The following is a 105,000-nucleotide window of genomic DNA, read 5'->3' on the forward strand; positions in this document are numbered from 1 at the left end:
GCACACTGGTGTCATGTCCCATTATGACCTGAAAGTGACGAGAAGGAAGACTGAATGTGGAGCACATGGCCGGTGTTGATGTGTGAGGAGTGTGTGCTCTCCTAGTCATCTCAGAGAACATCCTTACTGCTGGAACACTCACTTGACTGTGCTATTAGGACTAATTTACATTTATCGACAATTAGTCACATGCGTCCTCAGTCTTAGCCTCAGATGGCACACCTACGGTCTGTTCACAGATTTTCTGATGGAAACTGCACACAAAACTGGCTAGCCAAAAATCACCAGTTCCAATCTGACTTTATGGCTTTACTCAATTTCTAGCATTCAGCATGAACCAGTTTAATAATAAATAAATACACTTTTGCGAAAGTTTTTTTCCTCTCTGCATATAACTGAATTTTTTTTTTTTTCTTGACCAGAATAAGCAGCAAAGTGGAATGGACTTTATGATATTCACATAGTGCAAGACTAAATATTTATAGATAATTCTAAGTGTCTCAAAATTATTCTCACAATTTGTTTTACTTTTGCAACTAGTTCTTTTACAACCTGGAAGTGACTTTGAAATAAACCTGTGCACGTGCACTGTGACTATGGAAATTCTCCAGCAAATGTTTCAGAAAGTTGACTGTTGATAACACTACTTTTATGTTGCATCAGTTGAAAGTTTCTTTCCGGCTGAGTTTCGACAAAGTTCTGCAGCTTTTGCACACAATATCTCAGGCGGTCTGTGGGTATATTGTTGCCATCTGGTCGACGCTACAGAGCACTGAACACTAGAACGACCAGACACAGGACCAGTTTCTTCCCTCAGGCAATCCATCTTATGAACAGCTGATAATAATGGTGAACACACTACACTTTATATTTATATACACACACACTTTATTTATCTAACACACATACTTAGTATACACTTAAATTTTGCACACAATATATATGTACATACATAACTGCATTTTGTAATATACCTTCCTACAATTGTCAATTTGTATATTGTCATTCACTATCTACTTATTTGTATTTTTTATTCTTTTATTATGTGTTTTATGTTCTGTCGCTGTCATTCTGTTGTACTGCGGAGCTTCTGTCACGAAAACAAATTCCTCGTATGTGTAAACATACCTGGCAATAAAGCTCATTCTGATTCTGATTCTGATTCTGAGATTGAACTCCCTGGATGACACTTTTTTTTACATTATAGGCATATATCCATGTTTAGAAAGCTCCTGCTTTGAGGATACAAAATTCAGTTCCATTCAACAAAGGAACAACATCAAACTCTGTCTTTTATTCTTTCCGTATTGACTTCTCGCATTTGGACATTGGGCCTTCAGAAACTCTTGGTTTAAAACAAAGAAAGCTCACTATTGTCCCTCGCAGGAAAATCAGTCAGAGGCTGAGAAAACAAAACAAAAAGCTCTTCTAAATGAGACAAACCTTACGAAGATAAAACGACAATCAGAGCTCAGTCAATTCATGCCAGCTAAAACAAAGGAGTCCTTTATTGGCCTCTGTTGAATACTGGTGCTTTGATTGTGCAGAAACACAGCTGTGCGTCTTTATAGAGACAAACTGATTGTCTGTCTATACCTTGACTGTGCTGTGCAGGATAAAGCCCCATTATTCATCTGTGTCAGACTTATAATGGAGATTTGATAAAGCTGGCACTTTAGACAAATGTTTTGGGAAGTATGCCACACAGCCAATACAAAGGTATCACGTGAATAATACTTATCTAACTGCAGATGTACAGCATTATTGTGATTGTAGAGTTGATTTTTCATTCATTTTAGCCCTTGTTTGTCTTCTGCTATTGTAGTTTCAAGGATATCTGATTTTCAATTAACCAAGTGCTTTAAGCTATAATAAGTCTGCATGCAATCATAATGTATATGTATATATATATATATATATATATATATATATATATATATATGTGTGTGTGTGTGTGTGTGTGTGTGTGTCAACAGTATCAGCAATGATTCAGTTACATGAATTATGTCAAATTCAACCCAGGCTCATTGAAAAAAGGTGCTTATAGAGCCATTTCTGCAAAATTATATTACGTTGCTTCTTTCACGTTTTGCGACGATAAAAGAGTTGTGCTAAAAGCATGTTTAGTTTATCCAAAATGGATAAACATGAATTTAGCATTTTTTAGCATTAAGCATGTTTTATATAGTCAATAGTGTTTAAGAATAACATATTATACCACTAACACTAAACCCTATAAACGTACCGTAAATTATTGTGCCAACAAAAGCAAACAAGTGATTTTAGCATGCTTCTACAAGTCTTTGAGCTCTTTTATCATGACTCGTGGTTTTACCCAAGAATTTGGCATCACAAGTGCAGTGCTGTACCGGGTGAGCTACAGAGCAAGTTTACTATGCCTGAAAAGCCATACAGCTAGTTAAGTGTGCAAATATCAAAAATGTATCAGTCATACATGCAAAAGCATGCAAAAATATTTTTAGGTCATAACATAGCATCGCCTAATACCTGCAAACTACAGTACATTTTAAATATGGGTTTGTTTTTGGAGTTATAAACCATTTTTACACCAACCAAATAACTTTTTGACTACAATCAAAAAGTTTTGATAGGCGCCAAGTATGAAAGCACATTGTAAACAAAACTTCTCAACATGCCAACCATATTTAGCAATACTGGAATTCCCATCATTTACAAAGCTTTGTACATTCCCTCACACTCACAGATTTATTCAGATATCAATAAGCATCTCAGCTCCATTTAACACTTTTTTCAATGTTTCAGTCCATTCCAAAGATTTTCCTTCGAAAACAATGTGGAATATCCAGAACATTAAATTATGACACTAGCCATATCAAGGCCATTGGTTTGATTCCCAAGTGATGTATAAACTGCTCTGTACATTTTATGTAAAGTCAATTTGGATAAAAGTATGTTGAAGAATGTTTTATACTTTTAGAATATTGTATTGAAACATTTCTTAATTTGATACTATTGTGGCCTTTAGCAAATCCAATATACACCCAACCCTAATTTTTTTAATTCTGGTCATTTTTTATTAGTTTTTTTTTTTTTTTTTTTTTTTTTTTTTTTATCTTCGAGCAGCAGTCCGGCAGTTTTGTCTTCTACATCATCCCACCCTGCTGCTGTGTGCGTATGCATGTGTGAAACTCGCGCTAACACAGATGCACCAACATCTGTGCGCTGCAGCTCCCGTGTGCGGCCCGCTCTCTCCTATCTCAGCACGGCCCTCTGACTGCCAGAGTGGATAGAGAGAACAATCTGGAACTTCTGCTGCATCGCATGTCCTCTGGGATCTGGACTTATCAATTATGAATGTGCTGAGATGACACTCTCCTTCTCTTTTTCCTTCTACTTTTTTCTCTCATTTCCCATTTTTAAGTATTACATGTAGCCTAAATGTTAATAGGAAACATGTAGAACATTCTCAGTGTTAAGAAAGTCACTGATAGTAAAAATGCAGCTTTGAATTACAGGAATGAATAATATTTTTATATATATCAGAATAGCAAACATTATGTTAAAATGTAAAAATGTTTTACGTTATTATTGTTTTACTATTTGGTTTATCAATCTAATATTGATAATCATTTATTGATTGTATAAGTCAAAACCAGTACTTAACTAAATATTTTGCTCCATCAGCTTGATCAAATATAAAGCTATTTGCACTATAGTAGTAGAAGCTTGACTCGCTCCTGGCTGGTGGGTTCAAGGTCAGATAGTTTCCTTTAGTGTGGTAGATATAGCTGCAATGAGCATGTAGTTAGTGAACAGCTCAGGGCTAATGACTAGTCTGACGGGGTGATTATTATCAGCTATCTAACTTTAGTCCACAGTGCAGGCCAAATGAGCACCTGCGTGTTAGCCAAGGCATGTTAATAAGGTGCCAAACCGATAATGACTTTATGAGTGGATAATTAGACAAATGTGTGTAATTGCTTTCTAACTGCAGGAAGACTCCCCATTGACTCAGCAAGGTTGTTTATATGCTGCCATGTGCAAGCGTCAGCTCCACAGACCGGCTGTGTAAATCTTAAAAGTTTAACATTTAACAATGAGACTTTCTCTTACAGACACCCGTACAATTCTGTGGCTAGTGGTGCAAAAACGACACACTTCTGCTTCAAAGGTGCATTCAGTAACTTGACAAGTCCTGGACTTGTCTTATTTTACATTTTTTTTTTAGATTACATATTAAAAGTATTTAAAGACACATTAAATTCTTCAAGGGTCACGAAATGTATTAGGCAAACCAATGATTGCTTTCAGAATTATTGCATATTTTAACAGTTGGAATGCTATGATTGATCAGTATCCATATATGGGATATTATTTATTTTATCTCATAGTAAAGCTCAGAAATCTCTAATAAACACAGTCCAGAAGACATTCGAATAAAAACAGACACTGTAATTGAATAAATGCCTGCTAATTTCCTCTCTTACGCTTCATCAACAGTGTTGAGGCTGACAAGTCAATAAGCTCCGATCATTAATGTGCCAATTACAGAAACTGACAAAACAGTCGGAATACTGACATATACTGAGCCTGTTGAATAACAATTTATCAGAGCAATTAAGGCATCAATTCCAAAGACAATTATGTTAAACTAATAATTAACAAAATCATTAATTCACAGTAAGATCAAAAAGGAAATTAATGTAACAATTTCTTCCCATCTGAAATGTAAAGAGCTGTGGTTTTGGAGGGGGTGTTCTGCAGCTAGGCCCTCTGCTTTTAAAGATGCTTTTTAATCCTTTGGAAAATTACTCTCCAGCTAACGAGTTCTCCTCAACCAGCTCCAGACGTCATTAAGGACTGGATTTTGCCCACGGCTGCACATGAACCCCTTTTTCAGACTGTACACTTTATCCATAATTCAGCTCTCTTTCTTCAATAATTCAAGCAAACAGTGCAGGAAAATAATGGAGTCCACTGGATCTTACACATAAAACAATTTTAATGTTAGTTTGAATTTTTGAGGCTTTGGATTTGTGTGTGTACACTTGTGTGTATGAGTGAGAGAGAGAGGGTTAGTAACACACTTCTTCCCTGCCCTGAACCGACCGGCCTGCCAGTGCCCATAAACACATTATCAAAGAGCCAGTGCAGTAAATATATGAGCAGCGAGGTTGTGTGTCTGCATGAATGCATTAAACCTTTCCTAAAGTTAAAATGTTAAAATGTGCAGAAAAAACACAATGATGATATCAAGAAGTCTCTCTAAATTTGTAGTCTAAATAGTTTTTTAAAATGAAATGACATGATTGTCCTCATTACCGACAGTTGTTCAAACCATGGATTACTTCGATACTTCACGAGGCTGTATGAATTAAAGGGTTGGCCTCACTAAACTGCTGGCGTCATTACAGATGACCTCTGGGGTTCACGCTTACGCCACTGCTGCTTTTGATTTGAGACTTTGATTCTGGCTCCTGATGTGGGAGAATAAAAAGAAAGGCAGTGATACGGATAAATTATGTTGGTTTAAACACAGTATTTTCATAAATGGCTTGATTTCTAAGATTTTTTGTAAAAAATAAAAATAAAAAAGTGTACTTTGTAACTTTGAAACACTTAACTTTATTGTTGAGTGAGCTGTAATTTTATCATATGTCATATCAGAATGATTTCGGAGGGATCATGTGTCACTTCAGATTGAAGTAATGATGCTGAAAATTCAGCTTTGATCACAGGAATAAATTACATCTTAAAATATATTCGGACAGAATCAGTTCTTTTAAATTGTAATATTATTTCACAATGTTACTGTTAATGTATTTTACATCTGATTTATAGCCTTGGTTAGCACACAAGACTTATTTAATAAAGAAAACTCAATTTTGGTTCAATAAGTTTGATTTATTTATTTTTTGGTAGCTTGTAGTATAGTATTTAAACTCGTAGCTTGACAGGCTACAGTAGTTTCCTCCAACACCGATTTACTGTCTTTCTGTTTTTGCACACATGACTGACATGACTCCTGCTGGTTCCAAAAAAATAAAAGTAAGTGAGTTCTTTAAGAAGAAAAGTTTGTTAATTGGGATGCAATTCTGTTTTTTGTTAACAGTGCCTCATGTTTTGAGACTCGCTGCAGCAGGCTGAATGTTTGAGAGGCCCTGTAGACGGCATGTGCAGTATTTCTCAGTAGGACAAAGACAGCCCGTGTCTGGCTGAGGTAGCGTCTAACTAATGGCCATCTGTGTGCGGCAATAATGAAAAATCTCAATCACGTATGGCCACGCCGGCTCGTTAGGGAGCAAAATAAAACAGACGATGAGCTCTGACGTGTGGAGCCATCTCGCTAATTTCTCCCTAAAGGACACCTTTCAGATCTTCCAGACATTAAAGCTTATTTCTTGGTACAATTCCCTTTAATTTATACGAGTCTCTTTCTGATGTAGTTAGTGGGTATTCTGGCATGACTCCTGAAGGTCTTGTTCTTGTTGCCTAGAGTTACACAAAACAGAAACAGGCAAACCCACTGATTTGCCAACAATCTTTCGTTGAGGCTGAGTGAGGTCTCGGCGTTCCTCACAAACCTGCTCTTGCACTGGAGGTGTGAACGACTGGGAGGGAAATAAAATCATACCACAGGCGTTTACATTTACAAACGAGGCGCTGTAGACGGTGTGCCTTTTCATGCTCGGCTCAGTATCGTAATGTTTTGCACATGATTCCAGCTGCAGAAGCTGTGTGTGTGTGTGTGCGTGTGTGTGTGTGTGTAAGGTATTCATGGTGCTCTCACCCCGTGAGTCCCAGGGCATTAGGGTGAATGGGGTGGGGGAGTGAGACTGTCCTGAAATAAAGCCACACAAGCCCCTGAACGGCTTGACTAATTTGACACATATCTCCGCGTCTCTTCTCTCACTGTCTGCCACCATCAACACTTCCCTCCTCGCTAGTCTGCCGTGGAAATGATCCCAGTGCGGTCCGACGCGCCGCTTAGAGCCATCCGTGCCGCATTTCTCTTAATGGATGTGGAAATCTCGAGCAGCCTTGACTTGCTTTTATTGTGGCAGAGGATCAGTCCTGGATTCGTGAGAGATTGTTATGTGTTCGTAGGAAATTGGATGCATATGAGTGTCTCTCCCTTTATGAGCATCATGGTTTGGTTCCATTCGCTTTCTCTCTCACTCAGACAAGCCTTTCAAAACAAGATGTTGTGCCTAAAGTTCCCATTATGGACCCAACTGCTTTTTAGTTAAGCAAACCACCATGGTGGGCCTGGTATAAGCCACATTTTATAGCAGTTTTACACCATGTTAATGTCTGAATGAATTCAGCATCAGAAAAAAAGTTAGCATTATAAATCTAATAGTTCTGATGATTGGTAGGCCACATTCAAAGCCAAAGTCAATAGCAGATGTACACACATGACATAAACAGCACAACAAAAAATAAAATAAAAAATAAATAAAATGATTACCTTGCTTCTAATGACTCACATTAAGAAAGATTGATAACACTTCCATTAGCAAGTATTTGTAGATTCAGTGGTGGTGTTGCAGCACCAGAAAAATGTGTCACGGTTTACCATACTTACAAATGCATGCACAAGAACCCAGTAATGTTCAGTTCCATATATATATCATGATTACCATGGCTAAAAGAACATTTAATAATATAGTTATTGTGATGTCTATGGTTTTCTGAAAGTTTGTGTGTAGGTAACTTTCTGGTGACTGTCTAAATGTGTGGCAACATTATCAAAATTTCAATGAAAATGTGCAAGCACAAATGGTCAGTTGTCTATTGTCATTGGCGTAGGGGTGCATGAAGCCAAGCTCACTCTGAAGTCACTTTCAAACCAATTTTCTGTTTGTTAATGTAAATTCACATGACCAATTGAATCAATGTGAAATCTATGTGGGAAATATTTTATTAAATTACGTGAAATTACTGCTTACTTGGATTCCTATTGAAATAACTGGATTTCGCCTGTGATAGTAACCAGAAGCTGCAAAATGTCTTCTTTATGTAATCCAGGAAACTTCCACACTGGCAAGTTTTTTTTTCAGATGCAGGTAGAGTGTCTCACTTTCTTTTGTCATCTCCTTAAATTTTGTTCTGCTGAAGTAGCTACATTGCATTATTTTATTTTTTATTTTCATTTTATGATAGCCAGAAACCAGTGTTAAGGTGCAATATCGCCACCTACTCTGTTAGATTGTCAGCCAGTTATCGGAGCTAACTGTTATGTAACTATGTTATTTTCATATGTATAGTATTAGCATAATATTAATATTTCATATTAATATTACAGTTGCCAATACTGGTAAATTGCATCAACCGATTTAAAATAAGGATAACACTTTACTTAAACCCTTTCTGTATAAATCATTGTAAAGGTATTCATTGTGTACAATGTAATTATTCAATTTGTCATGTATTTTAATGTATACTTCTAGAGCTGGGTCCGAGTCCACCTTTGTCGAGTACGAGTCAAGACCAAGTCCTTAAACATCAACATCGAGTCCAAAAGGGGCCGAGTTGGACTCAAGTCCAAGTTCTTAAAGGCCGAGTCCGAGTCGAGGCCGCCCGAGTCCAGAAAGTAATTAAATTAAAAAAAATTATAAATTGGTATTGTATATTTTTACATTCTATTAATATTTAAACCTTTCAACCCATTAAACCAATGGCAATATAAAAATGTAATTAAAAAAAAAAATACCACTAATACATCTTGTCATTGCCATTGAACATTTTTATTTTATGTCAACAGAACTAGTTTCCTGTCAAAAAAGGTTTCAAAGGTTTTATTGTATTACAAGTGCATGAAAATACAAATTAACCTGTTTCATTATTGTATCACACTATATTGTCCTCCAGTTAAAGCTGACATTTCAATTATTTAATGCCTTTCCCCCACATTTGGCAGAGGTAAAGTGCAGCCAATGAGGAAATCCTTAATGATGGCATTACGAATTTCTTGTTGTCTTGGAGAACTTGCATCATTGCATTGCTTTTTTGGTCAATTCTGGTCTTGCAAATCCTGCAATGCTGAGCTTTGCAGCATCTGTTGGTTGCTGCTGTTGTCTTCGGTACTCGGTTGCATCGGTTTTCGGATCACCAGTATACTGAACCGAAAACAGTTTCTTTCGGACGCGTCCGATTTGAGAACCGATGAACTGATGATACACATGCGTGTAATTTTTAAAGTATTTTGTTAAACATCGGAAAGTGTGATAAAATAACTATATATATATATTAGGGATGCACGATAATATCGGCACAATATCGGTATCGGCCGATAAAAGCTCAAAATGACCATTATCGGTATCGGCCGATATGAATATTTCTGCCGATGAGCCAAACCGATATTCTCCAAGTGAAATAATTGACCTGTTTTTCAGATGTGAATGTCAGTCTACATTTGTAAAATAATACATTTATGGTAGAATCAGTACAGAAGAGATACATGGATTTCTCTTCAGTAAAATTAAAGTTTAAATATATCAGTATATATTTGTATATATATCGATATCGGTATCGGCATCGGCCAAAATTATTTTGAAAATATCGGCATATCGAATATCGGCCAAAATCCAATATCGTGCATCCCTAATATATATATATATATATATATATATATATATATATATATATATTAGGGCCGGGACTTTAACGCGTTAATTGAGATTAATTAACTACACAAAAAATAACGCGTTAACTAAGAATAATTAATTACAGAAAAAAAATTCCCGCATTTTTAATAACGTATTTTTGCACCGCGTAACGTTTCTCACTGGATGCATTTCGGCGGACCGATTATACTGAAGCACCAACTAGCGTTCGCATATCACTGCAGCACATCGACGAGCCTCAAGTGTCATCTCAACGCAAAACATATAGCAGCTAGCGTGGACCAAGGTTATTGAGAGTTGGACTTAGTATGTTATGGCCTCTGAAGCAACAGAGAGATGTTTTCTAATAGTCAGTGTTTCCAATGTTCTGAATGTAATTGACAGTATTGTGTTTTACTTAAAAAACACTTTACAGAAGGTTCCAGCTATTGCTACACTTAATGGCAAAAATTGCACTGGTCTGCTAGACTTGGTTGAACAAAAATAAACAATATTTTGTTGCTTAAGCTTATGTATTCAGTCATTATTCAATGGTATACTATAAATCCATGTGAAAAAAATTACTTCTCACTGTTCTCAGGTCAAATATTTATATGCGATTAAAATGCGATTAATTTCGATTAATTAATTACAAAGCCTCTAATTAATTAGATTATTTTTTTTAATCGAGTCCCGGCCCTAATATATATATATATATATATATATATATATATATATATATATATATATATATATATTTGCTGCTTTGTTTTTGTATTGGGTTGTATATTGTAGATTATGTATAGGCCAAAGGGGTTTTCAGGGAAGTTGGACAATAAGACTCTAATGACTCTATGTTTAATAGGAATAAGGGATGATTTATGAAATATCTGTATTGTATTTGTAGTTAATGATGACACATTCACAAATTGAGTTTGTAGTAAACAGAACATGATCACGAGTAGAGCAGCTGATGATACTGAACTGCAGCATGTGCCGGTTAGAGTGATTCTCGTTCTCGAGTCTGAATCGAACTGATTATTTTGGTGATTGATTCTGAACTGATTCTACTGAATGAAGGGTAATCTGGCAAAACGTAAATTCATTTAATAACAAATACATCGCAATGGATTATGTATAGTAAGTGGATCATGGTTTCTCCGCTGATGTCACCTAATTTATTTACTTTATATCTTCAAGACTTAAATCTTCGTATGCACATTATTGCTGTTACAGTATTTGGGTGCGTTCTTGCAAAACTTAATTGTAAACTTTTCATAATTATGAGGTTTTTAACTGACTGAAGTTATGATTACTGACTTTATATATTTGAATGTTTGATAGACTTGACGCCATTACGTCAACACCAATGACGTCATTCCGTCGAGCGTAAAAGAACCGATGAACCGTTTTTTTTTTCAACCGGTTTATTGAATCAAATCTAATTTCTCATCTCAATTTTATGCTGGTTTTATTGTTACACATGACGCAGATTTGACTGTACTCTGAATATTTTCCGAGTCCAAAATGTTCAAGTCCATGTCAAGTCCGAGTGCGTGACAAGTCCGAGTTCATTCAAAATTGGACTCGAGTCCGAGTCCAAGTTTGCGTACCCCAACTCTAGTATACTTCATTGCATACTTTCTGTGTAACAATGAATAGATAAGTATCATAATGTATTATATCTGCGGTTACAATGATTCATGAGATCACACAATGCCTTATAAAGGTGCATTACAAGGTAAAATTAATGCATTAAAACTAATTTAACTAATTTAATGCGTTAAATTAATTATATATTAATGTGAAAAAGTGGCATAGTTGCATCATGGCTAAATTCCACATTGTATAATCCCTAACACCACAACATGTCTAAATGTATCTAAATATATCTATACTGTCATACCGTACAGTCCTAGATCCTTACTTCATTCAGCTGTGAGTGAAAAAGGAAGACACACACACAGAGAGAAAGAGAGAGAGAGAGAGAGAGAGAGAGAGAAAGAGTCAGACCGTTCAAGTGAAAACTAAACAAAGACTTTAACTCTTCTGTTATGTCTCTATAGACATCCAATTAAATCACTTGAAGGTTTACATTATTCTTTAATGATAGCAAGTCAGATTATAGCCTGGTGAAATCTTAATGCGTCAGACTCTTTCCGGTAAAAGTGGCCTTGTCTTCTGTAATGAGATATGAGCTGTGAAATGTTAATTACACGCAGGGTGAGAAGCAAGAACTGCTTCCAGTTCTGACCCCATTTCTATTCTTTTAATAACAATTACTTGAAGAGAAAGTGGGTTAGAAGAAATTGTAGAGACTTCACTCGGCCATACATCTGAGACAAAGAAAGCTCACCTTTCGCTTGCGTTACGCATTGAACCGCCAATATCAGATACTCTTTCTTCTCATTCTTTCCCACCCTTTCTTGAATTCTATCCAGACGGAATCTGCTGCAGAATTCCTTAGAATGGATTTAAAAGTGTTACAAAAAATAATAAAAAAAGATACAAAATATGTCACAAACTAACTCTGGAAATGACAAATGCCCCAATTCTGTGGAAATCAGAGTGCAGATTCTATGTGGGCCTGGTTAGAAACTTTTTCTGTCTTTTTATGAATCATAATGAGCTACACGTCAGATGATTAAGAGTATTTCTACTCTTTGGGTCCATCTAACCAAAAAAATAAATACATAAATGTTGCATGAATCTGTTCCTGAGCATGCAGCAGCTCTGTTATGAATAACAGTAATTGTTCGGTCACTCGCTGACTTTGCGCCTTCGCCAACTGGCACCTGCTCTCCCGCGCGTCACATGACATTACAGCTGTGTCCACATGTTCCTCGGGTCACCACATCAGTCTGGATAATGCCTGCTTTTGATCAGTCCCCCTAACTTTTTCCAAATGATCTCATCATATTACTGCAGTTTGCTACCTATTACGGAGCGATACTCATTCGGCAATTTAGCTGCGAAAATTACCCGGCTCTGAGGCTAATTTCAGGGGTGACATTTTACTGCAGCGCTGCTGGGTAGACAGCAAATGACAAAGAGTAATTAAAGCTAAACGAGTCCCTCGTTGTGTGTGTGTTTAAAGGTCTAGCCCATTCATTGAGTTCTCTCTTCTGACCCAGAAGGAATTAAACTTTGTGTTTGTCTATTAAAACAAAGGCGAACACAGCAGTGAGCGAAACAGCATAACTCAGGAGTCTAGGGTAATGCTACACTGCTTCAGGGACACTGTGAGATAATTGCTATGTGTTGTGTGTGTCTTACACCCCATTTCCCTCGCACACAAAGAGCTTCACACACACTTCACAAAAAGAAACACATGGATTTATTGTGGCGCTTCACTCACTTGCTGGTAATTTGTTTGTCGGCTTACAGAGGACATTGTTGTGGTAAAGAAAAAAAAAAGACTGTGAGTGATTAGCTGTTTAGCATGATTGTGTTGCACGGCTAGTCAGATGAATGAGCCACTGGCTTTTCCCCAGGCATTTCATGACACCACTTCAGGAAGAAAAGCAATTCCAGTGTAGATTTATGCTGGCTCATTGACGTGAGTTAGTCGTTTTTTTTTTTTTTTCTTTGCATCAAATTCAGTTTGAATTACATGATGGACGTTATTTTGAAATGGAATGTTTTTGGCATGTTTTTAACTCCGTATTAAATAGACATATGTAAAAATACATTGGAGTACTCAAGTCACCATTTTATCTAAGATGCATCATTCAAAAAGCTCAAAACCGAGAGCAAACGCTGCGACACACGCAGAGAGTTATGAACTCATCTCTATTATGGACTGACCCCGGGATTTATGGAAGAGGAAATTCAGACGAGGTAGTAAAAATGAAATCATGATGACATTTAAATACGCTGCCTATTAAATGTACGAAAACAGAAGCTCCTCCTGCCAAAAATAACTCGCTGCGGCCCGCCATCCAAGGCTAAAATATGGCGCATCGATCAGACCCATAGATATTTCCTCATATGTCTCTCACGCTCTGGAAAAATCTCCACAGGCTTATATATCGGGAATATTATCTATTAGGAGAGATGAAAACCGAGAAATATATTCCGTGGATGGCTCTGATGATATAAACGGCCTTGGTTACGAGCAGCTCCAGAGTTTGGGGGGGAAAGCCACCAGAGAAGCTATTATTAGATATAACTCCACATTAGCGAATGAACAGAATTTGATTGATATACTAATGATGACCTATTCGGAGGATCCTACAGGACTGAGCCGTGTTTAGGGCCAGAAGTATTGGCCTTTGATGAGGTAAAGCCAGATCACTTAACGGAGAGAGCTCTGCAGAGTGGCTCAGCCACCAAAACATATACACATAATGAAAAAATAATGGAATTGATAATAATTTCCTTAGCTGGAGAGAGAAACAGAGGGAATTAGAGCTGCTTGGTGCTGCAGCCTGCAGACTACATGCACCTCTGCCATAACAAGATTAGAATTTAAACTATGGAGCGAAAAACTCTAGCTAAATGAAATATTAAAATAGGCCATAGAAAACCTAGCTCCATCTCTTTCTCCATGTGATATTTTCCAATTCTGACAAATTCCTGCCAATCAAAGTGACTGACACCAAACACATCAGGCCACCCGAGCTGTTTCACTCGATGAATTGCAAAGTGCTGCATAAGCATCTCTGCATATTACACTTGCGGTATATACATATGTTTTTACTCTTTCTTTGGGAGCTAAAGCCCCAGAATATCCAGTTCATAATTATTTGAATGTGAATTGTCATGAATTATCCACAGCATTCAGGCCAGCAGAGACTGTATGTGTATCCTCGTCTGTCTGTTTATTTCACAGGTAGATGGGTTAAAATGTTGTCAGTCTTCCTCAAGGCTTTCCTCACGTGTTTCCATCCTGTGATCTTGCTGGAGCTGTGTGTGTTGTGTGGCATTTGGATCTAGAAAATCAGGTGTTGAGCTCCACCGTTACCTGCTTTCCAGGGAAAGAGACCTCTTCCAAACAGACCTAAACCTGCTGTGTGAGTTCCAGCTCAGTCGAAACACTAAAGAGACTTTTTTGGATGCCATAATGAATACCTTTTGTATGTACAGTAGATACAATAATATCAAACACCATTACAGAGTGTGTGATTTCAGTTTGGACCTACACTAGATTATCATAGTTCTTATAACTTTACTGTCTCTCAGGTGTGTGCATGCAACTAAGAATGAGTTTTATTATTGTTATGGTCAGTTATGACAAGAGGATGAACACAAAGTGCACTGAGCTGTAATGGGGAACAGGGAGGTGAAGATTTTCACTCACTAATTTGTAATTGCCACCAGAGGGAGCTAGGATAGTAGCTTTGGATTAGGATAAAATGAGAGCATGAAGAAACTTGATTATTTACTAGGATTATTATTAATAAGAGCTAAAACATTACTGCTAATAAATATTACTGTTATAAAATGTTAATAATAATAATATTTATTATTATGCTATTATGTTATGCCAACAAGAAGAGCTAATACTATTAATTATAATTGTTGTTGTTTTTGTTTGTTATTCTACTACACTTCATTACTACTTCTACTACGACAGTAATTATCATCCATCACTGTTATGATTGTTCTAATAATACGCTTAATAACACAGCCTATTCATTTATTTGTGCTTATCATGAAAAAGGATGCTGAGTTTCTCTAATATAATTTTTGTTATATTTGTTATATTTTATTTCATTTGTATTTTCCCCTAATTACCTTCGAGCCAATTCATAGTGTGCTCAAATCCACTGTTGTTCCTCGTATCAGCAACGGTGATCAGTCTGTTTCACTGCTGTTTCACCGTCATACATTGAGGTATCCGCATCATATCTGCTGCAATTCATGTTGTATTTCTCTCCTACAACCACATTTCAGTGAACACATTGTAAAAAGCAAATCTCCTTCTCTGTCATCTGATTCTAATTTTGCTTTTAATTGTAGCCTAATGTCATGCCATATCTTCCTGTCCGTGAGTCATCACTGAGGAATCTGTGCTGGCTTTGCCAGAAAGCTGTTTAGAAAGTGTGTAACAGAGCAGCCCAATAGAGATGTCCCTTTATTGACACTGATAGCGCAGACTCACCCTCACCCCGTGTGTTTACACACACAAATGAGCACACAAGCACCCGCACACACACACACACACACACACACACACACACACACACACACACAGATGTCCTGAAATCTAAGTCTAGCAGCTGCCAACTCTCTCCCTCCTCATACCTGCTGCATTCTGGGAGTTTTGTTACCCAGACCTGTTTTTATATCTGCTAATGATATGTTTATTTACACTCATACTGTAAAAGCATCGCAGTGTTGATTTGATTCAGGGGTTTGGTGTGCATGGCAAAAATGTGTCTCTAATGTGAATGCTCTGAATCAAGTAAAAAAAAAAAAAAAAAAAAAAAAAAAAAAATATATATATATATATATATATATATATATATATATATATATATATATTTTTTTTTTTTTTTTTTTTTTTTTTTTTTTTTCTTTACTGATTTAATACATGTAATTCTTGATTGTGCTCGGAATGCACACAACAACAATGTGAATGGAAAATAAACTAAAAAAAACTAATCAAATGGACCAAAATGATTAAGTTCAGAGAATGTAACAGTTTATTCTGATAACTTTTTGGTCCAGTTATAGGGTTTAGTTCTTTTAATTACTTTTAATTTAAATACTGTAGTCTTCAAGCATGAATAATTCTTCAGGCCCCACGAAAACTGGCAGAAAGTTACAATGTCACACTTTAGGGGTTCTGTTTGTATATTTTTGGGAGGTTGTCAGTACTGTGTGGTTGTTGCTAGTCAATCAGGGCTCAACTAATATGGAACACACATCAGGCTAACAAACAGTGTTTAGTTGGAGCTGGTGTGAATGTTCTTCACCTCTGCAGGGTGGAGATTAACACCAGAGCTTCTGAGATTGACTAGTAAAACACTACATGGACTCCACAGTTTCACACACTACTCTTCCCAGTGCAATCTGGAAAACATATTTGTTTTTACAATTAAGGCAGCGGCATAAGGTGTAAAAACTATTTGCATGCCTCGCTCGGCAGTTCACAAAGTGTTCAACTGACAAAATGAACTTTCTGTTCATCTAAGAATCCTACAAAAAAAAAAAAAAAGGTTTCAATAAACACGTAAAACATTCAAACCTCTTTCATAAATACAAATAAATGTTTTTCAGGCAGCAAATCAGCAAATTAAAATGATTTCTAAAATATCATGTGACACTGAAGATTGAGTAATGATGCTGATAAATTCAGCTTTGAATCACATGAATAAATAACATTTTAAAATATATTCATGCACTGCTATTTTAAATTGTAATAATAATAATAATGTTTTACAGTAATAGAGTTGTTACTGCATTTGTGATCAAATAAATGCAGCCATGCTAAACATAAGAGACATTTTTCAAAAGCATTATAAAAACGCCAGCACCAGCTTTGAAACAGTAGTGTATATTTATATATGAAATTGTTTAGCAATTATTTTGTTAACAGCTTAGCTCTCTCTATATGCAAAACAGGCTGACAAACAATATGTTCCCACAGGCCATGCAGTGTGTGAGAAACAGTGAATGGGAGTGGAAGATACGGAGAGACATGCTGAGATAATGAAAAAGAGACAATTCTTCCAGACACTGTCTCTTCTCATACTCTGCTGCTCCTTCTGTTGCACAGTTCTGTTTGGAGCCAAACAGTCAAGAATGTGGGGTATCATTTCCTGCAGAGAGATGACGTTCATGGAAAGGAGAAAAAAAAAAAAAAGAAAACGAAAAGGAAAAAAGTCCTCGCCAAAGGGAGGCTCAGTGGTGTCAGACTCAGGAAACAGAGTTTTCAGATTTGAGGGGTTAGAGACTGAATGTGTGGGGAGAAAAGCACTGGAGGTTCCACGGTGTGTGTGTGTGTGTGTGTGTGAGGCCGAGAGCTGGCAGCTGCTGTGGTAGGGCAAGACTGGGCAGGCTCCGGTGCTCGGCCCCAGGGAAGCACCAAGCTGCCAAAGTGCCCTGGCAGGGGCCCGGGATGGGTCCACAGGAACAGAAGAGCCTCTTTGTGCTCACCTTGCCAGCTGAAACCGGCCTGCCTCCTCTCCTCCGCTCGTGAATCGGGTCTGCTCCGCTTTGCTGTGCTTACTGTACAATACAGCGACTACGGCTAGCGGCGAAGTCACAAATCAGAGCCAGAGTCACGAAACGAGACTCTTCTCTTGAGACGTTCTGGATGCACGATGCATTCAGATCTTTTACGGACCAGGGTGTTGCACTCGTAGACTCAGCCTCGGAGGTGAGAGATGTCTGCCCGTGCCTCCTTCAGCGGGCAACTCCAGAGTCAGCTGTCGAGCGGCGCTTCTCAGCTCATTAAATGAAATCCCACAGCCCGCTTAGAAGAATTTCAATGAGAACACGCGTTTGATGTGTGGGACTCCCCCTCCTTACTGGCCCTCTGTATGTGGTATGGTCAGGAAGAGGCTGGGTGGTAAACGCCTTGTTTAAGGCACTGACGGGTGAAGGTCTCGCACGCCGACCTTGGGGAACTTAGCTGAAACTGTATATGTGTAAATCCATTGCAAATCACCAGACCTTTTTTCCCCCTTGCAGCCCGACTCACTCAAGAAACTGGATCACTGCACTGTTTACAAGACCTCATGATTCATTTGGGATAAGAGGGCTTGACAAGGCAGGACCCGGGTCACTATTTACAAAGATTGTAACCTAAAACCAAGGTCGAAAAAATTTCTTTAATGAGGACATGAGCTAACTAGTATGAAAAAAGTTGGACTGTAACCCTGATTTTAGAGAGTTTGACTGGGTTAGGGGGCAACATAATTGATTGATTGATTTATTTTATATAATAATTTTAATTATAACTTCAAGAGAGCAACTGAGATATGGGCCAATGACATAACATTTCCCAAAATAAAGAAAACAGGAAATCTAGTTTAATCTTGTGCACTCTTTGAATTTGTGTTGGTTCCATGTAGTCATTGCATGTGAATGAAAGAATGAATGAACGAAAATACTGTACATAAATTCATTGTCTTCAAGAAAATGATACATTTATGACTTACAGTATATCATGTAGTGTAACCATCAAATAAAAATGAGTGTAAACATCTTAAAATTATATACCGTATTTTTTGGACTATAAGTCGCACCTGAGTATAAGTCGCATCGGTCCAAAAATACGCCGTATTTTTTGGACTATAAGTCGCACTGGACTACAAGTCCAATTTATTTAGAACCAAGAGAAAACATTACCATCTCCAGCCGTGAGAGGGCGCTCTATGTCCTCAGTGTAAATAAGTCACACCTGACGATAAGTCGCAGGACCAGCCAAACTATGAAAAAAAGTGTGACATATAGTCCGGAAAATACGGTAATTATAATATTAGAATTATTTTATTAGTATTTTTATTAGTATTATTTTGTATTCATTTTAAATTGTATTACTGTTTTGAGTTTAATTTTGCACTATGAAAATAGTTTTAATTGACTAATAATATTTTGAATAATTGTAACTATTTTTTTTTCATATTGCAATAATCATGCAAACAATTTTGTTAAAGAAATTGAATAAATAAAACAAAAGATTATGCAAGACTCCTTGACAAATTTTTATTTATTTATTTAGTATAATATCAGGACAGTTGTATAACCCTAACATTACATATTTTTATTTTTATTCAGAAATGAAATGCATGTGTGTATTCATGTTGCCGTATGTACGAACTTCATTTTTTATTACTTCTGAGTAAATAGATAAGATAAAATGAGTGTCACGTTATTGACCTTTACGGTTAATAATGTGAAAATCAATTGAAATAAACAAATGCATTGTGTTCTTGATTCCTGATGTGTTTATTTATGTCAAGCGACAACAAATGACAAGGCTTTGGTTTGCATGGTGCTGTCTTCTGTGTGCACTGTCATTATGTCTTACAGACCCAGAGACCCTGTTTATGAGCAACACCTTTTTGATGTCAGGCTGCTCTCGCCACGCTGCATTCCCTGTTGGCCTGTTATTTGATTATTTGGTACTCGCACGAAACCACAATGTCGAAACAATCACCAGCTCATAAACTCAATGATCGGGTTTGTACATGAAATCATGTCCGCATGGCCACTCGATATGATCAAATCTGCAGTAAGCAATACAAGATTTGATGGGATATTGCAGAATTGACCCACTTGGCACCTGGGCTTAAGTGGCCGGAGTGGGAGAAAAAAAGATCTGAAGCCTCTGTTTGAGTATTTACGGCGAGCTGGAGGAGCTAGTGCATGTCAGAGGAGCATCTTAACCCGTCCTCCTCCTCCTATCGCACCCCTCTTCTTCCTCCAGCACTCTCAGTCTCTGCATTGGGTTTTTCTAAGGGATCTGCCTCCCGAATCCCTCAAATCAACAGACGATAGATGCCCATTGTATTTAATCAAAGCACTTCCTTCCCATAATCCTTCAATTCTAACAGGAAGAATGGGAATGTGAAGGGCAATGCCATGGATGGAGCCCACGAAGGCCCACATTATACAGTCTGATTTGGATTTCTCCAACAGACAGTGCCAGGACCCGGTCTTTGTTTATAGATATTTCATGCATCTGTTCTTCCTTACTTTGGTTTGTGTGTATTGGGCTGTTTGTGTTGCCATTGCTGACATGTACAGTTGTGGATAGATGTCAGCTCCCCAATCATGTTTATATTGGAGAATAATTGACTTGATACCTATAAAACTTATGGGGTTAAATCTGTAGGTGTGCTTGGCACAGAGGTGCGTACTGTTTATGCTCCCATCAAGTGAAAGCAGCAAAACGTGTTGGAGTTGGCTTGCCGTAATCCTGTTCGGTCTAGTAATCGAGTTAATCCTCGGGGACTCACCCTGTTTGCACTTTCTCCCAAAAGTCCCCTGAGGCAGTGCACCCACTTGATACTTCTAGACTGTTTTTTTATTGCGATTAAAACAGTGCTGCACATGAGTTAAAGGAAAATTATTAAGTTCAGTACAAATGCAAGTCATACACAATTGACATAATGCTGACTACCACAAAAATTAATTGAGACTTTTTTTTTCTTAAAAAAAAAAAACTTTCAATGGAATTTGTGAATGTTAAAAAACTCACTGTTTAATAGTACAGCCACAATAAACAAAACAATATTTTACTGTAAAAAAATAATCATTTACTAATCTTTCCTGTGTGATGTTATATCCAATTTTATAACTCTCTTCACAGAGAAAATGCAATGCCATAAACAATAAATCCTTAAATAATCCCAAAATAGCTTTGCAGATTAAACAATACAATTTGTAACAGAATAATTCATTTAAAATGCTTTTATAAAATAATAATTACCAAGGTTTATTGCAAAATCATACTTTTTTCCTAAACTCAAAAAAATTACTAATACGTACGAATAACGTACAGAGTTTCTAGTTGAAATGAACACTAGACGCAGTAAAACCGAGACAACTTTTAATCCTTTCCACGCAAATTATGATTTACAGGGCAAAAGTTACGATTAAGAAAACCTAATTTTCGCACAGTATTATGTTACTACTTCAAAACAATTTTATCATGCTGCGAGACCTACTAGCGATACTCCTCAGACACGCTAAAACAACACTGTAAAAACGTGGCCACTATCACATACTGAAAGCGTGTTTTAGTGCCACTCACTGGCCGTTTCACTTTGAAACTGCTGCAAAATGTGCACTAAGATATGTAATATAGGTGTTGAAGAAATGTCGCCACAAGCACGAAATTTTCAATGACCCTGGGTTGAATAATAAGGTTCACATTCTGTTTTTAAGTCCCCCCCCCCCCCCCCCCCCCCCCCAAAATTGGCCACATTCACTTTCATTCTATGTGCCTCACTATATCATCGTTTATTTTGCTTGAGAAAATGTGGGATGAATCATATTCACATCATGCTACAAATCCTTTACTTGTACCAAACCTAAGATTCCTTGAGCATGTTCTGCTGACTTAAATGCATGTGAAGAAGGAAAGGAAGAGTTCCCAAAACAGTGTGTCATCGGCAGATGGCAGGCAAGAGAAAGCGGAGAAAGCGAAATGGTTCAAGTTCACACGACATGGACTCTTGGTGGATCATTCATCCTTTACTCTGGACCACAAGCCTGGGCTCAGATCCAAGCAGATCTCAGCCAAGGTCTTTCCATGGGCCTGTATTACTCCTGAGGGAAAGGTATCTAAGCCTTCCCCGCTGCACAGTTTCCCAGTGCCTTTCTTCTTGAGTGGGTGGCCCCTGTGTACCCTGGCTCCTGGTCTTTCAGTGACGGAGACCGCCCTCTGCTCTGGAGGAGGTGAAATCAAATCCCACAGTCAGAAGCAGCAGCGAACGGCCGGAGACCATGGAGTGAAGATTAAAGATCCATCGCATATTTTCCCTCTATGTGCACTGAATAAGTATTGTAATCCGTGGAATCAAATGCTTCTAATGTAGCCCTCAGGGTCATGATATCTCGCATGTGACATTTAGCTATTTTAAAACGTTTTCCCGTCTCATATCAAATACTGACAGTGAAGTCTGAACAGAATACCGTGTGTCGTCTACACTGAAGGTCTGACAATAACATTACCTTGGATCTCTTGCATTTTAGCTTGAGCTTGAAATGGATACTTCTGTATGTGATGTGTAAATTGATATTGATGATCAAAGTAAACAATGTGACCCTTTATATAAGGCTTTGATTTGAACCTTTTGAAGAGAGTCCAAACCAATTAATGAAGTTTGGAGTCCCAAGAGCTTCATTAGAAGCCTGAACGGCGATTTCGAGACAGCTGCCATTTTTCTCCTCTGGTTTCTTCTTAGCCCCCATTCAGCACATTAGAGAACATCTAACCGTTCATTTCAGCTAACAGTTTGTTCAAGAAACCCAATTGAGTATGGAGCCAAACAAAGGTTCAATTTCTTCTCTGAACATGACGTTGTCAGACAAGGACAAATGCCCTTTTTTTCTGGGAATGATTAATGATAGCTGGTAATCTGACTAGGGTAGTTTAAGAAAGGAACAGGTTTGTTGGATATTGATAGCTATTCCCTTCTTGGGCTATTCTCCAAGGAAACAGGAAGTAGCCATTGAGACTACTGAACTTGGGAGGAAACGTGTTATAGCTGTTTGTGTCACTTGAGACAAGGAGTGCATTTAGATGTTAACAGTGTTGGGGAGTAACAATTACACAAATAATAATAAAATGTAATTACAAAATAAATGCAAAGGTAATCTGTTACATTTCCAGAATTACCTTCCCAACACTTGATTTTAAAAAGCTAAATTGAGAGGGGGCAACATAGAAAAATAGACAATAACATTGCCTTTTTTATTTTTTAAACAATGACTTATTGTGTATCATTGATATTGAACTCTGGATGCATGTTTTGGAGGGAAAAAAATCGAACCACAATTTTTCGGATCAAAATTGAGATTTTAGTTTAAAATGTGATTTTTTTTCTCTCTTTTTTAAGCTCCAGGGCTGCACAATTTGGACCTGTGTTTGTATAAATCAATAAGACTATATGACACTGCTTGCCTACTAGCAACAGCTGATTGTAATCGTATCTTCATGCATCATGCATAAATGAGATTTGAGATAAATTATTTTGTTCCTCACACAAACAGCTTCAGAAGACTTGAAATACAGTGCAGCCACAGATGTTATAAAATAAATCATACAAACTTCTATGGTGTGTTAGCTAATTTTCATCTCTTGCATGGAATAGAGCAGGACAGGGAGTCATACGGTTTTGGAACGGCATTACAAAATATTCATTTTTAGATAAACTCCACCTGAAACTATTATATCTAAAGAAGGTATACTTTAAACATTCATATTTATTGATATATCTGTTTACTAAATGCATTTATTTATTCAATGCTAAATGAATTAATGCTTGTGTTACTATATATATACTTTAAAAGGTTTATGTTTAAAACCTAATTTCCTTGGAGAACGGCTTTTCCGTCTACTCTCCAGAAGTGGCAAGGAAACCCCTCAGTTACACACACTTATGAAATGCAGCGCTTCTTAACCGAGGCCGCCCTCCTGAAGGAGATTTTGTTAGTTTGCTTTTTTCCACCAGCAACAGGATCAGCCGTAAATACTCTCTTCCCAGGAGTGCGCATGACTTCTCTTTTACACAGATTCACACACTCCCTATAGCTCTCTCTCTCTCCCTCTCTTTGTAGGTCCGACAAACAGTTCAGCTCCTTTCTCAGCCATTGGTTCCTAACCCAGATCAAATGTTAGGATTTAAAAAGCTAAAGTCTGATGTGGATGAGCAACTGCCCATAAAACACTTTAATCCCTAATGCTGTAATGTATTTAATTTCACACTCTCTGATGCTGTTGCCCCCTTTTAGGATTACTGAGGGTGGGGGCTGGGTCAGGGTCTGGGCACTCAAGCCCTTCCTATGCAAAAGATGAAGATTGAGGACGCCGATCTAAAACAGTTGAGCTCTTTATAGAGCCGGATCCACAGAATGCCATTGCACTGTTTGGTTGCTTGTATTTAAATTGGAGTTGAAGTTTTTTTAAGAGCAGGGGAATGCAGTGATATCTGCATTGTCCTGAACCCTGCTTGAGAGACCCGGGCAAATCCCATTGTATGCGTGTTACTATGGAGCTTCATAAAGTTGAAGACCAATATAGTTGTGCCTTTATTAGATGAGGATCTGCACAGGCGGATGGGATATTGGATGCAATAATTCCCTGCTAGGAGCGCACACATAGCCTCTTTTATATCGCCCTCTAATATCCAATTTACGGGCGAGAGGACTTCAGCCAACTGAGCCCACTAAGTAAAAATGCAAAGTCTTCAGCGTGAGATGGAATTAAGGCCAACTTTTCCTCTCTTCTGTTTGCCAACACTTTTGAGGTTTAAAGGAATATGAAACTTTTTTCTCTCTCTTTTTTTTCTTCTTATTTCCCCCCAGTCTCATTCACACGTGAGATAGATGCAACTGAAAACAACAACTACTGTAACTCTGTGTGAGATGAAATCCTGCAGCTTTGTGGTTTTGTGTGGCGCTTGTTAAAGGGTTTATATCATGTTTGGGTAACTGTGTATTTAATTAAAGAAGTAATTTAAGAAGATGCCGCGTTTTCTGGCAGAGTTAGCACTGTTGGGCATACTAGTCATTAACAGTTTCCTGTGGACATACTGGAATCCTGTTATTCGGGTTAGGAAAATAACTTAAAAATTAACTTTGTGCTTTTTTAACAAAAAAAGAACTGATTTCTATCTGTTTAGACAAATCTGTTGTATTCAAACGTTTTAGTTCCCCAGATCTTCGCTTGCTCTTTCTAAGAGGTTTGATTCACACTCACTTTCCAGTTTCTCTAGCTGTCTAATTCTCCCATTTGCTCTGATACAATCACTGCCAGCGGATGTATTTACTTATAACAAGGGCTTAGCTGCAGCCCTGTAAATAAGACTATATGGTGATTTATACGCTAAGCACTAAGGATTGTGTTGCCCTGCTGGTTTAAGCATTTTACACTTTGATAAACTCACCCGAGGCTCTCTGCCACTTTGGGTACTAAACCCCCAGTGTTGACCCGGCCCTACTGCCTTTTGCCTTATCAAGCAGGCAAAACCAATCTGATAAATGCACATGCTGTTTTTTGGCTTAAAATGTTATTCAAGCTCACCATGTAGTTTTCGGTTTGGAGTTGTGGAGATTACTTCTGCAAAAACACTACTGAAAACAATAATATGATTGGTTATCATGACAAAAGAAAGCAAACCCAATCCCAATGTAAAAATCCACTAGGACATCAATGAGACCAACACAACCGACACAAGAGCCTGAGATGGGGGATGTTTACTGCATTTATTATTTACTTTCCTGAATGCAAACTGATGACAATGTGCAGAAGTCATAAAACAATCCTCCATCTTATTATTTGATCATTTCCACTTGACGGCTTCATGGCCAAGAAAACAGAATGAAATACTGGCCATGTCAATAGTGGATCCATAAAGACTGTGCTATTTGGCTTTCGCTTTAGAATAATTTAAAAGCCCAGTAATCAATAACTAATCTTGGCTATAGTCAGATGAAATGAAGTAAAGTGTTAAATGATGAGGCACACTATCAGAAGGTATACTTACACCTTCCGTAGAGTAAATCACAATCACAATGACTCAGTGTATGTGTGTGTGTCTGTGTGTGTGTGTGTGTGTGTGTGTGTGTGTGTGTAGTGTTTTATTTTTTCCATTTTAAGAGGAAAATCTGCTCAATTATGTGGAACAGATTAAAACATGACACAATTTGTTAAATGAGCTGAAAGTGCATGAAATCCTTATCTTTTTTTTCCAACAGAGAAGTATATGTTTAGAGACAAAAATACACATAAAATGATTTCATGTTAAATCTATGAAAACAGTTTTTGCAATTGCATGCATTTTTGCTTCTGTTTTTTTTTGTTCTTTCCTTTTTTTTAAGGTTTGTTAAACATTTTTACTAACAATAATACAATGCTTATATATATATATAAATACATGATGATTACAAGACAAGAAAGCATTTTCAAATATGATTTAGCTTATAAAATATTCTTCTCAGTTCTCTGCAAATCTGCTAAATGTCCTTCAAGTACGAATTCCCTAGTGGGTTTGCTAATTTCAGAGAATTTTAAACTTCACAATCTGGAGCAAAAAAGAAAGTAGTTCCAACTGTTAGGCTTTGGATCATGTCAAACTACTTTGTGGGTGAATTTACAAAGTATTAGAAATGTCTGAATGCCACTGTATTAAAATACCAAACCATGTGGCATACACGCAAATGCAACAGAAGTTTCTCAGAACTGAAATTTTCTCACTGGATATAAAGGATGTGGACTTTCATGCAGTGGAGTTTGGGTGCTTGCATTTATTAGCACAGGCCCATCTGTAAATGCTTCTGGAGCTTTGGTCTGTAGCATTTAGTGGACACGCTCACAGCTGCTTTGAAACAGACCACTGCTTTGTGCGGTCACCCTGTGCCCTCTATGACCTCTACCTGCACTGCAGAGCAAACAGAGAGTCAGGAGAAGAGAAAGGATGAGAGGGAGAGAGGAGGGCGCTGGTGGAGCTCTGTTAATTCTTCCATATCTAAGCTTCTTTGCTGAGGCTCTCTTTGTCTTCAAAGTCCGAGTCATTAAGGACTAATCCTACCACTCCACCTAATCTGAAGTCGTGGAGTCAGAGTCCAGCTTTCCCCAAAATGGCCTTTGTAGAGGCCAAATAGACACGGTTAACTTTTAGTCAAGAGCATCCAAAGTGCTCCTCTCCTCTTTTTTGCAACCCCAGTCCTTCAGGCTCAGTCCTCCCCAAAAATGTAATCGAGTGCTGTTAATAAATCTTCCCTTTTTCTGCTCCTCTATTAACTCCCACTCATGGGTCTACAGAAAATAAATAAAAATAAAAAAGAGGTAGGTCTCTACATTGTAAAAATGTTTTTTAGAAGCTGTGAATAACCAGCGCTATCTCACGGCCAATTCGTACGTATTTTACGAGGTGGCTTATTCGTACGAATTTGTACGACCTCACTCGTACGATTTTCTACGATTTGTCTAAACCCCAGTGATGGTTAGGTTTAGGGGCGGGGTTAGGTGTAGGTCATTCGTACAAATTCACACGAAATTGTGCAACTCGTAAAATAAGTACGATTTGGCAACAATCATATGAATTTGTACGAGTGTGGTCGTATGAATTCGTACGAATAAGCCACCTTGTGAAAAATTGACGAATTGCCGTGAGATCGGGTTGGAATAACAGATTATTAGAGTGTGTTTTACAAGAAAACATTATTTCAGACTTTCTACTTCATTTTTTGCATATTAAGAGTTACTTGCATTTTCTTGGTATTTATTTGTGAAAGTTTCTACCAATTGCTCCAAAGTAAATCATACAACATTTATTATATATATATATATATATATATATATATATATATATATATATATGTTTTTTTTTGTTTTTTTTTCAGTATAGTATTCGGTTGATTTGAGCTTCCCGTCCCCTTTAAACTTGAATATGTGATTACATCCTCGTTCGGAGCGTGCTTTATAGCAGCATGACATCTGCCAGCGTGGATTTTCCCCCAGCTCTGTTTGAGGACAGCTGTTCCTAAACACACTGTTAAGGCATAACTGTCTGCTGTTCGAAACCGTTAAGAGAGCATTGCTCGAATAGTTCAAACCATTTGATTCTGGAGAGCACTGGAGGGAAGTGTTTACATAGTGTCTTTCTGGGGCTTGTTAGCCAGGCCGTTGTGGAGAGAGCTGTGGGTCTGAACTCAAGTGCTTTTGGCAGTTGCCCACCCTATTTGACTAGATGTGGCTTAATTAGGATCAGACAAAACTTTGTAAACAAGTTAAGGTAGCTTTTGTGTTCCTTATCAGGAGCTGAAGCAGGAAATGAAAGATCAAGAGGGAACCCAAGCAGATACGCTATTGTCTGGTAAGTGAAGATTTTTATTATTATTATTAGATATTTTACTTGTCCTGTAAGAGTTTGTAGAAATGTTCTGACAAGAAACCTGTCAAGGATATTGTCCGAGTCATATTGCATGCCTATTTTTTAGGGCATGCCGTTATTTTCAAGACATAGAATCTTCTTCTTTGCAGTGTATATGCAAAGAAAGACGCAAAACAAGAAAAGACCAATCACAATTCAGTATGCAAGTGAACAAAAATAGAAAAACAATAAGATTGTAGTGTGTTGATAATGCATTGAGGTCATTGCTGTTAAAGCAGAATTGCATACAATAATGTGGTATTTGTAAACTTTAATCTTAGCTACTAAAAAAAAAAAAAAACAATATATATATATATATATATATATATATATATATATATATATATATGTGTGTGTGTGTGTGTGTGTGTGTGTATATATATATATAAATATAAATATATATATATATATATATATATATATATATATATATATATATATATATATATATAATACATTTATATTCATAATCAAAAATTAGTAACAATAATAATAAAATACACACTTTTAATGTTGAGCTTTCAAAACTTACAATTGTCTCAACAAGCCTGCATTTATTTGGTCAAAAATACAGTTTGATGCAATAATAATAACAATAATAATTACAACAACAATAATAATAATTAAAATAAAAAAATAAAAATAAAAAAAACTTTACTGTATTTATAAAGCTTGTGAGATGAAAGCATATTAATTGTGGTCAACAAAATATATACATGCATGTTTTTGTTTGAGAGCGGGAGATTTAGAATTTTTAATAAATAAACAAGTAAATACATAAATATAAGTAAATCCATACATTTATTTGAAACACTGCTTTGCGCTATACTCACTATGTAAACATGAAACATGAAACTCTCAGTTAATATCAGATATGTTATCTTCCAGTATGTCTGTTTGTTTATTTATTTGCGTATTTTCTATTTATAATGATATGGTACGTTGCACATAACTACGCACATATACTTATCTTTGGCGCTAAAGCCTCGTGTCTGCTTTTATCATCACTGGAGAAGCAAATGAAAACCATGTGGTGTTCAAGAGTAATTATAGTGTTATAAAGTGACAGAACAGCAAGAGTGTAGTTTTACTGTGCCGTAAACGCAGGTCCGAGTCTTTATCAAGGGATCTCATGTTGCAGGGACGCTGGTCTGGAAGTCTGATCCTGCCCATGGAGACACAAACGGCCCTCACTGTGGCTCCAGGGCCCCCACCCACACCAGGCATTACACCAACACCAAAGGGTCAGGGGTCAGTCTCTAAAATGTTTATGCTCCGTCCCGTGATTTTGAACTCCCCCTGTTATTTTGGTAGGAGCCCCAAATTTCCAAATGACTTCAGATGTGTATTTTTGTTGCCACAGACTGGAGCTCTGAGAGTCTGCCGGGGTGTGTTTATGAACACTGTCTCCGATGGTAAAGATCAACGGCTGCTAGCCGGTTAACTGACATCAATATAGGGAAATAACGGTGAACATAATGGAAGCTCATTTTCATTTCAGTTCATTATTAAAGCAGGATTTTTATCATTAACTAAAGTACAACCATAAAAAAAAATAGCAAAATAAATGCATTTAAAAGGTATTTATTTCAGCTATTTGCAAAGGCAACACTTATCATTTCCATTTAGTTAAACTTTAAGTATTAAAATAACAAAAAATAAATTAAAAATTATATAGAAAGATAAACTTCCAAAATTGCATCATGCATTTTTTTTTTATTTTAATGAAGAAAACATCACCTGTATGTCAACAAAGTCACAGATGACAAGCCCAGCCTTCATGTAAATCCACACAATCACTATGCGGGTGCAAAACTCTGACAGCTTGTTATCTTTCAGTGACAGAAGCCAAATCAGCCCGGCTTACCGACTCAATGTAAATCAGCAGCGTAAAACAAGCAGTGGCTAAATCAGCAGATACAGAGAGGCTCTTTGTTGCTGCGTGCAGATTAATATCTTAAGCGTGTACCATTGTTCAGAGTTATGTCACCAGCGGCCGTAATGATATCTTAAATTAATGAAGTGATGAAAGCGGCGAGGGAAAGGCCTGTGATTTACAGGATTGCTTTTAGCTGATGCACAGCGCCATCGCTGGACATAAATCAGCCGCTGGGAGCGATGGGGGACAATGAATGGATCCGCACATGGGTTTACAGTTCAATTAGTAAGGCACAAGGACGACAGCGCAATCTAATTCACCCGGCCAGGTGTTTGGATGCAGGAAAGAGCAAATGAAACAACAGAAGATATCTTTTCTGTTGATGAAGGTGCATCTTAGGTCTTTGCCGAGTTAACGTCTGAGTTGTGCTTGTAAAACAGATATACAGTACACTAAACATTGAATTTTCTGGTGTTATGACACGGTGACTCTAACAGGCTCCTCAAACACTCCTTCTGTCTTTGATTGGTTGGTCAAAAACACAATCCCTCCCCAAACTCATGCTAATGTCCCAACTGAACGAGATTGAGTGTTTTGAATAAAACTGTTGTCTATATATATTCTGCTGAAAAAAAAAAAAGTTTAATTTACCAACTTGAGCCAGTTCCCAGTAAAGCAGAATGACCTCCACGTGGCCTGACCTTGCTTGTATTCTGCTCAAGAGGCAGGCTTGGGTAACTTCTGAGGTAACTGATGCCACTCTCTCAGAAAATCAATAATTAAATTCGGTCGTACATGGACCGGTGGCCTGCACCTGAACTGGAGTTTTGTATTCCATCCCCCTGCCACAGTGGTCTAGATTACTTTAAGCCAAGTCTGATCACACACACACACACACAAACACACACACAAACACACACACACACACACACACACACACACACACACACACGCACACACACACACACACACACACACACACACACACACACACACTACCATTCAAAGTTAGGACATGTATACTCATTGTTTATCATTACTATGTTATACATTTAAGAGTAATAGTAAAAATCTGTAAAATCTATGAAATACACAGTTAGAAAATACTCAATATATATAAAATGTTTATAATTTTTTCATTATTAAGTTTATTTTTTTAAATTGTTTATTGCATCAGTTGAATAAATGAATGAATGAATGAATGAATGAATGAATACATAAAAAATGCATAATTTATATTTGTCTACAACCCCAAAGCATCAGAGCATAAACACGAAATGCAAACATGAATTCAAGTACATTTACACTTCTTACTTCTGGCATTGCATGTTTTATAATTTGATAAGTTTGGACTAAGGAAAAGAAAATTACTCTTTTTTTATTCACCAATGGCACATTATTTTGATCAAAATAGCAATAAGACATTTATGTTTTCACAAAAATAAATTATTAATAAACGTTGGTCTCTTGAAATTTCTATCCATCAAAGAATCCTATAAAAAAGCATAATGGCTTCCACAAAAATATGAAGCGGCACAACTCTTTTCAACATTGATAATAATAGTAAACATTTCTCGAGCAGCAAATCATATCAGAATGATTTCTGAAAGATGATGTGACACTGACGTCTGAAGTAATGATGCTGAAAATTCAGCTTTGCTCACTGAAATAAATGATTAAAAAGCATTAATCTAGAAAACAACTATTCAATGGTAAATAATAATACTATTGATCAAATAATTGCAACTTATGTCAGCAATAGACATATAGACAAAAAACATTCTCCAAACTTCTGGGTGGTAGTGTACATTTTTAAGGTCTTGCCACACCATCCGTTCTCAGCTGTCAGGTTCCTTTATATGTTTAAAGGGTGTTGTGCCATTACCATGTTGTAGTTATCACCTTATCTGCTGTTGTTTTTTGTTGAAGTGAGCTGTAAAGTCATTTAACGGGGTGCTGCATGCGAGGGTGGTGTAAACCTGTGAACCCTGTGGCCCAGCTCAACGCTCCTGTTCCCAGACCATTTGTTCACAAATGCAATCCCGCTTTCTCGTGGCATGAGAGCTTCACCTTGAGACTGAGAATAAGACGGTGAGCCCTGTTTGTGTAAGCTGACCTGTATGTTAAACAATCTCTTACTGATATAAATGTACTTCTCTACAGACACTTTCCCTGTTAAAATTGTATTTATTTCAAAGCTACTCACTTTCAGTGTTTATTGTCATAAATGTGACAAACTGTAAATGTTGTTACAGATCAGCACACACACACACGCGACCAGCGATGGCCGATCTAATGTTTGCCTGAATGTGGCCTGTTTCGGCTCGGAGCACCTCTCTTCGGTTTAGGTTTCCTTTAGGGACTCGGCGAGACCCACAGCGTCAGACCCCATTCAGTCTATTGTTAATCGAGAGCGTCTACAATCAAAGTGTGGAGTGTTTGGGTCAGAAGCCTCGGCGATTGAGGGCTACCCCGGGGGCAAGAGCGTGGCCCCCAGAGACACCGCACAGCTCTGAGGTTTCACCTGGGGACTCGAGCGCTTAGAGATCTAATGACCCACTCCAGAAATATTTGCTTGATTGAGTGTGTGGTTGACTTTTCTCATATTGATCCACAGGTGAGCTCTTCTGTTTCACTTATAAACTACCAGCTCATTTATCAACCTTGTTCTGCAATTAAAGTGAAATTGTAGTAGTAGATCATTCATTTGTTCGTTTGTTCCTCCATCCGTCAAAAATGGTAGCATTGCATGTCTGTTACCATTAAGATCATTTGTATGCTAGTGTACTTAACTTAACTTTAACAGGTATAAATAAAAAAGTAAATAAATGCACTGCCATTCAAAAGTTTGGGATCAGTAACATTTTTAAAGAAGTTCTTATGCTCATCATGGCTGTGTTTTTATGATAAAAAATACAGAAATATTTGAAATATTACAATTTGAATTAAAGGTAGGTTATTCTATTTTAATATACTTTCAAATATAATTTATTTATGTGATGTAAAGATGATTTTTCAGCATCATTACTCCAGTCTTCAGTGTCACATGATCATTCAGAAGTTATTCTAATATGCTGATTTATTCTCAGTGTTGGAAACAGTTGAGCTGCTTGATATATATATATATATATATATATATATATATATATATATATATATATATATATATATATATATATATATATATATATATATATATATATATACATTTTTATTTTATTTTTTTGGAGCCTGTGAACTTTTTGATGAACAAAAGGTTAAAATGAACAGCATTTATCCAAAATAGAATATATATATATATATATATATATATATATATATATATATATATATATATATTTTTTTTTTATCAATTAAACACATTCTTGCTAATGCTGAATGAATTTTTATTTTATTTTTTTTTAACTGAACTGACCCCAAACTTTTGAAAGATATACAGCTGTGTATTGTTGATTTCCAATCAAATAAAAAATATTTCTAAAGAAATAAAAGGCAAACATTTCCAAATGTTGGGTTCATGTCATATTATTTTGGCTTTTATTCCATATCTGTTAGCAGAGAAATCATATATATGCTAGAGCACTTATATTAACAAATGAACAGATTCAAATAATATTGGTGACTCATCTTGCACTAATGAGCGTGTCCAAACTTTAGTCGATAAAATGCTCTCTAGAAATCATTAAATAGCATAACATGGTTCAAGGCTATGATGTAAATGAAAGTCTAGTGTCCTTTTATTCAACATTGTTCCAACAAGTAATACATCAACACTGGAAAGAAAACTATGCTTATCAGGCCACTCCGAAGGTTTATCTGTTTATATCTGACTCCGATGCCCACCCTTGTGTTGGTGTAACCTTATGAGGTCGATTATATTTTCAACTTATATCGAACTATCATATTAATTTTTACAGTCCATGGTTATGTGTAACCTTAGTTGGCATTAGTGAAACTGTAGAGTACAGTACATTGCAGGGCAGAATCACTGAATGTGAAGAGGCGGATGTGATGAGGAACATGAAGTGCACTGGCCCGGCCCTCAAGGATGGTCTTAATTTTCAAACCCCCTCTCGGCGTGTACAGACAGAGCTCATTAGAGTCTGCTGGAGCTCAGAGCCCAGGCCTGCTTCTCTCTGTGTCCTTGCATGAATATATGAGTCTTCACACGTCCTCCGCCAAAACACTCTTTCGCCACCCACCCCCCTGCTTCTTTTTTTCTCCCCTCTTCTCTCTTTCTCTCAAAGGTGCTGATCAATTCACAGGCTCCTCTGGAGGTGTGAGACTCATCCATGCACGTCGTTCGCTCCCGTTCTCTCTCTCCCCTTCAGTGAGGGCAGCGGCCTCCTCTTTTCACCTCTGGGCTCTGCCAGTCTGTGGCCAGGCTTCGGTCAAATGAAATCACACTAATCAAACTCCCCCCTCTCCTTCTGCCTCTCTCTCCCACTTTCTCCTCCTCTCCGGTGGCTCGGAGCCCATTAGCACACCTGAAATAATAACTGAAGTGACAAATGTTTTGGCACTTATAGCCGATAGACCAAGAGAAAGGGTGGGAGAGAGCATACCATGTTCTCAGAGATTTAGGCACGGTATTTTCCAATCCCAACTGTGTCAACAGGGCAAAAAAAAAATCAGAAAGCATCCCATGTGAAAACGCTAAATCTTGATGTTAATAATAAAAACACAAATTCAAGTACAGGTATTTGGTTGTTGTTTTAATAGAAATCTCGTTTTCAGACATTTACAGTGAGTTTTATTGACATCATGTTGTTTATTTAGTCGTTTTCAGCAATACTCTTAAAGATACAAACATGTACAACATACTGATATCCCACAAGTGCTTTTCTTTATGCTTCACTAGAAATGTACTGATTAGGGATGCACGATATTGGATTTTGGCCGATATTCGATATGCCGATATTTTCTAAATAATTTTGGCCGATGCCGATACCGATATCGATATATATACAAATATATACTGATATATTTAAACTTTAATTTTACTGAAGAGAAATCCATGTATCTCTTCTGTACTGATTCTACCATCAATTTATTATTTTACAAATGTAGACAGACATTCACATCTGAAAAACAGGTCAATTATTTCACTTGGAGAATATCGGTTTGGCTCATCGGCAGAAATATTCATATCGGCCGATACCGATAATTGTCATTTTAAGCTTTTATCGGCCGATACCGATGTTGTGCCGATATTATCGTGCATCCCTAGTACTGATGTTATTGCAAACTGCGTTATGCTCTTTTCTTAGTGTAAAATCCAATAATAACTTCGTCTTATAATTTCTTAAGTGCTATCGACACCTTCTGCTATTTAGTTTCTATTTTTTTATTATTATGACGCATGCGTGCTAAATTAAACGTGTAATAATTACCTGCCTATTCATTTAGATTTATAATTTTAAAGTTACTGTTTGTGTTCAATCCTAATTGGCGTTTATAACTAATAATAATTTACATTTATTAAATGTATAATAATTTACAGCCGAAAACGTCAAGTCAACCGGTAATTTGTTTAATAAGTTTTAGCTTTATTAATAAGGCGGACAGTCGGATGATTTGTCATTAACGTTCTTTTTAACAAACATTATTCAAATGTCTACATTAGTATCATCTCAAACAACTTCGATAAACAATGCAGCTTTTCATAATTGATTATCATCATTAATACACTTGGAATTAACATTTTAATTTAACATTTAAGAATGGCGTGATATTACTTACTGCATTTCGACTGTGTGTGTGTGTGTGTGTGTGTGTGTGTGTCAGAAAAGTCATTGCGTCTCATTAAGAAACAAAGAGAGAAAATGCTGTGTGTTTCCAGTAGAAGGCGCACATGATCAAGCATACAGGTCACTGCAAGCCTGTGCATATGTCAAAATATGTTTTTCTTCTGGATCTTGTGTAGTAGTTTACGTTATTGCAAATCCAATAGGCCTGAAGTGCGCTTCTCAATTAAGAAAGTTTGTTAAAATAATAAGATCTAGCATAAATAAAACAACACAAAACAAATAAAATGAAACCACAACGTCAGATAAAAGAAAAACACACTGATTTCTCATTTTAATCAGACCTATGAATATGTAGCCTTATTAAAATTAATGCTCAGTCAAAGTATGTTTCCAACTAATACAGATATAAATAAAGCCTAAATCCAATCATTTTACTACATCTGTTGTATAAAAAATACATATATATAATTTAGCCAGGTTTTTCTTCTTTTTTTCTCGAATTATTGTACATTCAATTTCCGGACGCATGCACGTATCTGATTATCTAATTAATTTAAGTAGAACAACGCATGAAAAAAACGCATGAACCATAAAAAGTTCCCAAAGTTATGTATTTAGTTAGTTAGTTAGTAAGTTTTACAGTTTTGTTATTGCATGTGCAACCTTGTCAAGTCAATTAATATAATTTTACCCACGAATGGTAAATAATTATTTTAAAATTGTATTAGGTAGCCTGTCTAAAACGTATCCGTTGTGCGATTTTAATATTCACACACTTTATATCTGATAAGCACTTGAAACACGCTGTAAGAGCATTAAAAACCAGGCATTGGCAAGATCAAGAACAAGTCAGTAGCCTGCTGTTTTATCCAGGCGCGTCTTACCCATTCCCGACAGTCCTGTAACTCTGAGGCGGTTGTCGGTGGTGGAAACGGCAGGGATCGCTGCCGACTGGCCCCTGGTCGCAGATTGCTGCGTGGGGTATAAAGAATGACCTCCGTTTGACTTCTGAACCACAGAGGCATGTTGATTTCAATAGCCAACAAATGAATAACAAATATTATTGAGGCAGAATAGAAGCGTTGTTGTAATAAACATCCAAATGACTTGAGGTGTTCCAACACGTTCTTGTTGTCAAGATTAAGACTGAAATTAATTTTTAGACGGAGCACACGATTTGTTTAGAGGCCCCTTGTTCTAAAAATAGGCATTTTTATATGCAATGTAATACTAGATATATAAATTTACTATATACTTATTATATATTATATGCATTTTAGTTAATACAATTAATTAAGTCTAAATGAAGTTATATAAAATACTTTTAAGCACACTCAACGCTACACAGCAGTTGTACAAATGTCTCCAGTGATGCAAAGATATGCTTTATCTGTTCTTTTTTCATTTGATAATGCATCAGGGGCACAGTTCAATTAAAGAGTCGGACTTATTTTTAAACTCCCAATTACATTTTACGTCTAAAGTTTCACATCTCTTTCTAACCCCAAATGATCCGAAAGGATGGCATTAACTCACTGATGCGTGCTGCAGTCTGCTGACCCTCACTAAAAGGCAACTTAAACAGTGAAAGTCCATGCCCTCATTGTGCTCTATAGCGTGCTTTTATAGAGGATAATTGAAGGAGCTTAATTACTTTATAATGCTATTCTGGTACTCTGACAGCAGTTAAGCGTTTGGGTAAGCACAGCTTTCATGTCATCCCGTTTGCTTCTCACATAATTGAGACAGACACAAAACTAATGTTGAGATTGCAAACATCAATAAAACAAATGGGTTAACTCAGGACACATATAAATTCTAACCTACATAAAATCTACAGTACACAGACGACTTAACTGAAATTAAAATAATTGTCGAACTAGCAAAAATTTAGGTAAACTAAAACTTTTACTTGACAAAGATATTACATCCCACTTACCAATGAACGCGTGCGTGTGTATCTGTTGCACGGCGTCGGGTTAGACGTATATCTGTTCTTTCTGTTGCATGAATCCTCTTTTCATCTGTGTATAAGTCCACATCAGATCCCACACCCGCGCAGCGCGCACCCTTCGTTTGCCGAGCGCTTTGGGGATTTGATAGTAATTTCATGCCTGTAAATGTGCGGCGGATCCTCGCGCTGTTCTTCCGTCGGGAGCGAGCGCTGTGTGATGCTCACGGCAGCTGATAAGACACTGATCCTTGCATTAATCGCTTCTGATCGATGACAGATCCTCCTCAGACAAACTTCATACACCTTGTCACCGGGTCAGTTGTTTCGCCCACAGCTGTGCACTTGATGCACATCAGTTTAAAGCTTCTTATTCAGCTATTTCATTTGAGCACTTTATGGAATATTTATTATTTATAACAACAGACAGCTTCCTGGATGTCTTTTAAATTTACCAGAACACAAACCACTTTTTTTTTTTTAATTGTAAAATAAAATAGTTTGTACTGTACATGCTGACACAAAAAATACTGGAATAAGTAGCTAGTTAAAAGTTCTTGGAATAAGAAAGGAATAGGAATTTGATGGCACGAGGGAGTTCTCAGAAGAGGAAAAACTTTGTAGCACAAAATATGAAATACATTATTGGGTCTCCTTTTAATTGCAAGACAAAATTCATAAACAAACATTCACATTTATATATTAAAATAATTAATATGTTTTCTCAGTGAGTATGCCTAATAGGTGTGTTTCAGTGGGAGATAAGATTAAGCGTGTGTGTGTGTGTGTGTGTGTATGTCTGTGTGTGTTAAAAGAAAGAGAGTGAGCAGCAAAGGAACAAAACAGAATACGAAGACTACATTTTCCCTCCAGATTACAATATTTTCATTCCACCTTTTCTTCATTTATGGAAGCATATCGACCGATAAATTAATGATTGACCATTCTTTGAACCAATAGACGACTTGAGTCGCCGTAGCACGCTTTCATTGGACACTACACCGAACTCCTAAGATCCTACAGTAAGTGGATGAGCCCATTCACAAATGGCGGGGGTGTTTTTTGGCTGAGAGCGCGCAGAAGCACTTGCGAAGCGCAGCATATGCTGTTTCTGAATAATGATGTTTGTGTGAAATGTAAAGTACCCAGGCATATGGTAAAAAGTGTATTTCGTAAAATGAGTGCAGTGCATGTCTCTGGGCATCCGCGTAATGCACGGCGTGCCGGAAAACTTCATTACGCACACTGAACAGGGCTTCCAAGTTTCACGACATTTACAAACAGCGCTCTCCCATTTGGATACTCTGATTAGAAGTGATAATAAACAGAGTGACCTGATGTGAAAGAGCCCACGCTCTATATATAAAGCAATGTTTATATATATATATATATATATATATATATATATATATATATATATATATATATATATATATATATATATATATATATATATAAACACTTTATACATGTCTTGGCATGCAGAACGAACGCAGTGCAGAAAACCACCAAAACCACCAGCGCGGTCTCTGTGTGTCAGCCCGGTTCATGTTGAATCGTGGTAGCAGTGGTTCGCGCTTCTCCGCGTCCCACACACTTCACCCCCTGCTTTGGCTGGAACTTGATGTGGCCCATCGCATTGTGCAAGACGCGACCTGTTATGGCCACCACTACTTCCGGGTTTCAGCAGTCTGGTCCAGATTCAGCTGCTGAGCCGCGTTCAACACACACTCATTGTACACAAACGGGGAAAGGCTGCTCGCAGCATCGATCGTGGCTCCTTTAAGAAAAACTAAGCCAGAATTATCAGCCCACCTCCTCTTGAGCTCGTTTAGAAGCTATTGCATAAAAAATCAACTCAGGAGTCGAGAGTGATCAAAGAAACGAGCGAGAGCTTCATTTTTGTGCATTCGAGTACTATTCTCGTTAGGGCTGCTAACCAGTGGAAGCGCGCGGAGGATCATCATTCATTCAGCACTTTGACAAGCTCGCGTTTGATTGATTGACAGCCGGAGTGGCAAAAAGCCATGAGATGCGCTAGTTTTGTTTGAGGGGCTATTTTCATACTGCTTTGGAAAAGAAGATTTTGCTCGATCCTTGTTGCTATCCACGGGAGCGAAGGCGAAGGCGAAGGGGACCTATTCGCTGAACGCGCCTGGCTGAACTTGTGGTGAAGGACTGGCTTCATCGCCCGCTTGAAAGAGGCAGTTGGATTTTTTGGGGAAAACATATCCCACATTTGGAATTTGCGTATTTATTTCCTATTCACCCTGGCCTCATAGGGGATATATTTTTGATTAAAGGAAGCCGAGGGAGTGCGGAGGGCGATGGCGCAGAGGGTACGTATCCCGAAAAGTTTCTTCGACTCCGTGTTGTTGAATGCAATTGGAAATACTGAAACGTGGCCGATGACAGTCAGACTCGCATTCAAACTTTCTCTTCTTTTGCGTGCCAGTTTGTTGTTATGTTCAATTCCACAGCGCTCACATTCACGCATGTATCTCTGTACAGTTTTTCGGGACACTGAAACAGTTTTTAATTAGAATCCTATCTAATAACGTTTGACAGGGATCAATTCATTTTATTTAAAACCATACTTTTAACATAATCACTGCACTTTCTTTAATTTCTTCACGAGGACAAATTATGAAAAACTTTGAAACTATTGGAATAGCTCAACTCTCACAATTAAAAGTAATTACAATACATGTTATAATAATACACTGTGCATGACATCAATAAAGCGTTCAACCAATTCAGCTCAGCAATATTATATATATATATATATATATATATATATATATATATATATATATATATATATATACACATATATATATATATATATATATATATATATATATATATATATATATATATATATACATAGTCTGTATTTTTATTTCCTACTGTGTTTTCAAACAGCATTACAATGAAACATAATAGTGCGCTTGAACTTGTAAAGTTGACTTTTTTTTTTTTTTTTTTGCATTTGTAATCAAATGTAAACAATCACAAAGTAGACTTAATCGTAACTCTCCTGCATTTTGCTTTTAAGTCGGAAGTACAACAGCACCCTGCTGTCTTGCTTACACTAATATAGATTTAGAATTAAAATGTGTTATGTTGTCATCATTACAGTTTCATTACAATATCATGAAACTTTTAATAGTTATGATACCTTATCAATTTCATTGAGAGATTATTTTAAATAAACGTAGCAATATTCCACCGAGCTGTTAGGCACGATTGGATAAGGTAAATTTAATTAGACTCATCCTAAATGCTAAGTATGTTAATGTTTGGACTAGTTTATATAATAAATTTAGTTTGACAGCAGTACAATCAACTATAGTTACATGCAAATGACATTACCTGTAACTTTAGTTACACTTGTAAGAATAAGTATTCCCATTAATTCTGGCACAACACAGCGCTGCACAGTCGTGTGATTGTAATGTTTTAGTTTTTTTGTTTTTGTTTTTGGGGATGATCTCAATAAAGCTGTAGCTCAGCACTCCATGTTGAAGTGTCCGACGCTAAGTCTCTCTGTTTCAGTCTGTTTTTAAATAAGCACATGAGAGTTTTTGCAATAAATAAACATTTTGCATTTAGTGATAGAACCACGAGATAGTCTGCATGTGCAGTTGATATAATGAATTACTTTGTAATAACGGATCGCAAGTGTTTTCATTTCGCAAAAGCCTTTTTTTTTTTTTTTTTTTTTTGCCCGAGAACATCCTATGTAGCTTTCATTTCCATTTTCTTTTAGTGTAGATTTTTCTGTGTATATGTTGTGTAAGAGGTTAAAGTGACAACATGGGAATATCGCCCTCCGTGTGTGTGCAGTACGAAGATATGCCCCACTATGGGATGGACGGAGTAGGAATCCCGAGCACGATGTACGGGGACCCGCACGTCGCCGCCAGATCCATGCAGGCGGTTCACCTGAACCACGGGCCCCAGCTCCACTCCCACCAGTACCCGCACACAGCCCACACCAACGCCATGCCGCCCAGCATGGGCTCATCCGTCAATGACGCTCTCAAAAGAGATAAAGACTCCATTTACGGGTACGTGTAGATAGCCAAGACTTATCTTTTGTGATGAAGTTTGCCAATAACACATTATTTGTCCCGCAATAGTTGCTGTAAAACAGCATATTGAGAATTTAAGGCGCCTTTAATGTTTTTAAAAGGTATTTTTATTCTAAAAGTTGTCCCCTCTCAATTTCACATAAGTTCACAATTTAAACTTTGACTGTTCGTTTTGAATTTATTTTTGTGACACAGCATTTTTTTTTTTTAAATATATATTTGTTTTAAAATTCTGATAATATTTAGCTTTAAACTTTAATTATGTTGATATATATTGAGCAAAACAAACTCATTGTGCATAAACACATTGTATGTTGCGTTTAAGCTATAACTTTTTAATTGTTTAAACTTCAGGCCTATAGTTAAATTGCTAAAACATCTTTTATTTTATTTTATTTTATTTATTTATTTTTATTCATTTATTTATTTTGGAAGCTGGGCTACAATTAGCCCTCTAGTAAAACCATTTAGGATATTTTCCACATAGATTATCTATCTGTTCTGGTCATAAAATGTTCAAACATATCTGGATGTGCGGAGTTACTCCAAACGCGGTGCACGAGCTCTACACTTCTCATCACAGCGCTGAATATAAACGTTGCCGTTCAAAATACGCAGCAACAAGCTATAGAACGTACTCTCTCTCATTCATTATAAATTAGACACGTCCATAAACGTTTACACAAGACATAGGACCACGATCTGAACCATGGTTAAATTGCATGCTTGGCCTAGACTCAACGTGAGCATTTCTCAGATGCTGTGATCTCGCAGCCCACTGTTTATGTTGACTGCTGTCTTTGATAATGCGTTCAGGAATCCAAGTTACATGTGATTTGACAAAATACTGTACTCAACTAACAAGCTCGTTATAGTGCAAGTCACAACAAAATAATCGACATGAACATACGCGTAAACACTTTAGATCTTTGTTATCGTGGCGGAGTGATGCACGTAGGCTACTTTTGTTTGGTGACATAAATTAAGATTAGTTAAATCGACATCTCTTGAATGCAAATGAGATTGTTCTTATGTTTTCAGTACAGACCGCTTATACACTGAGAAGGAGTTATAAAATGTTATAAAATGGCATGTGCTAATCCAGCACTGACCTCTGTGTTTTTATTCCAGGCACCCTCTGTTCCCACTTCTAGCACTGATTTTTGAGAAATGTGAATTAGCCACTTGCACACCTCGAGAGCCCGGTGTGGCTGGGGGCGATGTGTGTTCATCAGAGTCTTTCAATGAGGATATAGCAGTGTTTGCAAAACAGGTCAGAAGCTGTTTTATGGCGCAAAAAGTTTTTGCATATTTTAATGTGTGTAGTTCCTGCGTTGTTGTAGGCTGCTCTCCGCAACTTTAAATCATAAAAAAAAAACACGGGCTAAGTAATGCATTTAGATTTATTGATTTATTTTTAAAGAAATTCATTTTTTTTCTCTCTCTCACAATTTTAAATTATTCACATGCATATCGTCTCAGATTCGAGCAGAAAAGCCGCTATTTTCATCAAATCCCGAGCTGGATAATTTGGTGAGTGCACATTATTATTAGTTTGTATTTGAGAGTTTTATTGTATAACTTTTATAAAATATTAAGAAAGTGTTCATTAGAATTGTTTAATTTCTTGATGGCATTGCGAATCGTTATGGATAACTTTTTTTTTTTTTTGTAATGTAATTTTTATTTTTGTTGCATGAATGCATGAATGCTTTATGATGACGGAGGACACACGTCCCTCTCATTAAAACATGGATTAAAGTGATAATCTATTTATAAATGAAGTATAATTGGACTTAATTTCAGGACATTGTCTTGAAAGTGATCTCAAGTCAGAAATGATCCAACATGTCATAAATCACTTATTTTTTTGTAATCGTTTTGGGCCTGTTTATTTCGTCACATTTCAAGTAAACTCTTTTCTCCATTTGTCCATTTTCTCCAGATGATACAAGCCATTCAAGTTTTACGGTTTCATCTTTTGGAGCTGGAAAAGGTAATCAAAGTGTACCCCAACTGAGCGGTCCTCTCTTCAGATCTATGGGCCTCATCTGCATAAATGTATTTTTCCTGGTCTGTTGTAATTAGTGTCAAAATCAATCATGCTGCCTATTTCTCCTCTGAGTTTAATTACAATGCAACCTGCTACCACGGCCACAGATATTTCATAGCACTAATTTCAATGTTTCTCTGCATGCTGTGCCACCTAGTTGTAAGCCTTTATTTAATATTACTGACTTTTTTTTATTCCGGAATACAGTCGAACACGTAGATGGCACGTTTTGCTCTCTTATCAGCAATACACACTTTGGGAGAATTTTATAATAAACACCTGTTTCCACGTCGAGAGTAGGGCTATCAAGTGATTTATCTCCAAACCATATAGTTTTACAGTGTTGAATACACTGGCTCCAAATCTCCAGATATTTGCATGAGCCTCAGGGTTATGTGTGTTGAGATAACACGGGCGAAGCTATAGTTTGAGCATTCTGCCATAAAATAAGAATTCTCCCCTCGCCACTGAATGTCATCCTCCTTATTATTCCCTTGCAAAGAGGCGGGAATTAAATAACTAGACGAAATTAAGCAGTTTAGGCTACCTTAAATGTCAGTCAAGCAGGTCATCTCTCTAATGGCCACAACCCCGGGAGCAGATGAATTTTACACGGGTGTTGAATACGGCGTAGCCCGTGAGAGTCGTCTTGTCAGTGTCAATTTTCGTCGATATCTCTATTTTGAGAGGGAGTAAAGTTATTTCTCATTCTGGATGGGTCTGGTAGCTATCAGAGAATGCCATTGAGGAAGGTTTTCCATGTCAATAGCAGTTCTGGATGCACTTGTCAGTTCGCTGGGATGACCCTTTGTGACCCCCCCCCCCCCCCTGCTTCCCTTGTATCTATAGGTACATGAACTCTGTGACAATTTCTGTCATCGGTACATCAGCTGTTTGAAGGGAAAGATGCCCATCGACTTGGTTATAGACGACAGAGAAGGAGGATCAAAATCAGACAGTGAGGATATTACAAGATCATCGGGACACCTTGATCAGGTACGTGCAGGAGGCCATTTCTTTTCTGGCCATTCAGCTCGTCTTTTGGGTCACTTTCTCTGCCTCGCCGTTATTTGCATACGATTAAGGCTTTTGAATTCCATCGGATTGAATAATTTGTAATAATGTGGCCTATTATTGCTTCATTACGGTTTGATCCCGGAACTGACCCGAGGAGATTAGCTCGTGAAAGCATTGCCATAAACTTGACCTGTTTCTTGTCGATTTTAATTTAGTCCTTTCCCTCTTCTTTTCTCTCGCCTTTCTTTCTTTCTTTTTTTTTTTTTTTTATTTAACCAAAAGGTTGGGCAGTCTATTGTATCTGTTACTATCATGAACCAAATGGGGACATATCTATAGTAGACATTTAGAGATTTGGTGTTTTGGTTTTCTGCTGTTGTTCACGCTTCATTAGCTGTCTCGTCAGTGTTTTTTCCTCAGACGAGTGCGCGCAATGCTTTTGCGCAGAGTTCAGCTCTCAGTGCTTTGAACAGCATAAGCAGCGCGCGCTCGTGTTTAAACAGAACTGTGTCGTACATTATTCTGTGTTTGTGGGAAAATATGTGGAATTCTGTTCCTTTGTGCCTTTTTGACTGTGCGGCAGTTTGTACTTGGGGTTTCTTTGACGTTCTTCAACTCTAACGCATTTTTTATTCAACTTTTACGCGTGCAGTGCTTTTATGTGGATAGGGCGCCTAATTTGATGTATATATTTTAAATAATGATATGAGATTTGGGAGAGATAATTGTAAAAAAAAAAACAAATAAATAAAAATAAAATAAAATGAAGTGGTCATATTAACATGATTAGCAGATTCACCAGCATAAAAAATAATGAAGCAATTAGGATAAATAATTTAAATCATCCATCTCCCATATGGCTGAGTGATCGAGTAAAGCATTGACCAGTCGTATCTGTCCTTTCATTACCAAACAGGGACTCCAATTAAACGACCTTTGCCTGATTAGTCTTTTTCATCTCTGCTGTATTAGTGATTATGTTAATGAGCAAATCTGTACAGATAATGCATCTAATTCAAAGGAAGAATTAGTGCCAGTTGTGTTTATAACTCTTTTAAAACTCTTTTCAAAACTTTTGAATAGTTGGTTTATTGAGCACAGATGAATTTAAGCAATCAAAAAATAAATAAATGAGGCTTATATGAAGACCCCTGTGTAGGTATGTAACTTGATAAAAGTAATTTATGTTTTGCTTGAGGCCACGAATTCAGATCTTTAATAGACTTTAAGATGAATACGTCCTATGGCCTATATTTTCTTTTCTTTTCTTGATGATGCGTAACATCTAAATATTAGGGTTAGTATTAAGTGTTTACAAGAACGTCTGATTCCCCAGTTTAAGCTGACCAACTTTTGGTTTGTGTTGTTTTATTATGAATCGCAAATGCCGCTGCTCTGCCTTGTACTCCTTTAATGAGCATTAGAGAGAGCTTTAAAACTTAAATACATTTAAAAATAAGCCTGAGATAACTATTACAGAGCTATACAGTGTTAAAGTTAACTTACACCGAGCGTTTGACTATAGGCCTTATATTTTACATCTCTTTTTTTTTCTTTTTTTTTTTGTGGCTACATTTCTGAGCTTTCTAGGCGGTGGCATCCCTAACGAATTTGCGTCGCTCGTGCATTATCTCGTTCCATATGTATTTTTAATATATGCCCTCGGGCATAAAGTTGAATTGGACTAAAAAAAAAAAAAAACTCCTTTGTGTAAATTCTCAACACTGTTAACAAGAGGGAGAGAGGCGGTTCATTTATTCAAAGGCCAATTTATTCCAGCTGGAATAGTACTGCAGCATAAGAAAATCAGAAATAAACATAGCATTCATTAAACTCCGTCGTCCAGAGCTGCGCGGTGGTTTCGTCCTCCGAGCACCGAAGCATCGTATCAATAATGTCTCAACTCCAGCTTAGCATTGTTGAGCAAGTATCGAGAGAAGAGAAAGAGGGACAGAGCTCAGGGGTGAAAGAGTCAGAGCCTCTCTCTCTCTCTCTCTCTCTCTCTCTCTCTCTCTCTCGCTCTCTCTCTCTCTCTCTCTCTCTCTCTCTCTCTCTCGTTGTTGTTTTCCTCGTCCTGCGCTGATAAACGCGCGGCTCTATGAGCCTCAGGTGCCATAAGAGCAGAGGGACTAGTTAGCAGCTAGTTAACCCCTTCACTGCGGTCTCCATTCTGGAAAATGGAGCCAGCCAATCGGATGTTTGACAGCTACCACATGTCACAATGAGTAGGCCTGATTACTAAATTACTGGAAACAATCATTTAAGATAATATATTAATAAACAATATGAACACCACAGTAAAGCGTGTGTGTATATATATATATATATATATATATATATATATATATATATATATATATATATATATATATATATATATATATATATATATATATATATATATATATATATATGAACACACACACACACCTTGAATAAGTTACACTTTTTCAAACAATGTTTCATATGGAATACACAGTAAGATCACTGTATTTTTATAAAATGTGTGTATAGTTAATTGTTTGATAACTCAAACAATAAAATGAGTTGTATTCTGAAATGAAATACTGACTGGATTGGTAAAAATAACACTGGCATGACTACTGTGGTATTTTCATTTAACATAAACAACAACAACTGAATTATTTTTGTGATGTAATGAGAGCAGCATTGAGAGTAGCACTGACTCTTCATTATAAAACACTAATTTAAATGAGATATACACAACTAAAATTATTCAATCAATTTAATTTCTTAGGAAACAGTAAAAAAAGTTACATTTTCCTCACTTAACAGTTTTTATGAATTTTTTTAAGTTTAAAAAAAGTCTAAAAAGCTTATGAAAAATTAGCTATCTTATCTTTAGACTGTAAAATGATTTGGTTTGTTCCTTTTCATATTTATTGAATTATTTATTAATTCACTCATTTAATCTATTGTACAAAAAAGTTATCCTTCCTGAAGAATCACACTTATATATAAATATATTCAATTCTTATTTGGATAAAAAAAAGTGTGTTGTGTTAAAGCAATGATTAAGTGAAATTAGTCGATTTGTGAATTAATCGATAAGATCGATCTTGATACAACATTTACCAACAAACAGATTTAGTGTTGTCAGAGAAATTCCTTTATCTTATGTTTCAGCATGTTTATTGCCTTCTTGTGCCTCAGTGCAAGGCAGGCTAATTTGTTTTCCGATTGGCTTGCTCATGGTAACTTGTTTATGACGTATTCGCTCCGTGCTGACGCTCACTGAAGGCAAAGTAAAGAGTCTGAATGCATTTCCATGGGCTGCAGCGTTTGCACAGTTGTCTTTAATTGCAGCGAGGCACTGCCATTTGCTAATGAACTCAACGCCATGAAAACCTCCGCAGTGCTTAAGTCTTCAGTACCTTAGGGCTCTTTAGATTATTCTATGCGAGCTGAAGAAGGGTTTAAATAATGAAATGCTGAATAGCTTCCCTGTTTGCAGTTTCCTTTCGGTTTTGTTCAGGGCCAATTTAAAAACTAAGGGTGTTATTACATAGTTATTGATGTTATTGATGTACTTCATAAAGGCCGACCAGAAGTTATACTGTGTTTGTGCTTAATAATCTGTGATCCAAAATATAATTTTGCATGGTTTTGCTATATGCTCAGCTTTTAATGAATGAGAATATTCAGGCCTGGTTTAAAGGCTTTCATAAATAATGTCACTGTTTCCCTGTCATGAGAGATTCTTTTAGTTGTTGTTATATCCTCACTGTTGAATGTATCACTTGTGCTCGAGAAAAATCTTTTTTGCACTTTTGGATGAGAACTGAGCATGCAAAAGCTGTTTTTATTCACTCTGTTTTTAGTTAAAGTTAGTTAAGTCATAGTGTGCATGCTTTTTGTTTTTGTTGTGAACTAAAAGTATTGTCTTTTTAAGTATAGTTTATCAGCTTCTTTTGATAGTACACTATTTGGGCGATGTTGAAATGAAAACTGTGCTATAATCAGTCTTTGTTGAAGTAATGAGAAGGGGAGATCCCTCGTTCTTTATCTGGACAAATGTTGGCTGCTCTTAATGATTCAGCAAGTGATATAAAGAAAAGAAACGTGACTATTTTACCCTTTGAAGAAGTAGGATGTGGGAATATCAAATTGTGGTTATTCTGATTAGTAATCATTAGTATGCATCGAGTTAAATGCGTTAAATGAGTTAAGTTTTTTTTTTAGCTGTATTCCTATATAAACTATTTATAAACGTATAACATTACTGTTGTGTGTAACTTTCTCCCTAAATAATATTCTTTACAAGTTTTCCATATTAAACTTCTTTGCAATTACATAGTTGTTCTTAATCATTTATTTACATAATTTGTCTATGAGAATCATCTTTGTAATTCTAAGAATTTAAGCCAGCATTCACCATTCATTTTCTGTTTCTGTGCATGCCATTACCACATCCATTCATTTACGAAGCCCTAATGTTTTGAACCAACATCCACGTGGTCTGTTATCAACAATGAGGATCTCAGCCTTATCAGCAAGCCAGGATAAACAAATAAACAAGTGTCCTGAACAGATTTCGTTTTTGGTTCCAATCCACCGGGCAAAGTTCATGTGTGAATCTTGTGCTTCCCGAGTATTTCCCAGCAGAGCTTGAGTATTTTAGTGAGCTTGTTCAAGTGTCCTTGCTAATCTTGTTTGATGAGGCATATAAAAACTCTCTCTTTCTCGCTCTCTCTCTGTGTGTCTGTCTCTCTCTCTCAGTCCGTTTTGTTGTGCTATCTAGATAAAGCCAGAACCAAAAATAGTACAATGTGACACTGGTGGGTGTGTGTTAAAAAAAATAAAAAAAAGGGAGCGAGAGAGAGCAGTCACTGTGGCATGAAATTGTAAACATATATTGTTTATGAGCATTCTTTCCCCTGTGAAGTCTACAGTAACCTGAAACAGTTTTCTTTATTATTATAAATGAATCAGAAGCCCAATATCCTTTGCATGAGTGCGTGTATGATGCGCAGAGAAAGAGCTTCCATCTAAGACCCAACACAATGAAAATGCAATGAATTGGAATGCCTCGCCGATCATAGCAGAATCTGAATTTCCAGCAAGGAAAATCTTTTCATGGCAAATTAAGTGGTGGAGGAAGAAAATGAAAAATGAAATAAAAAAAGAAAGGCACGGATGACAAACGCTGCTCCCTGAGCTACGCGTTGCAGATTTAAGAACTTTAGTCAAAGCTATGCAGAAAAGAATGTGGAAAATTGAATTTACTAAACAATTAAGCGCTGAATTAATCTACATCCTGCACTTGAGAGAGAGAAGGACGTAAAAAGGAAGAGAGAAAAGGAGCAACGGAAGAGAAAACATGTGGAGGGGGATGGGATTACCCCCCCCCCCCCAAAAAAAAAACAGGACTGAATAAATCCTAGCTAGCTCATTAGAGGGACAGTGAATATATCAAGTGTGTTGTTGTGTGCAGCAGGACAGCATTCTCTCCGCCACGGCACTCATCTCTCCCGTAACCATCTGCATCCACACCGCCTCCACCCGCTGTTCATTTTGGCCCACATATTTACTCCTTCGCTTATGCGCCTCTGCGGTTTCCTCCGGGTGTCTGCTCGCTGGTGGACTGCTCTGTCTTTTGGGTGTTTTTTCTTATATTATTATTAATTAGTTGTTAGATCAGTGGTGGATGAGATTGTTGGGGCAGTTATAAATAGACTGGAGTGCACCCTGGAGATGTCACTCACCCTCGGCCGAGACCCTCCCCCATTCCCATGGGGCCGAGCGGCAGCCTCCCACAAGCCCCGCTGCTCTTTTGTTCAATTAAAGTTAATGCAATAGTTTGCTATTTTCTTGTTCTAATTATATTTTCAAGTGGTATTTGTTGTGCGTAAAAAACATCCTTTTACGTGTGGAGGCTCTGGGGTTCTCGGTCTCCAGGGTGCTGTACCATTCTTTTCCACAAAGCTCTGAATAAACAAGTTCCCTCCATTTTTTTTCTCTCTCTCTCTTTTTCTTTTACAAAGGGTTATAGAAACTGGCAATTTCAGTTTTAACTCTTTGATCCCTGGGCATGTGTTCTAGATTACGTCTTACGGCATACTTTTGGTATGCTGCAGAAAAAAAAAAAAAAAAAAAAAAAAAAAAAAAAATATATATATATATATATATATATATATATATATATATATATATATATGCATAAACATAGTGGCTGGCACTATTGTGCATGAAGTTTTTAGGACAAGTCTATCAAATGCAATTTGGATTGTTTCAGATTTTATTTTATTTTTGCAAAAAGAAATCTATTTTAAGTGGTTTTACTTCAAAGAGTAATTTGTTACGTATTTTTATGACAATAATGAAATTTTTTTTGCATGTTTTTGCATATCTCTGGAGCAAAACTCTTCATACATGATCACAGAAATGGAAAGCAATTCATTTTTAAAGTTCCACTCTATGTAATATTTTGTCTATTTTGATTATGTTTTCAATAAGAATACAGTATTCTTAACTACGTTTTGCACAATTGCTCATGTTTAAATACCGAAGACTGTGAATATTCACTGCAAAACCTGCATTTAAAAGCACACACACATAAACGAGAAATTATCATCTCTCATACGCATCTTTTTACACCTGAAAAGATGTTGCGGCCTTCCTCTCATATTTTCCACTCACAGTTAATGTTACTTTTGTGGAGGTACCCAGTGATAAGAGGCAACATCTGTTTTGTTCTACAGTACAGTAGACCCTGCGTGGGGCTGAGTGTGTGCAGAACCCATTGTTCCGTCCACTTCTCTTTATCCCCATGTCTGCTCCATTTGCCACATACCATCCGCCCAACAGCTGACACTTTCTCTCTATTATACACCTAAGCTTAATTGTCAATAGGATTTCTCTTTCTTTTTTTCGTTCTCCTCTTCCCAACTTCAAGGAGAATGGCTCTTATTTGATTTTATTTTGAGGGACCAGTGAACAGGCACACACACTTACACTCTCTCTCACTCTGGGATATAAGCGACTGGCTCTTGTTGAATTCAGAGATCTCACGTTAGCTAGTGCTTGTGTATGGACAGGCTTTATACACAGCTTAGCTGCTATTGCTAATTCCTCTTTCTTTGTTTTTATATTTCGTTTCTGGACTGTGGATATCCTGTTTCGGGTAACACAACCTTTTTACTTACAGTCTTGTGTGTGTAAATTGAAATAGTACAGTATTTTTGGTTTTTGAGAAACGTGTCTAAGTAAACCAGCAGTGGTGTGGTGTCATTAAAATGCTGTGACAGAGTTTGGTCCATCACTCTTGTGAATTGTCGTGTGAGGTTGTAGGGGCCTGGAAAGAGGATGAAAAACAATGAAACGAGGGACATCTGATAAAGCCAGCTGTCTTTGTAACTTGGGACTGTAGCATGTGTTTGTTTCTCTGTGATCTGATGCCCGATGGTGTGCCTAATTCTCTCTCTTTCGCTCTCTCCCTTTCCGCACAGACTTCATGGAACAGAGACCATGATGATGCAGCTTCTATACGCTCCGGGGGAACACCAGGACCATCCAGCGGAGGACACACATCGCACAGCGGTGACAACAGCAGTGAACAAGGTAAGGATCGGTGATGTCCTGTGATGCATACGTAAGGGGTAATCTACAGTCAGTCGGTCTTTATCATAAAATAAAGCCTGACAGGAACATCAGGACTGTACATTGGCTTGCATGCTACTTACCAATTAAATAAATAAAAGGCCAGGGGATATTGAAGCATCTACCAATCAGAGTAAAGTATGCTTTTATGGAAATGTCACTGTCTGACTATGCAGATGTGTCCAGCTTAGCTTCTGAAGCTGAGTATGTGTATGGAGAGAGTTAAGACAGATGTTTAGGCTGCTGTTGGCTGGTCATGTGGTCGTAGGTCCATCAGCTGGTTGGGATAAGACTGCATTAATGAACCTTTCTCTGAGTCCATCTGGACAGGGTGTCTGAAGAAAGCTGCTGGTGATGACAGTCTAACAAAAGAGCTTTTACAGTGATGGAACTTTATGCATTGTGTTATATTCCAAACCAAGATTCTGGAACTTTCAAAGAGAAAAGATATATTCTCAAAAAAGGTATCTTGGTAGGATTTCTCTCTCAACGGATGAAAAGCCAACTTCACTTAATTCGTCATGTCAGCAAAATTCAAACTGTAAACAGAATCACCAGCTGTTCGCCACTGTGATTGGCTAGCTGTGTGGTTTTAGCCAATGAGAACTGGTGTAGGAGGTGCCAGATGGAAGGGTGGAGGAAGGTTTCAAACAAACTGTAGAAAAAAAGCAACTTCATTTATTATTGAATGGGATGTCAAGGCAGCAGTTTGAGGACTGCACAGCCAGCAGGCAAAGCAGGATGAGAGCAGAAAGGACCACACTATGTTCCAGATGACTGAGCAACGGTTTATTCACCAGCGCCGATTTTCTCCCTCCAAAGAGAAGGAGAGCAAAAATAAAGAGGCCGGCCCGACCTAGTCGGTCAGATGGCCAATGACTAATGGCCCGATTGTTCGCCACACTCTGATTGGATGCCTTAATGAGCACATTTTGTGCCGAGTATGGGCTCCTGTTCACTGTGACCTTTGCTCTTTATTGACTAAAGTGACACGTCATTTTTCACATACTTCCAATTATCGGCAGGCTTTTAATGTTCACCCCTCCGTCCTCCCCTCACCCCAGTGTTTTGGATGAGTGTTTGTTGTGTCGTATGCTAGCGGGAAGAGGCTGAGCTATGAACCTGGACGTATGCTGAGTGTGTTCAGCATGAACAAATGACCCAAGCACTTCAGCCCCTTCAGTCTTATTCACACCAGTGGAGGTTTAGTGGAAGTATTATGCTAATGTGGGTTAATTGCTGATTGTGTAAAGCAGTGCTGCTAACCGTATTAGCATTTTCTGCAAGGAGTGACTTCATAATCCCAATAAGACCATTATTCTGCTGTTGGCCAAGAAAAACTCATGCCAATATGTCCCCAACTGGTCCCCTCTCTCACGCTCAGACTTTTTTTTTCCCACTGTATTGCGCTTCTTTACATGTGCTTACAAATTATAATTAGCATTAACAAGCTTTCTAACTTACAAATATCTATAGAACTACTTTAACTACTGGCTCTTGTTGTTACTGTGCTGTTCCTGCATCTTTGAAACCAAAAAACGGGAGTGAATGAAATGGGAATGGCTTCAATACAAAAACGGCATCATAATAAACAAGGATACGCCTTCAAACTGCATAGGAACATTGTACCCACATGCATAACATAGTACATCTGTAACCCATCAACGTTGAGACTGGCACCATAGCTGATGGTTCTAGTGGTTGCCATCCGCGCCATGTTTTTTTCCATTCCACATCTAAATAGCATCTCGGTATGACTGAGGACAGCAATTTCCTTGTTAGTGATTCTTTACCGTTCAAAGTGCGAGTGGCCCTTTAAGGGGAGGATAAAGCCCACTCCCCCCTCTCTGCGCTTACAGAAACTTTCTTAGCAGAGTCCAGCAGAGACTCAGCCCGGCCCATCTCTAATTAGACCCTGTTTATTAGTGTAGCGTGCTCGTATGCACCCGCCTTTGTTTAACAGCCACGCTCTCTGGGGACATCTTCTTGACTTGTATCTTGAAGCCATCTTTTCTGTGCGTCCACCCTCAGTGGGTAAAAAACCAAAACCCACCCACCCACAATGATTAAAAGAGACAGCCTTGGCCTGCAGTGAGAACGCAGGCGATACGAGCCCCTACCAAAAAGGGGCAGGGCGCGTGGAAAATGACATGCTCTCACATACGCGGAGATCATGCTGAGTGTTTTGAAAGGCTTTGGGTTTCCTCTGCCTCATCAAAGGGTCTGGGAACAAGGTGATGACTACAGGAGTCAGATATGTATCTGCAATTACCAGGACCCATTTGCGAAAAGCCCGATGTGAGCCAAGTCAAATAGTTCCTGTGAGGCTCTTGTTATTGTCTGCATAAATTTACATCTAGAGCTGTGGACTCCAAAACTGTACTGCGGTGGGAGCCAGTGAGAACTCAAGTGAGTAACTCAAAGCTAGTTAAGAAGTTGATTTACTCTGAACAATCTCGACAGGAATGACTATTGACAAATTTGACCACTCTGCTGCAGAGTTAACAGGTCAATGTACAGCAAAAACCCACTGAAACTGTGAAAATGTGCTTGCACAATATATTCTTCTGTAAATGTTACATGGATTCATCTGGTGCTGAAAAAAGCTGCAGCTTAACTTCATGCATCAAGCGGATCATTATTTTGTTGGATTGATTGTGGTGAGTGCTGTTGTCATCATTGACTTAATGGTCAGTTTTCTACCAGCCTGTGTGAAGGTCAGTCTGAGCGAGAGCTCTCATTGGCTCCCGGCCACCATTTTTGATCTGTGATTGGCTGGCATCTTAAGCTTACCAACAGACATGGCCTCTGACAGGATGCCAACAAACCTTGGAGCCTGGATCCGCCCACCGAGCCCCCGCCTCACGTGTTTGTCAAAGTCACCCGTTAATTGCAACGATTGTCCAGCAGACTGGAAGAACCCAGCCCCTTTCTCTCTCACGCTTTCTTTCCGTCTCTGAGTGCCGTCTGCATGCCTTTGCATTTCTCATGCGCTATTTTCAGTGCTCTCCTCAATTGCTGAGTGCACTACAATGCTGATCACTTTCTTTTTTGATTTTACAGCAGGGTCGTGACTTTGTTTAGCTCAGTCACTTTGCACTGTTGTTAGGACGTCTCTCCGTTTGCATGCTATCTGGATGCCCTCACTCTTTGACTTTGCTTTAATCGTGCTTGGTGTGTGCGAGTGTTGTGCTTCAAAGAGCAATAGTAGCTCTATGTTGTCATTCAGGTGTAGTCAGTCAGTGGTTGTTCCTGCCTCACTAGATTCTCCTCTGTGCATGCAAAAGTGCTGCACACAGGAGGGGGAGGCTGAATGCTCTCTGCTCTCCCGTGTATCAGTGACAGCACGTTGGTGGAGTAATCTGGTTAAATCAGAGGCATAATGGCTGATAAAAGGTGTGCGGTTTTTATAGTGCAGGGATCTAAGAGCGGCACCGGGCGGCCCGAGCAGCCCCTGCTGTTTTTCTCTCTCATTCACATCACACATCCCATCATGCACACCCACAGAAGGAGCGGAGAAGAAAGAAAGAGAGGGAAAGGAATAGAGAAAGCAAGGGATCACAGGAAAGAGAGCAAGGTGCCAATTCCAGTAAGTGTATGTAAGTGTTTGGAAATGCATGTGCTTGACAGGAAGTACAAAATCAAAGAGCAGTTTTTATTTCACAAAACACATCATGTTTTCTCTTCCAAGCCCCTTTGCATGATGCTCTCATGAATATCACATTGTGCCTGCGAAAGGCTAAATTTAGCCATTATGACAAAGTCACTGACTGCCGTGTCAGTGAGGGACATGAATGGAGCTGTGTCCTCAAGAGCCACTTGCTAGTTTTGTTAGGTTACTTAGGGGAAGGATGCAGCATGGGGAAGCTAGGGGAATCCGAACCACTGGCATGTTTATGACCCCACTGAATCTCAGTAGTGATGGCACACCAACAACCCATCACTTCTTTCTCCGAAAACGATTGTTGCCAATGGTTTTATGGCCCCACTCCTGATAAGACTGTGTGTACGCACAGCGGCCCCATGGTGACAAAAAGGGGAAATGCCACTGGTTCCCACACCAAGGGGTAGTTTGCCTTTGGGATTAGGTTGATGTCCTGTGTCATGTGGGAAAAAAGAGAGTGAAAAGTGAGAAAGTGCAAGTAAACAACCTGCCCCCCTCCTTTCTCCATATATCAGCCGTTTCTTCTGCTTTCCTAATCATTGCATTTGACAAGCTTTCAGAGCCTGATTGAGAACCTTGTCTCTGGGCAGATAATACTCATAAAGCTGGTATGATATAGTGTCACTGTTGTGTTTGCTCTTCTGTTTGATCTGGGATTTAACTGCTGAAGTATACTTCTCTTCTGCCCCCATCCCCACCCATGATCAAGTGAACTCTGGGAGATGGCTAGCTGTAGCACTGCTGACATCTTCTTCTTCTTCTTCTTCTTCTTCTATCAACTTTTTTTTTTAATATGTATAATAATAACTTGGTTTAATGTGACAATGTTGCATCTCTTCTCGTTGACCTCTTAAAGGTGAAGTGATGTATTTCTGTGCCTCTAGCGGCACCTAAAAAAAATTGTACTTATTCAAGCAACCAAAACTGTCTCTGCCAATGTTGTGGGGCAGGACTGGTTGTTTGTTCTAAGAGTGGAAGAGCGGGGGGTATTTCAAACATGTTTGAAAGTCATAATTTTTGTAATTCTCTATGGTACAACTAATAGTGTGGAAATTACACTCTTCACCTTTAAGGATGTTTAGCCTCAGGGAAAGGGAGGTTCGGGTTGGACTCATTTGCTATGTGATGTTCAGTTTAAGTGGGAAGCAGCTGTTAAATTTAGATCAAATGCTATAATTGTGGTGCGTTAATGATGTAGACACTTTGCATCTGTCTCCATGTGTACAGGAAGTCATTCTAAACCAATCCTTTTTTTTTTTTTTTTTGCCAAAACCAGATTTTTGGTGTTTGCTAAATATTCCCTTTACAGCCACTCACTGTCATTTTCGCTCATCTGCTTGTACATTCTCAAAATTGAATATATTTGCTCTTTCATTAGATATTCTGGTTAGTGTTACTTTAAGTTCAGAGCAACTGCAGAACTATTAGATTGTCTTTGATAGAATGGTGATAGCTGATGATTGAAATAGCTAGTAAAAAGAGTTCAATTTCTAATAAATACTTGAGATGTTCACTTCATTCACTGTTAATTTGTCAGATGCAGGGTCACTGTTAAGAGGGGTCATGTTATGTTCTGCAATTTATGTTGCTTTTTCCTGATTTGCCTCTAATAGCTGGGAAACCCCTTTGCTCCATTTGGAAAAATCCATCTGTCATCTGATCTGTGCTGGAGAGGTTCATGTGAATTTGACAGAAATCAGCGCAGCTCATCACTGACGTGTCACAATGCATTAGGTCTGCTGTAGAAGACCTGAGTGAACATTACTCAGCATGACCTGGGAGAAGCAGTGTGCACCCACCGGGTGTCTACAATCAGATACGCACACATCCAACTTTTCTATTCTAGTCAACCAGATGACCGCCTGATAGAGTGTTTCTAAATAGCATTAGATTAAAAATATAAATCTTTCTGCAGCCATCGGAGGAAAAAACATTATCCCAGCAGGATAATCCTCCTATGATCTGTGGGGATGTACATTCTTTCTCTAAGCAGGAGGACAGTATTTTTATTAGCGGTATCACAGTGGGTTTGAGTCCAGCTTAAAGCCACAAACAGTATTGTGCTAATTTTAGCATCCAAAGAGGATGAGGATGAGTAGCCTGCTGCTAGTTTGCCATATGCTGCCCAACTGATTATACTGCGTGAGGAATATTTTCCTGCTGATAGGGACTGTGCATGTGAGGTCCTGGGACTGTTACAAAGAAATGTGTGCTGTCCAGAAGAGATATGAAGAGGAGATGCTTGGAAGCAGGTCATATTTTACTGATTGTACCCTCTGATAGTCAGTTTTTTCCTCCATATGTCATCCTCTTCAAATTTATTGATTTTTCCAGAGCCTTTGGTATGTCACTTGCTTTTTTTTCCTTACATGTTAATTTAACTCAATGAAAAACAATTTTCCTATACCACTTGACACCAAATAATTAATTTTGGCATGTCAGAACTTCTATCACAAAGACCATTATTGCATGAAGCCTAACAAAAAAAACAAAAACAAAAAACAAAGGTATTGACCAGGCCTATTTGGAGACACCCCAGAAAGCCAATTTCATGCAAGCAAACACCACCAAAGCTCCATATTTGGGGAATTTGGCTTCCCTTGCACTGTGTGCTAAAGCTATTTGACCTTTGTATTTGCCACCAGAGACTTCTCACAGAGAGGGATTATTTGCTGGGGTGCTAGAGTTTTGGAGTTGCGGTGGACATAGGTGTGTGCAGATGGAGACCGATGCAAAAAGCACAAGGGGGAGGGCTGTGTTAACAACAGGCCGAAAGCTTGACCCAGGACTGACCCTTACTAAACAATCCTCTCCCAGAACACAGCACTGGTCTTTTGACATGGAGACCTGCTGAAGGGATTTAGGCGGAAAGATAAAGACCTCCTCAAGCATTTTTTTTAAGGAGTGAAAAAGAGATAACAAACAAACAAAAGTGTGTATACTTTTAGAGGGTGTGTATGTGTATGGAGAGAGGGTGTGTTTGCCTTAATCTGTGCTTGAGAGAGAGTGAATGCATGTGTGTGCAAGCATGCATGCACTTAGGTTTTTTTTGTTTTTTGCGAGAGGTAACCTGATCACCAGCCATGCCCTGGGAACCCAAATGAGTCAAAGAATGCCAGGAACCAGAAAGATTCCCAGGTTGATAACTGAAAAAATGGCTAAAAAAAAGTCCCAAGAATGGTTAGTGCGTGTTTGTGTTCATGTTCTCAATAGAGTACTGCACAGCTGAGATGTAATGGTATCGCCCACGTCCAGCCGCCCCTGCTCTGTTGCTGTCAGGAAGCAGACGTTCAGCCCAGCTCTTGTTTCCGTCATTTCCAGCCTTGAGCCTTATCTCCCTATTTCACCCCAAGATGATAGAACTACAGTTCCCCCACAATCCCTCTGCTCCACTTCCTGTGGCCTTAGCATGTCTGATGGGTGAAAACGAGGCCTTCGTTAGACTGCAGTATGTATAGGCATAACATATTTGTCACTTTGAATGAAGGACAGCATATGAAAGACAGAAATGACACCTGATGTTACAATTTGTCCTCGAATGACATTTTTTTCCTCATTCTTTATTCTTTTGCATATCTTTATTCCTAACCATTACTCATAATCAAGGGGTCAGTGTTTGGCAGTCAGCATGAGTTCATTCACCCCTGATTGTAGTTGCTGTAATTACACTATTTATCTACTGAGAGTTACTCAAAGCGGGTATTGTATTCTGACTGACATAGCCAAAATGAAAATATATAATATTTCTGTTTTTGTATTTATATTTTTTTTTTTGTTATATAGCTATAGAAAAGTCAGTAACAAAATGCTTGAAAGTGTAGTCTTGTATTGAATCTGTTTTTAGCGTGTAAGGATGTAATTTTTTCCTGCAGCTCTTTAGGCATTTATGTGTTAGGTTATATTTACAAAACAATGATTTAGTCAGAAATTGAATTTCTTTTCTCTTGCATTTTTAACAAGTTTCACTTATACACGACAACGTTTTCAAAACTATTAGCTTTTACACATATCCGCGAAAACAGCCAAAAAGTCTGTATTATGTATGCCAGGCCAGTAGTTGGCACTGTCACCTTGTTAGTAAACAGTACCTGTAGGGAACTGATGATTATATGTTGTATATGATGCATCTCCGCTGGTTGTCATATTTGTGAAGTAAATCCACACTTTGCTGAAGAAACATTAGCAAACTCTTGAGCAGCAACAACAGCTCCATGTACTCCGCCATTGTTGTGTATGTTTGTTAGCATTTGCCTTTAAAATCGATACGTACTGCGCATGTCTACATACCTAACACATTCTACGCATGTGCATGATGTCACCGTTTCCAAAGATCTCCGTATTGGGTGTTTAAATGGAAATGACAATGGTGGCATTTTTTTAAAACTTGCACTTTGAAACCTGTTTTCAAAAATACGTGTTTTCAGTATCCAAACCGCAGTTATCGTGTAAATAAATCTGCAAAACGAATAAGAAGTTTAGCGTTTTTGGCTGAAAACGTCGTATAAACAGTTCAGTTCCTACAAAAAAAATTACAATAAAAAATAAATATGAAACAAAAATAGATAAATACGTAAATAAATAAATCCTAGCTAAGCAGATGCAATTGAGATGAATAGCAGTGCTAACTGTTAGCTTTCTCCAGCTATTACAGACTCCTTAAGTGAAATGGAGGTCTTTGTTAAACTGCAGTATGTTTGGACATAATGTATCCACCGATCTAAATGAAAAGCTGCCTATCAACGACAGAAAAGCCATTTGATGTTACAGTTCACTTGAATTACTTTATTTTCCTCCGTCTCTTCAGTAATAACAGTGTCGCCCTTTTCTTTTAAGCAGGGATCATCATGTGTAATTCTGCCGTACAATTCATTCTCAATGTTAACTACATTTAATCAATGCAGGGGAAGCCAAGCAGGCTATTATTAGAAGTGAAATACCCTCATATTATCTACTGTCCTACAGCCCAATGGATGGCAATACGCTGTTGTTGGGGGAAATCCCTGTGCATTAGAGCACTTATCTTAGCCTGTGTCATTTAGATAGCTGCCATGTGGAAAATGATCTGCCAGAAGCCAATCTTGAAGAGCCATAGTTAGCCATACGGCTCTGTTTCCATTTCGCTCATTACCAAAATAACCAAAAAACACAAAGGAACAATACAAAACAGTTTGTCTCCAGGCCCCTGTCTGTTACCTATATTGAAAAGTTGCCATGCTCAACTGAATTTTATATTTCAGAGTCAGAGGATGGGTGTCATGTCTTTATTTGGCTGTGTTTATTGTTTCAGTTTTACCCAGAGAAGATGATGGGCGGTTTAAAGCGTTCAGATGAGTTGAATTCCAGGCAGTTTGCTGCAGTAGTGCTGTTGTTGAGAGCCAGCGAAGGCTCTTAGCTTTTGTTGCGAGCCATGTTCCTTTTTTAAAAAACACTTTCCTCTCAGCCATCCGGTCTGCCTGGATATCGAACAAAGCTGGCCCTGGAGAAGGTGTCAAAAGCTGTCTGAGAGAGAAAGAGAGCGCGAGGGAGAGAGAGAGGGAGAATAGAGTATATGTACTCTTTGAGAGAGTGTGTGTGTGTTGCCTCGGTGGAATCAGAGGACTCTTAAAGTGTTCCCGTTTGAACCTCACCAGCCTGTCTTTTCTGCCCGCCTTATATCTTCAGATTAAAAAAAAATTGCAAAGGAGAAAAATCAATAGTTACACAGTAAAAGTGCTTGACATGAAAGGGTAAACTCAGGGCCTTACACTTTCATTTGACCATTTCCCCCCCCTCGACACATGGACCAGAGGAAGAATGAAAAAAGAAGCAGGGGAGGGAAGGGGAGAGAGTGAGAGAGACCTCAGTTTAATGCTGTGTTTGTGCCCCTGGGCCTCAGTACGCTTTCCAACGTGTCAGGGGCTTCAGTGGAAGTGACCCCTACACAGACACGGACGAAAGAGAGCCGTAACATTTGCAATGACATTTTTGCCATCACCTGTGGGTATGTCAGCCGCCTGATCCCTGAGACCTGGGAATATGCATGAGGAGCTCTCAGCTAGAACTGTCGCGGCTGACTCTGTTTAATTAGAGTCATTATAACGCTAAATATGAGCAACATCATGCACTTATTACCCTCTCTGTTATCCCCGCTGTGATGCGATGACAGACACACGATGTATGGAAGAAAAACTTGTAATTACAACCCCCCCCCCCAAATTATGAATTACAGATCTGTCAGTGTCATCATATGTGAAAGAAAAGGCATTATTATCATCATTTACAATGCCTGCAGTTATTCAAAACTGTCATTATTTACTGTCATTATTTCAAATGAATCCTGTGTAGTTACATACTATTTACATACTATTTTTTTCTATATAATTATAAATAATACAAGTATTTATCTTAGCAAGTTCAGCATAAATACACACATATGCACAGCTGTGCATGGAAGTATCACAAGACACAAGTGATAAAGAGGCAAGCAAAGTCAACATAGCTAAAGATCTGCCGCATTGCCACCATGTTGCATCTCATTAAACCCTCTACTTTCCTTTATATTTATCCTTCCAAGTCAGAAACTAGAAGAGCTCAGGCCATTTTGCTAGAGGAGGGAGTGATTGCAGTCAGCAGACCGCTACTAATTTTTGCATGTATTTTAGGAACAGAAAATGTATGGTGGGGCAAGCGTGCACGGCAAGCTCCCTGCTAATCTAAGTGTCTCTTGTTGGGAATCATACCACAGGAATTCCTGCATGTTCTAAAAAAAAAAAAAATTGAGGTGGGAGGGGCTTGTGACCCATGCAGAGGGAACCCCCACTGCCTGGTCTATTCTAACCATGAGAATGGCCTGAATACAAAGAACCCCGCTTTATCTTTTCTTCCCAGACCCTCCCCTTTTAGCCATTCACCCACTCTCTTTATATGCAACCCTGTGTGTGTGAGTTAGAGTGAGGTGTGTGTGAACTTGTGTGAATGTGTGCACAGTGAAAAGAAGGCGGATGACGGGCCCTTAAGGCTGAGATTTTGCAGGACCAGGAAAGCCATAGCACAGTCATATGAGAGTGTGTTTGAATGCTAAGGGAGAGTGTGAGAGCAGTACAGGTCACCTGACACCCACCGCAGGGAGAGGCCAGAGGTGCTCTAGAAATCATCCATGGACCAAATGTGGTGTAAAGCAAAAGCCAATCTGTTTCCACAGCTTGGCCCAATCCATCAGACCATGGACAATAAAATTTGGTCAAAACACTTGTTAAAATTGGGCAAGAAACTACTGCATAAACTATGACAGCCTGACTTATAACCAGGGCCTAAATTTAACACTCGCCAAGCACCAAATGCACGTAAAAATTAGCATTGGACAGCATATGAAAACAGAACTTACATGCCAAATTTAATTACTTTTTAACAATGACTGGGCATGTGATATGGTTTAGCACAATTAGTTGTAAATATATACAAATAAAATCTGATGCGCTGTGTATTTCAGAGTGAAGCACAGCACTGTGATCTTTTTACAGTTCGCAGTAAATGCTGGACCGCACAAACTTCACTGCGTAACGGCAAGTGATGTGAGTCGCATATGACGTGCATTTGAAAATGCAACATGCCAATCATCTTCCCAAGTTTGTAATGAGAATGGATTTTACAGTAAATCATAAGCATTTCAAAAAATACGTTTCTTTGCAGTTTTCCACAAAAAAAGAAAAATAAATAAAATAAAAACCTCTTTGGTTTAATGTTTGAAAGAGAAGATCTGCATTACTAGGATTGTAATTTTACTGTTTTTATATAAATTATTATTATTTCATTGCAGCATTGCAAAAATAACCTTCCCCTGTTTTCCATTGCACAGGTAGCCCCATTTCCAAAGTCTCGTCAGCAAAGGTGATAGATTTCCATTTAAAAAACGTCATCTCAAGTCATCTTTCTTGTAGCATGTACATGAACATTTGACATAGTGACACAAAATGTGCTCGATGACTCGGAAGTGCCACTCTGCTAATTTGTAAAGCAGCAGAAAAATGGCTGACACTTTGGAGTTTTGGATTCACAAGGCGAGAGGAACAGGTAGTGCCCTTTTTGAGTAATCAGCTCATAACAGATTAGCCCACATCTTTCTGATAATGTCAGAAAATGCCTTAAGTAAGAGAGAGTGGTGGGGAGAGAGAGAGAGCGAGAGTGAGAGCAAGGGATAGAGGGAGAGGGAGAGAGAGAGAGAGAGAGAGAGAGAGAGAGAGGGAGACAGGTATTGAGATGGAGCGGATGAGCCAATCAGAAGAGCTGGCTGACAAAGGCATGTTGGAAGCTAACCTGATTCTAGCAGCAGTCAGGCAGCTAGAGCGTCACAGGCTGATCTCACGCGTGGATGTGTGTGCGCGTGTACGAGGGGGTCATAAAAAATTCTCTCCCTGGTTAGCCGCGGGGCATCCTCCTCAGCCTCTGGCCTGCTCCAGTCACTGGACTGCTCTCTAATTGCTGCATAGACTCCACCACACATGGCCAGATGAGATGACATTTTCCTCCCTGTCAGTGGCGAACCGGACCGAGCATCCCCCCTCCCTGCAGTAGTTGCTAAGACGCTGTCATAACCCATTAGCAGTTGGCCAAAGTTCGCCCGTGGCATTTCCTCATGGCATCAGCGAAAAGACGCATAAATCTGCCAGTGGAGCCTGCTGCTGGACTAATGAGGCTGTGAGCTTGTTTATGGACTAGCATCATTTTTATGATTATTTCCACCTTTTCAGTCTCGCCACCATCATTCGTCTTTATTTGGCGCGGGAAGAGTGCAGAAGCTCGGCAACGGGCCGACATTTTGACACAACAGCGCCGTATAGACATTGACATATGCTTGTGCCTACACTAAAATAGATGCAGAATTAGCCCAAGACGAACCAGATCTAGGTGAACTGGTATCAAACTGCATCGAAGATGGAAATACCAATGAAACTGACAGCGATTGGCAAATATTTCTTCCTGAGACACTAAAATAGGTGTCCTAAGAAAACTCACATATCTTGGACAACCCTAGGCTCTGTAAACGGCAAAAAATAACAACAAAAAGTGTGAGGGGAGAGAAAGGATTTAAGCCAATCAGAAATGCTCTCTTCTTGTAAAATATTTTGAATGTTTGGCTTTGCTGACATGATTTTGGAGGGTAGGGTTTTGGTGAGAGGTGTTAAAATGAGCAAAATGGCTAAAATCACCTTTCATTTTTTCATAGGATATAAAAGAATTGAAGTATTAAGAAGTATTGTCTAAAAACCTAACTTTATAGACTCCACAATGTGCTTACAATGACATCGCAACTCTAAAAGAGAGGTGAAATGAGTCCCAGGCTCGAGTTGAATCAGTATCAAATTGCGTCAAAAATGGAAATTCCAATAAACTTGACAGCTTTCGTTTCTCTCCCCGTTTTGCCTTGAAGGTCTAGGCCTTCAGAGGTCAGTTTTTAAGGAAAAATATTGGGGAAGGGAGGTTAAATAGTTCAAAATGGCTAGAAGAGGTGGAAGACATAAGCTCAGGAGAGCACACATGCAATGGAGTTACCTCAGTCATCACTCACCCTGCCGTCTTTTACTCTTTTGTCATAGCCCCCTTCCTTCTTCCTCTGTCTGACCTGATATCCAGTGTTTTGCTAACTCACATGGGACAAGCCCTGAGTTTATTGTTTTAGGCTTTACTGAACACAAACTAGTCTTTACACCGGATTTAGAGCATTTGATTCTAATGAAAATGGTGTCTTAGATTACAAACCAGCGATGCCACTGCCTTTGCAGATGGGAGCTGAGAAGTTATATTTGCCTAAAAACATTCAGAAGACAAACTGCTCTCTAAGCTAGGTTTTTCTTGGCATCTGTAAATTATGTAATTGAAACTTGCCTTTGACGTCTTAAAGTCATTTTTCTTGTGCCTGTGTGTCTTGAGGGGAGGGCGATTCAGCTCCGGTCAGTTTCTCAGTAAGTGACTGACTGAGGGAAAGTGCCCTTGTGTAAAAGGCAAAGCCATTGTATCTACATAAGTCTTCACTTAAAAAATCTCCGTCTTTTCTGGGGCTTCTCTCCTAGGTGGAGAGGGCTGGCGGAGTGTTTTATATGGAATGTAGAAAGCCTTCGCTCTCCTAATGGCGTATATAATTCAGGTGCCCGCAAGGCATGCTTTCAGGAATTCTTTTGCCTGGGGTAATGGGGAGCAAAGACTCTTTTAGACCCTTGATTATTCTATTGATGCATGGAGCTGGGAAAAAAAAAATTATCTCCAACCGGATTACTGCAGACATTTCCATTAATTATCAATGATACAGGTGCCTTATGTCGCTGACTGAAAGCTACAGCGAGAGAAAGAATTAACCCTCCATAATCTCTCTGTACGAATAGCACTGGGGCTTTTGGAAGTGCTTTATACGTAATCAATAAGTTACTCTCTCCATTCCTGTGCCAACGCTATTGAAACCCTTGCAGTGCGCAGTTGTTTGGCTCGCTTGTGTTTCTTTTATGGTGTATTATCTGAATCGTGGGTTCATAATAACAGTTATGGAAAGCTTTCTCAGTGGTGAGCTTGGGCTCTCATTGAGGGAGAGTGCGTAAAATAATTGGAGATAGGAATAAAATCAGCATACGCAAGCAAACCGGCAACATGAAGGTGAAAAGGCGAGGTAAGCCATCTCCTCTGCTCTGGTATGTTGAACGGCCCATTATAAAGCCTTATCGAGGACCCACAGGTTGCTGAAAGCACCCATGCAGCATTGTTATTACAATGCAGCTCTTTGAAAAGCTGCCGTTTTGTGCAGCAGTTGTATTCACCCCCCTCCTTCCTCTCTTTCATAGTGTGTAACTCCCCCACCTGAGGTAAAAAAGGCGAGCTTCAATCAATATTTTTCTAGGATAATGAAGACTAAATCTCTCTGTCATTTTCGATTCTTTGGTGACTCACTGTGTTGGAAGGCAGGGGGGAAATGCGACCTTACAAGTCCATTGTACGCTCTCTCTCTCTCTCTCTCTCTCTCTCTCTCTCATTTGTGTGGTGGTTATTTATAGAAGTATTAAAAATGAATGCATTCAGATATGACGCTTTTAAAGCTACACTGAGGCACTATTGTTGCCTGTTATCTACTTACCCTGCTACTGTCCAGGAACTGACTGTCCACTGACTCGCTGTGTGTTTGTGACAGGTGACGGGCTGGACAACAGTGTGGCGTCACCTAGCACGGGAGATGATGACGACCCCGACAAGGAGAAGAAGAGGAATAAAAAACGTGGTATCTTCCCTAAAGTGGCGACCAACATCATGAGAGCATGGCTCTTCCAGCACTTGACAGTGAGTCCAGTAGAGTGATCTTTCCTCTTCCTGCTTCTCTTTGGGCCTTCTACAGCCAATTCTGTATGCTTTACTTCAAAGCCACTAAAATGGTCAAATGTAGTGCTAATGCTACACACATGCTTGCTCACACACACACATACACACACACACACACAATTTACTTTATCTTTCCTAGACTTAACCACATACTCTCTTAAGTTTTAAAGAAAAAAAACAGCCTTAAGCTAAAGATAGCAGAGATTGATACAGACGTAAGCTGTTGTTTTATATTCTTTTCTACTGTTATTTGTGGAGAATTGTAGGAAATCTCAGTAAAATTTGTATCTGGAGATAGGGATATGATACATCAATAGCTCCAAAAATATTTGGGCACTAAAGCGATATTAGCTGCCAAAGTTTGTCAAAGTTGAAAAAACTAAATAAGTTTGCCTTGTACCTTACATTTGCAATGACAATAACGTTGAATCTAACCTAATCTAATATGATGTTCAAAATAAAGACTAAAAGAAGTGGTGCAAGCATCTAAATACTTTTCGGGCCCATTGTAGATTGCACAAGGTTGCATGATCAGAACTGAGTTAGCCGGTTAGTTGAATGTGTTTTTGGGACTGGTGGTTAGTTACTTTGGCTGTCTACACCTGCCATAGAGAAGTGATAGAGCAGCATGGGCCATTGATGTGGTTGGCTCTTCCTCTTGCTTTGATGGATTTCACTTCCTCTATTTCATTTACCACAAAGTAATCGGAGTGCTGTCAAGACACCACTTATCTCCATATATCTACGCTTCTCACAGGCTTAACACACCTCTGCCAGCCTTTCTCTCTCCCATACAAAGAGGTGCAGAGCCTGCATCATAATAATAATGTCTCTTAATTAAAGACAGTGATTTTTTTTTTCTTTTTTATAAACATACTACTTAAGCCTTCATTCATTTGTAGCTATTATGGCCCAGCAACATGTATTTTTAGGTGTTGAAAGGAAATGTGTTTCTGCAGTCAAAAGGCAGTGCATTTTATCAGTGCCAAAATCCCCCACATGCTCACTCCCTCTTGGCCCCTCCATTCCTACATCTGTGCCACAGAAATACGCCCGAGTACCCCAGAGATTCACCTGCTTCAAGCACGCCCCCAACACACATACATACTCTCAAACCCCCACCAACTACCACCTTTAGCGGCCCCAAGAGAAAGGTGTGTGAAAAGAAAGCCATTTGCCAGTTCACACAGGCGCACACACACATACGTACACACGAACAACAATGTGGAATACCCACAGGAGCACAGACTGATGGAAGTTTAGTTTCCTGTTTGCCTTGGCTGACCAATATAATGGACAGTATTGTGTCACTGAGGACTTGTTCTTGGTCTCAAGTGTGTTTAACTATACTGTAGGGACAATGTTGTCACAAGGAAGATTGCTAAATCTGACAAAACCACCCTTTTTGGACAGCTTGAACGTAAAAAAGAATAGTAAATATTATTATTATTATAAAAATGTCTAAATGTAACATATGGTTAGGGTTTATTTAAGGCTTAAGAATACTACTCTTACTATTGCTTAAACCCTAACCTTAAGGATTAAACTTAGGAATGTAACTTGCCATATATTTATTGCCATATATATATATATATATATATATTTTTTTTTTTTTTTTTTGATTATTATTATTTTTTTAAATTTTTTTTTTACTCATGCGTGAGATGACAAAAATAAAATAAAATAGAGAAACCAATAACATGGCATCAGTACTCCAACTAAAGTGTCTGAGAAGGAAGCATGGGAGAAAAAGAGAGATAGACTGAGAGACAGAAAAATGTGAGAGAAAGGAATGAAACTTTAATACTGAGACAGACAGTCAGATCGAAACATAAATGGAAACACTTTTGGTCTCTGCCGTTAATAGGTTTGCACAGCGCTCCTTACGGCAAACTCGGGAAATTAGACTAATGTCACTCTCTGCTCCGAATGCTTCACTCTGACAGCTCAGCGTTTGTGTGGAGAACAAAACAACATGCAGGACGTGAGGCATGGATGACTGAACTTACGGACAATGCAGTCTTCTCGCCTTCCGTCTCCAACCTGCTTTTACTAAAAGGAAGTCAGAAAGTCTCAAGTGGGGCCACAAAGATATAGGAGAAAGTGTGAGAGCACGGGATTGTTGGAAATGGTAGTTGCTGAACCTGTGTCCCTTTTCCTCTGAATCGATGTGTAAAGAAACAGTCCCCAGGTCTGGCCCTCGGAGATAAAGACAGCGGCAATTAGGAAGCGGCACAAACAACACACAGAGATTATAGCCTTCAGAGAAATATAGATTACATATTTCTCGCAGTTTACAACCGAACTGCAGCAAGAATGCACTCTTTACACGTCACATGAATCAACCAGTGAAGCCATTGTGCTGAGAAGGAAGTGTGTGAAGTGGGTGGCAGTACGAGATTATTGTATCATTCGGTGGAAGAGAGGAGGATAGGAAACAATATGTAGAACGGAGAGAGATTTAGAGGAGACGGTGGAAGGTTTATGGGGTAGCAACACCCTGAAGCTGAACTTTAATCAGTTGTTTTCAATCCCTGGTTATTAGCTGGCTTGGAAGCGGGCGTTTGCAGTTCTGAGAATAGTATGGAGAATGAGATCGAGAGATGTTAGCTAATTACTTGCCACTTTTAGCATGCTGTAAAGCTGGTGTGAACACATTCCAAATAAACTTTGTGGTGAACTGAAAAAAAAACAAAAAAAAAAACAGCAACAACAGCAAAAACAAAATAAGAGGCCCTTATCTTATCTTTTTCTTTTTTTTAATCTAAGCAAAGACAGTGTGATTGTGCCAGGCATCCTGGAGAGGAATGTTGGGTGCACTGAGCAGCTTTCCTGTTCCTGTGGCCGTGAAATTGGACTCTTTGCCCCCCTCCTTCCCATTCCTTGTTCCCTCCTGATTTTAACTCTCTATCTCACAAACAGTATTTTCTTGTTTAATTTAACGAGAAATGAGTAATAAATGGAAGCCATTGCCCCGAATCCTGCTGTGCTTATGTTTTTGCACTCAACTCCCCAGTGAAAGGGCAATTTGCAAAATGATGTGATAGAGTAATTAGATGAAAGCCAGGCTTCAGATTGTTGCTATGAGGACCGATCGTGGAACAGCCGAATATTAGGCTGGCACGCTGGGCTCTGGGCTTCATTCTGTTTGTATACAGCACCAGAGAAAGTGAGGGAGCCTCCATCACAGCTCGTAAAAAGCAAACCACAGCACAAAATGCAATCGCCCATTTCCCCCTCATTTTACATGCCGCTTGTGTTCGAAATAAAACTGGAAGGCATAATCGTTTTTAATGCAATTAGGCTCCAATTTAGCACCTTCTTCAAACACATTTAACAATTCTGGTGGAGGCAACATTCTTGTTTTTCTCTTACTAGCTGGGAGTATATTTTGCCAAACCTCAGCTGTGCTGCATCTTGAGCAGAACCAGGTGTGAAGAACACTATAACTCATTTCTGCACTCAATGGACTGAATCGTGCAGAGAGCCCTGAACTGGAGGAGGAACGGGCTGTGTCCTCTTTGGGGAGTTGGGCTGAATTTGTTGCCCCATAGTTGGAGGCTGGAGTCGAGGGGAAAGAGTAGGGTTCTAGTTGACCTGCTGATAATATCCTGGGCAAAATTACAGATGTTCAGCATATGACCTCCTCAAAAACTAGTGCTTGGAAAGCACAGAGGGATTTTCATGAGGCTGGACTTTTTGGTTTTACTTTAAAACCACACTGATGGGGTGGCATACATTTGGCACAAAGCATTGAAATTTCCTACATGTCCATTTTAATTCACTTTTTAAGTTAATTTACTGTTAAATTTCTCTTCTAGAATTTTCTATTCTAACTGACCCTTTGATGTCACATGGACTTTGAAGATGTTTTTATTACCTTTCTGGACATCGACAGTATACCATACATTTTCAATGGAGGGTCAGAGAGCTCTCTGACTAAATCTAAAATATCCTAAACCTTGCTCCAAAGCTCCAGAGGTCATTAATGTCATCATTTTAATTTTTGGGTGAACTAAACCTTTCTGCATTACATCATAGCATCCATTTTGTATCGCCATAAAACATGGATGCCAATTATTGCAAGTGAGGCTCCCGGCTGACTCTTCTTTGTCAAGAAGACTGACGTCCTTGTAAACAAACTTTAGGCATGGTAACAGTTAGCCAAGAGCCTACTCTGAATGGCCTTGTCAAAAAAGCCACCCCAGCCATTAGAGGTCAGAGGTCAACCAGGCCTCAGATGCCATTAGCCCGTGGTTGTTTATTGCCAAAGCCCTAGGATGTAGGCACACCCATGGTAACCCCAGTGTGGCAATTCACATTTGCTTTGGTATAGAGCCCTACTCTCAAGTTTTCTCTCTTCTTTACCACACAAGTCCAAACCTCAACACAAATCAAATGTCTGAAGCCAGCCACTCCTAACAAGTTGTTCATTGGAGTGTATATTGTTTTTACATTCGTTCTATTTTATTTTATTTTTTTTACCAAGCAGAAAGTCGGTGCAGATTAATATTTGAAAATTGAATTTAGCAGCCTAAGGTCGCTGGTTATTTCTTAATTTCATCAAAGTAGCGGTGAGTTCTGGAGGCGCCACGAATTTGAAATAGCTTCAAGGAATTCTTCAAACAGTCAGGATCAAGCATTGTGGATGTTTGAAAAAAAAAAAAAGGTTTCTTTCTTTCCTCCCTCTGTACTTTATATTCTTCTGAACTGTGTGTCTTTGCCATTTTACTATGTTACTTGCAGCCAACTGGGACTCTACATCAGCTGTTGAAACTGTTTTGGTCTCCGTGGTGTTTTTGTTTGAGAGTGAGGATACAAGTTTATTTGTGTGTGAGACATTTGAAAGCAATGACTTGATGCTTTTTATAAAAGGTGGTGTCAAAGAAGAGACAGCTGAGTCAATCTTAGGGCTGTGGCTGCCCATTGAGGCAGGATGAGCTCCCCTGCTCCCACATCTTGTAATGAAAACATCATCAATTACCCCACTGACAGGCCCCTGGGATATGGGGCAGGCAACTCTTTTGGGCTGGTCATTGTGGATAGACAACCCCCTGCACCCCCACCCCTTCACCTCCAGAGAGGGAAAGAGAGAGAGGGTGGAAAAAATATTGTTTATCCATCATTGGCAAGGCTTCGAGGGTGACAGCGTAAAAGGCATTGGTGTGTCTTGGACAGAATGGATCGAATTTGATAAAATCCACATTGTGCAAAGAGAGGTGGATGGACGCTGCTTTGTCACTGCTGACACTGTCTTTCAGAAGCCATCTGTGCCTTGATTGATGAACATCACATCATTAGACATTTTTCTACCAAAGTCCAGCACAGTGTTCCAACATCAGCTGCACTTTTGGACTGAGGCTTTGGAGAAAAGAAAGAGCCATGTTTAGGAGTTGGCTCCGTTCCTCTGTAATGTCCCTGAAAGGCCGTTAAGTTTAACTTCATGTGACCTCTGAACTGTTAGAGCATAACTGGTCCAGATGAGTCTGCTCTCAAGAACCTGACAATTTTATAATACCCACAGGGCCAGCCACTGTTGCAGCCACGTCATTGGAGAAGATAATGGCCACATACTCTATTTTCCAGAAGCGCACAGGTGGGCCTCACTGAATACCATTCGTCCAGCTTGTTAACATGCACTCCTAGGCAGTTTTGTTACGTTGTCAGTTAGAGAAAGTTATACACTGGCCTGCTATATTATAACAGTATTGTATTTCATTATCAGCTACTTGTGAAGAGTTAGCAGCTAGCATCTGTTTAGTGTGAGATCATGCTAGGCTTGCATGAGGTCTTCTCTCTGCATACCAGTCATTGCCTTAATCTCTCAGTTCTAGTTTCTATGTAAGCCCCACTAAATTGTTCTTACTGAGGTAACTGAGGGAAATACGGTATAAATATCCTGAAGTCTGGTACATTCCATTTAGATATCCGCCAAGCACCAACTGTTGGGGACCATAGTAGTGTTAGTTTATTTGTCATTGGGATGGATTTATGGGGCATTTAGGGAGGATGTTAATCAGGGATTATGGTAGGTGCTTGATCCACAACCGTCAAACCAGGGAAGGGCAGAGGATACAACCTGAGCTGAAATAAGGACAGCGGAAACAACAATATTTGGATGTCTATATACGTCTACATTTCACAGCATTGCCAATTTGAAATCAGTCCAGCATGCTCTGCTCTGTATTTGCATCTTAATCAGAGGTGTCCAGTTGCCCAGGGTTTAGCTATGGTCTGATAAAGGTCCATTGGTGTTTTTAGATAACACTATGTGTGTTGATTCAGACCAGACTTTGCTGAATAACCCTAGCTATGCTGTAATCGTCAGTGCTCACGGATCTTTCTGTCTGCAGTCAGCAGCTCAATACCTTTTACTTACAGCCACTGCAGAGCATTCCCCCACAGAGCAGAACTCCAGCAGTCTGTCCCAGATACTCTTGGCTCACTCTGTTTCTGTGCATGTGCTCGCCAGTGTGTGCCTGATGGATTATATGGCAGCACAGACGCGGTAATCAGTTTGCACGTTTGCTGAACTAATTTATCAATTCAGTTCCTCCTACTTGTAATCTCAGCCATGCGTGCTGCTCAGAGTTTATTGTGCTTTTCATCTGGGGACAAACGGTTCTTCAGGAGGAAAAAGCACTACCCCCAGGCCTCTTGATGGGGCTTTTTTTCCTTTTGTGAAGGAGTCACAGAGCATCAAAAGAGTAATTGTCTGGCAATGGCTGAAAAAAAAGTACACACAAATTAAAATACACATTTGCTCATTTCTGCATCAGCAGCAGGCACACCTAGACTGATGCTGTTTTATTCTGCATTTCCCCATTCCATTTTTCAAGCAAAGTGTTCCGAAACAGGAAAAAAAAGGGGGCAAGCATTTTATAGTCTATAGTGTATCATTAAGTGTGCTGGCTTGGAGAGGAGATAAATTCAATTATTTTATACCATCATGTGTAAGTGCATAAATTGTTTAATGGAGCTAGCATGTCCTGTGCACTGAATCCAAGACCCTTTTAAAGTGCCGTTGTCTTTGTTGTCATTGATTTCCCGAGGCGATGAACAAAAGGGAAATGGTCTCAGACACTTAAAACCTCTTAGATTTGTCTTATTTACCTTACCTTTATCCAGGACATGGCATATATTCAACTATTGAATAGGATTCTCTCCATTTAGCTCTGATAGTGGATCTTGACCTTTTCCTGCTGTGCTGAGTGCATGGCGTTTCCTGTCGCAATAAGGGATGCATGGCTGCATGGGAGCTGCATTGAGAGCACCTGCTGATCCATGTCATCCCCATGGAAATTGCTGCGTGTAACCAAGGGATCGCTCCCTTCTGTGTTAGGAATCTGCAATGTGTCTTGAACCAGACGTGGCCGCATTTCATCAGATTAGATTCACACGTTAATAAAAAAGTGAGATCACTAAGAAAGTGGATGAGAGTTTTGGTCCATGGGCCTTTTTATTTTATTCTTTCTGTTATTAGCAGAGTGTTTTAGCTGCGGTGGAAAAGGAAGCGGAAAGAGGCAAGGCGCTGCTCACTTGTTTGTTACGACAGATTAAGCCATCGATTTGTATAAGCTGTGCACCGATGGAGAAAGATCTGTCTTTCGTTCAGAAGAAAGGAGAGGTAGGAGAAGATAAAACAAGATTGCAAAAGAAGAGGAGAGAGGAGAAATATCTTTCTTTGTTCTTCCTTCCTTCAGTCTGCCCTTCTTTTATTGAGACAGTGAAATGACATAAGGGAGCAATTGTAAAATGTCTTTACTTTTTTTAAACCTTTCCCAACCACGACCAGGTTTCTCTTCCCCTCAGGCCTTCCACTGAACATTAATTAAAACAGCCAGGTCAAAAGGCTAATTATGGTAATAACATAATAATATCGCACAGGTAATTAGAATTATTTTTGTGGTTCCGAAATTGCTTCCTTTGTGTATCACATTTCAGTGGAATTGGCTAAAGGATAATTTCCTTGAGAGTAAGGGCATTGGAAAGGATTCTATGGTCAAGGTGCAACATGGTAACCTGATTCGCTTAACATTTAATGCACCATGAGTTCCTGCTCCTGCCACTCAGCCCCCGCCTTCGACAAACCCAGTTTTGGCTACTGGGAGGCAGGAGGGTGGAGTAGCTTGTGTACCGAAGCATGCATTAATAGCACTGCTTTGCATTTCACTCCCAGTACTCTTGACAATAGCTAAAACAATCATTTGTTTTTTTTATCAGCTTTAAACAATCACAAGCCACTCTGATTTTGTGTGTCAACCAAAGCTGCTGGCTGGCACTCTCTGGAACCGGAGCTTAGTTGGCATGTGTACATGATGCTACCTGACTGACTGTGCTAAAATCCCAATCCCAGCAGATACTAGACTCCCCGCCGAATGCCAGCAGCCCACCTTCAGCTGCGGTCAGCATGGCATGGCACAGCGCAGCTGAATTGCTTTTGAATGTTCTCCCCTCAAATAGGCTGTAATTACAAGCTTAAAGAGGTTTAGTGGTCCAGTAAACTACATAATCACCCCTGAATCAGCCCGGGCTCATCAGCCGCAGTCCACCAAGCTCCAGTCAGTGTTTGCAGGCTGGCCCCCTTATTACCGTGTGACTGTGAACAGCAGGTGTGGAACAACACGCATCCCCCTTAAACACAGACTCCCCACCCTTCCATTGGGATCTGTAATGAGAGTGAATAAGAGGCTGCTTACCCTACTGCGACTGACTTTAGATCAGTGCCTGAACCTGGCTTACCTCTTTGCAATATCTGGCGGCGCTTGAAGCTATAGGCCACCCCATGAAAAATATAGCTCTGTTCTACTCTATGTAAAACTATTCAAATACCAGCCACTGTTTTCAAATAAATTGGCTTTCCAAATCCGGGTGTCCAGATATGTGTTATTTTGTCTTTTGCCTGTTGCACTTTGCATTTTTGAATGCAAAGCCCTTAGCTTAAATTTGATCATGTTGATTTAGCACATTGTGGGCTTGGAAGCTTAAACAGATATGGATAGATCTGATTTGTATTCTAGCCCACACCCATCCTTTAATTTTAGACTTACATTCTGTCCTCATTTGCCTCCAAACCAAGAGTGCCTATTCTCTTGTGTTACACCCTTTACCCTAAACCAACAAAAATGTTTTTAACAGAGGATGACTAATTAAGATGCTGGAAACCAAATTAAACATATGCTCTTTTATTAAAAGAGGAGATGAGATGGCAAAAAAAAAATAAAAAAAAAAATAACCTAACAAGGGTAAAATTTCCCCAGCTTTAGCTTGTTGTAGTACAAGGATTTCTAAAAATGCTGTGTGTGAATAATTCATGTGCTGGCTTTGTGTTGACTTAACTCGCTACAAACTTAGTGGCGCTCCCAATGAAGCATCCCCACTTTCTGTGAGCCAGCCAGTCACCAACTCCACCAGGGCATCTTAAACCCTGGCCTCCAGTTGTTTTCCAAATATAAGGTCTTTCTCCCTCTTTTGTTGTTGTCTCATTGGTGAATCAGTCTTAGGAAGAAATTGGGTTACAGAATCTTTTTTTGCTCCATCTCTCCCTCTCACTCATTCTCTCTCTTCAGTTTTCAGTTTTTATGAAGCATATTTTGTTTTGTTTTTTCTCAAAAAAGGACAAAACGTGGTGTTTATGCCACATACACAAAAAGGAATTTGGAATGCCTCAACTTCCACAGCCAAGAAATATCTCTGAGGTCATGACTCTCTTGAGCAATAACACCTTTCTTTGACAATAAATAACTTACCAAAAAAAGTGTTTGTTCCTCTCATGTGTGTCTTACTGACGAAGACAAAAAGTGCATAATTTTCTGGTGAGATGATAATGCTCTTTGCCAAATATCAAGGGTAATCCTTCCTCCCCCAGCCTAAGGTTTGGGATGGATGTTGTAGGTGGCCCTATCTGCTGAAGGCCTGAAGCTGTGGCTCTAGTGCAGTTAATGCTAGCAGAGCAGGAGTAGGTGGAGCACTAAACTTCAGACCTAATCCTGTTTTCTCAAAGGCCAAGCCACATAAGAGTGGTGGATGCAGCCTACATGTACGGTGGGTGATTCTGAGATGGTATGTTGAAATGATACTCAGTTGGCACCTCGGCCAAAATGGCCCCTGGAACAAGCCTCAGGCATTCCTTAGGGGCAGCTTGGCTTCCATGGGGATTAGCCACAAGGAATATGGAAGTGAGGCAGCATTAGGAAACCTAGCTGAAATGAACCCCTTACATATAACTTGAAAGGACCTGTTGACCTTTGTCACCCCTGCAACGTATTTAGTATTTAGACATCACATTGCTTAGATGGGCACTTAGTTGAGGCATTGTCAAATGGAGCCACATTGTCATGCAACTCAAGGGGCATGCCTCATTTTTGTGCCACTCTCATTTTCTGTGTGAAGGAAAAGCTCCATGTTTCGCACAGGATAGGAAGAAATGTTCTTTTAAATTAATGTAACAATAATAACAGAAATGTGGGTAATGAAGGCAGCAGAGTGGGGGAGAGGGGGCTGTGGCTGATTGTAATTAACTGGAACACAAAAAGACATGTCCACATTGACTGGAGGAGGATGTGTTCGGTACGCAGCCCTAGCCAACCCTGGGAGTTGACGGGTAAAGAAATAATGCTTGGATTCTGGCTTTTTTGTGGGGGAAGCAAAATGATGAAGAAAACACAGAGATGAAAGGAACTTCCAAAATAGTTCTCCCCTCACAGTGAACCAGAGAATCCTGTCTAAGGACCTGATAAAGAGCGCAGCTGGAGCTCATCCAGACCTCCTCCTCCATGTTCTACATAGACACAACTCTTCCAACAAAGACATAAAGACCAAGAGTACACACCTCTCATGTTTCTGCTCTCATAGTCTGGGTTGTACCGCTCAGCTTTCAGGGTACAGTACAGTAAAGAGCGCAATTCTCCCACAGAAAGGGCTCCTGACACAACTTGACTACTCATATCTTGGCTGTATTCAAAACAGCATTCTCGGCCATCACTCTGAATTGTGGGTAAGGAGAGCAGAGTCAATCAAGGGTTGGGGGGAAAGTCGGAGTTCTGTTTCGAGCAGCAATCTTCGGCTCAGAGAGAGCACAAGAGAATGGTAGAGACCTGTTCACCTCTTTTATCTCGCTGATAGGACACGGACTCTACACTCTTCCCCGCCATTGCCTATCTGAGGGGGCCGCGGAGGAAGACCGGGAGGGACTATTGTTGATGCACTGCTAGACACACACACACACACACAGATAAGATACATGATGGAGAATTGAGCATGGGGAGGACATTGTTGGCTTGGTGTCCACCAGTGCAGAAAAGTCTGGAAATTCTGATGAAAGGAATAGTATATTAGACAAGACGTATCATTAAGATAGACGGAAGGAAACAGGGAGGATGCGTTGAGAATTTCCATCTGTTCTTTAGGCAGTATTATTGCTTTCTCACTAAAGCATCACGAGACCCTGAGAAAACAATTCTCACCCAGTATTACTGTCAAGAGGATTAAAGTACTCAGTTGCTCTCTGAATATTTTAAAATCTGTTGGTTTCTCTCAGTTAAACCAGAATCAAAATCACACTGCTTTGATGCACAGAGATAATTTGGTGTTTGGAGCAAAAAAAAAAAAAAAAAAAAACCTTGGAAGGCCCTGTCCCAAATGGTACCCTCACAGTCTTCCTCCGAGTTCAGACTTTTGTGATTCGATGCAGCTTTTACTGCCAGCTATAAAATCATTTTCCTGAACCTTTTCATTCACCGTTCCTTGGTGGTTGTATGATCTTCCTAACCTTATCCAGACAGCTGACAAAAATTCAAGAAACAGCTGAAAACTGCATCCTGCTGACTTGAAAAAATAAAATAAAATCCTTCTATGCTTTCACTATTTCTTAAATTCCACCCAGTTCCATCATGTGCTATTCTGTACAATGTTTGAAATGTTTTATTGCTAGCACGTGTGTTATTGCCTCCTAAAAATAATAATTTCTTGTATTCCTTGTTTTGTAAGTCGCTTGGGATAAAAGCATCTGCTAAATGAATGAATGTACTGAGCTTGTTGTAATGCATTATGGGTTTCTAAACATATCCACTTCATGAGCTTCATGCCAAGTTAACAGAATTGCTTTTGTGTGAGCAGCCATTAATTAAATGTGAATAAATCATATCTGGATGTTTTCCAGATATGACAAGTAATACCTGTAAATGAGCCCCATTTACAGGTATTACTTGTCATATCTGGAAAACATCCAGATTTGATTTATTCACATTTAATTAATTACTGCTGCCCCATTCTCCTCAAATACAGGTGTGGCTCCCTCGAGGTCATTATGACAAACAAGGGGAGTCACATACGATGCTGTGGGCAGAAGAGCTTGACCCCGTTGCCGTTTGTACAGGAATCCTGTTTGGGTACTGCTGAATCCTCATGGTCAGAGCCACCTGTCAATCACAGAACAGGTCTTTGTATGGGGTTTCTAGTATTTACTGAGAAGTTAGGATAGGATTAGGTTACATTCAAGTTGAACTGAAACCTGACTGCTCAGTTTCTCCACACCATTGTGCATTGTTGTAACATTTTATTTTATAAAGTTGTCTAACAAGTTGCCTTAGTTGACAGTCCTCCTCCCACTTCTTTTCTTAAAAGTGAAGCCAATGCATTCTTTATCAATATACTTAAGATATTTGAATATTTTTATTTTTGTGTGAATGACTTTCTTAGTTACCCATACCTTTACAAGTGTAGACAATGTAATGACATAGCTGTAGAAGACATAGCTTCAAAATAGCGGAATGCAAAAGAATCTTGTATGCAAATGGTCTGGCAAAAAAATTAATTCTTCTTTCCAAATCATGTTGTCTAAGTGAAACCAATCTGAATTTAACCTGAAGCTTCCAGCGTAGGAGAGGCTGTGAGCAGAACCATTTTCTGATACCTGGAATTGGATCGGCCCTGTGCTGGAGTCATTATTTGTTGGACAGCAGCAGAACACTCACTGTTCCCCCTAAAAGTGATGAAGCCTGCGATACTTTTGTCCAGACATGTTCACTTCACTACAGGGCTGACTAGCCATCACGTCACACTTAGTGCCATTTTTTTCCTCCACAGTTCATTTGTAAATTTGAGCATGACTTCTGTTCTCTCTCTGATGATTTGTTGAATTACAGGGCAGGGATGACATAAATCTGATGTTGGGGATATAGATTGAATTTATGATTATGATGGCCATTACATTTTTCATACTCAAATGCTGATCAGATGACAGTGAAAGATGCTGGAATGTTGTTTTCTCACATTTCCAGTCCTGGCCCTGGTTTCACACAGACCTCATCACTGTGGTTTAAAAAGATAGACACTGGAAATATACGATAAGGAAAAAGAATAAATAAATCAAATCATTCTTAAAACCTATGTAGGAATGGCTGGAGGCGACACTACAGTTATAACTTTCTGCATGAAATTGTCCACAGTTTGTTCCAATTACCTACAATTGGATCACATGAAAATTTTGAATTTTTTAAATTTCAGTTTGCTCATTTGGAAGCTTTGTTCTCATTATACCTCTCAAAGGATGAATCAGAATCACAACTGTCAATGTCTTCCTTTTCAATGTTAGATCACATAAGTAAAGGCAAGTTATTTTCATAAGCGCCCTTTCACTGTGACATGCTTGGCTCTTAGGGTCCATTTACACAACAGCGTGTTCAGCCAAAAACTGTAAACTTTTCAGTTTTCACTAAAGAGTTTTCACTCTTCGCTACATGACAACGCCATTTTGGGAACTGAAAATGCATATTTTGGAAAAAAATTTTTCCTTGTAAACAACCAAAACGTGAATCTTTGAAAATGGTGATGTCATGTGCATGCGTAGTACATGTTAGGTATGTAGACAGTAGTGAGCTCCACAACAGACTTCTGCCTGAGAGTCAATTTGTGACATTACGTCAAAAAAGTGCGGACTCAGAGGAAGACTGTGAGGGTTTAGGGTGCCATTTGGGACAGGCCCATAATCGCCACTTCCCTACATGTGCTGTCACCTAACAAGGTGACAGCGCCAACTACTGGCCTGGCATACATAATACAGTGTTTTTGTGGATATGTGTTAACATGAATTGTTTTGAAAATGTTTACGTGAAACTTTTGAAAAATGTAATGGAAAACTTTTCCATTTTTGACTACACCACTGTCATGTAAACATAGCCTCAGTTGCTCTGCTGAAGTGTCAAGGGTGTTGACTTAACTGTTGTCATTCAGTCATAGTGATTTTGCTAAATTCTCCGTTGAACAGAGATTTATTGTCACATTGGCTGTCTATGTTAATCCTTAGCAGGTTGTGCAAGGTTTGGTAATGGGCTTAGAAGGTCTGAATCTGTTAGCACAGTCAGACAAACAAAGACTGTAGGTGTCCAGGTCCACTTATTCTGTTAACAAAGCATAATATGAAAATACTGTACCAAAGAAATGGGAAAGGGATTGTTGCTGTGCTTTGAGATAAAAAACATGGTTCTTTCGCTCATTCTCTCTCTCTCTCTCTCTCTCTCTCTCTCTCTCTCTCTCTAGGTATAAATATGGTGTAAACATCTTTGCACAGTGTACCTCCCATTTTACATGCTCAGCAGGGGCCTCAACACAGGCTCTGTCTTGTCTTTTTCATGAACAGCACATTGTTTAGACTCAAAGCTAGCGAGCTCAATACTTCACACTCACGCTAATATAAATCAAGCAAATCTCACCTCACCTTTATTTAAACAGCTGGATCAGCTCAGATCAAGTTTCGAAACTGTTTGCAGTGCTTTAGCGTCATCCACGTTGTTAACTTTTAGTTGACTGGCTAATCATCTAGAATGATGCTTATCTTACAACGATTAAAAAGGAAGAGGTATATATCAGATTTGTGGTCTGTATACCACACAAATGTTTAGATATCCATTCTCTATCATGCATTCATGGCAGCAATATTACTAGAATGAATTTCAGTGGGGTTGCACGGCGCAGCACTCTAATTACTGTTTCTGTTCCCACACTTCACTTAACTTTATAATTGGCTTGCCTTTTTCGCTGCCATTAATTACACGATTTCATATTCCATTAATGACTCTAAGAAAGAGACACACCTCACTTTTTCTCACTAATTAACAGCTGCTTTGCCACTTCTCTGCCCAAATGTGTGAGCAACGTCTCCCTTCTGTACCTCAGACCTTTCTCTCACTAACAAATGTGCTCAATTGATTTATTTACAATATTTCTCATGTCATTTCCTGTTTCTCTCTCTCTCTTTTATCAGCACCCCTACCCTTCAGAAGAACAGAAAAAGCAACTGGCACAAGACACCGGGCTCACTATACTACAAGTGAACAACTGGTAAGTCAATTGTACTTTTGTGTTTACATGCAATCAATAGCTTCGCCCCTGGCAAGCGACTCTTAATGATTTGAATTAATACCCTCCCGTCCCCACCCCCCGCTTTTGCTCACACCTCCCATCTGTCTCCCACTTATCGCCTCATCTCCCTTCAAATCAATTCACCCAAAGGGATATTGCCGCCAGGATTTTTCCGACTTTTTTTATTTTTTGTTTGCTCATTCGAATATGAATCCCTATGAGAGCAGCTACTCTTCATCCTCTTCAGTCCTCTCAAAACCTGTCTGCCCCACGCTAACTGTGACATGAGACTCTTTGTCCCTACCTAAATAGCTATTGATTTTGACGTTTCCGCTGTTAAAGTTCTGTAAAGTTGGACAGAACCCTTGCAGGGGTGCTTTTGTTCCCAGAGATGGTTATCAGCATATACTATTGTTAGCCGTGTCTAATAAAGGGCATGAGATAGGGAGGTGAAAACTAGCATAGAATGGAATGTTTGATGCAAGAACACAAAGAACAAACTTGTTTCTCTTGCCAGGTCCTTACATTAAATTCTGTTCGCAAACTCACTCTGCTCTTGTTCTATAATTGTCTGAGATTTATATTGGCAAGGATCTGATTACATGCCATAATCCATTTTGCAGAATACATCGGCCTTGATGGAGGTGCTCCCAGCATGGGATGGAGAGTTACTTTAAAATTGCATTCCAATACGAATTGTTCTTCGCCAATTATTAATTATTTCACAAAGATAATCAGTAGCCTAATCATCCAAATATGAACTACTTTTAGTTACAAGATAATAGCACCAGAAGCAAGATCACATATATAGCCACACATTTTATAGAGCAAGCAAACACGCATCTATACACTGAAAGCATTTTTAGAGCTGGCAACTGTAAAATTGGTTTGTTTCACTTGAGCGTCTTGTCATTTGTATGTGGTAGTTGCACATGTTGTAGAAACTGGCGGTTATGATGTTTGGAGTCTCACATGTGTATAAGTGCTATGGAAGGCCCATCTGAAAGTTATTCTAATTCTGTTAGAAATCATTGTTTTCGCAGAATACATTGCTAAACATATTGCATTTAACTGGAATGCAATCTACCTTTGTCTCCTGATTACATAACGTTGTTATTCCGTCAGGCTTCTCAAGCTTATTAACAACCATTCCCTTGCTATGTACACCAGATGTTAGGAGAGTGCGAGAGATGGGAGACATATAAAAACCCATTACACAAAATGTGATTTCTGACAACATAATCCTTACCATTGTTCAGCCCGGTACCTTGGAGACAACCGGTGACTGAGAATGAGGATTAATTTACAAAAGTGGCCTATCAGTGGGACACAGGCTGACAGACACCAGGGAATCTTGTTGGGGTTATCAATTTCTGTGACCTCACAACAACCCATGGGAGATCAATTCTTTCAGCCATATTAGTTAGCAGAGAACACACAGGCAATTGCTTCACACACTGTCTCGTCCAAACCCAGCACTCTGGCTACCGGGGCGGGTCATTTTGGAGCAGGGTTTGGTGTATGTTGGATGACTTGTCCTGCTGCCTGTGTTTGTGTGGATGCGGGAGAAAGAGCACTTGTCTGAGCAAGTGTGTAAGCTATTGTCAGTTTAAGTGGTATTAGCTGCTAAACCCCGCATTCTGGGATCTTGCAGCCCTCTTTCAGATTGTGTGCATCAGTGCGCGTGTGTGTGTAAGGGTGCAGATGACATGGAAAGAGTATATGAAAGCACACACAGAGAGAGAGAGAGAGAGAGAGAGAGAGAGAGAGAGGTGCTAAGCACATCAGGGGTTAGAGAGTAGGATCTGTTATCTGTTGTTTCATAGGCCTGTGGTTGTGCTTAGTAGGAAGCTCACCATTGGGTGTTTCCATGGCAACCCCTGGTGATGTTACCTCCTGACCTGCTGAATTTTAGAGGCATTTTCCCTAGCTGTGATTCTATCAATCAGACTAGTCAAAGCACCAGCCCAACATACAATATACGTACAAGATTTACTAGATGATTTCCAACCTTTCCACTCTTGCATGAAATCATATAGATGTTATTAAATGAGCATGCAGGTCCATATCATTTAACCATATCTCTGAGCAAACATTTTGTTGTTTATAGGACTTAGGGGCGAACATATGTGACGTCAAACGAACAGCTAACACATGGTGCTAAACAAGCGATCAACCGAAAATGTATGCTTTCTTAAGCCCTGCTCCCATAGTCTTGTTAACACACATGTATGTGTCCATTATTGATGAGGACTCGGAGAATCCACAGCTTGAAGATTAAATAAAAAATGCTAAAGGCCACACGGGGTGCGGATCACTCATGAATTATTGGCGCTGACATAACGTGAGGGACTGCTGCGAATCTGGGTCCACATATTAACAATCGACCCGCGCGGGTGTCTGCATTGTTTAGTCAACATGCATTGCGAGTGTCTGAAAACTATTCCTATGGACGATACGCAATAGACGCACACTTAGTCACACCCTGATGGACACCCTTACGCACACATGAGCACAGACGCACACGCATACACACCCACGGACACGCATGAGCACACAGAGAAAGCCTAAGACACTGTGAGCGAACGTGGCGTCAAGAAGTAGATGTGGATCGACTGTGGGATCTATTTTTTGGAGAGCTTTGATAGGGATTGTGTACAACTGCATGATGTAAAGGTGGTCAGTCGTTCAACATACAAATGCAAAACTTACATTGAAATAGCTTTGTTGGGAGGGTAAGAAAAAGGAAAAATGCAGAGAGATTGAAAAGTCTTAGCCTTTGACGAGAAGAGAAAGCATTCTCAGAACACTCCATAAAGATCAGTGATGTAAAATCAATGGGCGGGTCATCAGGTTTCACGTGTTGCCCGTTCTTTCCTTCCTGACGGAATTTAATAATCCCTTTAAAGATGCTGTTTAAACCTCAGGGATGGATTGTTTTGTCAATAAGGCGGCTTTTATGAAAGTCTTAAAAGCATGGAGTGAAGTGTGGCGGGGCTACTTTAGAGAACCAGCGTCCACACACCACGGATCAGGTTTCTGCGCCTGAGAGAAAAAAGGAGCAAGAGCAAAATACAGAGAAAGAACTGGATGACTGGCATGCTTCACTTCTCTGACAGCCAAGCCCGCCCATGTCAAGAGAAGTTGAAACTTGTTGCTCTGCTTGTTCTGGATGATTGCTCTGTGTGCTCTTCGTGTGTAGTATCTGGCAATGTTCTTATAGCTTCGGGGGAAATGTGACCCCTGACCCAGTAGGTATCTTGGAGAGGGGATACACAAGTGTTTTACCTATACGAAAGCAAAATCAGAAATGAGATCTATGTGGTGTATCAGTTGTTTCTCCTACACCATAATGAGATTTAAATGGAAAGCAAATTGAGACTTGCTTGAGAATAAAGATTACAGTGCAGTTTATTTTCAAGACAAATTGATACATTTTACACACACAAGGAACTACATTAAGTCTGCTGGACTATCATAGATCAACATCTTGGTGAAATCTTACACTGGATTCTAGTTTTGAACTGCATGTGTCAGAATATATGTTTGCTAGATCAATAATTCTGGATGTAGTGTACACAGTAAATTAAATTGCTTAAGCTGAGCATGCATGCATATATGAGTCTCACTGTTCATGCATGCATATGTGTCTGCAAGCAGGTCTGGGTGAGATGAGCAATAGCCCATGTCTCGGAGCAGTCTTCACACAGCCTTCCTGTCAAGGTGCTTTAGTGTGAACATCCGTGGCCTTTCAACAAAATACCAACACACCCTGTTGTCAAACTGCCAAACAAAAGACATATTTACACCAGCGAGACACAGGCATGCAGCCCAACCTACACCCTCGAAATCCCTTGCTACATCAGGCAAAGATGGAGACATATTGGAGAGCTCAGTTCCATGAAGCTGGATGGATATAGGGACTGTTTGCCTTTCTGAACAGTTGGGCTCAGTCTATTCTCAAGTGTTTGCTAACAATTCTGCCATACTGGAATTTCAGCACTTGCTCAGACCTGATCTCTGTGTTGTGTCAACAGCAGACAAGTTTGAGTGGTTCTGTGTGTGTGTGTGTGCATGTGTGCGCATTTGTGTGTGCATGTGTGTGCATTTAGTCATGTGAAGTCGTTTGTAATGTGTGTTGGAGTGCGTGTGAATGTGTGTGCGCGTGTGTAAACGAAACCAGCGCAGTTAAAATAGTTTCTTTGTCTTGGAGAGAATGCGTCTCTATATGTGGAGACATATGTGCATGGATGGCTCTTTGGAAGCGAGTTGTCGTAAGATATGTGCGTGTGTGTATGCATGCATTCGTACAGATTCTGTGAACCATACAAGGGTGCACCCCCCCCCCCTCTCCCCCTCTGTCTTACATCACAACAGGCCCCAGGCACTGCCTACATTTTATCTTCTTTTCTCTACTTTTTTTATCCTCTCTTTTGTGGGGGAATGTGAACATGACAGACGGAGGGTGGATCAGCACTAGAACATATTGGTTATGTTTATAAATCTAGGAACAGATTGGACCGCTGATTAGCGAGCCGACCACTGATTAGCTAATGAGCTTTTAGCATTACAGTGATTGCAAGGTCATGCTGAACTTCACCCCTCCAACAACAACCACAAAAATAAGCATAGGAGAGCGAGTAACACTTCATATATATTTATATATATATATATATATATATATATATATATATATATATATATATATATATATATATATATACATTAACATAAAAATGTTGTTCTAGCCAATTTATTTTCTTTTTAAATGTGAAGTGTGTCATTTCTGATCTGTTCATGTCACCAAATAATAATAATAATAAAATAAAAAAAAATGAATATAATGAACTGTAAACAGGTTCCATGAAAACTCTTATCTGTTGTTGGTCGGACAAACTGATTTTAGGTTTTGTCAGTTTTGAATTTTTAAAATCATGGCAACACTTATCTATTAAATATAATAGTACATAAATCAATCAGTGCCGTGGTACTATATATATCAGAATACCTGACGGGTGCAAGTCACAGTTTTTGTAAGAGAAGATGAAACAGAAAAGTGACTAAACTTGTCAGACCGCAAATTGCTGGCCTTCATTTATGGTCTCTACTGGTTACTCAAATTATCATACTATCAGCTGTTAAAGTAAAAATAGTTTTATTAATTTAATAGTATTTATGTTTTTACTCCGGTAAATTCCTGGTTGGATAGTCATGGTTTTTTTAATGCCAGTCAGAGCTTATGTGTAAGGTCTTGCATGTGTTAGTAGAACTGGTGCCAGCAGCGCCCGGCAGAGACCACCACAGTGACAGCTAGGCGGAGAACCCATTAAACCTACCGGCGTGATGTCATTTCCTCTCCTTGTGCTGCCACACACAGAGCTGACAGTTGACGGCCAAACACTGAGCGGTTGTTTGTTTGCATGTTTGCCCAGACGGAGAGGCAGTGCCCTCTGGCCCAAGCGTTTGCCTCTGGCATCAGGCTGCATGAAAAGCCCTCAGAGATACTCAACATCATGGAATGAAGGGTGTTCCAATGTTGTGTTTGTGAAGTGGGCATATGAGGGTGCCCTCTCGCACTGATGTATTAGTGCTCTATTTCTCTTGCTCTCTCTGGACTGGGTGGGGAATCAGAGGAGAGCAAGCAAGCCGTGTTCATGCCAAGAATGACCTCATAGTCCCTGGCTCTAGAAGAGTGGGGAACCGTCTCTGAAGCAAGTCCAGCACCTCGCAGCAGTTGCACTCTGCTTTGTTTTTGGGTGTTCGTTTGAATGCCGCAACAGAGGTTGATCACAGCAATGGTCTCCTCTTCTCACCACAAGCTGGAGGTTTTCTGGTCTTAAGTTTTCATATGTTTTCCTGTCTTAATTGTTCTTTTGAGCAACTCGTTGCAATCTCTGCTGCACCCCTCTCTCTTTCTCACAGACGAGCTATGTGTTTATAAAGTATGTTCCTCAGCCCCCAGGCAGCGGCCCCACTCTTTAAAAGCAGCTTTAGAGGGGACTTCACAGCTCTGTTAATGGAAAAGGTTTTGACTTTGTTTAGTGAGAGGAGCTTGTGGGGGTGCACCAGGGGTGAGTTTGCTGAAGTAATGGCTAGCCTCTGTTGGAGGGGGGCTGATGCAGCAGGATTAGACCAGCCGCTACTTAAGACTTCCCAAAAAGCCCCTTTACATCTCCTCTGTTTTCTTTGGCCAAGCTGTTTTGCTCTGCCAAAGTGGACCAGGTAATCCTGGTAAAGTCTGGGAATCTCTGACCACATACTCATTTAAACATTTTTGGGATGGTGACTAGAATTAAATGTGAGATTGAATTCCCCCCTATTGGGGTTTAACATGATGATAGCTATGCAAATCTTACAGTTGTATACAAGAAACCTGGAAGCTAGCAAGTTTGGTATTAGATGGTGTAAGCAACTACAGCTACATTTGCAAATAAGTCAGGACACATGCCTATGTTTCTGTTATTTTCTAGCACCACACTTCAGAGCTGTAAGTGTCTAAAGAAAAATGGCATCACTATATTAACAACTAGTTCACACCGTTCTTTAGGTATAGTATGTACATGGCCCCTGCTTCCCTAGACCCAGAAGAGTGGGTTCTTCTTATGGGATTTCACCACCGCAGACCAGTCTAATGCCGCGTTTCCACCGAAATTACCCGAAACATTTGTACCAGGAACTTTTTTTCCCAGGAACTCCCCCCCAGACCTTTAGCTTTCTGCGTTTCCACCGCGGTCTAAAGTAGAGGAAGATTAGGCAATAGTCTGGTGACGAAGGTCTGCGCACATTTCTCAATACAAAGTACGCTGATTTTGGACTTGCATCCTCGGTAGTTCAGACTTTGTGCATTAGACTTTGGAGTGTGATGTCCGCGACGACGCAAATTCGGTAATTCTGCAAACAGCAGCGTGCTTGATAACATCAGTCAGCTCGCCTTGGCTACTGCAATTTTCCTCACTGTTTATTTACAATAAAACAAAATATCAAATACCACTACCTCCTTTCGTTTTCATTTGAACATATTAATAGCTGCAGAAATATACTTAGTTTCATTTTAACATATAGATAAATTGAATACAGACCAAAGATTACCTGTTAGATTCACCCAATGCGAATTATATTTTATGTTTAACTAAAGAGACATCAGAGCCAGCGGCAAATATAAGAAGTTCTAGCCAACTACATTTTCGCCCTGAAATACTTTTAAAATTACATTCATGACACAATAACAGTAATATTTTGAAAATGATCCGAATAAATGGTGGTTGAAATAACAAAGCTGCATGAACTCAACCAATCGGGATGTTTAGTGCCCAAGTCCCGCCCCCGAAAGTTTCTTTGAAAGGAACTTTGAAAAAGTACTACCTCGCCAGCAGGGACTTTTTGAGGGGCAGTTTTTTAACCGGAACTTTATTTAGTTCCTGGTTCCTGTGTTGGAAGCACACCGAGTACCAGGCCAAAGTCCCTAGTAAAGTTCCTGCGGTGGAAACGCGGCATAAGAAGCAGCGGAGGGGCCGTGGGGGAGGTTGTGTTATTAAGAATGTGAAGAGAGGTGAGAAAGGCAGGAATATGCAGTGCGAGGGGAGGAAGAGGGGTGTGATGTGGCTGAATGGAATTGTTTGAGGTGAGAGTTGCAAAGGGGTGTTTGGAAGTTGGTCCTTTATGTACGCCCCATTCCCCCTCGTCTGTTTCCAGCAATGGAACAGGGTAACACCACCCCTCCAGGCCTGGGTTGCTGTGCACTGATGAAAATAAGTGTGTAAATGTATGTATAAGTGTGTGTGAGTGAGTGAGTGAGTGAGTGAGTGAGTGAGTGAGTGAGTGAGTGAGTGAGTGAGTGAGCGGGTGAGTGAGCGGGTGAGTGAGCGGGTGAGTGAGCGGGTGCGTAGGGGGGAGGCAAGAGTGTAAATAGAATTTGTGCAGCAAACAGCTGGACTAGTTTATTTAAGCAAAGGGAGGCCATAGCGACTGACCCCAGAGTGACTTGGAGAGAGGAGGAGTACTGGAGTTTTTTACTTTTAGGTCGAGATGAGATGCTCGTATTTATGAAATTTCTTACTAATTACTTAAGTGTAAGGATCTCCAGAGCAGATTCTGATAATAAAGTTGGTTTCACCAGAGGGATCTTATTGCATGATTAGCTAGTTGCATTATAGCAGTTAGCAAGTTAAACATTGTGGAGGAAGCTACTTCAAAAACGTAGTTTGCCAAGATAGAAGCTACATATTATAATCTGAAACTGTTGAACTCAAATTGAGCTATAATTTTGAAAGTTATTTACTTTTAAAGCTATCAAAACATGGCAAACTACAGTCATTGTAGCTAGGAATCAACCTAATTTTAAATGTGTAACTATTTGATGTCAAATTATATTTTCAATTGTAAGTATAATTATTTTTTTTTAATTTAAAACTGGGACAAAAACTGAATGAAACTGAATAATTGTTTCTGAATATATGAACATCTCAATTAGGATGATAGCATTCATAGCCAAAAACTAGGAAAGCACACTAATTTCAATATTGTGTTCACAATAACGATTCATTCATTACATATTATGCTTATATATATATATATATATATATATATATATATATATATATATATATATATATATATATATATATATATATATATATATATATATATATATATATATATTTAACCAGTTACTACCAAACACAGAGTTACCACTTTGACTAAGTTGATAAAGCACACTTTATTTCAACTGATAATTATCCTAAAACCATAACATCTTCTATATCTTTTCTTTTAATGTATATTTTTACTGGAGATTCCTGTAGAGCCACAGATGCAGATCTGAATCTTCAGATCATTCTATTCCTTCGGTATTACTGATATGCCTGTTTGTGGGTTTTTAATATACATGTAAATGTAGCAGAGTGTGTTGAAATGCGATTTCATGAGTGAATTTGGTCCTCCGTAGTCAAGCATGCGCCCCCTCACACAGTTTACATTTGAGGCAGAGGGAGAAAGCGAATGTAGAGGGCATATCTGAAAAAAAAAAAAAAAAATGACGTACTTCATATGCATTTAGATAGACATACTGAAATATAACCTTTTGTAACTTCAATCTGGATCTTTCCAGCAATGCTTATTAAATTATTCCCTAATTGGTCACGCGACAAAGGCAGCTGATGAAAAAGACAATTTCTTGCTTTTAATTGGCCATTTCACGTGGCGTTCGTGCTACACCTGTGCGTTTGTAATGAGAGTGGGATATTAGCGGAGGCCCTGGCAGACCCGACAGAGATCAGATTGACTGTCAGTGAAGTAGAATGAGCAATACAGCTCTAACACTTTACGAAACACACACACGTGCTAAAAGAATGTGAAGAACTAAACCTCTATCAAGGTTCATTTGGCTCATAAACACTCTCATCTCAACCTTTTTTCTCGTCCTTTTAGTGAAGCCTTGTATTTTTAAACCTCCTATTTTTACCCTACTTTGGTGCCACTAGTGGCGTTTTGCTTTAAAATAGCCCCCATTGTCCCAAGCTGGGCTGAATAGTTGGCTTCATTGTGTGCCTATGGGAAGTAGAAACTGAACAGGCCATAAATGCAGTCCTATAGTGCGGAGAGGTCGCGCAAAGGTGAACTTTTACTCCTAATGGAGGCTCCAGCTTTGGCCTGGCCCGTATGGCTCTCTGCTCCTTTTGATTGCCTTCTTAACCGTCAGCGCCAGGGCGTCCGCCTGACTCACAGAACAGAGCATGACCATTCTTTCTCTTTCCTCACACTCCTACACCCCCTCCTTCACCCTCACCATCTCTCCATCCCCCTGCCTGGTATTGTGTAGCACTTGTCCTTTGTTACAGCTTTTGGTGCATCTGGCCATAGATATAAGAAGGAATGAGAGAGGAAGCTTAAGATACCTTTAAAAAAGAAAGAAAGAAAGAAAGAACAGCCATTTCCACAATCTGAAAAAAAAGTGAGTGGAAAAAAGGCAGAGGGAGAGCGACTGAGTGAGGGAGGAAAATCAGGGGTCAGGAGATAGACAACAGTACCCCCCTCGCCCCCCCTGACCCCAGCCTGAGATGAAGGCAGTAAAAGGAATGCCTAGCCCACTCCCCCTGCTCTCCAGCCCGCTTCTGGTGATAAAACTCCAGACATTCTCTCATTTGATGATGCACTGCCATGTCAGTACCTTCCTCCCCTCATCTTTTTATTTGTATTTTTTTATAAGCCTTTAAGGTTATGTTGTAGAGTGATATTGGTGATAAATATATGAGAAAGTCTTCTGATCTCTGATCAAATAAATTTAAAGAAACAAAAACATTCTATTAAAGCTTTATGCCAGGAGAGGCCATTTTTTATAGTAAACATGAAAAGTGCCTAAAATGTTCATATTTATGGTAAACTCTAAAGGAACATTCTTGAGTGCACTTTTTCATTATTATTATTATTATTATTATTTATTTATTTATTCACCATTTTCTCAAAAGTTACATTTATTAATTAAATTATGAATATTAATAATATTATAGTTAATTATCCAAATGGTATGTTGTTTACAGTTGTATGTTCCAATGGTTTAAACACAGCAAAAATGTAGAGCTGGAATGATCTGTTAGCTGGCATCTAGCATCTAGATCTGTTAGATGCCTATGCGAACATTTCTTTGTCTGTTAATCCTGCTCTTTCTCCTTATTTCTCCCTTTCTCTTTTTCTCCCCGCGTTTCTCAGCCTGAAAAGTGTAGCGGGGCTATTGTTTCCTTAAGAGTCTACTAATTCCCCCTTTAAAGGATGCAATGGAAGTGTCCAACTGTGGTAACAGCAGGAGGACATAAATCAAGTTGGGACCCCTGAGCATGGTCTCCTGGAGGTGACCAGGGTCACGGGGTCACTAGAGGGGATTTAGGCAGAACAAGGCCAGAGCACTCCGATGTATGGTGCAAGGAGGCTGGGGGTCAGAAGCTACAGGGGCCAGATATGTTTTTGTCACAAATGTTATGCACAATATGCAGAATTGCAGATCAGCCTGTTCTTTTTGGTGAGGAGGGGGGGGGGGGTCTCCTCATTGAACATACAGTTTTCAGGGAAAAAGAAAACATGACTTGTACTTGTGTTCTTTGACAATGCAACAATTTTCTGTTAGCAAATATTCCCTACACACATTAATTCATGTGGTGTATATCAACTGTGCTACATCTGGCATCATGGTTTGAATGGTTCAGTGGTTTAAAATAAAAATGTAAAAGAAAAAAAAAGGAAAAGGAGTCTCTTGAACTGCATAGACTTTTCTTCAAAGTGCTTTTGTGCACTTCACTTAGTAGGCAATATATATTAAGCTAGCACAAGTTTGTACAAGTCATAAGTTTTGTAAACATGTCTGTGTTATGGAACAACTCATTGACGCTCCCACTGGAGTACTAGAGGATTAGAGAAAAAATCCCTCAATTACCCCTCTGATTAGCTATCTGGGCTGATCTGGACAGCAGCAGGCTTGGACGTGACTTTGTTTGCAGAAAAAGACAGCAAAAACTCCAGTGAATTTGTAGTCATATGTTGCATCTCCTTGTTTTTTTATAGGTTCATTAACGCAAGAAGAAGAATAGTGCAGCCCATGATCGACCAGTCCAACCGAGCAGGCAAGTCCCCCATAGTTTCTGTATTCAAATCCTGCAGGCGAAAGCCCCCTGCAAGCCATGCACCCGGAGGCCCACCTGCCGGTAAATACTTAGCCCAGCCTGGATGTCAACAAAGATTGACCACTAAAATCCATCCAATTAACCCAAAGCACTAATCATGCTGACTTGGGCACTATATAACCCAGTGACGAAGAGAAGTAAGCAAACGCACACGGTGGATTAAACTATTGAAACAATAACTATAACTGGATCCTCTCGATGCCACACATTATACTGTTTATTTAAACTTCATATTTTATTTTGTAGTGGCAATGTTTGCCTCCCAGTTCAGTTCTTCCTGTCAGTGAACAGTGTCCCTGGTGCATGGCTTGTTGTGGAGTGCTGTAAAGTTTATTACCTGTAATAGGGTTCAGGGGGCAGGGTTGCATTAGGGACTCAGTAAAGTTCAAAGGCATTCATTGGGGTTGAGCTGTTGTTTTTGACCAAATAACCCCCAACACACACACACACACACAAATGCAAACAAACACTCACACTCACGACAGCGTGAACTCACAGTAAGTACATCTCAGTTAGCCTGTGTGGGTAAAAAAACAATATACAGTATCACTTAGGTTTTCTTCATATTTTTTGTGTTGTCTAAAAAAGTTTCCTTTATCTATAGAAAATAGGCTTAGGGTTTTTTTTTTTTTTTTCTAGTGTTTAAGCTTCATTGGGCATGTTCTGTCAAATGTTTGATCTCTCATGAAGTCCAAGGAAACTGTCTGAAATGCTTTAGTCTGCATATGTGTTAACAGATGATGTTTCTCCAGTGACTTAAACTTAATTAAAAGCACTAATTGACCACTGTTCGTTTGCCCCACATTCCCTGACCATGCCCTCTTGCAGTAAGTCAAGGAGCTCCCTACACCCCAGATGGTCAGCCCATGGGAGGCTTCGTGATGGACGGCCAGCAGCACATGGGAATCAGACCACCTGGTAAGACCTTGGCATGTCTTCTCCTCTGACATCTCCCACCTTCCCACAAGCCCCCTCCTTCTCTTCCTCACTACCTCCTTCTTTAGTCTGATTCTAAGACCCTTGGCTAGCATAGGTGTGGTCCAGTGCATTACACCCCTTTTTCCCTTCATGTTTCCTTTCTGAGACCTTGGCTTTCTAATACCCATCTTACTAGAATTTGCTCTTCTCTCTGAATCCAAGCTTCTACCACCCTGTGCAACTGGTCACTGTTGCTAACTACTCACCCCCCTCCCTTGCCAGTTAAGCTTCAGGATTTAAACAAAGCTAGGCTTCCTTCCAACCTTTGGCCTTTGAATGCAGTATTTACTTGTTTGTTTACTTACAGTATATGTGACCCTGGATCTCAAAACCATTCTTAAGTCACTGGGGTATATTTTTTATCAATTAAATATGTATTAAAATCGATTTTCCTTTTATGCCAAAATCACTAGGATATTAAGTAAAGATCATGTTCCATTAACATATTTTGTACATTTCCTACCATAAATATAGCAAAACTTATTTTTTGATTTGTAATATGCATTGCTCTGAATTAATTTGGACAACTTTAAAAGCAATTTTCTCAGTATTTAGATTTTTTAGCACCCTCAGATTCCAGATTTTCAAATAGTTGTATATCAGCCAAATATAGTTCGATCCTAATAAACCATACAACAATGGAAGGCTTATTTATTCAGCTTTCATATGATGTATAAATCTCTTAAGACTGGTTTTGTGGTCCAGGGTCACATATTGTCTTATTGATACCATATGGTGTTCTTCTTTTTACTTTTAATAAATGTGGGATTGTGCTTTTGTTTCTTTACCTCCTGTCTCTGAGCTGTGGTCTGTTGATTTTCTCATCTTTCGGCATCTTCTTCTTCGATTGTTTTCTCTCCTTCTAGGGCCTATGAGTGGGATGGGCATGAATATGGGCATGGAGGGACAGTGGCACTACATGTAACCTTCTAGTTAACCAATCGCAAAGCAATGGGGGAAGTAAGTACAAAAGCAGGGTCACCAAGCATCCATAATTTGTGACTTGTTTTCAGCAATTAATTTGGACTGCGTTTTCGAAATGGGAGAAACAAAAATCTCTCTTTTCCTCCAGAAAACAAGCTGCTTTCTCCTGCTTATCAATACTAATATTTCCTCTACTTGTGGGTGACTCACTCTCATGAGGAGTTTTTATGCTTGTGTATGTTTATGATCGGTGTTGCCCTTTCTTACTTCTGAATATTTTTGTCCATGTTACTAAACAGTGCATAAAGTCATATAAAAAGGGGAAATGAGTGTGGGTGAAAGAGAAAGAGAGCAGGAGGAGGAATAGCTGTGTGGGGAAAGAGGCAATGGAAGGTGGGGGGATTGAGATTGGGGTTTCGGTCAGACAAGGGGAGGGGTGTGTTACCATAGCAACAGACTGATTGCCAAATGTAAGCAGTCTGCAGCAGTGCAAGGAGAGAAAAGTGCATGTCCCCAAAGTGTCATAAATCTGTCTCCCTACAGTTGATGCATGAGTTACATTTATACACCAACCTGCGAGGCAACGCACAAAGAACCACTCTCTCACCCTGCAGCCGAATACATAGCCACACATTTGGAAATTATGTCAGTCTTGCGTGGAATGTTTTAGGTGGAGCTGCTTCTATCGACCCTGACTTGGTCCACTATTTTCTTGTCTGTCTTTCCTAATAGGATTACTAATGGCAAAGGCAAAGGAGATGAAGGAGTGCAAAATGGAGGTGTGCACAGCAGGGTACACAGCTTAGTCCAGCCTAATTGACTATATCCAAATTAAATATGCCATCACAAGCGGTGTGACAAATGGATTTGACTTATTCAGTATACAAAAATAGTGATCATTAATGCAGCCAAGCACAGAATACCTCTGTTGTCAAAGAAACTCTCTACTTCACTGTCTTTACAGAGAGTCATAGGCTGATGACACAAGCTCTGTGCTTTTAAATTGTCACGTGCCCACTTTGTGTGCGTATCTAAACACTGAGAGTGTTTCCCGGTGTCCAAATGGCTGCTTACAGCAGCTGCTGTAGTTCCCAGAAGAGACGAGAGAAACCTGCTTTAAACAGCCTCAATTTGCTTGCCGAATTCTGTAATTGGGCCGCGTTTAGAATCTTAGATGAGATGGGTTGAGGGGAAAAGAGAGCGGGCGAGAGGGGGAAATGAGGAAAGAAAAGAAGGCAGAGTGTGACAGAAATATGTCGCCATGGTGAAGAATGCTTGGTCTTTATGGCTTCATCACTGGCATTTCCTAGCTTGTCTAATTTAAATGTTGTTACTATAGTTTCTAGGTCAATTAAATGTAAGTGATGTGTTTTATACTTCACAACCAATTAGGTTATTAAAAAAAAAAAAACTTATTTGATTAAGAGACCAATGATTCATTAGTTGAGGAATTCTCCTCAAGGCGAGATTAAGCAGTTATTTGCTGGGAAGTCCCAAAACCTAAAATGAAGATGTTCCAAGCAGTCACACTGAAACATTACTTAAAACCAAAGCCAATTAAACCTACTTAGCAAAGCGTTATGCTTTCTGCCCATGACGATTATAGAGCTTATAGCTCTCCAAAACAATACACCTGTCAGCGTGGATAAAGCCTAACTACTCAACCAGAAAAGGGCAAGCCTTTGATAAGCGAGGGAATGACTGTTTTATGACCATTTCCCCCCGTACCGTTCTTTGTGTTTCTTAAACAAAATTAGCCAAGGGTGGCCAGCATTTTTTCATTTTACTTTCAAGACAATAGTGAGCACAGAGAGCATTAATTATGGGCATATGGACAAAAATGTTTCCCTCCCCGTCCATACTTGAACGCAGCTGGTATGCTCTGGTGAGCTGGAAGCTCTGCTGGAGACTCCTTTGTCTGAAATTTCATTGCTCCCATTCATTAAACAGAAGTTTGTTAACCTTTTGCAGGGTCAAGGTACCCATTTTCTGCTCTGAACTTTTACTTTTAAGGGGGGAAAGGGTCCTCTGGGATTTGGCTCCTGTATTGTCTATGTCAAACATCCCCTGTTGATTCGGTCCCATGGCACTTCTGAAAATAGACAGGCAAAGGAACTCAATGTATTGATTGACTTATTAAGTGATAAACCACATTTGCAACGTGTGCCCTTTTAACATCCAAGCATTGCTTTTCTGATGAAGTGGATGTTTTCCCTCCTCACCAAACAACGTGTTCAAGGATTGAAATCAAATACAGCTGATGACCCCTCAAAAGCTCAGGTCAGGCCTTTAGTAGTAAATAATTGCAGAGGCATAGAGATTACGGCTTCACATGCTAGTGCAAAACACCAACCATTATATATGCCATTCTACGGCTGAAACCTAATGACCTACAACCAAAGCAATAACAAAAGGGCAGTTTTTTTTTTTTTTTTTCACTTGAGGTAGATTTGTTGCTTTGTATTGCCGCTGTCACAGGGTTAGTAGCCTTTCTGCTTGTGGCACGTGCACGCACCCAGGTGAGACCTCTCAAGTGACAGCCTTTGTAAATTTTCACCTTTCGTCTTTAATTTAAGCACAATGGTGGCGTTTCTCTGAGGGGCTCTCAGAGCGAGCCACAGAACTTTGCTCATTGTGTTTAAATTGAGATAAGTGAGGGGAGAATGAAGAATAAAGGCATGGCTTATTTTACCTCATTTGTCATTGTTGTAGCATCCTCTGGCATAAAGACTTAGCTCGTGGACACGTAGCAGTTAATTTCCTCTTATGTGCCAGTTAGTGATAGACTTCACATTCATATAATTTTGAAGGTACAACCTTTACTAGCATGGGATTAAAATGTGTAGAGAGAATAGATTTATGGATGAAAAATTATTGTTGTAAAATTATCATCAAGTCAGTGCCTCTTAAAATATAAACACATCATAGTCACTGTCATCCAGAGGGGAGCCAATTATAAAGATTTCATCATAGCATTGTTCTCTGAAATGAATATAAAATTAGCAAATCAAGCCTAATAACAGCTAGATATCAACCTCCTGATTGACCTTACAGTTGTGAAGGACAACCTTCCGGTTGAGTAGTCAGGTATGACTGTGGCAGATTCCAGATCTGATGGCTATGGCACTGAGTAGAGATCCCTGGTGCCGGCAGCAGTAAAGTGCTATGTTCAGGCCAGTGAGTTAGTCCCTAGAGAGCCACCCTCTCCCACTACACGGATTCCTCTTCTAGTCTCATCCCATTCATTACAGAGGACGGTCCTCTCTCCAAGGCTTCTCTTACAACCACATAACTCATATTCTTTCCGTTGCTGTGATTGCAGAGTCAAACCTTCCTTGTAAAGGAAACAATTGGATTGATGACCTCCCAAAATATAATATATACAATATTATGACTATTCCAAATGCATCAACAATAATCGCTATAATCTTCTTCTCTTTGTTTGTTCCCTAGGACTACAAGGCATGCCAGGGGATTACCTGTCACACAGTGGCCCGGTGGGTATGGCTATGGGGCAACCAGGCTACGGCGCCTCCCAGATGCCCCACCACCCTGCTCAGTTGCGGCCCGGCCCTCCCATGCGTTCCTACATCCCTGGACATCCCCACCACCCAGCGATGTTAATGCATGGAGGACCACCTCACCCTGCCATGCCCATGTCAGCCTCTAGCCCCACTATGTTCAATCCAGGAGACCCTACCATGGGAGGACAATTCATGGACATCCATGCCCAGTAATTTACTAAAATGGATTTTTTAAATGACTGCTACGGATAGAAGAGGAGCTGCGATTGGTTTTTCTGGGGCTTGCCAAGCACGATTATATACTGACTTGTTACAGAGATGGAGAAGCTTGCATCTTGGCTATAGATTCGGACTAAGAAAGAAGCACGATTCCTGTATACTATAGGACACTTTAAAAAGGAGGTGCCCTTTGCGTAGACACAAAAAGAGAGAGATTGAATTTATTACTATATCAGCCTCTAAAGTGGAGGGATGAGGACATACTGTATACTGTTGTACAATTGCATTGGACTTTCGTATGAACTGGGAAAAAAGTATTGTAAATGCTATCTTATTGTTCTGCATATTATGTTGTTTCTAATAGATTTTTTAAAAAAAGGATGTGAACATTTTTTTTTCTTTCCACACTATGTGTGTGCCATCTCCATAGACGTTTGGCCTCCTCCATAAATCACTTTGCGTTTAAACAAGAAAAAAAAAAAAGTCAATAAATCAATAATTCATTGAATACATGTTTGCCAGGACATTTTTTTTTTTTTCATTTTTTGTCCGGCAGGAGGGCAGATTTCCCATGATCCATCACAGCCTTAGGAAGATACTGAATGCTGTCCACCTGTCTGAGCCACATCCTCCTGCCTTTCAGGAGGTCTCCATTTTGCATTCCCAATTTGTACATCATAATGGTACTGCCCCCACATCATTGGAACCAATGGAAATTATTTTAATTTGCCTTTATTGGATGTGTGAGAAGCTGAATGTGAAGAACAAGCATGTGTGTGTGTGTGTGTGTGTGTGTGTGTGTGTAAAGCCAACCCATCAAACTTTTAGAATTTAAGTTATAAATGGGATTTGGGATTATTTTGATTAAGCAAACCTGTTTTTTGGGATATTGGTTTTACTTGTTGCTATCACGTATTTGAATTTTGAAGAGTTTATGTATACATTGTAAATGAATAAATTTTGTGTAAAAAGAGGGGGAACTATTTTTCATATATTTGTGGTTTCTGGGCCTGGTTTAATTTGATATAGGACTGGTTCATTTGAGGATGTTAACTGGCCAAAACTTTCAGGTTGTGTATGACTGTCATTCACAACATACTATAAATCATTTAAATAGTTTGGGTTATTTAATTCAATGAGGTTTTCAGATACGAAAAAAACAGTGTAGTACTCTATTTCATTCAAAAAATTGTATCAACACATTATTTAAATCATTATCGGACATTAGATATCTTTATTTTCTATACTTAAAATCTTAAAAATAGTTATATTATTATTATTTTTGATAACCTGGATTACGTTATTTTGCCACCCTTGCAAAATTCTCCTGATCTACTTCCAAATCTGATCTAATTCTCCAAACTTTACAAGTGTTCAAATTTGTGATATGATCAAAACTATAATGTAGGTGTTTGAATCAAATGGCTCCATAAACCACCTATAGATTCAGCCAGGGGTTGTAATTTGAGAATGATGTAAAACAGTCCAATCCCATTGAACATTTTTGGGTCACACCTTTCAGCTGTGTCCACTGAGTATTATAACACAAATGAACAGGAAGTTATTTTATGAGTAGTATGTAATTACAAATTGTTTGTTTTAGGCTAATTAAGTCTAACAACACAATGCAAGTTATTAGAAAACATTAATGTAAAATGTGAACAAGGTCTGAAGATGATCGAGGATCTTAATGCACAAGGTGAGTCCAACTTTACAACTAGGCCTATATATTAAAATGTTTGTCTAAAAGCTGCTAATTCAATGTCCGTACGTTTGCTAATGAGCAACAAATGTGGGCCGTTCGAAAGGAGGCTCAAACGGGGGGCTAGATGAGGGGATGGATAAAGTAAGAATTATCCCTCCTTTAGCATTAAAATTCATTTAGATAAAATTGCCACAAACATTTAAATAGGAAGATTAGTTCCCCCTCACGCCTTATTTCACTCACTCAATGGCTCCGTCAAGAGCACTTGAAACGGCATTATCATTTGCAGTTTCCAAGCTACCCGCGAAAACCGAGCTCTTAAATAATTCTAAATCAGACCCAACTATTCTAAATGAATGTTTACGATGGATTCGATACGACCACGACAGGGAAATGTGGTATATTCTTGTGGGAATGTTTGAAAAGCTTACCCTGCTTATAACTAAATGGGTGACGCCATGCTAAACTATAATAAATCAATAAGTTCCCTTTCTTTAACCTGTCCCTCAGTGTTCTGTCGCCATTGTATTTTTATTACCTTCTCTTCGCTGAATGTTTTGCTCTCAAGCAACGCGGAACACAGGCTACGTTTTAATGACACAGTTTTAGCTCCTCAGATTTGAATTCCTCAACCGTCCGCCATTCGGTGCTCTGGAGACACGGGCGGAGATAAAGCTCATGTTTGACTGCCATCTTTAGGGGATCTGGAAAACTGTCCTTGAGGGGCATATATATATATATATATATATATATATATATATATATATATATATATATATATATATATATATATATATATATATATATATATATATAATTTCCTGAAGTTTACCCATGTATATATATATATATATATATATATATATATATATATATATATATATATATATATATATATATATATATATATATTAGTAATTTAGGCCTATTTTATTCCATTTTTTAAGCACCTATTGTTTATTGTTGTTACTGTTGTAAATAACTATTTTAATACATAGCTAGGATATTGTGTAACAATAATAGGTCTGTAATAAAGCATTGCGTGTTTTATGTGCTGCTAATGCACAGCTAGACCTTTTCAAATCAATGCATTTTTAATAGGCTACATAGGCTATCAGGTATAATATCTACATACAGAACATTAGTTTAAAAACATGTTAGTTCTGTTCTGTTCCCACTGGGTAGGCAAGTTTCCTAATGAGCGTTTCGTGACCTTTGTAAATGAGCATGATTATTGATTTTCTTCATTTATCTGCAGAAAAAAGGCATAAGGACGACGCCTTTTCCATCTGTTGTTTAAGAAGAAAGAAGAAAGCTTTTATCTGGCTTTGGCCACATACTGAACTCTGTGAGTAATGACTGAAAGAAATTTGTTCCATAAGCACAGAGGTGCCCAAACTGGACTTTCTGCCTCCCTTAAAGAGCAGCATGGGCTGTGCTGTTGCGTGCTTCTGTCATCTGTACTCTGTATTCAAGTAGTTTTGCTTCAGTATGAAAACTTTCACAAAGGGTCATGTGTCTTCGCAGCACGCTGCAGTGGCAGATGCAAATGTGGTCCACTCACTGGTCTTATTTTAGAGGGCTATGTCCACTCCATGAACTGTGTGTGTGTGTGTGTGTGTGTGTGTGTCAGTGTCAGTGATTGATTATTTTATTTTATGTATTTATTTAGTTTTATTGTATTTTATTTTTGTATGGTTATAAATACTGCAAAAAAAAAGGAAAAAAGGAAAGAAAACATAATTGCATCCCATTTACATTCTCCCACAACTAATTAGTTTCACTAGAAATGTAATATATTAAATAAAATAACAATGAAATTAAAATCCATAGTTCTACAAATATGTCAAGAACATTGGCTATAGGCTACCGTAGACCATATGATTATGAAACAACTGAAGCTATATAAGGAGTCGTCGTTTAAAGTATTGTAGTGTGTGTGTGTGTGTGTTTGTGTGTGTGTGTCTGTGCAATCTCAATAAGTGCAAGAATGAAAGTGTTTTAACAACCAAAGCAACATTGCGCATTAGTTAAACTTAAGTATTTAATAAAATTTTAATAAAGTGTTATTATTATTATTATTATTATTATTATTACTATTACTATTACTATTATTGCTATTATTATTATTATTATTATTATTATTATTATTATTATTATTAAATATGCTTAATTGTAAAGTAAACGGTTTATGTTAACCTCTTTTTCGATTTGTCTTTTATTATCTTGTTTACTTTGAATAACTCATATAAGACAAATTAATGCATATTTCGGCATTTTCTCACCAGACCGATCTCAAAAAAAAAAAAAGAAAAAAAAAGAAAAAAAGAAAGAAAGATAAACGCTTAAATAAATGATTATAAATAGCCAGGTCGATTTATATAAAATTGAAAGCCCAGTCAATAGACAGAACTGTGAGAATCCGATGCCTGATATGTCTGTTTAAAAGTACAATTGTATTTCTCTAGCGTCAAGTGTGTTACCACATAGAATAATGTTCTGTGGCAGCTGGTGGACTAGTAGAGAGAAGTCTGGAGGGAAGGGATGGGGTGTCCAAAACTGCAGGGCCATTTTGGATGTCATCTGTTTCCTTGGTGACTTCGCCCACCCCTGAAAGCCCCTGGGCTCCAGGATTGTTGGAGAGAAACGCGCTATTTTCTGCACTATCATTTATCACTGTCACCACGTAATGATTCCCCTCGCAGCTCCTTATTGATGTTTGTAATTGCATTATCTCATAAGGGGGTGATCAATGAAAGCGGGCTGCATTCGGGGGTCAGAGGATGCAGGATTGCTTTCTTGTCCGCTCAGTTCAATGAGCGCTTATTATACAGCTTTTTAGGCTACTCCACGATTAAGGAATATGTGTGTGTGTGCGTGTTAAGGAGAAATAACAGAATGTTTTTTGTGTAATCTCGTGAAACCAAACAGCATTAAAACTTAAGTCAGATAATTTGACAAAATTCCAACATGTTTACATGGATAAAGAGACATATTGTGTGCAAAACAGCACAAACTAAAATTATGAAGTAATAAGGGTTTTAACAATGTTTATGAGGACTTAAGGCAAGAACTTGTTTGAGCTAGAACGGACCAGAATAATATA

The 105,000-nt window shown here is 39.0% G+C and overlaps 1 protein-coding gene and 1 long non-coding RNA gene across 3 annotated transcripts; both read left to right on the forward strand.

The window, feature by feature from the left end:
* Window positions 1-27,742: 27,742 nt before the first annotated feature.
* LOC113113069 (uncharacterized) lies at window positions 27,743-32,904 on the forward strand. Its single transcript, XR_003293535.1, has 4 exons — window positions 27,743-28,093; window positions 29,292-29,401; window positions 31,959-32,120; window positions 32,285-32,904. It is a non-coding gene; the product is annotated as an uncharacterized LOC113113069 (long non-coding RNA).
* Window positions 32,905-39,406: 6,502 nt separating this feature from the next.
* Window positions 39,407-101,163, forward strand: LOC113113070 (homeobox protein Meis1-like). 2 transcript variants are annotated; one of them, XM_026279228.1, is made up of 13 exons: window positions 39,408-40,069; window positions 41,580-41,803; window positions 42,959-43,100; window positions 43,310-43,360; window positions 43,773-43,823; window positions 44,730-44,876; window positions 52,367-52,478; window positions 67,331-67,476; window positions 82,778-82,854; window positions 94,426-94,484; window positions 95,373-95,462; window positions 96,389-96,482; window positions 99,900-100,181. In XM_026279228.1, exons 1-12 carry the CDS (start codon window positions 40,058-40,060, stop codon window positions 96,445-96,447), a joined length of 1,170 nt encoding a protein of 389 aa, XP_026135013.1. In that variant the 5' UTR covers window positions 39,408-40,057; the 3' UTR covers window positions 96,448-96,482; window positions 99,900-100,181. The 2 variants fall into 2 exon arrangements, with proteins under 2 accessions (XP_026135012.1, XP_026135013.1); XM_026279227.1 differs by lacking the exon at window positions 96,389-96,482 and having other exon boundaries at window positions 39,407-40,069; window positions 99,900-101,163.
* The last annotated feature ends 3,837 nt before the right edge of the window (window positions 101,164-105,000 follow it).

The sequence above is a fragment of the Carassius auratus genome, chromosome 13 (genome assembly GCF_003368295.1).
Source record: "Carassius auratus strain Wakin chromosome 13, ASM336829v1, whole genome shotgun sequence".
Taxonomy (NCBI): Eukaryota; Metazoa; Chordata; class Actinopteri; order Cypriniformes; family Cyprinidae; genus Carassius; species Carassius auratus.

What these genes read in the sequence shown, in the direction of transcription:
- LOC113113070 (XM_026279227.1), top strand. An exon ending in ATCCCGAGCTGGATAATTTG is followed by an intron (nt 43,361 to 43,772) that starts GTGAGTGCACAT and finishes CATTTTCTCCAG; the next exon opens with ATGATACAAGCCATTCAAGT. An exon ending in GGCTCTTCCAGCACTTGACA is followed by an intron (nt 67,477 to 82,777) that starts GTGAGTCCAGTA and finishes CTCTTTTATCAG; the next exon opens with CACCCCTACCCTTCAGAAGA.